Here is a 144,179-nt window from a genome sequence, read left to right on the forward strand (position 1 = left end):
CATCCGCGGCAAACTGTTTGAGCGTTTCTTTGTCCTGCTGCATGTCACTAGTGTAGCGTCGAATGGGGAGCACCTGAATCGTGAGTGCAGCTTGTTTACTGATGATTGCCGGTATGTCATTGTTGGCTCTGCTGCTTACCTCCCTGAGGAACCTCATCCTCTCTTCTTTGATGTTTATCGAAACAACGAGTCTGTTACACCAAACCCTCGCTCTCCGTTGGAAGATTACTCTCTGCACATCATTGACCTGCACACAGGGAGTCTTTGTGACACAAGGACCTTTAAGTGCGACAAGGTCATTCTCTCACACAACCAAGGGCTTTACCTATACAAGAATATCTTGGCTATTCTCTCTGTGCAACATCAGACCATTCATGTGTTCCAAGTTACCCCAGAAGGAACTTTCATTGATGTTCGAACCATTGGGCGCTTCTGTTATGAAGATGACCTCCTCACTGTTTCTGCTGTGTATCCTGAAGTGCAGGGTGATGCGCAAAATGCCCCATCGCGCCCCTTTAAGGAGAAAACGCTGAACTCTTTAAAGCATCGGCTGCTGGTATACCTGTGGCAAAGGGCAGAGAGTGATGGAGGCGCTGTTGCTAAGCGACGTTTCTTTCAGTATTTCGACCAGTTGCAGCAACTGCGCATGTGGAAGATGCAGCTTCTGGATGAGAACCACCTCCTGATCAAATACACGAGCGAGGATGTGGTGACCCTGCGGGTCACTGACCCCTCTCAGGTACAGACCACTGGTGAATGGGTTACAGGCTTTAAATGCTTCAGTAAGGTGAGGTTAATGGTGGTGGAATGATACAAACTGGTGCTACACAGGTGTTAGTTGTGATGTTGGGTGAGGAAAGCATGGTAATGATTCATCCCTCTTTTTGTCTATTACAGGAAAGCCTAAAATATGTAGGCACGTTTTATTATGTATGTCTTCAGAAAAGCTGGGGTCCAACCCTGATTTCTCTGACTGTAGGGAGGGAGGTGATTTCTGCAAAGAGAGGTTGTTTTGGAGTAATATTGTTTAAATATTAATCGGTGTATTACTAAACCTGATAGGAAGGATTCAGAGTTGTTTTGTTTCAACTTTTGAGGCACATTACCAGAGTCCTGTAGAACCGTTGATGCTGCAGCGTGTTGTGGATAATTAGCCTCCTGCTTCAGAGATTAAAATTGTTTATTCTTGATCATGTCTTCAGGTTTCTGTCAGCCTCTTTCCGTTCTCCAGCCTGCTCCGAGTTTACTGAAAGTGTTCCACGCTGGGAAAATGTAAGAGATTGTTCGAAATTTAGTGTAAGGTTTGAGTTCAGCCTGTATAGTGTTACCTTTTCCTAATTTCATGTCTTCTGCTACAATGTACATCTGTGTAAGGATCAGATTGCCCTTGGAAGTGAGGTCACTTGCAACTGCCAGAGTTTACTGTTTAGTCTCCTTTTGAAAATGGACACATGGGCAAGATTTCAGAGGTCATTTAAATAATAGTCCAGCTGAAGTAGTGCTTCTGGTAAAGGGTTTGGGGGAGAAAGAAATCTAAATCACCCCTGATATTTTCTTGATCTTTCTTTATCAGTGTCACTGGGCTAGTAATTCAGAACTCCAGCTTGTCCCTGTGGGAAACTTCAGTGTCCATTATGAAGATTTGGAGGCACCACAACTGACTACCCATGTCCCCCAGGCAGAAGATGGTAGCACAGTGATATACAATCAGGAGGGCCATTGACTCCAAACCCCATGAAGGCTCATGACATCAGGCCAAACATGGGCAAGGGCACCTGCTGGTTATACCATATAACCCCAGCTGATGGATTACTCCTCCATGTTGAACAACACTTGGAGGAAGTACTGAGAGTGGCTACTTTGCAGATTGTACTTTGGATAGAGGAGAATGGCTAAGTAGCACCAGCTTGATCAAGCTGGTTAAGTCCTAAAGGACATTGCTGCTAAACTGGGTCTGCAGCAAATGATGAGGGCACCACAAAATACTTAACCTCACCTTCATCAAACTGCCTCCCGTGGCTGAATTTTTCATGACAGTAACAGTAGGTTTGATTACCGCACAGACCTGTGGAAATTAAGTTCCATCTTCACATTGAAGGTACTGTCCATTGTGTTGTGTGGTAATCTTACCACACTTAATGAGAAAGAATTCTAAAAGATCCATCAACTTGAGTGGGTATCCGTGAGGTGCTTTGGCCAGTGGGCAGCAACAGATTGTACTCGAGCACCATCTGCAACTTCCTGGTCCAACATTATCTCCCATCCTACCATCACTGTCAAGCCAAGAGGTCACCCCAAGTTCAGTGATGAGTGCAGGTGGGCTTGCTAGGAGCAGTGCAAAAATGGATACTGCAGAGGTTTGTTGCAAGTGCTTTTGCTTCATCTTTGCACTGATATGCTGAGTTCTTCCATCGTGGAAGATGGGGATATTTGTGAAGCATCCTCCTGTAGTGAGTTGTCCACCATCATTCACGACTGGATGTGAGAGGGCTGCAGAATTTACATATGATCTTTTACAGATGCTGGAGATTAGAGTCAAGATTAGAGTGGTGTTGGAAAAGCACAACAGGCCAGGCAGCATCCGAGGAGCAGAAAAATCAATGTTTCGAGCCAAAGCCCTTCATCAGAAAACCTTCTAAGATGCGAAGGGCAGTGCTAGGCTTACCTAATAATGAGGTGGCCTCCAGGTAACATCACAGAATGGGGTTACTTGTGTGACAAATAGGATAAGCGACAAATGATTGACAGAGTTAAGCAACTCCAGTGCCAAAAGATCATATGTAAATTCTGCAGCCCTCTCACATCCAGTCGTGAATGGTGGTGGACAACTCACTACAGGAGGATGCTTCACAAATATCCCCATCTTCCACGATGGAAGAACTCAGCATATCAGTGCAAAGATGAAGCAAAAGCTCTTGCAACAAACCTCAACCGGAAATGCTTTTTGGATGATCATTTTGGCCTGCATGTGTGGTTCCAGCATCACGGGTGTCAGTCTTCAGCTGTCACTCCGTGTGATATTAAGAAATGGCTGAAGGCACTGGATACTGCAAAGGATATGGATAAAGCTACTGGAGTATGTACTGGTAGAATAGATGAGGGTAAGCTAATGGACATGATGTATTTGGACTTCCAGAGAGCCTTTAAAAATGTCCAACATAATAGATCAAAGCATATGGACTTGTTGATAACATACTTGGATGGATTGAGAATTGGTTAGCTGACAAGGATACTGAGTCGGAATAAATGGGTTGTTTTTGGAGAGGAAGGCAGTGACTAGTGGGATACTGCAATGATGTCTGCTATTCATAACCTGTATCAACAATCTGAATGAAGGAATCGAGCAATATGTCCGATTTGATGACACAAAACTAGGGGACCTGTGAGTGGAGAGGATGAAATGAAGAGTCTTTGGGATAATTTAGCCAAGTTGAATAAATGAACAGATATATGGCAGGTGCAATATAATGTGCATGTGAAGTTGTACACTGTATGAAAAATAAAATGCCAATGTATTCTTTTAAGTGGGAAGAGATTGGGGGTGGCTGATGTACAAAAAGAACTGAATTACAGACCTTGTACATCGGTCATTGAAAGCAGGCATGCAGATGCAGCAAATAAGAGCATTCTTTACAAGAGAGTTTGAGTATAGGTGCAAGGAAGTTTTACTGCAGCTGTACGGGGCTTTGGGACATTGAGTGCTTTTCTGTGAGATAAGTTCCTTCACTTCGAGGGTGGTGAATCAGTGGAATTCTCTACCCTGTGGAAGGCTGTGGAGGTGAAATCACTGAGTATATTTAAAACAAAAAGATCTTTTAAACACGTAAAAATGTGTAGAGGTTATGGGAAGAGTGGGAGAATGGCATTGTGATAGAAATTAGCCATAATCATTTTGAATGACAAAACAGGCATGATGGGCTGAATAATGTTGTTGCTATTTTCTACATTTCTGTACTTAGCACAAAGGAAGCTGGCTGTAGTTCTTGGAGGTCAGCCATCTGAATTCCCAAGAATCTGCGGGTGTTTCTCAGGATCGTGTCCTAGGCCTAACTCCAGAATTAGAGGACATAGATTTAGGGTGAGAGGGGAAAGATATAAAAGAGACCTAAGGGGCAGCTTTTTCATCCAGAGGGTGGTACGTATATGGAAGTACAACGCAGTTACAGTCTCCAACTAGAGAGAATCCAACTACCACCATGATATTCAATGCTATTACTGTCACTGAATGCCAACTATTAATATCTGGAAGTTACCGTTAACTAGAAACTGAACTGCACCAGCCATATAAATACGGTGGCTACAAGAATAGGTCAGAGGAAGTGGTAGAGGCGAGTACGATTGCAACATTTAAAAGGCATCTGGATGGGTATATGAACCGGAAGGGTTTGGAAGCATGTGAGCTGGATGCTGGCGGGTGAGACTAGATTGGGTTGGGATACCTGGTAGGCATTGACAAGTTGGATCAAAGGGTCAGTCTCTGTGCTGTACATCTCTGTGACTGAGTTGCTTCATCAATGATGTTCGCTTCATCATCAGGTCAGAAGTGGAGATATTTCAGCATCATTCACTTCTCCTTAGATACTGAAGCAGTCCATGTCCAAGTGCAGCAGGACCTGGACAATATCCAGGTTTGGAATGACAAGTGAGAAGTAAGATTCATGCCACACAAGTACCAGGCAATTACAGTCTCCAACTAGAGAGAATCCAACTATCACCATGACTTTCAATATTATTACTGTCACTGAATGCCAACTATTAATGTCTGGAGGTTACCCTTAACTAGAAACTGAACTGCACTAGCCATATAAATGTTGTGGCTAAAAGAATAGATCAGAACTAGGAATACTGCAGCAATTAACTCATCCCCTGACACCCTAAAGACTGTCCTCCATCTACAAAGCATAAATCAGGGGTCTGATAGAAGTTCCCCATTACCTGGATAAGCTTCAATACCAGGTTAAAAACAATGACTGCAGATGCTGGAAACCAAATTCTGGATTAGTGGTGCTGGGAGAGCACAGCAGTTCAGGCAGCATCCGAGGAGCAGTAAAATCGACGTTTCGGGCAAAAGCCCTTCATCAGGAATACAGGCAGAGAGCCTGAAGCATGGAGAGATAAGCTAGAGGAGGGTGGGGGTGGGGAGAAAGTAGCATAGAGTACATTACGTGAGTGGGGGAGGGGATGAAGGTGATAGGTCAAGGAGGAGGGTGGAGTGGATAGGTGGAAAAGAAGATAGGCAGGTAGGACAAGTCATGGGGACAGTGCTGAGCTGGAAGTTTGGAACTAGGATGAGGTGGGGGAAGGGGAAATGAGGAAACTGTTGAAGTCCACATTGATGCCCTGGGGTTGAAGTGCTCCGAGGCGGAAGATGAGGCGTTTTTCCTCCAAATGTCTGGTGGTGAGGGAGAGGTGGTGAAGGAGGCCCAAGACCTCCATGTCCTCGGCAGAGTGGGAGGGGGAATTGAACTGTTGGGCCACAGGGCGGTGTGGTTGATTGGTGCAGGTGTCCTGGAGATATTCCCTAAAGCGCTCTGATAGGAGGAGTCCAGTCTCCCCAGTGTACAGGAGACTGCATTGGGAGCAACAGATACAATAAATGATATTAGTGGATGTGCAGGTAAAACTTTGATGGATGTGGAAGTCTCCTTTAGGGCCTTGGATGGAGGTGAGGGAGGAGTTGTGGGCACAGGTTTTACAGTTCCTGCGGTGGCAGGGGAAGGTGTCAGGATGGGAGGGTGGGTTGTAGGGGAGCGTGGACCTGACCAGTTAGTCACGGAGAGAACGGTCTTTGCGGAAGGGGGAAAGGGGTGGGGAGGGAAATATATCCCTGGTGGTGGGGTCTTTTTGGAGGTGGCGGAAATGTCGGCGGATGATTTGGTTTATGCGAAGATTGGTAGGGTGGAAAGTGAGCATCAGGGGCGTTCTGAACTTGTTACGGTTGGAGGGGTGGGGTGTGAGGGCGGAGGTGTAGGATGTGGACGAGATGCGTTGGAGGGCATCTTTAACCACGTGGGAAGGGAAGTTGCGGTCTCTAAAGAAGGAAGCCAACTGGTGTGTTCTGTGGTGGAACTGGTCCTCCTGGGAGCAGATACAGTGGAGGCGGAGGAATTGGGAGTACGGGATGGCATTTTTGCAAGAGGTAGGGTGGGAAGAGGTGTAATCCAGGTAGCTGTGGGAGTCGGTGGGTTTGTAAAAAATGTCAGTGTCAAGTCGGTCGTCAGTAATGGAGATGGAGAGGTCCAGGAAGGGGAGGGAGGTGTCAGAGATGGTCCAGGTAAATTTAAGGTCAGGGTGGAATGTGTTGGTGAAGTTGATGAATTGCTCAACCTCCTCGCAGGAGCCCGAGGTGGCACCAATGCAGTCATCAATGTAGCGGAGGAAGAGGTGGGGAGGAGGTGATCTTGCCAGTGTAATTACGCAAGATCAACTGTTCTACGTAGCCAACAAAGAGACAGGCATAGCTGGGACCCATATGTGTGCCCACGGCTACTCCTTTGGTCTGGAGGAAGTGGGAGGATTCGAAGGACATGCAAAGCTTCAATACCACTCAAGCTTGACACCATATTGGATAAAACAGCTGTTTAATTGGCACTATGTGCACAAATATTTACTCCCACTACCACCAAAGCACAGTAGCAGCAGTGTGATCAATTGACAAAATGCCCTGCAGCAATTCACCAAGGCTGCTGAAACAAATCCTGAAACCACTGATATTTGGAAGGACATGGGTGGCTGATATGTTGGAACATCATCACCTACAAGTTCAACCCAACAGTCTGACTTGGCAATTTCTCACTGTTTCTTTAATGTTGCTGGGTCAAAATCAGGGAAGGCACTTTCTTAGCTGGATTGTGGGGGTTCCGAGAACAAGTTGACTCCATGGTTCAAGAAAGCAGCTGTCCACCAGCTTCACATGGGCAGTAAATTTTGGCACAATCAACAATGAGATACACTGCTGCAACTCGGCAAAATCATGACAGCACTTTCCTGACCTCAACACCTTGAAGAATAAGTACAGTAACTGTATGTGAATCCTGCCCCTTGCAAGTTCCCTGACCAAGCATTATGACTTGGTACTACATCACTGTTCCTTTAGTGTCACTGGGTCATTTGTCCTAGAACTTTCTCCCTAACAATAGAGTGGATGTCCTTCACAGAGAATGCAGCGGTTCAAGGCGTTGGACCATCGCTACCTTCTTAAGTGAAATTAGGTTTGGGCAATAATTGGCTTTATTTTGCTGTGCACTTCCTGTGAAACAGGCTACAAAACATATAAAATGGCATGGTAAAATCACTTGGGCCCCCAAAGCTGAAGTGTGAGTTTAGATCTTTTTATGATTCAGTTATTGGATGTGGGCAAAATTGACTAAGCCAATATTTACCACTCATCCCTACTTACCCTTGAGATGGTGGTGGTGAGCTGCTGCAATCCATTTGCTGTAGGTAAACCCACAATGTCATTCTGGAGGGAGTTACAGGATTTTGACTCAGCAGCAGTGAAGGAATGGCAATATATTTCCAAGAAAATATGGCATGTGGTTTGGAGGGGCCATTGCAGGTATTGTTGTTTTCATGTCTTTCTAGTTTGGTAGTAGTTAAGTTTGGAAGGTGATGTAGAAGGAGCCTTGGTGAATGGTTGATTCTCTGATTGGGTCAGGTTTACGCTGTGTTACCATCCAGATTTGGTAGTCTTAATTTAGTGTTGAATTCTGAGGTAAACATTTAACCTCACGCTTGCCCTCCAGCAAGTTTGTTCACTTCTATTTCCATACATTGCTTGTCCGTTCCCCTACCCTGACCTCTTGAAACCCTTGTATATGTCTTCGACTCTTAAAGATTCTGCTGTTTCAATACCATCACCACAGGCTGTAGTAATAAGCATGAGATCTATCTAAACCTAACAGTATTATTACATTATTTTTAATTTGTTCATCACTATTTCCCCACAATAATTATCTTAAAATCCTTGCTTTTCTCTACAAGCTCCTAGAATCCTAAAACCCTCCCCATATAGACTTTTCCTCTGATTCTGGCTTTCTATTCATACCCAATATCACTTAACTATTGATGTTTGCAGTTTCAATTACATTGGCCCTTCCTAAGATTCTTTATCGCTCCGTCCTGCTTTCTGCCATCATAAATCTTCTCAAAACCGTCTGGTAACTCTGCATGTAAACTTTCCACTTCATCATGCCATCTCTACTTTCCTCCTATCCCAACACTCATCTGTGTATCACCTTGGACAGGTTGGGTCAGTATCCATTGGTGCTTAAAAAAAAAGAGGTGATTTTATTGAAATCCTACTGAACAGGGTATTTAAAAGAAGAATGTTTCCCCTTTTGAGAGAGACTAGAAATGGGATGTAATTTAAAAATAATGGGTTTCTCATTAGAGATGGAGATGAGAATTCATTTCTCTCTGAATGTTGTTTGAACTCCTTTTCAGAGAACAAACAGCGTAGAGAGATCCTTGATTAATAAAGGAGTCATTGATATTGGGGATTGACAGAAATGTGGAGTTGAGATTATGATCACAGTTGCCATGATCTTATTGAATCTCAAAGTGAGCTATAGGCTAAATGGCCTAGTCCTGATCCCTACTTTGTTTCTTCGGATGTGCTGATCACTAAACAATGCACAACATAAACTCAAGTTGTTGCTCACCTGTGATCCTCTTTGCAAATGATCATTGATTTGTACCTGGCTGACCTCACATTAATTTTTCCTCTTTGTCCTGTTCTGCTTCTGTTCCCCACAGCCGTCATTCTTTGTCGTATACAATATGGTGACCACTCGGGTTCTGGCTGTTTTTGAGAACACTTGTGATGAGCTTTTACAACTATTTGAAAATTTTTGCGACCTCTATCGGAACGCCACACTACACAGTGAGGCCGTGCAGTTTCCCTGCTCAGCATCCAGCAATAACTTTGCCAGACAGATTCAGCGAAGGTGAGTCAGCCTGTTGATGACTGGTTTTTATAATTCACTTGCTGACTATTTATTGTCCCGAGGAAGGCTAACTGCCAGCAACATGTTCTGAGTTCACTTTGGAGAAATTCCCTGATTTTTGCCTGTTGGTGTTTCTCAGGTGAATTCCACAATCTGAAATTGCTGGAAATCTGAAGTTAAAACAGAAAATGCAAAAAGTAGATCATTGGGCAATCTGGATCTGTGAAGGGAAGAAGCACGCCATTATTACTTTTGGTGTGTATCCTTTATTGGAACCTCTCCTCGCTTGTATTCTCCCCCAGCAGACACCACCTTGCATGCACAATTCACAATACAATACAGTGAATTTATGTACGGCACAAAGTTCCGACTGATACAGTGCTGCACTGCAGCAATGCTCTGATGCTGGGTAGCTGAGGGTGCGATAGGTAAATGGGGGTAGGGGTACTGGTGATAGGGTGGAGCGGATAGGTGGGAAGGAAGATGGACAGGTAGCACAGGTCATGAGGGTGGTTCCGGGTTGGAAGGGAGAAGTTGTGGGGGGAGAGGAAATGAAGAAACTGGTGAAACCCACATTGATGCCCTCTGGTTGGAGGCTCCCAGTGTAGAAGAGGAGAAAATTGGTTACAATGAGTTTTACTGTGATCAGTGAATGAAAGGCAATGTGGGACAGAGACCAGTGTTGAGTTGAGGAAGTAAACTTTCCAAGATTTGTGATAGAATACCTTGGATAAACTATTACGATTTTGTTCCTTGTAGCATCACTTTGTTTTGACATTGCACCTGAAAGAAAATGGGCATTCTTTTTTTAACTATGTACAACTGAACATGTTCTAGATGTTAACGGGGTAAGGTTTGTTTCAGTCCCCTGTATGGATGAAGCCAGCACTGAGGCATTTAGCAGCATAGGGGATATCTTTTAGAACAAGATTGACCTGTTCCTTCTCCTTCTGGGAGATTGAGTGCGCTAGGTAGAAGCATACAAGTTAGAAGTGGTAAGATTATGTGTGACCTGTTAGTGAGATACTGTTCTGTTGGAGAACCGCAGTTAACAGGCAAGGCAGAGAGTAGGGAGAAGATAGGTAATGTGCTCTCTTGATTAAGATGGTGTCAAAACACCAAAGAAGAGGAAATACTGCTGGTGTCTTGGCAAACGTTCTTAGCTCAACAATAATTGCCAACTCTATATGGATCTATTCTTGGAGATTTGATCAGATGACAATTCATCTGTTATTATACTGCAAAAATAAATGGCCTGTGTTTCTTGCCAATATCTTTCTTTCCTCATTTGAGTTTTTTTTAAATTAGAATTTGTTTCTGATACTGACTTGATTTAATGTGATGGTCTTTTAGCTAACTCCACTTATTCCATGTATGGCAGATTTATGTGACACTGCAGTCTTCATAGTTCATGGCTTTACACATTCATTGTATAAATAGCAACTCATTGTTGACATGGGACACTGTCATGGTAACAAACCTTCGAAATATTTGCCATATTGAACAGTTCTATGAATTTTGTTGTTTGCATGTGCATATATAAGGATAGCACATTTGTGAATGCCTGATAAAAGAAAAATACTGCGGATGCTGGAAGTAAGAAACAAGCACAGAAAGAGCTGGAGAAACTCTGATCTGGCAGCACCTGTGGAGAAAGAAGTAAAGGTTAACGCTTCGAGTCTGGTATGACTTCAGAAAGCGACAACTTCTTCTAAGGAGTCATACCGGACTCGAAATGTTAACTTTATTTCCGTCTCCACAGATGGTGTCAGACCTCCTGAGTTTCTCTAGCGTTTTAGTTTGAGCTTGAAAGTTTGTGACTTTTGCGGTGTGAACTTGTACATTGGAGATTAATCATCCATTCTGGGAGGATTGTTGATAATATTAACTGCTCATAATTTATCTGCTGGTTATGGGATATTGTCTCTGCGCAGTATGATTTGAAACATTTGATTACACAAGACCATCTTTTGTACATAAAAGCAATTTGATAATTGTGCAAGTGCTTGAAGGGTATAGCAGTGATACAATGCAGTACTGTGTATTCTCATTTCCTCCTTCCTTAATCCTTACAGTAAGGTAGCTGCTTGAGGCCTGCTTTGACTGCTTTTTCTGTGGTAGTAATCAGACTTGACAAATAGAAATATATTTCCATCAAATTCTCAGCACTAGAGAGTTCATATGCTTAATTTTGCTCTGTGCTCATTATGTAAGTCCATAGCCTGTGTCAAAGAGGAGACAAGATTCTTAGAGTTGATTTGGAAATTGCGGCAACTGATTTCAATTGTGTCTTTCATTTGTAGGTTTAAAGACACTATCGTGAATGCCAAGTATGGAGGTCACACGGAGGCTGTGAGGCGACTCCTTGGGCAGTTGCCTATCAGTGCACAGTCCTACAGCAGCAGTCCATACCTTGATCTCTCATTGTTTAGCTATGATGACAAGTGGGTCTCTGTCATGGAACGGCCCAAGACTTGTGGTGATCATCCTATCAGGTAATGTAAACCATTGCTGTTGGCTTAGGGGGAGCATCTGTTTCAATTTCTGTTCCCTGGTTGGATGCTCCATGGGCAAATGCAATTTTCACTTTTTCCACGGTACGATTTTAACTATTTCAAGTCCATATATTCTGTGGCAAATTACATGAAGTATGGTTTCTACATATGGATTCATTCTCATAAAATTTGGTAGTTTGTTTATTTCAACCCATTGTGTCTGTACTACTCCTGAATGAGTAGAAAGTGAGGTCTGCAGATGCTGGAGATCAGAGCTGAAAATGTGTTGCTGGTTAAAGCGCAGCAGGTCAGGCAGCATCCAAGGAACAGGAGTTTCGACGTTTCGGGCACAAGCCCTTCGTCAGGAACTGATGAAGCCCTCCTGATGAAGGGCTTGTGCCCGAAACGTCGAAATTCCTGATCCTTGGATGCTGCCTGACCTGCTGCGCTTTAGCCAGCAACACATTTTCAGCTCTACCTCTGAATGAGTCAACCACTTGATTTTATTCAATTATCCTTTTCTCATGCCCTTTTAGATTTTTCTTCTACTATTTCACCACTACTTTTGAAAAGGTCTGATTCATTCAAAGGTAATGATTTATCAAAGTCAAAGATAAGATGGTTTTCTCAGGCTTAAAGTGGCTTACTGCAGAGAAGTAAAAGGGATTAGAGCTGCTGCAGATCTGGTTTTTCTTGTAGTCTGGTTAGCTTCTCACTGTCTTATTCACAGTCCAGCCTGTTCATGTACCTGACAAACCAATCCAGTTGTCGGCAGCAGATGACCTTTGTCATCGATTTTGTTTTTTATTTATTAATTTAACCTACTTTTCTAATCAACCTATTCAGAGATTAGATTAGATTCCTTACAGTGTGGAAACAGGTCCTTTGGCCCAACAAATCCACACTGATCCTCCAAAGAGTAACCCACCCAGACCCATTTCCCTCTGACTAATGCACCTAACATTGTGGGCAATTTAGCGTGGCCAGTTCACCTGACCTGCACATCTTTGGACTGTGGGAGGAAACTGGAGCACCCGGAGGAAGCCCACGGAGGCACGGGGAGAATGTGCAAACTCCACACAGACAGTCGCCCAAGGCTGGAATCAAACCTGTGTTATTAGACACCACTGGGACAGGTGAGATTTGAACCCAGGACTCTCAGTCCAGGGGGAGAGACACTACCAATGAGCCACAAGAGAGCCTCAAACTTGACTCTGATGGGACTTGAACTCACAACCTTTGAATAACAACTCTTTAGCAGTCCAACGTGCTCTCCATTGCGCCACAGAGCTCATCTTTGTCATTAACAACTGGCCCTTAATTCATACCATTCAGCTTCACTTGTGAACATTCCCTCAGCTCCAATGTGATTTCACGTTGCTGGAACCCACAGTTACACAACAGGGTTCACAATAGGTATCAGATTATTTGCTTTCAAAACATGCAGCTGTCCTTGAAAATCTCTGCTTTTCAGAATGGTTCTTTTCATTTCAGTCCATTTTAAAGAGCACAGAAATAAAAAGACATTGTCCTTATCAGTTGTAGCATCACTAACTCCATAGAGGTCAGGAAAAGAAGCTAGAATTTTCTGGTCTACATAGTACAGTACAACGCTGGATGGAACAATTAACCATTTATTACAACTTCCTGTCCTCCTGGGGGACAGTAAATTTATTACATTCCAGCTCCATTTATAACTGAACTCTCAACCATGACTGCAATATTTCAAGCATTGTATTGCTAACCTGTTGCTGATGTTTACAAAAAAATTTTTTTTGGTTTGTTTTCAGATTTTATGCTCGTGATTCAGGTCTGCTGAAGTTTAAAATCCAAGCAGGGCTCCTGGGACGGCCAATTAACCACACAGTGCGACGCCTAGTGGCTTTCACCTTTCACCCTTTTGAGCCATTTGCTATATCAGTGCAGAGGACTAATGCAGAGTATGTGGTTAGTTTTCATATGCGACACACGTGTGTATGATGACAGTGCATTGGAAACACTTGTGCTGCTTGGATTTACTGTGGACCATTATGGACTATCATGAAGGGATCCTAACAAACCGTTGAAATTGCCAAAGGTGGAGTTTTGAACCTTGGTCAAGAATGGGATTATCCTTGGGTTAAAGTTATATTCAGACCTCTGATTCACCTTTGGTATCTGACCTGCTACACGATCTTTAATGCAGCACTTGTCTCAGCTAAGAAAGTAAACCTTTTATACGTTTCATCTCTGTTATCCCAATGCGTCTATTATTCATTTTTATTTTGTCATATTTTAAATGCTAAAACAATGACATTTAACTTGTTAACTGCCAGCTGGAAAATGGTGGACTTGGTGCAATAAACTCTGTTTGTAGTTTTGCCATTTGGGGAAGGAAGTTTGATTTTAAATTGGGAACTGTGGATGAATGAGTTTTGTTGGTGATCCTGAGGCGGTGAATGGGATTTTGAGAATGCTGGTAAATTGGAGATAAAAACAGAAAATGCTGGAAATAGAAAGCTTTTCAGTTCAGTTTTGAAAAAGAGGAAGTTCAGATGCATGACCTTGTATTGGATGCTTCCAAATATTGGGTTGGTCCTTCAAAGTTACATCCTGATCTTTATTTCCCACAGTTTTGTTCTTGCTCTCAGTATTTAGTAAGTGAAACTGGCTGTAAACTACCAGCTCTGACCACTTTAAGGTACTGTAGTTTTTTATTTCATCAGTGATGTGAATTGACTGAACCAGAATTATTTTTATTTGGAAATGTTCTGGATACACTTCAACTCTTCAATTTTTGTGGATAAGAATTATTGTATAATCAATTTCTAATTTTACAAATGAAATGGTACATGGGCTTTAAATTTATTTTTTCATATGAATGCTACATTTGGAAACACCTTTGTATGTATGAACTTGTCACATCAACTGCTAAACTTATTAGAAAATGGTGTGTTTGGTCTTCTGTTCTTTTATTTCATTTATCACAGTATACATGATGTGGAGGTGCCAGTGTTGGATTGGGATGAACAAAGTCAGAACGAAACCAGATTATAGTCCAACAGATTTATTTAAAATCACAAGCTATCGGAGCGCTGCTGCTTTGTTCTGGTGAGGTGGAGGGAAGTACACAGACGCAGAATATGTAGGTGGAGAAACTTGATCTCTGTGTCAATATGCAAGATACATTACAATATTGGGTCAGGCACTTTAAATGGTATCAGTTATGTAAACAATATAGAAACCATTGGGTCATTCATGTGCTCTCTTCACTTTTTTAATTTCACCATGAAAAACATCACTAATAACTGATTAACTGGTCATTCGAACATTCCTGTTGATGGGAGCTTGTGTGCAAATTGGCTGCTACTATTCTTGCATTACAAGAGTGACTATACTTCAGAAATACTGTCTTGGCTGCAAAGCACTTTGTGATGACCTGAGGATGTGGTAGATGCTACGTAAATCAAACTTCTTTCTTTCCACTTTGTAATTGGCATTGAGCAACACCTGGTTACCTAGAGAAATGATGCTTGGTTCATATTGCCCCTTTGTGCCCATTGAATGAGATAATCGATTTAAATTCGCAATTAGGGTACTTTTGTTCTTTGGTACATGCTTAATATGAATTGGATTGACATTGTGCTCATTAACTTGTGATGTTTAGATCATCTTCATCCAGCTCCTGTTACCCCAAGGGTAGATGTTACCCCTAATTCTTTAACTGACAGGCTTACTCATGGGTACAAGTGGCTCATGTGAGAAAAGGAGAAACCACAACTATTCTTCTTCTTCTGTGGGATGTGGCAATGCCAGTGTTGTTGGCCACCCCTTAGTGGCTCTTGAGAAGATTCTTCAGAGGTCAGGTAAGAGTCAATTACATGACTGTGGGTTTAGAGTTGTCTGTAGACTGGACCAGAGGAGGATGGTAGACTTCTTTCCCTTAAGGACATTAGTGGCCCAGGTGGGATGTTCTAACAATCTGATAGTTGTCATGGTCACCATTCACATTCCAAATTTATTGACTGAGTTTATATTCCACCTCGTGCCTTGTGGATTTGAACCCATACCCACTGAGCATTAACCCAGACATCGAGGTTAGCAGTCCAGTGACACCACCACTATATCATTAGAAAGAGGGACAATACTCCTCAAACTTTGGGTCTGGTATATGAATTAAAACACTAGCTATCCTGTGAATATGATCCTGCCCTAATCAGTGTGCTGCTGTCAGCTATAGTGCTCTGATGCACAACATGCCACTTCCCTTATATCCATTCTGTTTCCTGCCATGTCTCCATATCCTTTAACAATGACTGGGAAGGGTTTCAGCTTCAGAAAGAAAATTTGAAACCAGGAAGCATGATATGAGAGAGTCTTTTTTTTTTAACACCATAATTAATGCAAAATCTGAGGTCTGAAATGAATGAAACATCCATATCCTATAGTGGATTTGCACGCTAAGATTGAATGTGAAAGGTTACTTGGATCAAAATATAAAAAGGCAAATTACTATTTGCAGAAAGGCAGATTATTTTTTGAAGTTAGTTGGGTTGCTTTGGAAATTACAATTAATGCATATTGCTGGTTCGAGAAGTGAATATAATACATACAGGTGTCCCCACTATCCAAAAGTAGAGCGTTCCTGTGAAACCTTTCATAAGCCAAAATGGCGTAAATTGAAGAAGAGATTACCATTAGTTTACATGGAATAAACTTTTGGGCGTTCCCAGACCCAAAAAAAAACCCACCAAATAACACACAAAACCTAAAGTAACATTAACATAGTAAAAGCAGGAATACGATAAATGATAGCCTGTATAAAGTAGAAATACTGAAAGTTATAGAGATGTACAGCACAGAAACAGACCCTTCAGTCCAACTCTTCCATGCCAACCAGATATCCCAACCTAATTTAGTCCCATTTGCCAGCACTTGGCTCATATCCATCCAAACCCTTCCTATTCATATAACCATCCAGACACTTTTAAATGTTGCAATTGTACTAGCCTCCACCACTTCCTCTGGCAGCTCATTCTGGGCACGGTAGCTCATTCTGGGCATGAACCACCCTCTCCTGAAAAAGCTGCCCCATAAGTCCCTTTATATCTTTCCCCCAAACCTATGCGCCCTAGTTCTGGACTCCCCTACCCCAGGGAAAAGACTCAATTTATCTTATCCATGCCCCTTACGATTTTATAAACCTGTATAAGGTCACCCCTCAGTCTTCGATGCTCCAGGGAAAATAGTCCCAGTCTATTCAGCCTCTCCCTGTAGCTCAAATCCTCCAAGCCTGACAACATCCATGTAAATCTTGTCTGAATCCTTTCAAGTTTCACAACGGCCTTCCAGTAGGAAGGAGACCAGAATTGCCTGCAGTATTCCAAAAGTGGCCTAACTGGTATGTACAGTGTAGTTTTACTCACGAGAATCGGGAAGACAGTGAGCACACTAAAAGACTAAGAGATGGTGATGATGATGGTATGTTAGGCTTAGTTGTTGGAGGTTGGGGTTGTGTGAGGTACAGGAGACTGGAGTGTAGGAGAGAGAGGAAGAGGGTCGTCTATTAACACTTCTGGGCAAGGTGTTTAGCAACGCCACTTTCTGTGCGTGCTTTTTCGTAAAAGTGAAAATCCTTTTGGTTGGCAGAAACACTACTAATGTAGGCATTTCAATAAAATGAAATTGGCGTAAAGTGAACATTTGAAAAGCAGGGGATACCTATACTGTGGTACTGATTTGTATAGGCCAGGGAGCTGGTTCCAGTTCTGGTCTGGCCTTAAAGAAGAAATGTATGTGATCTCTTATATACAGCTGTCATCCATGACAGAAAAGGCCATTGTGATTCATGATACTAATTCCCCAGTTCAATAACTCCATAGTTTTAAACCTTCACGATTGCTTGTTCCTTGCCAAAATGCAGTTGGGATTCCTGTGAAAATTGCTGACGTTGTCTATTTCCACTGTGTCCTTGGACATTGTTCCTCACATTCAGCATCTTCCGTGTGAAGTAGTTGCTCTGCTGACCTCTTTGGCTCGGGTCAGTGTCCCTCTTGGAGAGTTTGTGCCCGTTTCAAATGATAAGGCTTTTTCGAGTTTTCTTCTTCAAACTGAATTGTATCATGGCAAAGGAAAAGAGAAAACAGTGACAGCAGTTCTAATGTCAACTGAGGATTTAAGAGAATGTTGAACGATTCTGTTTGGATGACAGACTTAATCGAATCTAATGATCTGAGTGACCAGCTAGATAGCACTTGCTTTTTTTCTCCTGAAGTCAGTGGCCTATTAATAGCTTTACCTTGACAATGCAGAGACGTTTAATAGAGGTTGTCAAAAGTATTTATTTGCCTCAAATTGTAATGAGAAAAAAAGAAACAACAGATATTGTCACAAAAACCTGGGATCTGGAAAGAGAATAGCAAAGATAACATTTTGGCCAGAGGTTTGTCCCCTTCCAGCTGTCAGAGGTTACAGGAACGTGTGGTGTTTTACACAGAATGTTTTCATCCTGCTGGAACTGTTGCCATGGTTTTGTGAGAGCAGCATGTCTGGTGACAGTAGAGGAAGGAAGAGATTTGCAATACCAGCAGTTGCGAAGGTGAAAATATAAAATTTAATGAAGCCACTGTGTTCCCCAGTGAAGTCTTGGTATGAGCCATTGGCAAAGAAATTTAATGCTGTTAGCTTTTAAATGTCACATTGCATTACCTCCTCATCCTTGTGGAAGTAATTCCTCCTGGAGAAGCTGGCATAGATGAGTGATAGCACTCCTGTGACATCATTTGCCATCTTCAACATTGTAGGGAGGCATTGGCTGTTGTGTCTACAATTGTGTGTCAGTGCTTGACATGGTGCTACCCTGTACTGCTTAACTTGCTGCAGCTTCTGCTATATTTTAAGCATTTTGCCCAGTGTTTTAGCCCATACTAAGGAAGTTAATTTTTGGCCCCCTGCACACTTCAGCTTCCCCTACCTATGAAGCCTCCTGGTCCTGGGAGCAGCATGAGATTCTGCCTTCCTCCGTAACTCTCCTCAAAGTTTGACAATTGAAACAAATTCTGCCTTGTTACTGTGACTTCCTTTGGAAGTAAAAATTACATTTAGCAAACTATAGAATCTACTGCAAAAGAGGTGGATATTGATTATTTAAAGTCTGCCTTCCTGTTAACTTTTCAACTGGAGCTATCTACTCAAATATCCTGTAACAGTGACTGGAGATAAATTTAGCATTTGAAGAGAAAGGTCTTTCATTGAGGAGGTGCTGATCGTGTCATGACGCATAAATGTGAATAAATCCCTGGCAACTGGCCAAGTGTATCCCGGAACTTTATGGGAAGCTAAAGAAATAATTACTGGGTCCCTTGCTGAGATTTTGCATCATTGATAACCATGGAAGAGGTACTGAAAGACTGGAAGGAAGCTAATGTGCCATTACTGAAGAAAGATGGTAAGGAAAAGCCAAGGACCTACAGACCAGTGAGCCCGACATCAGTGGCGGACAAGTTGTTGGCGAGATTCTGAGGCACAAGATTTACCTGTACCTGTATTTGGAAAGGCAAGGACTGATTAGGAATAGTCAAATGGCATTGTGCATGGGAAATTGTGTCTCACGAACTGGATTGAGTTTATTGAAGAAATGATGAAGATTGGCAGCACGGTGGCACAGTGGTTAGCACTGCTGCCTCACAGCGCCAGAAACCCGGGTTCAATTCCCGACTCAGGCGACTGACTGTGTGGAGTTTGCACATTCTCCCCGTGTCTGCGTGGGTTTCCTCCGGATGCTCCGGTTTCCTCCCACAGTCCAAAGATGTGCGGGTCAGGTGAATTGGCCATGCTAAATTGCCCGTAGTGTTAGGTAAGGGGTAAATATAGGGGTGTGGGTGGGTTGCGCTTCGGCGGGTCGGTGTGGACTTGTTGGGCCGAGGGGCCTGTTTCCACACTGTGAGTAATTTAATTGTTGAAGCAGCCCGGTAGACGTCTATATAGACTTTAGCAATGTGTTCGACAAGGGTCTGCATGGTAGACTGGTTAATAAGGTTAGATCACATCAGATCCAGGGACAGCTAGCCATTTGAATATAAAATTGGCTTGAAGGTCAGAGACAGGTGGTGGTGGAGAGTTGTTTTTGTACTGAAAACTTGTGACCAATGGTGTGCCACAGGGATCAATGTTAAGTCCACTGCTTTTTGTCATTTATATAAATTATTTGGATGTGAGTATGGGAGGAATGGTCAGTAAGTTTGCAGATGACACTATGGTGGTGTCATGAACAGTGTAGAGAGTTTAGCGCAGAGTACAAATGGGCTTTGATCACTTGGACCAGTAGGCTGAGGAGTGGAAAATGGAGTTTAACTTGGATAAATGTGAGGTGTTGCATTTTGGTAAAGCAACTCAGGGCAGAATGTAGACTTAATGATAGGATCCTAGGGAGTATGCTGAACAAAGAGACCTTGGGAGAATCTGTGGTTTCTGACCAGCCTTCTGACTGTTCTGAGAGATCAGGTATGTTTGCTCCTGCCATGTTGGCGAGGTAACAGCTTTCAGGTGATCCACATTTGTTCAGGACTGTATCAACTACCCGAACTTTGTTCGTCACTGCATCAAACCCGCCTCAAAACAGTATAGGGCCATTTCCAACATTATGGCACCAAACTTTGTCCCTTGACTTAAATTGTCTCTCTTGCTTAAAGGAGTTGGCCTTCCTGCTGCCGTTTCATCCTCCTCCTCTGGAAACATCAGGTTTGATCTAGTGCGGAGTCTTCTCCCCATCAGCATCTCTGCACGAGCTATCCGTTATTAGTTTCACTAGGACAGATCTTTTTTGTGTCCACAGTCAGATTTTGTCAGTGGGTGACTGGAAGGGTGTCCAGGAAGTTTAAAACCAAAATGGACTCTTCTAGGGAGGCACCACCGGTGGAGTATCAAGGCATCGGTATTAGCCATTTGACTTCCTGGACGGTGTTCTAACTTGTACTGCATGCACTAAGTAGAGTGGCCCAATGCTGAATTCTATCAGAAGCTATGGGTGGCACTGCCTTGTCTTCCTTTAGTAGCCCTAGCAGGGGAATTTATCAGAACAACAGATCACAAACCCATCTGTAAAAGGTACTTTTGGAACTTCCTCACACCAATGACAACCGCCAAATCTTCCTCCTCTATCTGGAGATATTTGCTTTCTGCGTCAACCGAAGTCCAGGAAACATACGCTCTTGTGCATCCCCCTCTATTGGGCTACCAGTGAGCCAACATTACCCCAATACCATAAGGAGAGGCATCACATGTCAACACTACCTCTTGCTTCGGATTGTGGTGAGCTAATACCTTAGATGATAATAGCTGTCCTTTCACTTTTCTAAAGGCTACTTTGACCATATACTGTAAGACATAGGAGCAGAAATTAGGCTATTCAGTCCATTAGGTCTGATTTCATCATTAAATCATGGCTGATAAGTGTCTCAAACCCTTTCTCCTGCTGAATCCCTGTAATCCTTGATACTCAACAACCTATCTATTCTCAGTCTTAAATATTCTCAATGACTTGGCCTCCACAGTCTTCTGATTCACCACTCTGACTGAAGAAGTTTTCTCCTTACCTCTGATCTCTTTTTAAAAGGTCTTGCCTTCACTTTAAGGCTTTGCCCTCGGGTCCTAGTCTCTCCTACCAATGGAAACATTTTCCCAATATCTATTCTGTCCAGGCCATTCAGTATTCTGTAAGTTTCAATTAGATCTTCCCTCATCCTTCCAAACCCCAAAGTCCTCAAATGTTAAGCTTTTCATTCCTGGGATCATTCTCATGAACTGCCTCTGAACACGCTCCAGGGCCAGTACATCCTTCCTGAGATATGGGTTCCAAACTGCACGCAACACTCCAAATGTATTTCTTGGCTATATGACCATTTCCAAGGCTGACCTTTTCTCAATACCAAGTATACGGATGCCAAGATGGAGGCCAGGTTACATATGAATTTTGCATAGTAATTCACTAACCAAGTAAAGACCTGAACTCCAGTACAGGCATGGGAGCCAGGACTCCTTTGATCACCCTCACTTTCTCTTCCAACAGGTGTAATCCGCTTTTGTCAAGACTGTAGCCTGATGTTGGGACGGACCCGTAGGGTCTCGTCTCCACGTGTTCTTTGGAAGGAGAGATCAAACCGGCTAGAGTTTGGAGCAAAAACACCGTTTATTACAGAATCAAGACTGGCAAACTATACAACGAATTCAAAGGCATGCAATTCGTTGGAGAAGGCGTTCTGTCTCCCTCTACGGACCTGGAGCAGTTATACTTCGTGCTTCCTCGAGTTCCCGGTCAGGTTCCCCTCGTTCGGTTCTCTCATTGGTCGGTTCACCTGTCTGTGAAGGGATTAGTGTCTCTATTGGCTGCCCCGAGATACCTGTCCAGCTCCTGCTGTGCTGAACAATGGGTAGACATCCTGGGTTCAGCAGTTTCCGATCTTGTAATTTAAAAGTTTATTGTTTGGAAGGGTTTCCTCATTGCTATGCGTCTGGGCGTTCACAATGGTTCTCCATAGTTGAATATACAGGTATTATCATTTAACACAGGACCTGAATGAGTTTGACGTCAGCGGAGGCATTAGCAAGTACTTTATCAATCAAGTGTAGTATCGGTGCGATTTACACTATCCGATAGTTACCGGTTTCCTTTATTAACAATGAGATTGTAACAGGATGATCTGAAACTGACGGACATGTTCTAATCCCCAAGGAATGTGGCCTGCAGTGGCTGCGTTTACTTTACATGGCTGTGTTTTAGCTGGTACCTGACAGTGTCTGCTTTAATAATGGTGCTCCCCTCCCTAGCCCCAATGTAGGTACCCCGATAGCAGATTATCCCCAACACTGAGTATGTCGCTCGAGGTGGCAGAAACACACATTTTTCCCTTCTAATTATGTATGCCCACCAGAGTGAAACATTTAAGCACTACACCCAAGTTCTCAAAGTGCTCTTTATTGGTCTATCCTATTATTAGTATGTCATCCAGATAAATGGCACCCTGGGGTCGCTGTTGTAAAATGTTCTCCATGGTCCGCTGGAAAAGGTTGCAGGCTGATGATACCCTAAATGGCAGTCTTGTGCATAGATATAAACCCTTAAGGGTATTAATTGTGTACGCCTAGGACTCCTCATCTTGTCGCGATTGCAGGTAGGCGTGACTCATGTCCAGCTTTGTGAAGGACAGACCCTTCCCCACCAACTTTGTGTATAAGTCCTCTTTGCGAGGGATTGGGTATATATCCAGCTGCAGGAAGGGGTTTACCATTTACTTAAAATCCCCACAAATGTAAACTGAGCAGTCAGGCTTCACAATCGGTACGGCTTGTGCTGCCCTTTCTGCAAACTGCACTTGTTTGATGATTTCTTCACTCTTATGATTTCTGCATCTACTTTTGGCTGCAAGGCAAATGGCATTGGGTAGGCCTTGCAACATCTTGGAATTGCCTCTTGGTCAACAAGTGCCTTTGGTCCCTTTCTTAGGCCCAAGCCTTTCCTGAAAAACTGTTCTACTCTGACTTCATTGAGGCAGTCATTTTTTAAATTGAAAAATGTTGAGTCTTTACCAATTCCACCCCAATAGGCTTCAGCCCAAGACTTTTACTACCATCAGTGTTACCTGCACCAACTGCTCCTCATAGGAGACCAGAACCAAAAGTTGTACCTGTAATCTATAATGGTTCCCCAGTATATACTCTTAGGTTTGCGCAAGACATCCGCCAGGCTAACAGTTGGAATCCTGATTGAATCTTGTTAAAGACAGATTCTGCAACCACAGATACAGCTGCGCTGCTATTCCTCCGTGGAAACAGGGTAACCATTCACCAAACATTAATTTTTAGCAGTTCAAATTTGGATGTCGCTAAGCAATTTAATTGTTCCAACCCATGTGTAGAGGTAAAGGGACTTGTGGGATCAGTACTCCCCTGGATACTGATCTACAAGTTTTCTTCCTCAAGTCAGGCCTCGTAGGACTCCTTTGCTGTCTTGAGTCTGCATGCCAGCAGCAGCTGGAATAGCTTGCCGGACAAGATCCTTAAGAACTTTTTAGCCACTTGGCTGAGGCTTGGCTTTGTTGTGGGGTTTGCTGTGGATTGGCCTACGTAATATGCCCTGCGTTAGGCTCTGCGATTGCCTCTACTCAAGTGGTGTTCCGCAAGCTCAGTCAGAGAGGAGAGGGAATCCACTTCCATTGGGGTGTCATGTAGCTCCCATCTCCATTTACTGCATTTTCTAACAACAAAGCCAGTCGTGGTGCTTGTTTGAAGTCCAGTTGAGCTCTGCTAGCAGTTGTTTTTGTACAGTTACATCATCAATCTACATGCCAAATGGTATCTCAGCATCTGATTCAGGGTGAACCCAAAAATCACATGCCTCTGCTAGTCGTCTCAACCTCGTCAATAAACCAATATATATTTCTCCCAGCTCTCTAACAGCTTACTAAAACCGATAGTGTCTCAGACTTAGAGGAGGTTTGGAGTCATAATATTCCTTAACCTTAACCAACTCTTGGAAGGTTTTAGTGTCTGGTGCTTTTGGGAACCGTAAGCCCCTTATAATCCAAAATGCTGCAGGTCTGCATACAGTCAGAAGGATTGGTGCTTTTCATCTCTCCCAGTGTCATTTGCCCTGGAAAACACAAATTGCATTCTTTTCACATACTGGGCTCTGATTGCAATGGCAGGGTCAAACAAGTTAGGCTTCCCAAATAACCGCATGATGCCAGAAATGCTTACCCCAACTCCAAGATGACTGTTGCAAGCAAATATTCTTCAGGCAGGTACTGTTTTCTCCCATTGCCACCGAAATAACTTCAGAGAGGCTAGTATCCTGTCACCATGTCACTTTTTATTTATTTGTGTACAGTACACTGGCTGTGGCCAGCCAGCTCAGTCAGTCTCCTAAACTGAGGAAATTTTAAATCTCCTGGTTATATATATTTTCTTTTCAGTCTTGAACTGAGGAGATTGTAATCTCCTGGTTTTTTTTTTCCACATTACAGCATTAGTTTGTGTGAAGAAACCAGAGAAAGAAAAAAAGGTAACAGAGCACAGTTGGAAAACCACCAATGCTGGGAATCTGAAATAGAAGGATACTCACTTTAAAATTTGTGGTACTCGTTTGCGAAATGGGAACTATAAGTATGTTAAAAGCTCGTTGACCACAAAGCACCTCCTTTAGTGGATGGACTGGCTGTAAAAATAAAAACTACTCTGCAGTTTTGAGCATCAGGTACTCAAGTACAGTCTGCATAACAAGAGCTGAAAGGTACTTTAATTATAAGGGAATAGACTGGATGGAAAGCTCTAAGTGCACTTTGCTGTCTCAGTAAATTGATCCTCACCCTTCTTTTCTTTCCCTTTTAAGGCAAATACATGTTCTGAGGGGATCCAGAATATAAAATACAAAGGATTCAGCGAATGAGTTTGTTGTTCTGACTATTAAGCCACTGATTGTAAACTTTGCAGTGAACGTTTCAAAAAAATGAGTGCTAATTATGCAGGCATTATGTTAAATGAAAAAAGCATGGTACAAACACCAAACACAATGGCTGCTGTGACATTGTTCTTTAGAACCTAATAATGTTCTATCTCTGAACAATTACAAGTGCCAGACTAGTTTTATAAAGTAGCTGATGATAGAAGTTTTCAAGAACAGGAGTTGGGAAGAGGATTGTTTACTTCATCCCTCAGGGGCTGTAGTTTATTTTATTCTTTCAGAAGTGTGGGTGTCACTATTTGGACTGGAATTTTTTGCTTATCTCAGATTGTCTTTGGGAAAAGTGCTGCTGAGCTTCTTTCTTGTACTGCTGCAATTCATCTGATGTATGTATACCCTGGGATAGGAATTCCTTGATTTTGATGCTGTGACAGTGATCGAACGGCACTGTCTTTCCAGTCAGCATGGTGTGAGACTCGGAAGGCTGATCTGTTACATACTGGATGGTATTTACTCTTTACCAACATCATCGGTTTAATGCTGCTGGAATGATACTGATGTTCTGGTTCAAGTTCAGTTATGTGTGGTCTGACTTTTCATGACAAAGTTCCTCTAATTATGTTTGTGCAGCAGTGCACAAGTTACCACAGAATGAAGTCTGCGTTGTGCCTTCTAGGCTTAAATATACCCATGCGTTTTAACACGAACATCGTGAACCAAAGTTCAAATCGTTTCACCTAGGCCCATGACAGCCAATAATACAGAATATTAACCCAAACTATTGCATTTTAAAACTGGAAAATTAACTCTAAGGAAAATAACTCTCAAGAGAAGCTGAGTCTTGGAGAAGAGCAAAATCAACATTTATTCCATCGTTAAATTGGCATTCCAGTCAGACAATCAGCACAGACATCTAGTAGTTTTTGGAACATAATTGCAATAAAAATGTTTTCATCCAGTCTAGTACTAAACAGGAGGTAGCCGTCTGTGGACTTTTCTACAACTTGTTTAGGGTCTGGATTAAAAACAGAATGGGCTGGAAATATTCAACAGATCAAACAGCATCTGTGAAGGTGAAAGCAAAGTTAACGTTTCAGGTCACTGACATTTCATGAAAACATTTGTCTGGATACAGCACAGTCTGCAGCAACCACCAGCAAAGAGACTTAAATGAATATAAATTTAAGATCAGCCATTTGGCCCCAACTCTTCTTTGCTTCATTTGAAACAGAACCTAAACTAATCTGCAATTGAAATCATCGTCTGACAGTGATTTAGGTGCTGGAGGAAATGTTCATTAATGTCTTTAATGTATTCATGAAGCTTTTGCTTATAAGTAGCAAATTTGCTGAGTTGGAATGAATCTATGCATTCAGCAGCTCCCCTGCTGAATGCAAAGATGGGCTTTAATTAATATTAAAGGTATTTGATGAACAATAAGCCATTCATACTACACCCTGAAATCAATAAGAATGATGTTGCTCTGAGCTGAATTAGTTCCTCTTACTATTCAAATTGCGCTGGGAGCACATTGGTCATTAACAAATTAGAGCAGAACACACGTACAGGATGGTTAGCTGCAACCAGACTGTTGGATGCACCTTATTTTAATCCATTTCCACGAAACTTGAATTGGTCTCATTTTTTTCTCTTCAAATTATGAGGAAGTTATAATAGCAACCACTGTTGTTAAAAGGGCTCTGTCACTTTTGCCATGAAAAAAATACTGGCTAGAGATTAAACCGGCATCTACAGAATAGAAAAATAGTTGGATGGCTCCAATTTTTGACATACTTTAGGACTACACTTTTGTGATTCATTTTCTGTGCATTGAGTGGTTAGAGCTGAGGAACCACACACTTTTTTTCTCTTAAGAGCTGTCAATTCAAACACATAAAATTGAAACCTATTTCCTCAAGATTTACACAGGCTTTATTGCTATATTTGTCCTCAAGAAACAGGTTAACTTGAACCCTTAACATCTGGTTATTTTGAACTTGATGACTTTGGGACATCTAGGAACAAATAGTTACTTCTTTTGATGCCTCTTTATCAATTACATATTGTGAAGCTTCACATTCTGCGGGCTTTCCGTGGTCGGCAGCCATTGTGAGGAATTGGCGTGTTGTCTGTGAGTGAAACCACCTGGAGGCCACCCATGCTTAATCCTTTTATGGCAGACTGCAATGACAAATGACAGGAGGAAATCAGGAAAACAACACAAAATAGTGCACTCAGATCCTCAAACATATTTTAAAAATATGAACATCTTATCTAAAACAATGAACGAAGTTTCCTGATAATTCAGTGAGTTGATATTATCAATAGCTCTTCCTCAAAGATCCAAAATTCTATTCCCCTCTTAAGATGGCAGTAGGAACACTAAATGGATTTTGGTTCCACTGAACTAGGAAGTGAAAGAAATCCATCAGTTTATAACTCTTGAACAACATCCAGTGACCTCTGCTGGGAAGTGTATGAGGTTATTAGATTAGATTAGATTACTTACAGTGTGGAAACAGGCCCTTCGCCCCAACAAGTCCACACCAACCCGCCGAAGCGCAACCCACCCAGACCCCGACATTTACCCCTTACCTAACACTGCGGGCAATTTAGCATGGCCAATTCACCTGACCCGCACATCTTTGGACTGTGGGAGGAAGCCGGAGCACCCGGAGGAAACCCACGCAGACACGGGGAGAATGTGCAAACTCCACACAGTCAGTTGCCTGAGGCGGGAATTGAACCTGGGTCTCTGGCGCTGTGAGGCAGCAGTGCTAACCACTGTGCCACCATTATGTCAGGAGCCTCATTCCTGACGAAGGGCTGTTACTCGAAACATTGATTCTCCTGCTGCTTGGATGCTGCCTGACCAGCTGTACTTTTCCAGCACTACATTCTCGACTTATGTCAGGAGCAGTTATGATCAAATGTGACGCTCACCAAAACTGTCGAAGGTTGCACTCAGTGTCCCAGTTTCACAATGAAGAGTAAGTATATGTGAGGAATTAAAGGGTGAAAATGAGGACTGCAGATGCTGGAAGTCAAGATTAGAGTGGTGCTGGAAAAGCGCAGCAGGTCAGGCAGCATCCAGGAAGCAGGAAAATCAATGTTTCGGGCAAAAGCAATTGAAAGATGTAGAACTGTACCCTAGTTAGAGTTTGTGTCTTCCGGATAGGAGAGAATACTAGATGGGTAGAAGTGTACAAATGAACACAACACAATACCAATTAACAATGAAATGTGGAGTAGCATCAATGAGTAAATCATTAGAGAAGTAACAATCGGTCAAGAGTTAATATCAATGAGAAATGGAGGAGCAGTAATTTAATGTCTTATTGTTAGATTGATCTCATTAAACTATTAACACAGAGACCCAGGTCAAATCTCACCATGGCAGATGAAATTTGAATTCAGTAAAAGTCTGGAATTAAGAGAATACTGATGGTCATGAAACTATTGTTAATTGTTGGAAAAACTTACTTGCTTCACTAAATTCCTTTAGAGAATTGGTTTCCTTATCTGGTCTGGCCTACATGTGACTCCAGACCCACAGCAATCTAGTTGACACTTAATTGCCCTCTGGTCAAATAGGCATGGACAATAAATGCTGAGCTAGCCACTAACATCCCAGGAATGAACAATAACATTAAAGACACAGCAGCAGCAGTAATCGGAGACAGAATAACGACTATTGAATCATATCAGAGGTAAGAGTTAACATAACTAGGACCCACTCGTTCCACCCAGGCCACTGAGATGCCATAGATCAACAATACATTTAGTGTCATGTACCATGCCATGTGGTTTCCTCTACCCCATCCTCAACCACTGTTGGACCTGGCACTGCAGATAGGAATATAATAATTATAGATTCAATCCTGTATCTTGATTACTTGGTAAAACTCCACCTATACTTATATGTGGGACAGAGATCAAACAAGATGACCACAGTGATTCACAACCCATGTCAGCCTCAAATTGACATTAACTGATATTAACAATCCAAATATTGCATTATATGGTGGACAGTTATATGATAGATATGACAAATTCCATAGTGTATATGATGTGAAGACCATCAGAACATTTGAAATAATTTTAACTTTGCTTACTTATGCATGGAAATTAATATTCCCTGGAAGAGAATATACTGCACAGGATTCATTTCACATCCTCTCCCAGCTTTTTGTCCTTTTACACCACAGATAAAAATACAGGAAACAAAGATGATGATCAAGGTCCATAAATCTAGCTGCAGTTATACATCTGAATAATCTTCCTCCTCAATTTTTCTTTCTGTCACAGTCTTAATGTTCTCATGCCAACACACCCACAGGGAGTTTGATAAACACTTGGAGAAAAATATTAAAAGATAATTGCAATTATAAATACAAATCTCTAAAGTAGAACAAGCATTGGCATAACCATGATGGGCTAAATAGCCTCCTCCTGCACTGAAATTTCTATAATACACAAAGAGCAAACTCCAGTAATTATCCCAATCAGTTATACGAGTAAGCGAGAGAAAATCAAGTGTTTAAAGGATTAAAGCCAGAAGGAGAGGCTAAAACTCAGCATGGAGACTAACAGCAATGAGACAGCTTAATGTCATCAGCATATGCAACATCAGATCTGGTTTTCCAAATAAATATCCCCTGAGATTAATTTGCTAAGAATTAATCTCTGGGATAATACTAATGAATAACTGTTTGTGTGCAGAATTCTGAGAAGCTATCTGAGGGATGCAAAGAGGCATCAGGGAACAGGCTTGTTGAGCCAAAGGCATTGGCTTTCTTCATGTGTTTTTACAGTAAACTTTTGCACCTTGTGTGGCAGAACCTAACCTATTTCAGAAGTACGCCTGATGACATGGGGAATACTGGTTAACTACTGTTGTGATTCTTTGCCATCCCTGAATAATAAATTTCCAATGTTCATAATTTTAAATACTTTTAGTGAAATCATAAATAAGTGAATATATCAGCTACAAGAAATGGTCCTCACAAGACACACATCTGACTGTTGGCTTAGTAATGGTTTCATTTAATTAATACTAAACATTTATTTGAAGAACCAATGCAGACCAATTTTTGTTTCTTTAATTGTCTTGTTTATATCTCCTTATAATTCATCACTGCGGTTAGTTAACCACTCTGGAAAAGTAGAAAGACTATGGTGCCAAATGTACATGCAACTATGTTGCTGGAATATTTTGTTTAGCAAGCTGACTGCTTTTCTGGGTGACTTGATGGACATTATTGTGTACAGGCTGTTATGCTGGGCTGGTAATCCAGTGGCCTGGATTAATATTAATGACGAGTTGTATTTGGTTTAAACATGCCTGGCAATAGAAATTTTAAAAATCCTATAGGAAAGAAAACCCAAGCCTGGTATGATCTGTGTTTGACTCTTCCACACCTATACAGCTGGCCCTCAGTTTCTTTCTGAAGTAGCCTGGAGACATACTTCAGTGACTACTTTCTGTGAGGAAATAGTTGCCAGTAATGCTCATATTCTGAAAATTAATGTAGAAATAAATGAGGATATGAATCAAAATCAGACTGATGGGAAGAAAGTTTCTTCCTGGCTGACTATGATGACTTTCTCAATCTGGTTGTGGTGAAGCGTTCTCCTAAGGCAGACATGTGCCTTACCCACTCCTGACTAATGTTTGATGAAGTCACTCTATGTTATACATGAAAATGATTCCATCATTTCATCCTTTGCCTAAATAAGCACATAAAAGTCAAAGGTAGTAAGTGCAGAACTATATTCATTCAAGATAGGTTTTCCTATAAAATCCTAGATATTTGCTATTTTCAATGTAGAACAAGCTTCTAAATATCTTGGCTGTTGTCGAGCCAAGAACAGACATGTGGAGTTAATAGTGCATATTATTGTCTATTGTTGCAGACAGCAATGAGTGTTTCAGAACAATGGATTATTTAAATATATAGCAACAGCTTGCAGAACAAATATACATGGTGATCTCAGTGATCTGCTAGTAAAACGTTTCCCTTCACACTGGAGCTGGTGCATGAGACACACAAAGATAATGCCAATGAAGACATGCAAAGGCTTCAGCAGGATCTACTTCAGTAACTGAGTTCTGTAACTCACCAGCCTGCCGGGTCCCAAACCCTTCACCACCACACGCACAAAGGATATTCCTCGATCTGTTGCTTTCTGCCAACAATACAAACAGGAATATTTTATTTAGGATTTTGTTTTACCCGTAGTGATAATGCTTTTAAAGTGTATTATTTCTTAGTACTGCCCACTATTCTCCTACATCATGGGTGCCACATTTTCTGTTCCCAAACAACCACTTTGTATCTGCTCAAACAGATCTTGAAATAATCTCCCTGATTTTCTCTCTTAACGCTAAGCAATCTGGTGTTGTCTGCTTAACTCTGATGGTAGCACAAGGCCCCATCTGGTGATTAAATGTCTCATAGTACTGTTTGAAGAGCAAGATTAGTTTCATGGGAGCAACTTGGTTGTAGAGAGGAACTTTGATTATCCGATATTCGATGAATCGAATTTGAATTATCCAAACAAGATCGCAAGGTCCCGATGCTTGGCTAACTATGTTACCCAGCATTCGATTAACCTAACAAAATACTTCCCACTTGTGTCCTTCAGATAATCGAAGTTCCTCTGTAAATGGGTTGCCCTCACTGTGATTGCCAGCATCAGCCTGATAACATAATTAATGGCAAGCTTTGGGTGTTATGAACATCTTAGATAGGGAGCTCACTATTCAAATAGGAGCTTGGTACTAACAGGCCAAAGTTTGAGAGACCTGCAGCTGTGTAAGGAAGGCAGCACACATAAACATTGTTCAGCCAGAAGATGTAAAATTTTAATTCTCAAAGAATGTCTGGGAGATTTGCATGAAGACACAACACTATGTGATTCACAGATGAAGCAGATTTAAGTTGGGCCAGGATTCTGTCAGTGTTGAGAAAATCAGAACAGCAGTAGGAGAATCTGTGTCACTGTTACCTGAGCATCTGTGCTGGAGCTTACACATTTTATGATACTTGTTGTTAAACTGTTTTTGTTTATGTACTTTTTATGTATATTCCAAATGACTAAGAAAAGGCAGTTAAAATTATTGTTGGAAGAATCATTTCAGCAGTTAACAAAACGAGCAAATTCCAAAAGATATTAATTACTCGAAAAAGTGAATCTAGTCTGTTTCATTTCAGATATGTGTGCCAGAGACAAAACACTTGTTTTAGCTGCGTTTTTATTTTACAAAGTACAGTTCACTGCTGTTGGAACCAATTTACTTTGAACTGAACATTGTCCTTTTAACAGAAATTGATTGCATGTGAGCAAATCAAGAGTTAAACTTATATGGTGAAGGGTAGGGGAATGGGTCTGGGTGGGTTACTCTTCGGAGGGTCAGTGTGGACTTGTTGGGCCAAAGGGTCTGTATCCATACTGTAGGGAATCTAATCTAATCTAAAAAAAATGCATGCACCATTAAATCTGCCAGAGAAACTGGATACAGGAAATGTTGCAAAACATAAATGGGCATACACTAATTCTTAAAAAAAAAATTCAGTTACCAGTGAATCATCCATAGGATGCTCACAGCAAATCAGTATATGTTGTTATCGACTAGAATTAAAATTGTATCAACGCATATGTTCCCTCAAGACTACAGGCAGTCTGGGTGAATTAATTCAAACAGTAATTGATGTTGAGACTGGAGATCTGACCCCAGTCGTGGTTTGTAATTAAGAGCCTGTAGATATTGTGGATCTAACATTGGATGTTCCAGGAGAGTTTTCTTCACAGTGTAAATGACCGCTTTTGCTCATCCCCAAGCCAGTTAATGAAAGATGCAGGTCTAGTGTTGAGAAGAGAAAGGAGATTGAGTGAAATAAGCACAATTTGCTTTGATTGTTTACTTGGCATTTGTAAAACAAAGCTGCTTCATAATTCTTATTTGGTTTTGTCAGCCAATCTTCAGAAAGACATTTCAGGACTTGGACAAAAGACAAGCAATTTGGTTTTATTTAAACAGGGAATCGGTGAGTCCTACTGTTGTATCCTTGGATTTCAATGTGGTGAAATTACACACTGAGCAGTATTGAGTACACTCCTGATCATTAAGCACACCCCATTATTAGAACATAGAACATAGAAAAATACAGCACAGTACAGGCCCTTTGGCCCTCGATGTTGCACTGATCCAAGCCCACCTAACCTACACTAGCCCACTATCCTCCATATGCCTATCCAATGCCCATTTAAATGCCCATAAAGAGGGAGAGTCCACCACTGCTACTGGCAGGGCATTCCATGAACTCACGACTCGCTGATTAAAGAATCTACCCCTAACATCTGTCCTATACCTACCACCCCTTAATTTAAAGCTATGCCCCCTCGTAATAGCTGACTCCATTCATGGAAAAAGGTTCTCATCTAAACCCCTAATCATCCTGTACACCTCTATCAAGTCACCCCTAAACCTTCTTTTCTCCAATGAAAACAGCCCCAAGTGCCTCAGCCTTTCCTCATACGATCTTCCTATCATACCAGGCAACATCCTGGTAAACCTCCTCTGCACCCGTTCCAGCGCCTCCACATCCTTCTTATAGTATGGCGACCAAAACTGCACACAATACTCCAGATGCGGCCGCACCAGAGTCTTATACAACTGTAACATGACGCCGGAACTCAATTCCTCTACCAAAAAAAGCCAGTATGCCATATGCCTTCTTCACAGCACTATTTACCTGGGTGGCAACTTTCAGAGATCTGTGTACATGGACACCAAGATCCCTCTGCTCATCCACTCTACCAAGTATCCGACCATTAGCCCAGTACCCCATCTTCTTGTTACTCTTACCAAAGTGAATCACTTCACACTTACCTACATTGAACTCCCTTTGCCACCTTTCTGCCCAGCTCTGCAGCTTATCTATATCCTGCTGTAACCTGCAACATCCTTCCTCATTGTCAACAACTCCACCGACTTTCGTATCATCCGCAAACTTGCTCACCCAACCTTCTAGCCCCTCCTCCAGGTCATTTATAAAAAATGACAAACAGCAATGGTCCCAAAACAGATCCTTGCGGAACAACGCTAATAACTGCACTCCAGGATGAACCTTTACCATCAACTACTACCCTCTGTCTTCTTCCAGCCAGCCAATTCCTAATCCAAACCTCCAACTCACCCTCAATACCATACCTCCATATTTTTTGCAGTAGCCTACCATAGGGAACCTTATCAAATGCCTTACTAAAATCCATATATACCGTTTTACCCTTGTCCACCTCCTTAGTCACCTTCTCAAACAATTCAATAAGGTTTGTGAGGCACGACCTGCCCTTCACAAAACCATGCTGACTATCCTTGATCACATTATTCCTATCCAGATGTTCATAAATCCTATCCCTTACAATTCTCTCTTAGACTTTGCCCACAACAGATGTGAGACTCACTGGCTTATAGTTACTAGGGTTATCCCTACTCCCCTTCTTGAACAAGGGAACCACATCTGCTATCCTCCAGTCTTCTGGCATTATTCCTGTAGACAACGAGGACATAAAAATCAAGGCCAATGGCTCTGCAATCTCCTCCCTTGCTTCCCAGAGAATCCTAGGATAAATGCCATCAGGCCCAGGGGACTTATCTATTTTGACCCTTTCCAGAATTTCCAACACCTCTTCCCTACATACCTCAAAGCCATCCATTCTAATTAATTGTGACTCAATATTCACATCGGCAACAATGTCCTGTTCCTGAGTGAATACTGACGAAAAGTATTCATTCAGTGTCTCCCCAATCTCTTCAGCCTCCACACGCAACCTTCCACTACTATCCTTGACTGGGCCTATTCCTACCCTAGTCGTTCTTTTTTTCCTGACATACCTATAGAAAGCCTTTGGGTTTTCCCTAATCCTACCAACCAAGGACTTTTCATTTCCCCTCCTTGCTGCTCTTAGCTCTCTCTTTAGATCCTTCCTGGCTACCTTATAACTCTCAATCGTCCCAATTGAACCTTCACGCCTCATCTTTTCAAAGGCCGCCCTCTTCCCTTTAACAAGGGATTCCAATTCCTTATTAAACCACGGCTCCCTCACACGACCCTTTCCTCCCTGCCTGACAGGTACATACTTATCAAGGACACTCAATAGTTGCTTCTTGAACAAGCTCCACATATCGATTGTGCCCTTCCCTTGAAGCCTACTTTTCCAAGCCACGCATCCTAAGTCATGCCTCACCGCATCATAATTTCCCTGCCCCAGCTATAACTCTTGCCCTCAGGAGAACATATATTACAGACCCAGAACTTGTAGTTATAAGTATAGATAGATATAAATTAAATTTCACTGTATTGGTTGTGTGTGTGTGTATTTTTGTTCTGTTAATCCATGTTTATATGGTAATAGCACACTCTGCTGGAGCTACTCCTTAATGTGCAATATTAAACATACAGTGAGATGTGTGTGTTAGGGATACTTCTATAAATGGTGCCATTTTCCCATTCAAATTCACATACTCTCTTAGCCAACTTTCCAAGCAAGAAAAAATTGCTATATTAATATATCGAACTGGAGATAACTGGCTAGTAAGTAATCGTGCATTGAAAATCGGTTTTAAATCAACTATAAGGCAGAAATAGCAATGAGTTTCACTTTTTTTGCATTAATATAAAAGCATTAATCAAACTAATTGTAAAGCTAAAAGGCAATTGCTGTGTGGATTTAATAAATTGAATATTTATGACAAATAAAATTGTAATAGCAATATTAAAATACTGCAATGTTTGCAGTAATTTTAGTAAGTAATATAAATTGAATGCATCATACTGGAAAATTAGTTATGAGGCTTGACACAGAACAAACACTTTATTACAAACAGACACTATTGTAGGAACAGCATAAACTGTATAGTGAGGACATGAAAACATGAAAAGGGTTTTTAAGGCAGGCTCTAAGCAAAGTTTTGAAAAACTGGTAAATGGAGCCTTTCACTTCATCAAAAAGTAATTATCATGTTCTTACCAAAAAAAAAAATCAGATTGCATAAACAAAGAATCAATTTCTAAATTAATTTAAAGCTAATTATCTATAATTGTGGGTTCTTCTCCTATTTCCATCTGAGTAATGACATCTCTGAAAGAGTCTGCAAATCAGATCTCAAACAATCATTTGTTTTTATTTCAGGCACATAAGTGACTATGATAACCACTTACTCAAGTTAATCCCAGTCTTACTGCAGTAAACTGAAGATTAGGATGACCTGTCCAACATCACATTTCATTTCAATTTAATTCTTTGCCACCTGACAAGTGGTTTCCTGCGGCTTTTCTGGTACTCTGCAATCAACATACATTTTAAGATTTTTATGTTTAGTTGCTGGTACTGACAGTGAGCAGAATGCCTGCAATTTGGTGGTTTAGATCACAAAATATTTGTTCGTAGTGAACTCACAGATTGGGTCTTGCAGAGTTAGAAAGCCTATTGTGGGATGCACAATTTAGTCATCTACACAAATTTAAAGGGCCTTGAACACAAAGCTAAATGGATGCCTCAAAGTACAAATATTGTTTCAAATTTAATAGTTAAGTCTTTAATTTCAAATTTCAAACAAGTCTTTGCCAAGGCTGATTTGGAATTTTAGGGGAAACAGAGAAGTGAAAGGAAACTCAATGTGGAAAGATAAGACTGGTTCTGTGGGCCTTTAACAGCATGATACAACATCTGATTTGGTGTCTGGTAGCTAGTATAGTGAGTCATTTTTAAACTGAGTGTGCATCTGTATTGGGTGGATGCAAAGAGGACTGCATTTTTCCTCTTCAGAGAACAACAGTGCACATTGTTTCCTGCAGCTTGAGATCATCATGTTCAGCACCATGGACAGATACAAATAGATGAGGGTACACTAAAATAATCTACCAAGTCACCAACATCACAGAACCATGTGTGGTTTAAAGACCCTAGACTGCACGCCATCATAAGTTATCTGTCAATCTATTGCATACTTGCAGCTCACAGAAGCTATGCTCCAGACAAAAGGGTGCAAATCTACCCTCTTAAGACCCCATGGTAAATTCACTCACAGGATGACCAATCAGAGAATAGTCACCTCACCATGCCTGTAAACTGATTAGAAGGAACCAGCAAGGAGCTGCTCCTCCAATCCCTGTCTTGATCTCCCTCGTCTTATTCCTGACAAGCTAACTAGTAACAGCACTAAAAGCCGGAAAGCAATGACTGGTGAACAGAAGAACAGACAGCAGTTAGGAAAGTAACTTATTGCAGTGGGGGAGTCACTGGTGGAGCCTTAAGCGAGAATGATGGGGAGAAAGGCAATTGCAAGAAGGCTTGTGGAGAGAGAAGGCATCCAAATACTCTATAAATGAACACAAATATTGAAGCTACTGTTACTAATTGACTGCTTCATCAAATTAATTTGTTTGTGAGAATGAAAATGTAGACACTTGAAAACCACAATGTAATCTTCAGGAAAATCTCAAGAGGATCCCTTGAAAAAAGAAGACTTCTGCATCTCTCCCAGGATAATGATTTCCCAATACCAAAACAATGCAGTAATCTTTACTATATAATCCCAGTTCCTACATCAGCCACATTTGCAACTTCTTTATAATCACCAGTTGAATGTCAAACTGGAAGCAGTTTCATCCAATGGCATCATGTCTCCTATTAAATGGATTAAGATTGCCCAAAATTAGTTTGTGTAAAATCCACATAGCCAATGGAGAAAAAAAATTATTTTCACATAATTTTCGGCTGGCTGGATTCTTCAGCTAAAAGATGACCACTTCAAAATAGTGTACAACTGAGCCTCTAAAAGGTGTTTAATGAATTCTGAAAATGGCGATCAGTAAAGATAAAAGCAGCAGAAAGTGGTTTTAGAACGTTTTCCAGGTGCTGTGATGAAACACAAAGTCAATTCATCAAATAGGTTTAAAATATGCATTTATAATGGAAAAGGAAAACTGCTTTACCACTGCTGCTGAGATGCCAGCAGTCTGCGCTGCAATTGGGGTCCCCTTCTTGGCATTCTTAAATCCTTCTGTACCACATGAAGTCCGTACCATGCTTAATCCATCATGGGTAGTAACCTGAATGTGTGTGCTCAGGGAAAAAAACAACAACATCTAAGTGACAGAAAAAGTGGGGTAGAAATCTCTGAAAATTTGTCAATCAGATTTCAACTTGTATGCATTTAGAGTCATTGAGTTATACAGCAAGGAAACAGACCCTTCGGTCCAACCTGTCCGTGCTGACTAAATATCCTAAACTGGTCTAATCCATTTGCCAGTATTTGGCCCACATCCCTCTAAATCCTTCACATTCATGTAATTGTACCAACTTTCACCTTTTCCTCTGGCAGCTCATTCTATACATGTACCACCCTCTGCATGAAAAAGTTGTCCCTCAGGTTCCTTTTACATCTTTCTCTAGTTTTGGATTCACCTACCCTGGGAAAAAAGGCCTTGGCTATTCACCCTATCCATGCCCTCGTGATTTTATAAATCTCGATAAAGTCATCCCTCAGTCTCTGACTTTCCACAGAAAAAAAGCCCGATCCAATTCAGCCTCTTCTTGTAGTTCAAATCTCCAATCCTGGCAACATCCTTGTAAATCTTTTCTGAACCCTTTCAAGTTTAACAATGTATTTCCTAAAGCTGAGAGACCAGAATTGAATTTAGTATCCTAAACGTGGCCTCATCAAAGTCTTGCACAGCTGTAACATGATGTCCCAACTCCTAAACTCAGTGCACTGACCAATGAAGGCAAACATATCAAAAGCCTTCTTCATCAACTTGTCTACTTGCAACTCCACTTTCATGGAAATATGCACTCCCCAAGACCCTACCATTGACTGCATAAGCCCTAACCTGGTTTGCCTCACCAAAATGCAACACCTCACATTTATCTAAATGGCAAGGTACACCCTAAATTTATCTAACTCAAACTCTAGTTACCACTCCATCTACTGAAGGTCCCAAAGTTTGTGCGAAGATTTGTAGCTCGGGTGCTTGTTGTAGTGGTTCTGTTCGCCGAGCTGGAAGTTTTTGTTGCAAACGTTTCGTCCCCTGGCTAGGAGACATCATCAGTGCTGTGGAGCCTCCTGCGAAGCGCTTCTTTGATGTTCCTTCCGGCATTTATAGTGGTCTGTCCTTGCCGCTTCCGGGTGTCAGTTTCAGCTGTCCGCTGTAGTGATTGGTATATTGGGTCCAGGTCGATGTGTCTGTTGATGGAATTTGTGGATGAATGCCATGCCTCTAGGAATTCCCTGGCTGTTCTCTGTCTGGCTTACCCTATGATAGTAGTTTTCCCAGTAATTTTTGTAGATTCCTTAGAGTGTTATTCCTAGATAAATCAGACTACATCAAAAAAGCACAACACCTACTAGCAGACACCAACACCTACCAAATGAAGGATTCGGACCCCACACCACAACTCACCAATAGAATAAATAACACTCTAAGGAATCTACAAAAAAACGGACAGATAACCAAAGCGGACCTACGAAGAATGAAACCAGAAAGCAACAACACCCCCAGATTCTATGGACTACCCAAAGTACACAAACCAGACATCCCACTCAGACCCATAGTATCACTACTAGGGACACCAGCATACAAACTGGCCAAAGAACGACAACAGAAACTGAAACACCTGGTCAGCGGATCCAAACACTCCATACAATCAACACAGGAATTCTTGGACGCCATCAGGAATACACACATAGACAAAGAAGAAACCATGATCTCATTTGACGTGACGGCACTGTTCACTTCGATTGACAAAACCCTAGCCAGAGAAACAATAGCCAACCTACTGGACATACAGAACAGAAAACAGGAGGCGGAACCTATCAACAAAGACGGCATACTTAAACTACTGGACTTATGCCTCACCACACACTTTACATTCAACAATCAGATATACGAACAAATCAACGGAACACCCATGGGATCACCAATCTCGGGACTCATAGCAGAGGCAGTTATGCAAAGGTTAGAACAAACAGCCCTACCACAAATTCAACCCAAACTCTGGGTCAGATATGTCGATGACACTTTCGTAATCATCAAAAACACGGAAATAGAAAAAACACACCGGATCATCAACGCCACACTCACAGGCATCCGATTCACGAGAGAAGTAGAAAAGGATAGCCAACTCCCATTCCTAGACGTGATAGTACAGAGAACACCGAACGGAGAATTCACCACAAGGGTACACAGGAAAACAACACACACACAGACCAAGTCCTAAACTATGAAAGTAACCATCCCAACACACACAAACGAAGCTGCATCAGGACACTATTCAAAAGAGCTACAACACACTGCAGTACACCAGAACGGCAAAAAGAGGAAGAGGAACACCTATACAAGGTATTCGCCAAAAACGGATACCCGCGCAACTTTATCAACAGATGCCTAAGAGACAGACCACGGAACGAGGACATGCCACAACCAAAAGGACTAGCCACACTACCATACATCAGGAGCGTTTCAGAACTGACAGCCAGACTACTGCGAACCCTAGGACTCATAACGGCACACAAACCAACAGCCACGCTCAGACAACAACTTACCAGAACAAAGGAGCCAATACCCAACATGAGCAAAACTAATGTAGTTTATAAAATACCATGCAAGGACTGCACAAAACACTATATAGGACAAACAGGAAGACAGCTAACAATCCGCATACATGAACACCAACTAGCCACGAAACGACATGACCAGCTATCCCTAGTAGCCACACACTCAGACAACAAGCAACATGAATTCGACTGGGAAAACACTACTATCATAGGGCAAGCCAGACAGAGAACAGCCAGGGAATTCCTAGAGGCATGGCATTCATCCACAAATTCCATCAACAGACACATCGACCTGGACCCAATATACCAATCACTACAGCGGACAGCTGAAACTGACACCCGGAAGCGGCAAGGACAGACCACTATAAATGCCGGAAGGAACATCAAAGAAGCGCTTCGCAGGAGGCTCCACAGCACTGATGATGTCGCCTAGCCAGGGGATGAAACGTTTGCAACAAAAACTTCCAGCTCGGCGAACAGAACCACTACAACTGAAGGTCCCATCGTACTCTAATATAATCTTCTTTACTGTCCACTATACAACCAATTTTGGTGTCATCTGCAAACTTACTAACCAGACCTCCTATGTTAATATCCCAATTATTTATTTAAATGACAAAAAGCAGTGGACCCAGTCCAGATTCTTGTGGCACACTACTGGTCACAGCTCCAGTCTGAAAAGTAACCCTCTTCCACACCCTCTGTCTCCTGCCTGCAAGCTAATTTTGTATCTGATTGGCTAGCTCCCTCTGGATTTCATGTGATTTAACCTTGCTAAGTATTCTACCATGCAAAACCTTATTGAATACTTCGCTGAAACCCAAATAGACACCATCTATTGCTCTGTCTTCATCAGTCTTCTTCGTCCCCTATTCAAAAACCTCAATCAAGTTAATGAGACAGGATTCCCACACACAAAGCCGTGTTGACTACCCCCAATCAGTTTTTGCCTTTACAAATAATGTATTCGGTCCCTCAGAATTCCCTCCAACAGGTTATCCTCTAATGATGTAGGCCACACTGGTCTGAATTCCAGTGGCTTTTCCTTACACCTTTCTTCAATAATGGTACCACAATAGCTACCCTCCAGTCTTCCAAATTACCTGTGGCTTTTGATGATACAAGTATGTCAGCAAACGGCCCAGCAATCTCTTCCTGAGCTTCCCACAAAGTCTGGGATATATCTGATCAGATCCAGGGGATTTATCTACCTTTATGTGTCTTAAGACTCCCACATCCCCTCTTCCCCAATACGGACACTTTTCAAGTCATCACTACTCAAGGCAGAGATTGATAAATTTCAAGGCAGAGATTGATCAACTTCAAGGCAGAGATTGATAAATTCTTGATGTCACAAGGAATTAAGGGCTACGGGGAGAATGCCATTTAGTGGAGTTGAAATGCCCATCAGCCATGATTGAATGGCGAAGTGGACTCGATGGGCCAAATGGCCTTACTTCCACTCCTATGTCTTATGATCTTATTTATTTACCAAGTTCTCTACCTCCCATGTCCTTCTCCACTGTAAATACTGATGCAAAATATTTGTTTAGTATCACACCCATATTCCGTGGTTACACACATAGACAACCTTATTGATCTTTAAGGAGTCCTATTCTCTCCCTAGTTACCCTTTTATCCTAAATGTGGGATCTTTCTGGATTCTCCTCAACCCTACTTGCCAAAGCTATCTCATGTCCCCTTTTTGTCCTCCTGATTTCCCTCTTAAGTATACTCCTACTGCCCTTCTACTCTTTTACGAATTCATTTGATCCCAATTGTCGATACTTAACATATGTCTCCTTCATTTTCTTGACCAGAGCCTCAATTTTTTCCTCATCCAGCGTTCCCTACACCTACCAGCCTTGCCCTTCGCACTAACAGGAACATACCGTTTCTGAACTCACATTATCTCAATTTTAAAGGCCTCCCACTTTCCAACCATCTGTTTACCTGCGAACAGTCAGTATTTAATATTCACTGCAGTAAATAATGTCCATGTTGATAATCCAGAATAAGTACAACTCCATGCAAACTAAGGATTGTTCCACTTTGCCCATGCCACAGCAGAGCCCAATATTCTGTACTGCACTCTGGCATTTTTCCTATAAACTTTACAATAAGACATGGGTAACATTGCCAATTACTGCCAAATCAGGGACAGTTTAGTGCTGTGAGCAAATTATCATGGGAAATGGGTTGACATGATCCCAATGTCATTTTAGCCAATTAAAGAATTTCCAACTTGAGAGTCTAATCTTAAAAACGAAAACCCACATCCGCCTCCATCCACCACCACAGTCCTCCCTGTGAAAGAACATGCCAATTACTTTTTAAAATTACAACAAAAGTTCTGCATTTATACAGTACGTTTAGCAGTTTAAAAAAAAGTTTCAAAATGACAGAAACAAAAAATGGCAAGGGTTCAGAACAGATTAACCAGGATGTAGCCAGGTATGGAAAGTTTCAGTAAGAAAGAAAGGCTGGATAAGCTGGAACTTTTTTAACTGGAGCAAAGGAGGTTCAGAGGTGACCTTATAGAAGTTTATAAAATAATGAGGGGTTAACGGAGTTAATGGTAGTTGTCTTTACCCTAGTATGGGGAATTTCAATACTGGCGGCAGATTTTTAAGGTGAAAGGTGAGGCATTTATAAGAGGCATGGGGGCAATTACTTTTACACAGGGGGTGGTCCATGTGTGGAATGAACTTCCACAGAAAGTGGTGGATGTAAGTGCAATTACAACATTTAAAAGACATTTGGATATAAATAGGAAAGGTTTGGCGGGCTTTGGGCCAGGAGCAGGCAGGTGGGACTATTTTAATTTGGGATTACGTTCGGCATGAACTGGTTGGATCAAACATCTGTTTCCGTGCAGTATGACTCTACGACTATGTCGTCAGAAAGAAGGACATTTTAAGAACGATAATCAAATGCAAGGCCAGGGATGAATTTTGAGGTGGGATTTTAATGGCAGAGAGGGAGATGTGAAAAGGCAGGAGGCAAAGATGGGAAAAATGAGCACAAATTTAGGTGAGATCACATTCAAGCTTACAGAACTAAAAGATGAGATTGCAATTTTCTGAAATAACAAAGGATTCAAGGATGTTTATTTGAATTTAACACTGAAGGTGATTTTAGATGAGTGGAGAACATCTCATCAAAAAGACTGGCAGTTTCTTAATATACTAGACAGTCAGCCTCAATTTCTTTGCTCACATCCTGGAATGGCACTTGAACATAGAGCCGCTTGACCAGAAGTGAAGATGCTATCTACTGAAACACAGTTGACACTTGAGAGAAACTAGAGAGAGATGTGAGTTCAGAAATGGTTGGAAATTTGGCTTATTGGGAAAGAGGAAATAAGAAGCAAAAAAATGATATTATTTTCAACCTAAAAATCATAATAAGATAATGACCAAATCTAAACATGGTGTTGCTTTCATTAAGAGGGAGCTATTGGTATTTTCAGAAAATGAATTTATGTTAATCTGAATGGATGACTTAATTTAAAAAAAATGTTAATTTAATTTTCAACATGTCAGGAATTTTTAAAATATAGATCTAATTCTGAAATATGCTTTCTGCATCAAACATGTCAAATTAATTATTGATTTAAACCAAATGTTCACTCTTGTGTAAGATGCTATTTACACTGGATTATCTACTTTAAGGCTGCAACAACACAGTTTGATTTTTTACTGTCATATTTTCTGTCAAAATTCTCCCTTAAGGCAATGACTGATGCTTGGGCAAGTGGGCTACTTTTTGTTTGAAAACAAGCATCTCAAAACCATTTGATCATGTGGTCCGTCAAAGCCAAGAAAAATCTTGTCCTCAAGAAAAACCACACTTGCATTTTCTGGATATGGATATGTATATGAATATGGATTAGTCATCAGTTAACTTGCTTGTATTTATTAACTTGGAAAAGTGAATTATAGTGCCAATTATAGTGTCCTATCAGGTTGTCATCTCAGATTAATGAATCTAGTATCTGCCATTAAACATTGCTACATCAAATACTTACTTATTATATGTTGCCTTGATATGTGCTATGTGTAACTCTTCAAACTTTTTACCTCCCCAGCGCAAAGGGCTCTCCTGTCCTGGCATTGGAGGTAGGATACTGTAGGAGACACACAACTAATAATAATTCAACTGTATGAATAATAAGAAAGCTCATATTAAATCTCCTCTTTGGGAATTTCATCACTTTTTTCAATCTCCAATAATCTACTGTGCTGCAATTTTGAGCTTTCTAACTGGGTATACTGCTCCACTTACACAGGCAGCAGGTTCACAATGGACCAGCATATTTCCTTGTCCTCCATGATACACTCAGTGGGCCTGAGAAACTGCACCATTTTGTACCAGCTGTGACTATGACCCACCCTTGTCAATTTTAACTGCAGCGAATTGAACCTTCTGATCTTTAAAACAGCTGACGTGCTGTGAAGAATTTGGAACTATGAAGTCAATGAGAGCTTCACCATAATCATTGTAAAGCCAACTTGAAAAGTTGACAGTGATTCAGATCATACCACTGTCTGCAAAATTCTTTACATTTTAAGTCCCACCAGCACATAATGAGTCTGCTCAATGCTTATAAGATACAACAGCAAAATCTCTTTCCAAAAGACCTCACTTTGTGGAATTGAGTCTTGCTGGAGTATGGTTCTGCAGCCACAGGTAACCCTCTGGTTGTCTATATGCTTGCCATTCTCTGTAATGGTAGCTAGGTCAAGTGATAACATATTCCTTAAAATCATAGATAACTGGAATTGAGATGTAGGTAAGCCATGAGCAGGCTTGGGGGGCCGAATGGCCTATTCCTATTTTTAGCACACTCACATCTGAATCAGAATTCCACCGTCAACCTTGACTACATAATATTTAAACTCTACTTCTGCATTGTCAAGGAGCTGTCTTGGGAATGAAATTATAATGTAAGCTGACCTGCCTCCTCATGAAAATATTAGGAATCCTATGGCATATTTTAAACAGATGGTAGTGAGTTCTTGCCATCCTGTGACATACATTCTTTTTGAACAAATGGCACCCAAATAATTAAATGGTCATCATTACACTGTTTTTGGAATACCTTGCTCTAACTCTTGGCATCACGGTAGCCCACAAACCTACCAACACACTTAAACAGCAATTAATGAAACTAATGGATCCATTAGATACCACCAGTGAATCTAACGTAATTTACAAGATACCATGCAAGAACTGTAAAAAACACATCAGACAAACTAGCAGGAAACTTGCCACCAGGATACATGAACACTGACTAGCTATCAAAAGACACGCCCCCCATCACTAGTTTCCATATGTACAGACAAAGAAGGACACCACTTTGAGTGGGAGAACACACATCCTCAGACAGGCGAAACAAAGACATGAGACTTCTTAGAGACATGGCATTCTACCCAGAACTTCATCAATAAATACATCAATTTAGATCCTATCTATGTTCCCTAGGAAAAAAAGAACCAGATATGACATCATCCGCCTTAAGAAATCAAGACCTATAAAATATAGAGACAGGACATACCACTAGCACTTCACCAGACACTCTCACTGATGATGTTAGGTAGTATGGTGACAAAACTTCTGAAAACAAATCTTCCAGCTCAGCGAGCTAACTTACATACTGATCATCAACCTGAGCTATAAATCTTCTCAAAAATCGCTAATATCCTGCTGTGTATAAACTGGTTGCTGAGATTGCCCACGGTAGCTCAGTGGGTAGCACTGCTGCCTCACAGCACCAGAGTCCCAGGTTCGATTCCAGCCTCGGGCAACTGTCTCTGTGGAGTTTGCACATTCTCTCAGTGTCTACGTGGGTTTCCTCCCACAGTCTAAAGATGTGCAGGTCAGGTGAATTGGCCATGCTAAATTGCCTATATTGTGAGGTGCATTAGTCAGAGGGAAATGGGTCTGCGTCAGTTACTCTTCGGAAGGTCAGTGTGGACTGGTTGGGCTGAAGGGCCTGTTTCCACACAGTAATCTAATCTAAACAGTGACAACAGTCTGAAATTAATGTATTAACTACAAAGAAACATGGGATGCTCTGAGCACAGAATATAAAGTCTAGTTCTTTCTCCACTGGAAAGTGAATACTTGTTTGCCATTTGAACAAGGAAAAAAAAATCAGAGCAGAGTCTAAACCTGATCTCACTCAAATTCCACTTTCAAATAAGGGTCAACGCAGAGTAAGCCTAAATAAGAGCCTGGCTATTTTAGCAGCTATTTTATCTGCTTTCTAACCGAGAAAGCAATTGTCGTGCTGCTTACAAAATACCTTAGCTTTTACACCATTAAAAGGAAGTGTCTGAAAAAGCTCTGTCCAATTATCGGACAAGAAAAGGTTAAACACTTTAAGAGCAGCTCAAAGCCAGATGGGCATTTTAAAAAATACTGCACTTCAACAAGAACCAGTGTGATTTCCAAGACACAAAATGGGTCCCGGCGCCACGTGAAAGGCCAGATCATTTAGCTTGTGGTCTTTGTGAAGATCCTGTCTCCGAAAACAGGATTTAATCCTGTTCAGTTTTTAAACAGCACTGTTTTTGGATAGCAACTCCTGAAGTTGGACTGTCTGGTTCAAAATTAGACATACGGTTTTCCACAAAAATATTTAGTTTAAAAGAGTGCAGCTGAGAAGGAAGCAGGAATACCTGAAATCTGCTGAAGTCTTGCCTTCTGTTCGTTCTGTAGAATTGCTCTCCTTTTCTGCTAGTTCTTGTAACTTTACGAAACTTGTATGTACCAAGCAGCGCTGGCTTTCCACTGAATCAACATGACCACTGGGAGAAGGAAATGTAGACATTAGCATGAGTACAAATAAAACTCCACACAGTAAAGGTGAAAGCAAAGATATGTTACTGAATTCAGTTACTGCAATATTCAGAAATCACACTCTGATCATTTCACAGTGGAATTTTACTGCATCTTTGTCCTCCCACATGACCAAATTCTAAATTTTAAACTCACTACTTTGATTAAAAATGTGGGGAGGTCAAACATATATATTCTTCTTGATATTGTTGCTAAAAGCTGCTGCATTTTTAGAGAAGCTGCCTTTCATTCAGGTTTTACATAACTCTGGTTTCTTCAACAACACCTTCCAAACTTGCAACTACAAGTACAAGGACAGCAGGTGCACAGGAACCACCGGCAAGCTCCTCTCCAGGTTACACACCATTCTGACTTGGAACTAAATTGCTGTTCCTTTACTATCCCTGGTGAAAAGTCCTAGGACACCCCTGCAAACACCTATAACCCTTGGACTACAGCAGTTTAGGAGGATGACTCATCACCATGTTCTCAAGGGCAATTAGTAATGGGCAACAAGTTCAGTGATATGCTATGACAGAATTAGAAAACATGAGTGTCAAAAATCAGTTGGATGCGGAACAAGAAGGGTCTCCATAATGCAACCAACAATCTTTTCCAAATGAGTCATAGAGATGTACAGCATGGAAACAGACCCTTCGGTCCAACCCGTCCATTTCGACCAGATATCCCAACCCAATCTAGTCCCACCTGCCAGCACCCGGCCCATATCACTCCAAACCCTTCCTATTCATATACCCATCCAAATGCCTCTGAAATGTTGCAATTGTACCAGTCTCCACCACTTCCTTTGGCAGCTATATTTCACCCTCTGTGTGAAAATGTTGCACCTTAGGTCTATTTTCTATCTATCTCCTCTCACCCTAAACCAATGCCCTCTAGTTCTGGACTCTCCATCCCCAGGGAAAAGACTTTGTCTATTTATCTTATCCATGCTCCTCATGATTTTGTAAACCTCTATAAGGTTACCCCTCAACCTTCAACGCTCCAGGGAAAACAGCCCCAGCCTGTTCAGCTTCTCCCTATTGCCCAAATCGTCCAACCCTGGCAACATCCTTGTAAATCTCTTCTGAACCCTTTCGAGTTTCACAACATCTTTCCGATAGGAAGGAGACCAGAGTTGCATGAATATTCCAACAGTGGTCTCACCAATGTCCTGTACAGCCGCAACATGACCTCCCAACTCCTGTACTCAATACTCTGACCAATAAAAGAAAGCATACCAAATGCCTTCTTCACTATCCTATCTACCTGCAACTCCACTTTCAAGGAGCTATGAATCTGCACTCCAAGGTCTCTTTGTTCAGCAACAGTCCCTAGGACCTTACCATTAAGTGTATAAGTCCTACTCTGGAAAATAATCACCAACGCATCCATGATTTCTCTAGCCACCTCTATCACTACCCTGGGATGTAGACCATCAGATCCCGGGGACTTATCAACCTTCAGACCTAACAGTCTCCCCAACACTAATTCCTGGCAAATATAAATTCCCTTCAGTTCAGGTCCTTCAGTCACTATTACCACAGGGAGATTGCTTGTGTCTTCCCCAGTGAACACAGATCTGAAGTACCAATTCAATTCTTCTGCCATTTCTTTGTTCCCCGTAATATATTCCCCTGTTTCTGTCTTCAAGGGCCCAATTTTAGTCTTAACCGTTTTTTTGCCTTTCACATACCTAAAAAAACTTTTACTATCCTCCTTTATATTTTTGGCCAGTTTACCTTCATACCTCATTTTTTTCTCTGCGTATTTCCTTCTTAGTAATCCTCTGTTGTTCTTTAAAAGCTTCCCAGTCCTCCGTTTTCCCACTTATCTTTGCTATGTTATACTTTTTCTCTTTTAACTTCATGTGTTTCTTAACTTCCCTCGTCAGCCACGGCCACCCATGCCTCCTCCTCGGATCTTTTTTCCTTTTTGGAATGAACTGATCCTGCAACTTCTGCATTATACACAGAAATATCCGCCATTGTTCCTCCACTGTCATTCCTGCTAAGGTATTGAACCATTGAACTTTGGCCAGCTCCTCCCTCATAGCTCCATAGTTCCCTTTTTTCAACAGAAATATTGTCACTTCCAATTGTACCCGCTCCCTCTCAAATTGCAGATTGAAGCTTATTTTATTGTGGTCACTACTTCCTAATGGCTCCTTCACTTTGAGGTCCCTGATCAATTCTGGTTCGTTGCACAATACCAGATCCAGAATTGCCTTCTCCCTGGTCGGCTCCAGCATCAGCTGTTCTAAGAATTAATCTCTGAGGCACTCCACAAAGTGTCTTTCTTGAGGTCCAATACCATCCTGATTCTCCCAGTCTACCTGCATGTTGAAATCCTCCATAACAACTGTAGTAACATCTTTGCGATAGGCCAATTTCAGCTCCTGATTTAACTTACATCCGACATCCAGACTACTGTTTGGGGGCTTGTAGATAACTCCCAAGAGGGTCTTTTTACCCTTAGTATTTCTCAACTCTATCCACACTGACTCTACATCCCCTGATTCTAGGTCCCCCTGCGCAAGGGATGAATATCATCCCTTACCAACATGGCCACCCCACCACCTCTGCCCATCAGTCTGTCCTTACGATAGTACGTGTAGCCTTGAATATTCATTTCCCAGGCCCTGTCCACTTGAAGCCACGTCTCAGTTGTCCCCACAATATTGTATCTGCCAATTTCCAAAAGAGCCTCAAGCTCATCCATCTTATTTCTAATGCTTCGTGCATTCATGTATAGTATTTTTAATTTGTTACTGCCCTCACCCTTCCCACCAACTCCTATTTCACTCAACCTTACAGCATGATCCCTTTCTGAGTTTTCTGCCTCATTGATACAGTTATCTTTCTTGACTTCCCTTGTTCTAACTTTCCCTTCAAAATCCTTCTTACACATCCAGTTTCCTTCTTTTTCTTCACCAAACACTCAATTTCTTTAGTCATCCAGTATTCCCTACACTTACCAGCCTTTCATTTCACCTTACCAGGAATATTCTTTCTCTGGATCCTCGTTATCTCATTCTTGAAGACTTCCCATTTTCCATCCGTCCTTTTACCTACGAACATTTGCCCCCAATCTGCTTTTGAAAGTTCTTGCCGAATACCATCAAAATTGGTCTTTCTTCAATTTAGAACTTCAACTTTTATATCTGGTCTATCCTTTTCCATCACTATTTCCACCACTAAATCTAATAGAATTATGGTCGCTGCCCCAAAGTGCTCCCCCACTGACACCTCAGTCACCTGCTCTCCCTTATTTCCCAAGAGTAGGTCAAGTTTTGCACCTTCTCTAGTAGGTACATTCACATACTGAGTCAGAAAATTTTCTTGTACACACTTAACAAATTCCTCTCTATCTAAACCCTTTATACTATGGCAGTCCCAGTCTATGTTTGGAAAGTTAAAATCCCCTACCATAACTGCCCTATTATTCTTACAGGTAACTGAGATCTCCTTACAAGTTTGTTTCTCAATTTCCCTCTGACTATTGGGGGGTCTATAATACAATTCTAATAAGGTGATCATACCTTTCTTATTTCTCAGTTCCACCCAAATGACTTCCAGGAATATTTCCAGGAATATTTTCCCTCAGCACAGCTGTAATGCTATCCCTTATCAAAAATGCCACTCCCCCTCCTCTCTTGCCTTCCTTTCTATCCTTCCTGTAGCATTTGTATCCTGGAACATAAGGCTTCCAGGCCTAAAATCAAATGAATTGGTCAGTCAACGACTCCATTTACTAAAATAGTATCATCTGAATTAAAAATAAGAAAACTGATGTTGAATCAGGAGCGGAAGAGTAAATGTGATGACCAAAAGTTTGTTTTTAAATCAGAATTGGGAAATGATAGGATCGGAAGAGATCAAGAACTTTGGAGGCTGAGTTTTAAAAGTTAGGACAGAAGTGGCTGAAGGTGCTGGAACTAATGATGGAGCCAATAAAATGGAGATGCTTGAGAATGCCGAGTAGGGGATGAAGATATAGGAGCAGATCGTACAGGGAATTGATCCTTTGGTTGGATTTATTGCCAAAAGCAATATTGAGAGACTAAGAACCAAATCAGTCAAGGCAGGAGAATTGGAAGAATGTAAGCCAACATAGTTACAGTATTCATTTTTTGACAGATTGGTGCCACTGTTTAAGAAGGGCGCTAAAGACAAGCCAGGGGACTATAGACTGGTGAGCCTGACCTCATTGTTGGGCAGGTTGTTGGAGGGAATCCTGAGGGACAGGATGTACATGTATTTGGAAAGGCAAGGACTGATTCGGGATAGTCAACATGGCTTTGTGTGTGGGAAATCATGTCTCACAAACTTGACTGAGTTTTTTGAAGAAGTAACAAAGAGGATTGATGAGGGCAGAGCAGCAGATGTGATCTATATGGACTTCAGTAAGGCGTTCGACATGGTTCCCCATGAGAGACTGATTAGCACGGTTAGATCGCATGGAATACAGGGAGAACTAGCCATTTGGATATAGAACTGGCTCAAAGGTAGAAGACAGAGGGTGGTGATGGAGGGTTGTTTATCAGACTGGAGGCCTGTGACCAGTGGAGTGCCACAAGGATCGGTGCTGGCCCCTTTACTTTTTGTCATTTACATAAATGATTTGGATGCGAGCATAAGAGGTATAGTTAGTAAGTTTGCAGATGACACCAAAATTGGAGGTGTAGTGAACAGCGAAGAGGGTTACCTCAGATTACAACAAGATCTGAACCAGATGGGCTAATGGGCTGAGAAGTGGCAGATGGAGTTTAATTCAGATAAATGTGAAATGCTGCATTTTGGGAAAGCAAATCTTAGCAGGACTTGTAACTTAATGGTAAGGTCCTAGGGAGTGTTGCTGAACAAAGAGTCAAGGTTCATAGCTCCTTGAAAGTGGAGTCGCAGGTAGATAGGATAGTGAAGAAGGTGTTTGGTATGCATTCCTTTATTGGTCAGAATATTGAGTGCAGGAGTTGGGAGGTCATTTGCGGCTGTACAGGACATTGGTGAGGCCACTATTGGAATATTCATGCAATTCTGGTCTCCTTCCTATCGGAAAGATGTTGTGAAACTTGAAAGGGTTCAGAAAAGACTTACAAGGATGTTGCCAGGGTTGGAGGATCTGAGCTACAGGGAGAGGCTGAACAGGCTGGGGCTGTTTTCCCTGGAGCGTCGGAGACTGAGGGGTGACCTTATAGGGGGATAGATGAGGGGCATAGATAGGATAAATAGATAAAGTCTTTTCCCTGGGATCGGGGATTCCAGAACTAGGGGGCATAGGTTTAGGGTGAGAGGGGAAAGATATAAAAGAGACCTAAGAGGCAACTTTTTCATGCAGTGGGTGGTACGTGTATGGAATGAGCTGCCAGAGGATGTGGTGGAGGCTGGTACAATTGCAACATTTAAGAGGCATTTGGATGGGTATATGAATAGGAGGGGTTTGGAGGGATATGGGCCGGGTGCTGGCAGGTGGGACTAGATTGGGTTGGGATATCTGGTCGGCATGGACGGGTTGGACCGAAGGGTCTATTTCGATACTGTACATCTCTGTGACTCTGACTATAGAAGGCTGGGAATTACGGATTTTGCACTTTTCATGATCCCCGGTCATCACAAAATACAGTTTAATTGAATACATTTATGAAATCATCACGTCCTCAGTACTACACAGGAATGCTTACCTATCAAGATTATTTATTCTAAATAACTGAAACATAGCAATCCATTTGCACATAGCATGATCACACAGACATCAACATTGTTTTATGACAATGACCCACTCTAATCTAAGTCCTACTCTAGGACATGAGCAGAAGAAACAAGCCTAAAACCCCAACATGGGAATGAAAGGAGTTGGTGCACTGTATTGAGGCTTTAAACAGGAGCCCTTTCTGTTTGCTCTGGCAGATGTAAGTGATCTCATGCTGCCACTTCAAAGGAGCTATACTCTGGCTAATATTAGTCTTTTAATCACAAATCATACTATATGAAGTTTATCACAATGCTGTTTCTGGGAGCTTGGCATGCACAAATTTGCTGCTTAGTTTGCGATATTTAGAATTCTAAATTGGCTATAAAGTTCTTTGACATGTCCAGTGGTAATGAAATATAAATGCTAAGTATTTTTAAGTGATAATGGTTAAAGTCCTTCATCAGCAATGCGGGGGGGGGGGGGGGGGGGGGTGGGGTTGCTGAGAGATAAATAGGAGGTACCTGGGAAGATGATAGGTAGATGTAGGTGGGGGGGTAATTCTGGTCAGTTGGTGGGGAGGGTGGAGCAGATAGGCCACTTTTCTCCCCTTTCTGTGCCCAGTTTGTCCCTCAAAGAATGTTAGGTTTTTATATGATCTCTTTTCATTCTTTGAAAAAGAAACTCTTGCAAATAAAGGCCCAGTCTCTTCAATGCTATTGCTGAGGCTGTCTCAACATCCTGGGGATTAATCTGGTGAACTGCCACTAATTCATCTATGGCAAACTGTCATCTTTCAGACGGGACCAATTACTCCTGCTGTGGTCTCACTAAGGTTCTATACAATTGAAGCAAGGTACCTTGATCCCTGTGTTCAAATTCTCTTGCTTTAGAGATGAACATACCATTTTTAAAATACACTGCTGGCTGCATCAGCATATAATGCCCATCCCCAATTGCCTTTTAAATGAATGGGTTGGTTGGGCTTTTCATGGGCAGTTAAAAGTCAACCAAATTGCTGTGGGACTGGATAGGCCAGGCTGGGTAAGGGTGGCAGATTCTCTTCTCAAGCTGTATGAGGTTAGTATGAGAAACTAATGTTGAGGTAGATGAGCAGTATTAAGCTAGAATGTTGAAGCAGACTCAAGGCTTGCTCCTGCTCTTATAATTTTGTACCTTCCTCCATGGTCATCTGTAATATTTATCATTCCAGCATGGGTCTTTGATGCTTTAACCATTATTATTAAAAACAAACTGGCTTCTTGGTTGCTGCTGTGCCTGTAATGTTAGCTTTCGGTGACTTATGAACAAGGACATCCAGGTGCCTTTGGATCTCAAGCGCTTCTCAATCCCCAAAGACAGGCAAGGAAGCGGAAAACCGTTTTAGAGAGGCGGAGTTCCAGAGATGCTGCTGCTGTTGTGGTTCTGTTCGCCGAGCTAGGAATTTGTGTTGCAGACGTTTCGTCCCCTGTCTAGGTGACATCCTCAGTGCTTGGGAGCCTCCTGTGAAGCGCTTCTGTGATCTTTCCTCTGGCATTTGTAGTGGTTTGAATCTGCCATTTCTGGTTGTCAGTTTCAGCTGTCCGCAGTGGCCGGTATATTGGGTCCAGGTCGATGTGCTTATTGATTGAATCTGTGGATGAGTGTCATGCCTCTAGGAATTCCTTGGCTGTTCTCTGTTTGGCTTGTCCTATAATAGTCGTGTTGTCCCAGTTGAATTCATGTTGCTTGTCATCTGCATGTGTGGCTACTAAGGATAGCTGGTCATGTCGTTTCGTGGCTAGTTGGCATTCATGGATGCGGATCATTAGCTGTCTTCCTGTTTGTCCTACGTAGTGTTTTGTGCAGTCCTTGCATGGAATGAGGACATGCCGCAACCCAAAGGACTAGCCACACTACCATACATCAGGAACATTTCCGAACTGACAGCCAGACTACTGCGACCACTAGGACTCATAACAGCACACTAACCAACAGCCACTCTCAAACAACAACTCACCAGAACACGGCACGGTGGCACAGTGGTTAGCACTGTTGCCTCACAGCGCCAGAGATCCGGGTTCAATTCCCGCCTCAGGCGACTGACTGTGTGGAGTTTGCACATTCTCCCCGTGTCTGCGTCGGTTTCCTCCGTACAGTCCAAAGATGTGCAGGTCAGGTGAACCGTCAGCCATGCTAAATTGTCCATAATTATAGATTAGACTTACAGTGTGGAAACAGGCCCTTCGGCCCAACAAGTCCACACCGACCCGCCGAAGCGCAACCCACCCATACCCCTACATTTACCCCTTACCTAACACTACGGGCAATTTAGCTTGGCCAATTCACCTGACCCGCACATCTTTGGACTGTGGGAGGAAACCGGAGCACCCGGAGGAAACCCACGCAGACACGGGGAGAATGTGCAAACTCCACACAGTCAGTTAGGTGATGGGGTAAATGTAGGGGAATGGGTCTGGGTGGGTGCGCCTCGGCGGGTCAGTGTGGACTTGTTGGGCCGAAGGGCCTGTTTCCACACTGTAAGTAATCTAATCTAATCTAATCTAACAAAGGACCCGATACTCAGCATGAACAAAACCAACGTAGTGCACAAAATCCCATGCAAGGACTGCACAAAACACTACACAGGACATCAGGAAGAAAGCTAATGATCCGCATCCATGAATGCCAACTAGTCACGAAACGACACAACCAGCTACCCTCAATAGCCACACACGCAGATGACAAGCAACATGAATTCGACTGGGACAACACTACTATTATAGGACAAGCCAAACAGAGAACAGCCAGGGAATTCCTAGAGGCATGGCACTCATCCACAGATTCAATCAATAAGCACATCAACCTGGACCCAATATACCGACCGCTGCAGTGGACAGCTGGAACTGACAACCGGAAGCGGCAGATTCAAACCACTGTAAATGCCGGAGGAAAGATCACAGAAATGCTTCACAGGAGGCTCCCAAGCACTGAGGATGTCACCTAGACAGGGGACGAAACGTCTGCAACACAAATTCCCAGCTCGGCGAACAGAACCACAACAACGAGCACCCGAGCTACAAATCTTCTCACAAACTTTGAACGCTGCTGCTGTCTGCGAGTGGGAGAGACACGGGGAGGCCAAGGGGCTGAATGGCCTCCTGTCAATGGGGGGCGGACAGTCACCATGGAAACGAGGCCTAGTAGGGCAGGCACACCGACTCACCAGCCGCCTCGAGCTTGCAGTAACCCTTGACCCAGCCGCCGCAGCACAACCCGTGGCCCGAGCATCATCGACGCAGAACGAACACGAGCCTCGGGCCCACTCTCGCTGCCAGGCCCAGGCTCGGGCCTCCAGACACCACCAAAACAAAGGGAGGGATGGAGATATTAATAACTAGATTCTCATTCTTCCTATGAAACCACGGCATAAATTAACATATCCACATATGTAATCGATTTCATGCTTCACGACCATCCAACTTTATAAAGACACAATTATTTCTGTGTTTTATACGAATGTATATGAACCCCCCCCCCAAACATCACTTGGTATCATCCTCCCGTCGACTGTTCCATTCATTTCTTTAAGGGGCGCAATTACAAGTTTAAATGAGAATGTTGCAGTTTTCTATTATAATTATGTTGTATTTATAATAGGTTTAGATTTATTATGTTTAGTTCGCTGAAAGTGCATGATGATTTTAGAGAGGATTGATTCCCCTGGAGGTGGTGGTTGTGCTTTGTTCTTCCCCCCCCCCCGCCGCCATTGCGGTTGGTTTCCCCCCATTACGTGTGACGCAGGCGGCGGTTGGGAGCGGGATGGCGGCGCTGCAGCGCTGTGTGCCTGTGGTCCGGGCCGGAGTCAGGCTCCGGCGGCTGGTGCCACACTCGGCGCTGCATTCCTTCGGGGTGACGGCCGGTAAAGACCCTGACCACAGCCCGAATCGAGGGCCGGGCTGGCAGTGTTACGGCGCGGTGTGCCTGCAGCGGGCGGCCGTCCTGTCGCGGGAAATGAACCCGACGGAGAGCGCGTTCGCGCAGCTGCTGGGACAGGCGAGTGCGCGCATTGCCACTGGGCGGGAGCGCGCCTGCTGATTGTCAGAGGGAACAGAGCAGTGAGCAAGTCGAACCTGCTTTACTGTACAGTCAGATCATGGTTAATAGAGGTACACACAATGAGTGGTAATCAGATTCTGTATTAGAGTGGTGCTGGGAGAGCACAGCGGGTCAGGCAGCATCCGAGCAGCAGGAAAATCGATATTTCGGGCAAAAGCCCTTCATCAGGAATACAGGCAGAGAGCCTGCAGGGTGGAGAGATAAATGAGAGGAGGGTGAGGGTGGGGAGAAAGTAGCATAGCTTCAGGGCAGAGGAAGTGACCTGGGATTGCAGTGGGAGATTCTTGTAGAGAGAGGAAAACTTATTCAAGCAGGCATCCTTGCAAGAGGATTCACTGTAGGGTTTCATTTATCTCCCCACCCTGCAGGCACTCTGCCTCTATTCCTGATGAAGGACTTTTGCCTAAAACGTCGATTTTCCTGCTCCTTGGATGGTGCCTGAACTGCTGTGCTTTTCCACCACCACACTAATCTAGAATCATGGTTAATAGAGTCTGTAGTGTCTGTTATTTAATTGTGGATTTCTTGTACCCTTTTAATCATTCAAAGTCAGCTTTTACTCAGAGTGACTCATAGATAGCACACAACTCTGAGTTGGGAGGTTTTGAGTTCAGTTCAGCAGTGCTAAGGGAGTGCTATATGGTCAAAGGTGCTATACCTGTGATGAGACATTAAATATCACATGACACTATTGCAAAGAATTCCTGTTGACGCAAAGCACCACATCCAATTAATGCCTCATCAGTCTGTTCTTGATCATCAGTAAAGTGATAGAAGGGTTCATCAATAATACTATGAAGCAGCAATCATTTAGCAATAGCCTGCTTAATGATCCAGAGGCCACCAGATCCTGACCTCATTACAGCTTTGGTTCAAACATGGACAATAGAGCTGAACTCCAGAAGGGAGCTGAGAGTGACTTTGATATGCAGGCCACGTTTGACCTGAACTTGGCATCAGAGAGCCCAAGCAAAACTTTGTTATTTGGAATTGAGGAGGGTGGGGGATTCTTCACTAATTGGAGTCATATGTAGCTCAAAGGAAGATAGTTGTGGTTGTTGAAAGTCAATCATCTTAGCCCCAGGACACCCCGGTAGGAATTCCTAAAGATAGTACCCTAGGTACACTCATCTTCAACTGTTTCATCAGTTGGTTGGCTGATAGGAAACAAAGAGTAGTGATAAACGGCTCCATTTTGGAATGGCAGGCAGTGACCAGTGGGGTACTGCAGAGATCAGTGCTGGGACCACAGCTTTTTACAATATATGTTAATGATATAGAAGATAATGTTATTACTAATACTAGCAAATTCGCTGATGGTACAAAGCTGGGTGAAATGTGAGAGGATGTTAGGAGATTACAGGGTGACCTGGACAGGTTAGGTGAGTGGTCAGATGCAGTTTAATGTGGATAAATGTATGGTTATCCACTTTGGCAAGAACAGGAAGGCAGATTACTACCTAAATGGAATCAATTTAGGTAAAGGGGCAGTACAAAGAAATCTGGGTATTCTTGTGCACCAGTCAATGAAGGTAAGCATGCAGGTACAGCAGGTAGTGAAGAAGGCTAATAGCATGCTGGCCTTCATAACAAGAGGGATTGAGTATAGAAGCAAAGAGGTTCTTCTGCAGCTGTACAGGGCCCTGGTGAGACCACACCTAGAGTACTGTGAGCAGTTCTGGTCTCCAAATTTGAGGGAAGACATTCTGGTTATTGAGGGAGTGCAGCGTAGGTTCATGAGGTCAATTCCTCAATTGGTGGGACTACCTTATGCTAATAGACTGGAGTGACTGGGCTCGTATACCCTTGAGTTTAAAAGATTGAGAGGGGATCTGATTGAGGCATATAAGATCATTGAAGGATTGGACACTCTGGAGGCAGGCAACATGTTTCCGCTGATGGGTGAGTGCTGAACCAGAGGGCATAGCTTAAAAATACGGGGTAGACCATTTGGGACAGAGATGAGGAGAAACTTCTTCACCCAGAGAGTGGTGGCTGTGTGGAATGCTCTGCCCCAGAGGGCAGTGGAGGCCCAGTCTCTGGATTCATTTAAGAAAGAGTTGGATAGAGCTCTCAAGGATAGTGGAATCAAGGGTTATGGAGATAAGGCAGGAACAGGATACTGATTAAGGATGATCAGCCATGATCATATTGAATGGTGGTGCAGGCTCGAAGGGCAGAAGGGCCTACTCCTGCACCTATTGTCTCTTGTCTATCAGAAGTGAGGATGTTTGTTGGTAACGTAATATTCAGGACAATTAATAATTCCTCAGATAGTGAAGCAGTCTATGCCTGAATGTGGCAACATTTGGACAATACCCAGACATTGGGTGGTAAATAACAATCATGCCATAAAGTATTAGGTAATGTTCGTCTGCAACAAGATGGATTCTAACTACTTCCCTTTGACATTAATGGAATTATCATTGCTGAAAACCCGTGCTATCAATATCCTGGACATTACCATTGACCAGAAATTGAACTGGACCAACTACATAAATAAAATTTTAGGTACTATTTGCTTTCTTAAGTGTTTGCTGCACTTGCTTACTTTTAGTAACTGGTATAAAAAAAGTACCCAGGTCTCAATGTATGTCAGCAATTCCTGGTGTATCACCATTTAAATATTCTGTCTTTCTCTTTTTTTCTACCACAGTGGATAAGTTCAAGCATCCCATGTTGCAGTGCATCTGCCTGCTCACTCAACTTCTTTAAGCCATATGCACTCTCATTGTACGACCAGATTCTACCCCAACTCCATTTGCAAGTTTGCTGGCGACCCCACTGTTGTAGTTTGTCTCATCTTTGTTTGAGATCCAGAGTACAGGAAAGAGATTGCTTAGTGGCATGGCGTAAAGAAAGCACTCAATCTCTCCATCAACGTAGGCAAAATGAAGCAGCTGGTCACTGACCTCAGGTAGTGGTTGGAGGCTATGCCCCTGTCCACATAAATGGTGCTGAGGTGGAGATGGTTAAAAGCGTTAAGTTCCTCGGAGTGATTAGATTAGATTACTTACAGTGTGGAAACAGGCCCTTTGGCCCAACAAGTCCACACCGACCCGCCGAAGCGCAACCCACCCATACCCCTACATTTACCCCTTACCTAACACTACGGGCAATTTAGCATGGCCAATTCACCTGACCCACACATCTTTGTGACTGTGGGAGGAAACCGGAGCATCCGGAGGAAACCCACGCAGACACGGGGAGAACGTGCAAACTCCACACAGGCAGCCGCCTGAGTCGGGAATTGAACCCGGGTCTGATCACCAGCAGTCTGTCCTGGTCCACCCACGTTGATGTAACAACCAAGAAAGTATAAGATATCTCTGCTTCCTCAGGAGGCTAAGGAAATTCAGCATATCCAGAAGGATGCTTACCAACTTCCATAGATGTACCATAGAAAGCATCCACCTGGATGCATCACACCATAGTATGGCAATTGCTGTTCCCAAAACCACAAGAAATTAGAGTCGTGAACACAGCCCAGTGCATCACGCAGATCGGCCTTCCATCCGTAGACTCCCATTTTTACATCATGTTCCTTGGAAAAGCAACCAACATAATCAAAGACCCCTTCCACCCTGGATATAGTCTCTTTCACCCTCTTCCGTTGAGCAAAAGAAATAAAAGTTTGATTACTTGTATGAATAGATTCAAGAACAGCTTCTTTCTATTATTAGACTTTTGAACACTCTGGTTAAATGTTAATGTTGATCTCTCTCTCTCTGCACCTTCTTTGTGGCTGTAACACTGTATTCTGCACTCTTCTACCCTGATGCACTTTATGTAGAGTCAGAGATGTACAGTATGGAAACAGACCCTTCGGTCCAACCTGTCCATGCTGACCAGATATCCCAACCCAATCTAGTCACACCTGCCAGCACATGGCCCATATCCTTCCAAAACCTTCCTATTCACATACCCATCCAAATGCCTCTTAAATGTTGCAATTGTACCAGCCTCCACCACATCCTCTGGCCGCTCATTCCATACATGAACCACCCTCTGCATGAAAAAGTTGCCTCTTAGGTCTCTTTTATATCTTTCCCCTCTCACCCTAAGCCTATGCCCTCTAGTTCTGGACTCCCCAACCCCAGGGAAAAGACTTTGTCTATTTATGCTATTCATTCCCCTCATAATTTTGTAAACCTCTATAAGGTCATCCCTCAGCCTCCGACGCTCCAGGGAAAATAGCCCCAGCCTGTTTGGAGTTTAATTCCGATAAATGCGAGGTGCTGCATTTTGGGAAAGCAAATCTTAGCAAGACTTATACACCTTAATGGTAAGGTCCTAGGGAGTGTTGCTGAACAGAGAGATCTTGGAGTGCAGGTTCATAGCTCGTTGAAGGTGCAGTCGCAGGTAGATAGGATAGTGAAGAAAGCGTTTGGTATGCTTTCCTTTATTGGTATTGAGTACAGGAGTTGGGAGGCTGTACAGGACATTGGTTAGGCCACTGTTGGAATATTGCATGCATTTCTGGTCTCCTTCCTATCGGAAAGATATTGTGAAACTTGAAAAGGCTGAGAAAAGATTTACAAGGATGTTGCCAGGTTGGAGGATTTGAGCTAATCTGCCTGTATAACACACAAAACAGCACTTTTCACTGTCGTACATCTAACGACAATCAATCAATTAATCAAAACTGCCTTGAATGGTTGTTATATCTCACTGTTCTCAATCCCAGCTAATTCTTTGTTGTCAGCAAACTTGGAAATATATCATTTTATTCCCTCATTCAAATTATTGATTGTATATAAAGAATAGCTGAGGCCACAGGTGTGGTTATTGTGTTATCACACAAGTCACTGCTTTTCACTTGGTGGGGGGAGAAAAGAGACTCCATGTTTCCTGTCTATTTACGAATTCCCAATCCATGTCAATATATTGGCATGTGCATTCATGTGCATTGATTTTGTATCTGAACCTGCATGCCCATTGTTCCCTCTAAGCTGCGTGGTTAGTCTGTGCACATCTGGAGGCTCACTGATGATGTTACTTAGTATGGTGACGAAATGTTTGAAAACGAGCCTTCCAGGTGAGTGAGCAAACCTATATTCTGTGCACACCTCTCCAGCATGTAGACCCATTGCATTCTGCGTCTGGCAATGACTGCCATGCACAGATTTTGGAGGCTTGAGCAGCTGGAGGAAAAATTAGAGCAACTGTAGTGTGGGAGACCTAAGTGCAGATTTCTGAAAATCCAAATACACCCCATCCACTGATATTCCCTGATCTAAAGAAGCAGTATACATTTTTCTTCTAATTCTGAGCAATATTTGTGTTCAGCAGTGTGATTTTGTGATGCAATGTACTTTGACTGTCAGGTTTCAGGCTTGTCTGTACCGTTGTTTGATCTTTGCAGATAGGTTGGCATTTAATTTCAAGAGGACTGGAATATAAAAGCAGGGATACACTTCTAAGGTTTTATAAAGCTCTGGTCAGACCATATTTCGAGCAATTTTGGACACCATATTTTACGAAGGATGTACTGGCCCTAGAGCGGGTCCAGAGGAGGTTCACAACAATGATCCTGGGAATGAAAGGCCTAACATGGGAACATTTGCGGACTCTAGGTCTATACTTGATGGAATTTAGAAGATGAGGGGGGATCTAATTGAAGCTTACAGAATACTGAATAGCCTGGCCAGAGTGGACATTGGGAAGATGTTTCCATTGATAGCCGAGAGTAGGAGCTGAGGACACAGCCTTCAAGTAAAGGAAAGACTGTTTAGAATGGAGATAAGAAGAAACTTCTTCAGCCAGAGAGTGGTGGATCTATGGAATTCATTGCCGTAGAAGGCTGTGGAGACCAGGTCATTGAATATTTTTAAGACCAAGGTAGATAGATTAGGTTCTTGATTGTCAAGGGTATCAAAGGTTATGGGGAGAAAGCAGGGAAAATGGGGTTGAGAAATTTACGAGCCATGATTGAATGGCCGAGCAGACTTGATGGGCCGAATGACCTAATTTCTGCTCCATTGGATTATGGTCTTATTGGTTCGCCTTAGTGACCTGGGTCAGATTGGGGGTTGGTGGGTGATAATGGAGAAGTCGTCCAACATTACTATATGTCATGCAATGATTACTAGTGGGCACTGTCAAACTTGGCTGTGATAGCTTTCTCAGCCAAATATCTTTCTGACATTGGGTGTGTAGATGCAGAGTTGAAGCAAAGTTGCTTCCATTGAGTCGGTCTCATCAAAATGGAGAAAAAGGTGAGTTTTTTCATATGACTGCCTGCATATACTTATGTAATTTAATCAGTGTGAATGTGGAATCCGAACTGCTGAAACCGTATAAATCTTAACCGTTAAATTAGAGATCATCGCGATAAAGCCAGTGATATTATGTTAATTGTTTTTGCATTCATGTGTAATAGTGCATTCTGAATCATTCTATTGGTTTCACAGTTTTGTTCTGCTTGTGAAACATTTGGCCTGGAGGCTATTCCTCTCAGAGCCTAATGGATAGTTCAAACCCTATAGGGTTCCTGAAATCTAAATGGTCTCCTACGTTTTGCAGGTAGAATTGGAGAAAAGTGTATACTCTGATCATGAGCTCCGAGTCTTTGAAGATGAAGAAAAACTTCGTTGGAGACAGGCAGATGATTATGATTCGGAAGAAGAAGAGGATGTTGGCCAAGATCTTGTGACTGCTCAAGATCTGGAAGATATGTGGGAACAGAAGTTCCGACAGTTTAGAGCTGCTGAGAGAATACAAGGTTTGGGTCCTTTAATGTTACAACTTTAGTGAACCATGTATGTTGTAGAGTGCTCAGTTTTTTTTGCTCCTTTTTTTTTGCTAGAAATGCAGTATTTTACATCCAAAGTTTTTTTTATTGGAAATGAATTCCATTTGAATCAAATTCTTCACAATTTCAATTCAGTGATTATTATGTGATCACAATTTCCTCATTGCAGCTCATTTTTCCAGAGTCTTAAAACAATAAAGCTTCTTACTTCCCTCAATCTTGCTTTCCTCCATGCAGTTTTGACTTTTCCAACTCAAGATTGATGTCATTTAACCACTTTTTTCATTTACCTTGGTGCCTATTTCTGTCAACCTTAGTAGTTGGGCAGAATTGTGAGAAATGATTGAAGACATCCAGCAAGTTGGGGTATGTTTTTGGTATTTACAGTATTTTGTTTTTAAATGTTAGTGGACTTGAGTGTTGTTGTTACTGTTAGCAGGTAAATATCTTCATTTAACTGAAATGGTCTGTGTATTCATATGTATTTGTAAATAGTTCTCTTCACAAAGAATTACCATTTTAACAGGCCATTTTGACATTACTGGATGAAGTGTTATGCTCTAAATGTCGACTCCTGCTCCTCAGATGCTGTCTTTTCCAGCACCACATTTTTTGACACTGAGGCCATTTTGTACTGTCTAACTCATTTGTCCTAATTTAGCCGTGAGACTTTCATTCTCTTATAATTACAAGCTTAATCCATCTAATTTTGCTGGACAACGTTGGTGTGGTACAGGGTGCTCCTAACTGTAGTTAGACCTTGAACCTTTGCCTCGGTATTTCTATAATTTAAAAAAAGTGTTGTCAGACAGCCTGGTTGCATTGGAGAATGCAATTTAAAGAGACTGGTGTTCAATAGAATGTGACTTCTGATGTTTGTAATATAGTTACATGTTGTTGAGCATTGCAAACTTTAGATTGCAATGTTGTTGACTTTCTTCATTAATTTCCTGCTGGAATGCACTCTTGAATTTGAGGAACATCAAGCTTTGAGAACTTGTATTTATCTCACAGCTCTATTTCTGATACTTAGACATGTCAAAAAAGTATCTTCTAAAAGGTTTCGTGTTTGCAACCCGTCTCTGCTATCATTCTGATGTTTGTTGCTGAACATATTCACTAGAAATATACAGTTCATTATTATGGATTTGTAATCTCAGTAAACAAACTGTAATCATCAGTTAGACTTTTAAAACTGCCTCTGACAATCTCAATATACTTTTAATTTTATTCTCTCCTTCAAACATTGTGAATTACTCCATTGGAGCAAGGCAAGTGCTGTCATTCATTATAGAGAACACATGGTGGTAGGGACATTTGAAGGAGTCCAATATTATGCACAATTCGAAAGTGACCTTTCTAATAATAATTGCAAATCTCATATGCCTGTTACATCTGTAAACAGTAACACTTTTCCTTCATAATTTTATCTCCTTTAAATGTTTGCTGTCTATTTTGTGCAATAACGATAAAGATATATCAGTCTGCATGATGAAAATTGGACTATTCATTATCCATTTGTGACAAACTTAACATAAATCTATCTTTTGGTAATGGGGATTACTGCAGAGGAGACACTGCTGAATTATGTCCGGCAACAGTATTGGCTGGCCAATTATTCAAGATGCGCTTCTTTACCTTTATCTTAGAAGCTGACAAGAAGAATGACAGATCTACATTGAACAGGCAACTGGATAAGAAACTGATATTACTGGTAAAAGAAAAAGTGGGAGATGAAGAGATTTGGTTGCTGCCACAGAGTGAATGGAAGCCGGGGGAAACCATGAGGCAGACTGCAGAACGTGCCCTGTCTACAGTATCTGGTAGCAGTGTTTGATAGCTTTTTTACATATAATAGTCTGTAGAATTAGAAACATTTGATAGTATAGCACTGAAGGAGTTTATCCAGCCCATTGTGCCTGTTATGATACAGGGTAAACCTTCCAGCTTAATTTAAAACCAGCAACATAGAAACGATTTATCCCATGCGGTAATCTGTAAAACTTCAAGTGGCCGCAAACTGTTTAAAGTAAAAATTAACAACTTTATTTCTTAAAGTATAACAGAAATAATTAATTAACAACAATGTACAAGTCCTTACTCTAAGCTATCTTTTACCTTCCCTTCTGTAATACTAGTCTGATAAAGCTCCCAATTAAGATTTACAAAACAACACTTCTTATCTCAAAACCAGACAGCTTTCAGTTCTTCTATTTGAATCTTCCTGTGTCTTTTCTTCTCAGGGATTTCTGCTTCACAGGTTACTAATCCAAAAGGTACCTTTTAAGAGAGCTATTATTCATGCAGTCTGTTTACATGCTGGATCTTTGCAGTTCTCCTCCTCCCAACTGTTCAATTTTCACCAGTCTTATACTCCAAAGCATTGGATTGTGTCATTGACTTTTTAGATTGTCAATATAGTCAATTCAAAATCGATTGGAATTTGGTATTTTCCAGGGTGTAATTTAAACTGGCCTAATTCAAATTTTTTTTTGTCATTTCCGGGCAACTAGCTACCCCAGTAGCTGGAGCATGTTACATTGAGGACTGAAGGGCCTGTACTGCACTGTAATGTTCTATATTCTAACGTCACCTCTGCTTTTGCAAATTCAATTTTATTTATCACCAGTTTTGCTGCTTGTAGTTGTTCAAAGAGCTCTGCCAACTGTTCCATGTGATCTTTCCAGGACTTAGTAAAGATCACTATATTGTCCACATAGACTGCACAGTTTGTTAACCCGGCTACAATTCTGTTCATGAGTCTTTGGAAGGTGGCAGGTGCGTTCGTCATTCTAAAGGGCTTCACTTTAAACTGATATAGCTCATTTGCAGTTACAAATGCAGAAATTTCTTTCACTGTCTCTGATAAAGTTACCTGCCAGTAACCACGCACTAAGTTCAACTTGGTGATGTAACTGGCTTGTCTGACTTTCTCGATATAGTCCTCCGATCTACGAATTGGATATGAGTCCAGTTTTGTAACGTCATTGACCTTCCGATAATCCACGCAGAATCGTTGAGTCCCGTCTGGTTTGGGAACTATGATCGGCAAACTCCACTTACTCTGGATTAGTTCAATGACATCCTCATCGAGCTTGGCCTCCATCTCCTTCTGGACCTGTATGGCTTTGAGAGGATTAAGCTGATGGGGGTGATCTTTTATTGGGGAAGTATACCCTACATCTGGTTCATGTATAATAGCATTAGTCCTCCCATATGATTCTTACATATGCCCTTGTACTTATTGACAAATTTTTCAACTTTGTTCTATGCTCCTGACCTACCCCACTCCTCAAGGACTTCTTCATTTTTAAATCTATTTTGAGCCACATCAAAATCCACATTATCTGGATTTGATTCCTCACTCTGCGGGGCAGTGACTAATACTTGTTTCTCCAGCTCTTTCTCTCTGGTATAATACGGTTTCAACATGTTCACATGACATAATCAATACCCCTTTTTTTTTGATCCAGCATCTTTACTAAATAGTTCACCTGACTCAACTTTTTATCAATTTGATAAGGATCACTAAACCTGGCTCTGAAGGGATCTCCTATCACTGGTAACAGTACTAACATGTTATTCCCTTGGGAGAATGTCTGAGTCTCAGAGCTTTTATCTGCCACCTGCTTCATTCTAAACTGTGCCCTCCTTAGATGCTGTTTAGCTAACTCACCTACTCAGTTTAATCTCTCCCTCACTTCCAATACATAATCTAAATGTGAGATCTCCGACTTTTGGTCCTGTCAGTTTTTCTTTAATTAATTTCAAAGGGCCTCTCACCTCATGACCGAATAGTAAATTAAAGGGAGTAAACTGAATAGATGCATTTGGGGCATCTCTAATGGCAAACAATACAAATGGGATACCTTTATCACAATCATTTGGGTAATCCTGGCAGTATGTTCTCAACATGGCCTTCAAGGTCTGATGCTACCTTTTTAAAGCTCCCTGGGATTCAGGATGATACTCATTGGATTTAAAATGCTGTATACTTAAGCTATCCACAACCACCTTAAACAGCCTAGCAGTAAAATTTGACCCTTGGTCTGACTGAATCTCTCTGGGTAGCCCACTATCATGTGAAGAAAGCTACTAACTCATCTACTACCCTTTTTGCCTTGATACCCTGTAATGGAGTTGACTTCAGACATCTGGTAGGCACATCCTTTATGGTTAACACATACTTGTTCCCACTTTTAGTTCTTGGGAGGGGACCGACATAATCAATTATAACCCACGTGAAAGTTTCTTCATGTGCGGTAATTGGCACCAAAGTTGCTGGTTTTATTACTGCCTGTGACTTACCTACCATTTGGCATGTGTGACACGTACGGCAAAAGTTAACTACATCCCTGTGCATATCAGGCCAATAAATATGTTTTTGTACATTAGCCTGAGTCTTTCTTACCCCTAGGTGACCTCCTACAGGTAGTTCACGAGCTACCCGTAACACCACCTGTATGTATGCTATCAACAACACAATCTGGTGCACTTCAGCCCATTTCTTCTCTGCACTAACCTGCCGTGGTCTCCATTTCCATTTTGGGATTCTGTTTTTCAGATAATAACCCTCCAGAATATTCTCTGCCTCCTTTTCAGAGTATGCATCCACATATGTATCTTTTATTGTCTTGTCTTGCTGTTGCAAGTCTCTTAGCCTTTCAGGACTAAACACTTCTGTCTGACCCTCTGCATGTTCAGGTTTTTCCTGCACCATTACATCAAACAGGGTATCTGCTAACTGAACCTCAACTCCTTCATCTTTCTGTTTACTTTTTGCTTCGTGCTGTGGACTTATGATAGTGGGATCTGGTTACCACACAGTCTGGGAAAATACCAGGTTATTTCTGTTTAACTCCTCAGTTTCTTGGTGTTCCTTGGGCTTCTCACAACAAGGGGTGTCACTCCCACCTTGGATCCTGCCAGATCATTCCTGAGAACAAACTGAATTCCTGGAACTGAAACTCTGTCAATTACTCCTACTGTAACTTCCCCAGTCTTAAGTTGACACTCCAACCTGATTTTACATTGGGGAACGATGAATTTCTTTCCATCTATACCACAAATTACCACATTCTCAGATAGGGTGGCTCAGTGGTTAGCACTGCTGCCTTACAGTGCCAGGGGCCTGGGTTCGATTCCTGTCTCAGGTAACTGTCTGTGAGGAGTTTGCACATACTCCCCGTGTCTGTGTGGATTTCGGTGCTCCAGTTTTCTCCCACCATCCATAGGTGTGCAGGCAGGTGAATTGGCCATGCTAAATTGCCCATAGTATTAGGTGCATTAGTCAGGTGTATATTATAGTGCAGGGGAATGAGTCTGGGTGGGTTGCTCTTCGGAGAGTCGGTGTGGACTTGTTGGGCCGAAGGGCCTGTTTCCATACTGTAGGGAATCTAATCTTGAAAAAAATCAGAAAAGTGCATATTTGCTCATCCTTCACTATCAGTGACTGGGTAGATCCTGTATCTGAAAATGTGTTGCTGGAAAAGCGCAGCAGGTCAGGCAGCATCCAAGGAACAGGAAATTCGACGTTTCGGGCATAAGCCCTTCATCTGCAGACCTCACTTTCTCCTCGTAGATCCTGTATCTCTCAAAATTATAACTTGTTCTTCTCCCCAGTTCTTTGAGTAAACTTTACCCACAAAGGCAAATTCTTTTGTAGAGATCAAGTACTAACTCCAAACTCAGCCCCTGCTCAGGCTGTGCACCATCCTGCAGCTCCCTGGCTCCTCCTTTACTACCTTCACTAATGCCACTGACTTAGCTTCTTTTACCACATCTTTTCCCACAGCGCCTTTCGTTAATGACCAGCACTGTGTCTTTACATATCCCACCTTCTGGCAGTGAAAACACCTTTTCCCAGTGGCCTTCTGAAACCACTGGCACTGTAATTTTGTGTGTCCTACTCCATTAGAATCAAAACATCTGAGGCCTTTCACCTCCTTTCCACCCTCTTGGGCTTCTTAAACATGTGGTAAATTCTTACCAGTGCTCTCTACTCTTGGTTTAATAGTGTAGGAGCTCCCCTTCTCCCAACTTCTATCCCTCACAGGACAAAATTCTGGCTGAAAGCTTGCCTTATGCACCAATGTGTACTCATCTGCTAATTCTGCTGCCCTTCTAACTTCCTGAACTTTCTGTTCCTCCACGTGAATTCTTACCATCTTTGGAAGTGGGTTTTTAAACTCCTCCTGCAGAATAATCTCTCTTAGAGCCTCAAAAGTTCTATCTATTTTCAAAGCACACATTCATCGATCAAAATGACTATGTTTAATTCTTTTGTACTCAACATAGGTATGACCTGGTTCCTCCTTTGTGTTTCTGAACTGCTGTCTATATGCTTCTGGTACCTATTCATAAGTACTTAAAATAGTCTCTTCATAACCTCTTGACAATTCATTGGACAATGTAGCAAATACCTCACCAGCTTTGTCTACCAGTTTAGTCTGAACTAGCATTACCCATAAATCCTTGGATCACTCCATCTGCTTAGCAGTTTTTCAATTGAAATAAAGATAGCTTCAACATCTTTCTCATCAAAGTGCGGCAGAGTTTTGACATATTTGTATATATCACTCCCCTCTCTTTTAACATCCATGCTGTTAACTTGACTTTGCTGATTAAGTCACAACTTCTCAAGTTCAAATTCTCTCTTTTTGTTTCTCCCCTTCTTCTCTCACTCTTTCATCAGCTAAAAACCTCTCTCTCTCCCTCCTCTCCCTCCCTCCTTTTTCTCTCTCTCTCTCTCTCTCTCTCTCTCTTTCTTTCTTTCTTTCTTTCTCTCGCTCTCTCTCTCTCTCTCCCCCGTTATCGTCTAACTCCATTTTCCTCAATCGCAATTTATGTTTTTCTACCTCTACTGCGTTTATCTGTTTCTCAGATACAATGAAGTGTTTATAATTTCAGCTTTACTTTTCTCCTTGGTTAAACCCAAATCTAACTTATTTGCTAATTCTAAAAGTATGGCCTTTTTCTTTTCGTCTAAACTTTCTTGGCAATTTTGAGAATCATCTTCAAATCCCAGAACCCCTTTAGCAATTTTAAGACCCATTTCTCTCTCTTTCAGTTTAATCAGCCACAAATCCTTGAAATTAAGCAAATTGTCTCACCTACGTTATATTTAAAGATCTAGGACACTAATCTGCAAGTATTTAAATCTGGGATTTTTCGTACTCCAAATCTATTCAAATCTGTCTAAGCCAGTTCAAATCACGGACCTGAGCCCCCAAACTGTTACGACACTGGGTAAACCCTCCAGCTTAATTTAAAACCAGCAACACAGAAAAGATTTATCCCGTGCAGTAATCTGTAAAAATTCGACTCACCAAGAACTATTTAAACTAAATATTAACAACTTTATTTCTTAAAGTATAACAGAGAATAATTAACTAACAACTATGTACAAGTCCTTACTCTAACCCATCTTTTACCTTCCCTTCTATAATACTAGTCCAATAAAACTCCCAATATAGATTTACAGAACAACACTTTGTATCTCAAAGGCAGCTTTTGGTCCTTCTATTTGGATCTTTGTGTCTTTTTTTCGGGATTTCTGCTTCACAGGTTACTAATCCAAAAGGTACCTTTTAAGAGAGCTATTTTTCATGCAGTCTGTTTAAATGCTGGGGCTTGACTGTTCTCCTCCCAACTGTTCAATTTTCCCTGGTCTTATACCCCAAAGCTTCGGATAGTGTCATTGGCTTTTAAAATTGTCAATATAGTCAATTCAAACTTGATTGGAATTTGGTGTTTCTCGGGGTATAATTTAAACTGATTGGCCTAATTTGATTTTTTTTTGTCGTTTCCAGACAACTAGCTACTCCAGTAGCTGGAGCACATGTTACATTGTGTCTTATTGAGAACGCTTGCTGTTGTCACTGCTAGCTTTTAACTCTCTCAAAAGGTATAGTTCACCCATATCTTCATAACAATGCCCATGCCAGCTTTTTGGTGGAGCCATCTAATTCGTTCCACTCAACTGCTTCTTTCATCAATGTCTTGTACTTCATTTTGCCCTCTGACATTTATCTATTTTTCTGTACAATGTAATGATTTCATCTGCTTCTACCATCCTCTTGAACATTCCATGTTACAACAACTTGCTGTTTTTATGTATTCTTTAATTGTCATGTAGCCTCTCCTCCTTTTTGCTAATCCTTAATCATGCCTTTGTTTTATACAGTCAAGGGATATGGTCATTGTTGGCCTGAGCAGCATTTATTGTCCATCCCTAATTGTCCCTGAGAAGGTGGTGGTGAGCTGCTGCCTTAAACTTACAATCCTTAGAGTATAGGTGCATCCACAGTGCTATCTATTCGCAACATTTTCATGTTTGCTTTCAATGACAATACTTGTAGTCACCATTTTAAAAAATATCATTTTCTAATTTATTTTGTTCCCCATCTTTTGAATTTTATAGGAAATGAATTACACGCTGTTTTTCTGGGCAATGCTCCGGCTGGCTTCTATAAATACAAGTATCCTAAGGACTTGCGAAATTCCAGCATTGTGGGGGCCAAAGTGTTTTTCTTTAAAGCTTTGCTGATGAATGGAGATCTCAAGACCAGAAGGAAGGGTGACTATGTATGGGTAACTAAGAGTGAACTGAAAGACTATCTCAAACCAAAATACTTGCAGCAAGTTAATCGCTTCACCTTTGACACCTCAACAATGTATGAATAAAAGTTTATTTTGTTATAATGGAATCATTGTAAAAATTAAATTATGTGATGGATTTAACATTTCTCTTATGTTTCTCAAATTATGTTTTGCATAGTTCCTGAGTCAGCTGACTTATTTTAATTAAGATCAAATATTTGACTGGGAATACGTCACTTTCAAGTTCTGGTTTGCACTTAGTCGATTGCTGATGAATTGGCCTTAGTGCTATTAGTTTGGAAGGGAGGAATCCGCTTGCATCCAACTACTTATCAGTTATGTTGTGACCTCTGCTGGAAAGTATGTCTTTGGGAATCAGATTGAGGACATGATTAAACTTGGTGTTTAGCTGTTGGAGGAGGGTTTTCTGCTGCCTTTCAAATTGTACCCCCATTTGGGAAGGGCAGAAGATAAATGGAAGTGAGTGGGGCCAGTGAGTGTGGCTGGAGAAATTGCAAGTCCATTGTTCCCTCCGAACAAAGCTCTCATCATTAAACCTCTCAGGGAGAAGCTGTACTCAAAATATCCTCGTCCGTTCCCAGCAACCAATTAGTCCCCCCATGAACAAAACCCTGAGTCTTGAAACTTGATTCAAGCTGAGATTGATTTTAAGGCATATAAATTTATTTTAAATGTAATATTACTGGTTAACCCATTAATCACAAAGTTTCCACTTAAAAAATTCCTTTGTCAGAGGTTGCAGATTGGATTTACTCAGTTCTGCAGCTCCAGATTCTATGTTCTATTGCTAATCTCCTTCGTTTTTGTAAAAAGCATTCTTTGTGGATTCATTATCAGTGCCGATGCCAATAAGCCTTGAGACCTTTGTGAACCAAAGTATAAATTTCCCTGCCCGATCTGTGCATCAATTTACCAAGATCTCTGGATTGCGGTTGAATTGAAATGTTTTCGCTTTTTGGAATAAATGCCACAAGAACCTCCACTTCACAAGTATGTACTCCATCAGACAGAAATTCTAACTACCAACCAATCAATGAATTTACTTATTGTTAAACTAGTAAGCAAATTGTATTTAGTGTAAATAATTAACTGTAAATAGAATCTTTTCTTAGCTTCGCTATCTGAAAATTAGGAAGCAACACCTAGAACATTCCATATAAACTTGATCTTTCAAATATGAATATCTGGTTAGTACATGATTAAATGCATCCAGAGAGCCAAGAACTTTTGCTGATTATAGACAAGATATAGTGAAAGGAAGAAGTTTTAAAAGTGGTTCTGTCAGTTATTTGGTAGTTATACAAGATATTTGAATTAAGTGGAATGGCTTGATTCATATTTGAGTACCACAAAAGATCCATTAGACAGTACCTTGTCCACAATGAATGGTAACAATCAAATCAAAGAAAGCAGTGTTCCTGAACTGACACCTGTTTCTGCCTATTCTGAGTATAGTCAATGTGCCATCCAACCTCCAGAATCAATTAACAGCCCGTGTGCATTCTGACTAGTAAGAATACTTTAATAGAAGTATTATAGATATTAAAACATCAGTCTTGGTGCACTGATATTCCTCTCCTGATGCTTCAGGATCTTTGAATGTTTCTCTCGCCATTGCACTTTTTGCTTTCATTGAGTTCTTCAGTCATCTAAGTAGCACTATTGACTGGATGTTTGTCACCACACCTATCGTTACCAGTCTTTTACAGTCAGTGCTGCCAGGCTCTGATACCTTCTGTTCAAATGTTAGTTGAACATCTCACTCTCAGTACTGGCACACTCTGGAGTTCTGTTGTGGTCCATGTCTCCTACCTTTTTATACCACTTTGTTAGTTGGCTCAATATTTAAGAGCATTATCCGATCAGAAATGAGAAGTTAGGGAATGTATCAAAAGTGTGGAGAACAGCTTTTAAAAACTACCATTTAAAAGTTATTAAATGCTAATGAATGAAAAGCAGTTCTGTAGGAGTAGTTAGGAGAAACTAATTGAAAGAAAACAGAAGGGAAACCATTCAATTATCCACAAAATTTTCTAAGTTCTTTTTACAGTTTCCTCGATAATGTTCCAAACAAAATAAAATGTCAAAACAACATTTTGCAACACTGAAAGAGATCTTCTCTTTCTTAGTCCCTTCACTGAAGTTAGAGTTGTAGAGTTAGAGTTATACAGCATGGAAAGACTTGTCCAAGCCGACCAGATATCCTAAACTGATCCAGTCCCATTTACCAGCACATTCCCCACAACCTTCTTATTCCTGTTCATATACCCATCCAAATGTCTTTTAACTGTTGTAATTGTAACAGCCGGCGTCACTTCCTCTGGCAGTTCTTTCCGTACATGCACCACCCTCTGGGTGAAGAAGTTGCCCTGCAGATCCCTTTTAAATTTTTCCCCCCTCAACCTTAAACCTTTGCTTTCTAGTTTTAGATTCCCATACCCTGAGAAAAAGACCTTGGCCATTTACGCTATCCATGCAGCTCAAGATTTTATAAACCTCTATCAGGTCACCCTTTAGCCAGAGAAAAAATGCCCTTGCCTATTCAGTTTCTCCCAATAGCTCAAACCCTCCTATCCTGAGAACATCCATATAAATCTTTTATGAATCCAATTTTCTTAAGCACAGAATTTTAAATATGGCCTAACCAATGTCCTTTACAGCCACAACATGATATCCCAACTCCTATACTCAATGCACTGACCAATAATGGCAAGTGTGCCAGATGCCATCTTCACCACCCTGTCTACCTGTGACTCCACTTTTAAGGAACTATGCACTTGCACTCCTAGTTTTTGGCAACACTGTACCATCAACTGTATAAGTCCTGCCCTTATTTGCCTTCCCAAAATGCAGCACCTCCGTTATCTATATTAAATTCTATCTGCCACTAACCATTACTTATAATTCACATCCAAATCATTTGTATAAATGATGAAAAGCATTGGACCCAGCACTGATACTTGTGGCACACTGCTAGTCATAGGCCTCCAGCCTGAAAACCACCCCTCCTCCACCCTCTCTTTGCTACCTTCAAGCCAATTTTGTATACAATTGGCCAGTATCCCTGGATCTAACTTTGCTAACTAGTCTATCACGTGGAACCTTGTTGAACGCTTTGCTGAAGTCACTTCTTCAAAAGACTCAATCAAGTTTGTAAGACACGATTTTCCACGCACAAAGCCATGTTGACTCTCCTTAATCAGTCGTTGCCTTGCTATTTTTGGTCTATCTCAAAACCCTTCTCTTCAAATGGATTCTCTTTCTGTTCTCTGAAGTGGCTGAGAGTTATCACTTGGTTGATTTTTTTCAGCTTGCATCAATTTGTGTGTCCTTAGGTTAGAACAAGGTTGCCCTTTTTTTCATTCTGTGAAGTGATGTTAGTGCTTTGTGCTTTATTTAAAAAATCGGGATCAAATCTTTATCTCAGATCAGGCGCACTTTGAAAGGGTTGATTGCTCTTTCTCTGCTTTAAATTGCACAATGTTTAACTTTGGGTTCAGGCCGCACTTCTTGATACTGTGAAAGCAAAACTAAGACGCATTGATGAGTGTGGATTCCTTTTCCTCGGTGTATAGTAAGAACATTTCATTTTTTATTCCCCAGATGATTTAAACTAATTGGAAGAGGTAGTTAATTATCAGTTCCTCCTGATTAGCTGTTAACTATGCCTTAGACCATAAGACATAGGAGTGGAAGTAAGGCCATTCAGCCCATCGAGTCCACTCCACCATTCAATCATGGCTGTTGGGCATTTCAACTCCACTTAACCATATTCTCCCCGTAGGCCTTAATTCCTCGAGACATCAAGGATCTATCAATCTCTGCCTTGAAGACATTTAGCGTCCCGGCCTTACTGCTTCTCTTCATTTTGACTCCAAATCTAATTTTAAAATCTGTTCCCTTAAATAAGTTATCAATTGTAGTGATAAATGCAATAAAATTGAACAGAATCTTAGCAATGTTTGAGTTAGAAGTGACAATTTGTTTTACATGAAAATATTTACTATCGTAAGTACTCTCTTAGTAGACTAAGCACTTTGAAACAATAGCTTGCCTTTATCTCATGCTTAATTGTAACAGGATGTTAATTGAGATGTAAACAGACAAAATGGATGATGAGAAGGAGCTCCCATAACTGGGATACACTGTACTAGAATGCAGTTGCGGCTCAGATCTGGCAGGTTATGGGAGAAGACTGACAGCCTGGAATAGACAGTTGAAAAATGACATGCATCAGAAGAGGCTAGAAAGACTCCTTTACTGGACCATTGTCCACCTGCTAAAGTCTAAACCCTCAGAACCTCTAAATCCCCTCCCAATACTTCATTCCAAGATGCCTTTCTCATGCTGTAGATCCTGCAGAAATTACAATTACACCATTTCAAAGGCTTCTGGATGGATACATGAATAGGAAGGTTTTAGAGGAATATGGGCCAAATGCTGGCAAATAGCACTAGAATAGTTTAGGATATCTGGTCGGTATGGACAAAGAGTCTGTTTCCATGCTGTACAGCTCAATAACTTTATTTTAAGACTGTGTTGAAGCCTCTCAGAATTCAGAACATCTATCCACTATTGCTAATCTTTTTAAATTGAGGTTGAGAGGTGACATTATAAAGGTTTATAAAATAACTGGGGGGGGGGGGGGGGGTAAAGATAAGATGAATGGCAGGTTTCTTTTCCCTAAGGTGGGGAGAAGAAATATTTTTTACACAGTGTGGTTCATGTGTAGAATGAACTTTCAGAGGAAGTAGTGCATGTGGGTACAGTTACAACGTTTAGAAGACATTTGAATAAGTATATGGAGGGATATGGGCCAAGTACAGGCAGGTAGGACAAGTTTACTTTGGGATTATGGTTGGCATGAACTGATTGGACCGAAGGGCCTTTCAGTACCATAATTTTTTTTTGTGTTATTATTTTGTCTACACATTCTAACAGTGACACCTTCAGCTTTATCTAAAGTACTGCCATCTACATTACATACTTTCAGTGAGTCACACTCCTTTGCAATATTTACCTTTCAGTGATCCTCCATGATGTTGCAATTCTTTCTTGTTCATGTCTTCAGATTTCCTTAAGCATAGCCCAGCACCATTTTGCCTGGTTGCCAAATGTACAAATCTATCATGAAAAACACTTGGAGCCATTGAGTACCATTTCTTTGACTTGCATTTTCCCAGATGTATGCATGTGCTTAGGGCTTCTAAGAAAAGGTAAATACATAGCAGAATGCCATTCTGTGCCTGGCCTCCTGCTTTGTGTGAAGAGTGTAAGGAAAATATTTTGAGTCTTGAGGAGACTTAATGCATCTAACGATTTTCTTCTACTCTGATTTAACAGCTTGGTGCCTTACACGTACAAAATGGCTCCCGCTTTTTCTTTTTATTCTGGTTAAATAAGTAATTAATATGGTGGCATTTCAGCTGCTTTGATTCTGACGATGTGTAAAAAAGGCAAGAAAAGACATTAAGTAACGCAGGAGGTATTTATCTGCTGATTTTTTTTGTGTGCTCTCAGTGAGTAATTAATTGGGGCACCAGCATTCTGGCTGTGGAATTAATCCACAATCTGTGAAAGTAGATGTATAATAATCAAAGTTTACAGAAAACTAGTCAAATTTCAAACATCAGTATCTTAACATGAGTAAAAATTACAATGCCGCACAAGATTGTCTTATTTACACAATACAAAGCACTGGCCTTAGTTTATAGTAAAACCTCTTATAACAAAAAAACCTGACTCAACATGAGCAATACACAGGAAAACTGCAACTATGAAAAACGAACTATTCCCGTCTGCCGTTTGTATAGAAGGAGTCAAGACCAAGGGTAGTCATCAGTGAACTATGTTCGAGACTTGGCAATAATTGGACCAAAAACATGTGGCTATTCACTCTTCATTTTTTAACTCATAACTTCTGCCATTACTAATAGTTAATTTCAATTTCAATGTTTGTCCACATAGTGGAAACATACATGTAAACTTGTCACGCTGTAATTGCATCTTCCTTCCTGTGTGTGATGTTGCAATTTCTTGACTAGTAGATAGTGCATTTCGCACATCACAGTTTGTCCACAATCATTCCATTCTAAATGCAAAAAGAGTAACTTGTAACAGAAACTGTTTGGGTATAATGTTTAAATTGATCATATGTAAGCAGTGAACCTTTATAACGTTGTTCATGGGTATGGTTTAATGACTTTGGTACCAGGTAGTATAAGGGTAACATTGTTAAACAATTGCCAGTTCCTAATGTTAGTGGTGGCACAGTGAAGTCCATACCCATGGTTGCCATATAAGGTAGGGTACTCATGTATTGGCTGTTGCAGTCAGTGATTCTTAAAGCAGAGACTTGCAGCTGGCGTGACTGGCATGATGGAGGGCATGGCTTTGGACAGCAAAGAAAATCTTGGAGTTTTTAATTTCAAAATTATACTGTATTCATAAAAAATCTTTAAATACATTCATAGTCACTAAATCAGTTTGGTTCTGTACAGTCTTTGCACATGGAGAACAAACAAACATTGGAGTTTGTCTTTCCTGATAGTTCCAATAAATCCAAAGGCATTTCTTACTTAGGCAAAATACTATTTACATGTATTTGAGACACTGGGAGAGTCCGATAACTGAATTGACCCCCAATGAACATTGGCCAAAAGACCTTAGACATGTGGTCTTTCCCTACTGTACCTTGATGGCAGCTGCTCTAAGCTTTATTGCATCCCTCTGCATGGAGTACTGGATCTTGGATAAGTCCTGAAAGGACACAGATTCAGGAAGCATACCAGGCAGGGTCAACCTGAAGCTCTAACTTTCTTGTTGTAGTCGTTGCTATTTGTTTCATGAGCCAGATTATTAAATGTGGGAAGGCTTCTTAGGTGTAGAATCTGCTTTTTGTCAATAAAATCAGTTGGTTAATATGGAACAGTCTGAAGAAACTGCAAGCATACAAATGATAAAAAAGGCAAATTTACTGTAGTAACCTCAAGCTGAATAGAGGGCAGCAGTCCAGAGATTAATCAGTGTATGGGGTCCAAGTACAAGAGCAATCTAAGTTACCACAATCATTTAATTGCTGGTTTAGTATGGCATTTTGAAAGCAACTAATTGTGCAAAGTACTTTTGAATATATCAACCCAAAAGTGCAAAATTCAGTATGAATGTAAATATTACAATTCTGCATCATAAATGCTTATGATTGACATTTTTGGCACCAGTCTTTAACAATGTAGACTTCAGTATAAGGAAGACATCTGATTTACAGAATTCTGATTTATTTGTTGCACAGAGATGGCTGTTTGCAATTTTAATGGGTTTTTCCCTGACCATATAAATTTACAGACCACAGCGTTGTATTTCAAACATTTCCATGTGGAAGGTGGCAAATAAAATATTCCTGCACCTCTGCTAACACATTGCTGGGAATAAAGGAGCAAATTGGGACTTTTAACCGACTCTTTGATAGGCATATGAGGAGAGTAAAATGAACGGTATGGAGGTTAGTTTGATCTTAGAGTAGGATAAAAGGTCGACACAACATTGAGGGCCGAAGGGCCTGTACTGTTCTGTGTTCTATCTACTACAGATGCTAGAATCTACTGAAAACAACAACAACTGGCGATCGCAGCGGATCAAACAGCATCCTTGGAGAGAGAACAAGCTAATATTTCGAGTCTAGATAATGCTTCAGAGCTGAAGTGAAGTGTGTAGGGGCAACACTTATGTTGCAGTTGGGGGTGGGAGTGTGGGGGGTAGTAGATGTCAGGTGCTGGGGGAGAAAAGATGTTCAGAATAAGTGATCAGAATGTGAGAATGGCAGAATGGTGTGCCTAACTGCCAAACTTGCAAGAGCAGACTCCCACCAAGGTGAGGGGAGGAGAGAGAGGGTGACAGAGAATGAAACAAGTAAAGCTGAAAGAAAGGCAAGAAATGGGAGTTGGTTCACAATTTGAAGGTGTTGAACTCAATATTAAATCCAGAAGGCTGTAAAGTGCCTAGTCTTAAGATGAGATGATCCTCCAGTTGTTCCACTGGAACACTGCAGCAGGCCGAGGACAGATAGGTAGACAATGCGAGCAGGATGCTGTGTTAAAATGGCCAGCTACGGGAAGGTCGGGGTCATGCTTATGCACAGACCAGAGGTATTAGCACCACCACCACACCAGGTCTCTTCCCCACCTCTCCACTCCAACCCAACTATAGCATAAATGCTGCCTCCTCCACACTTCACCTGAGAAGTCACCTGAAGAGTCATCGAGACTTGAAATGTTAGCTTACTCTCTCCGCAGATGTTGTCTGACCCACTCTGATCTCTAGCATTTGTTGTTTTCAGTACACTCCTGGGAATGCTGTATAAACATTGACACGTTCCCTGAAACCCACTGGCAAATGGGCAAGTTGCTAAAAGGGAAACAGTACTATTGTAGCAGCAAATATGATTTAGATTTGCATACATCAGTGGAAATCATGCTAATAAACCTAGATAATAAATTCTGAAGATCCAATGCTCATAGTGGAGCACCACACAGATATAAATCTAACGACCATGTGTTTCTGGAGGCTATAAATGTAAAATAGTCACTAATAAATCCAAAGGGACTTAAGCAAATTTCTTTACTAAGACAGTGGTTACGATGAGAAAATCACTATAATAGGGAAAAGCTGAGACAAGCAACAGATATATTGGAGATGAAGATAAATAAGCACATGGAGGATAAAAGGACTGGACAAACATATTGATCTGATTAGATGAAAAGGCTGAAGGTGAAGGCTGACATGGAACACAAACACTAGTTTATTCCATTCAATCAAAAAAACTTATATCTGTGTTTACGTATTGTGCACCCCATGTTAAAAACCTCCACTGTAGCTTGGAATATAAGTGATGCCCTGGTCTGGATTATTTGCTGCTCAGCTTAATACTTTACTACATCCAAAATTCTAGCACTCTTTCTTTGCTGTGCTGATCTGCTTACCTCCCAGCTGGTCCTCACAGTCAACAACGGCTCCTCAACCCTTCTGCATTGACTTAAAATCCTCATCCATCCTCAGAGCATTTACTCTGTCTCAGGTGAGTGATATTATAAATGATCTTGCTACACAAGGCTCTGGCAGGCAGTTATTGAAAATGAGACAATCGGAGTTGTGGTGTTGCTGCTGAAAGTGTCAGCTTGTGGTACAGGAGGAGAGGTTTGCTGTCACATGCTATTAAGGCTGGCGAAAGAAAGAACCAGGAAATTAAAGTGTCAGCCTTGACAGTGCTGCATTCGTCTGCGTCAATCGCAGGAACAGTTTGCTGTGGTGGCAACCATGTGTATCATGATTTCAAAACTCTTGATTGAGATGTTCCAATCATTGGTCTGCACCTGTTATTTTCCCATGACCTGCAAAGCTGAGACGGCAGTATGTGAATTGACAAGATTTCAAGTGTTGAAGGTGGAGTTTTCACGTTGCTGCAATCATGTAATGTGGCTGTTGACTGAGCCTGAGTTCATCACCTTCATTCCTTTGAGCCAGAAGCCACCTAGAACTATGTAATGTTATGATCAGGTGAGAAGGGATGGATTGACTCATCTTCCCTTATTCCTTGTTTGATGGCTACAGTTATTTTATGAGGCTGCCATTGTGGCCAATATTACTGCTAGGTAAACCACTGCTAAATGTGGGAGTGTTTCTGAATTTGAATTCTGTAGCAAAGTGCCATTTATCAAACAAATCAGCTCATACTAGATATAGTAAGATAGGACTTGCATAATATTTTCACTCATATGGAATCAGTCAGAAGATTATGTGGATCAGAGTCACACTGATAAACCCTTATATTTGTACCTTCCAAGGTTTTTAGTCTACAGCACCATTTGACTTGCTGTGATCTTCTGTTCTGCTTTGTATAACCCATGCCAAGTATTAAAAGTGTAGGGTGAGGGCAGAATACCAACACCATTTTCTGTATTGCAAATGGTTCAGGGAGGCTGTAGACAATGGCGTGTGATCCTAGAGAACACAGCTCGAGTGGACATGGGCAGTGAAAGAGATTCTCCAGCGATTCATGGATATTGTGAACCAGGACTGGACATTCTTATCCAACTTCTTATCCAACAAGCCACTGCATCAGCTGCTATGACAAGGAGCATAGTAGAGGTCTTTTGGGAAAATCGAGGAGATTTTTGATATAATTTAGGTTAGAATTCTTAGTGTGGAAACAGGCCCTTGGGCCAAACAAATCCACACCGACCCTCCGAAGAGCAACCCACCCAGACCCATTCCCCTACATTTACCCCTTCACTTAACACTACGGGCAATTTAGCATGGCCAATTCACCTAACCTGCACATTTTTGGAATGTTGGAGGAAACTGGAGCACCCGGAGGAAACCCATGCAGACACGGGAGAACGTGCAAACTCCACACAGACAGTTGCCTGAGGTGAGAATCAAACTAAGGTCCCTGGTGCTGTGAGGCAGCAGTGCTATCCACAGTGCCACCGCGCCATCCAAATCTGGTATTTTCAATCACTATGACCCACAGTGACCCATTGTCATTACTGCAGATGCATCTACTAAAAGCTATATGCTTTCAGATACAGATGGACAGAAACTGTAGACCAGTTCATGATGCATCCCATTTACTGACAGGGACAGAGTAGGGATATTTAGTGTTAGGGAAGGAAGGATTAACAGCTACTTAGGCTTGTGGCACTTAGGTCCTACGCAGTTAGAAAAAGTGCTTGCACAAGTACTAAAATTCAGAATGTGGATGGTGCAAAACAACAGAATCATAGAATTTCTACAGTGTGGAAACAGGTCATTTGACTCAACAGGTCCACACCAAGCTTCTGAAGAGTAACCCATTCCCAATTACTGTAAAAATCCCCTGACTAATGCATCTAACCTAGGCATCCTGAACACTGTGGGTAATTTAGCATGGTCAATTTACCTAACCTGCATGGCTTTGGACAGTGGGAGGAAACCAGAGCACCCCCATGCAGACTCAGGGAGAATGTGCAACTTCCACACAGTCACCCAGGACTGGAATCGAACCCATATCCTGTGAGACATCAGCACTGACCACTGAGCCACTGGGCTGCTCTATATGAGGTAAACAGCAATGGATGCTTTGCTGTTTTTCTCGCAAGGCATGGACAAGATGATATCGATTTTATTGACAAGGTAAAAATCTTTACATTGACAACATCTACAACCAGCAAGAACTCAGTGACTTAATTAAATCGGAGGTGCACAGAAATTGGATGAAGAACATGTTCTAATCATTATGTACAGCTTCAAAAAATGACCAGAATTCATTTTACATAATTAGAGGCATGGTGGCTCAGTGGTTAACACTGCTTCCTCACAGTGCCAGGTTTGATTCTAGCCTTAGGTGACTGTGTGAAATTTGCACATTCTCCCCGTGTCTGTGTGATTTTCCTCTGGGCATTCCAGTTTCCTCCCATAGTCCAAAGATGTACAGATTAGGTGAATTGGCCCTGGTAAATTGCCCTTACGTCCAGGGATATACAGGCTGGGTGGATTATCCATGGGAAATGCAGGGTTACAGGGATGGGATGGATCTGGTTAGGATGCTATTCAGAGGGTTAGTTTGGACTTGATGGGCTGAATGTTCCTCACTGAAGGAACTTTATTATTCTGTTCTATGATTCTACAATTCCAATCTCGTACTAGGATCAGAGAGGATATTTCAGTGTTTTGGATAATTTATTCATTTATGATAATAGATTGGTATTTGTGAGAACCCTGAGAATTGATATACTGCAATGGTTGTACCAAGAATTCATGGGTATCACAGAACTGTTTGGTGGCCGGGTTTCTCAATATCATTAGAAGGCATGACATTAGGCTGTAATACTTGTTGTATTCATCATCAGAAGACACGAAAACTGTTGTTTTCATCTTCTTTTCCAGCAAGATCATGGAAACATCTCGGACCCCTTCAAATGCAGAGGTAAGATGTTCTTGATGGTTGTGGAATCCTACTCCAGATAGATACAGTCAACTAACTGCAGGGAAATGCATTTGAAGCAGCAAAGGCCTACTGAAGGAAATCTTAGCAACACATGGAATCCCAGACTGTAAAACCTCAGACAATGAACTCTCAGTTCATCAAGGAGCACGTCAGTGAGTTCCCAGCATTATTTGGATTCTTCCAAACTACCAGCTCACCAATGTACCTTAAACCAATGGTGAAGCTGAAAGAGAAGTACATAGAGTGAAAGTATTGCTGAAGAAGAATGAAATGCACTTTCAAAATGCCATGACAATTCTGAAAGATAGGACTTACATGCATTAGGAGAGGCAAGAAATTATATTTAGGTTTTGCGCGATGAAAATTGTGTCTCACAAACTTTTTTTTAAGGAAATAAGAGAAACGATTGATGAGGGCAGAGTGGTAGACATTGTTTACTTGGACTTTATTAAAGCCAACTTTACTTGAACCTTAGTAATAAGGGTCTGCATGGTGGACTAATTAGTAAAGTTGGATCACATGGGATTCAGGGTGAGTTTGCCAATTGGATACAAAATTGAATTTACGGTAGGAGACAGAGGGTGGTAGTGGAGAGTTGTTTTTCAGACTGTGATCAATGGTATTCCACAGAGATCGGTGCTGGGTCCTCTTTTGTTTGTCATTTATATGAATGATTTGGATGAGAATATAGGAGGCATGGTAAATAAGTTTGCAGATGACACCAAAAATTGGTGATACAGTGAACAGTGAAGAAGGTTATCTGAGATTACAAAGAGATCTTGATCAATTGGGACAATGGACTGAGGAATGGCAGATGGAGTTTAATTTGGATAAATACCATGTATTGCATTTTGGTAAAACAAACAAGGGCAGGGCTTATACAATTAATGGTCGAGCCCTGAGTAGTGTTGTAGAACAGAGAGACCTAGGGGTTTAGGTATATAGTTCTTTGAAATTAGTGTCACATGTAGACAGGGCAATTAAGAAGATGTTTAGCATACTTGCCTTCATTGCTCAAACCTTTGAGTATAGGACTTGGGATGTAATGTTGAGGTTGGTAAGGCCTCTTTTGGAAGGCTGTGTGCAGTTTGGATTGCCCTATAATAGGAAGGATATTATTGAACTGGAGAAGGTTCAGAAAAGGTTTACCAGGATGTTGCTGGGAATGGAGAGGTTGAGTTATAAAGATAGTCTGGAACTTTTTTGACTGGGGCATAGGAGGTTGAGGGGTGACCTTACAGAGGTTAATAAAATTATGAAGGCATATATAAGGTGAATAGAAACAATCTTTTCCCTAAAGTGGGAGAGTTCAAAAACTAGGAGGCATATTTTTAAGGTGAGAAGAGAAAGATTTATAAAGGACATAAAGGGCAACCTTTTCACACAGAGAGTGGTTAGTGTGTGGAATGAACTGGCAGAAGAAGTGGGTCAATGCAGTTACCATTACAACATTTAAAAGACATTTGGATAACTACAAGAACGGAAAGGTTTGGAGGGATATGGGCCAATGGCAGGCAGGTAGGACTAGTTTAGTTTGGGAACATGGTCCGCATGGACGAGTTGGACTGTATGCTAGTATGTTGTATACTCATACTAGTTGCTGTATGACTCAATGACTCATATTTGGGATATTGTTCATTCCAGAATGGTTTAAGTCCATGTGAACTCCTAACGGGAGAAAGACTGAGAATACAACTCTTTACCTGTCCCATGCGTTTAAAGGGAAACTGTGGTGTAAGTGTCATGTCTCTGGTTTGTAATTCAACACCCTGGGTTAATATTTGGGGACATTGGTTCAGATCCCACCAGGGCAGGTAAATATTATTTTTAACAGCTCAACAAGACCATGAAAATTACACCATCTGATATGAAAATGAAAGAGTGTCAAGTTAATGGTGGGGAGGGCGGGGAGGAGGGGTTGAGGACGGGTGAGCGGATTCACCATTTAGTGACTATCTGGTCATAAATTTGTTGTTTCTTATGAATCAATGTACTTGCAGAATCAGGAATTTCAACACAAAGCAAAGCTGACCTAGTAGGACCTCCCACCTAAATCCATTTGCTAGCTCTTTTTCTTGACTCATTGATATCATCCTCCAAATGTCTTGACTTTTTTTCTTAAATGCCACGATAAGCAGCTTCAAAGACCATAGAGTTGCACATTTCATATTCCGACACAAGTTGCATGAAACATGCCTTTCATTCTCACCCTCTTCACTGCTAATATTAATCTTGAGTTTATGTCCCCTTTGATATGTCATTCAGAGAGAAGAATGTTTTAATCTATTTAACTGTTCCAAAATTTTGAACATTTCTCCACTCCAGTGAACAGAAGCTTTGCTTTTTTTAAGTCTTTGTCTTTAACGGTACCTATTCATCCAAGATAGCATAGGACATTTATGTTACTGTGTTTTTCATCCTACTGCAATAAACTGTCATTTCTTCTTTGATTCAAATTCAAGCCCTTGACCTTTGTATGAATAAAAGATGTAGTACATTTGAAAGAAAATATTATTCTCATGGCTTAATGTATATATTTATTGAATCAGACATACTGAAATGCTCCAGGTTTGTTCCCTTGGCTTACTAGCCTGAGCTACCTGATCTCAGAAAGGAACACAGCACAAGAACTATACTTCTTAATGGTCTAGAAGAGAGATAGAACTCACTGAAATGACTTTACAGTGGCATCACCTGGAAGGTGTATGTGTTTGTGAGAATCTTGAGTGACAGCAGGACGGGGCTGTGTGTCTCGCTAAAATCAAATAGTCTTTTAGCATTGCCTGTATCCACCGTCATTGACCAACTGAAGAGATGCATAAAGACAGATAAAGAAGGTGAAATAATACCTGAGCAAAAGTTTAATGTAGAACAATGAGAGAAAGAAGTTAAAGGTATGGAGGTTCAAAATCTTACAAACAGTACCAGAGATCATAATTCACACAGAGTTTTCTTTCTAGTAAATGAACTTGCTTATCAGTATGTTTGTTTATGGGCACAAACATTTTAGTAAAGCACAATTCATTAACCATTTTAATATTTGAGTAAATCAATGTGCGGATTAAGCCCATACTTGGATGTTTTGTGGTAGATAGCCTCACAGTCCTCACCAATTTTGGGATAACTAAAAATGCAAGATTTAATTGGAAATGAAATGAGAATAATATGAAAATGTGCCCTGAGTACTCTCAGTTGCCTGTTTTTGACTGTGCAAGTGGTTGTGTGAGTGTGCCTGTTTCATACAAAGGGCAGTGAAGATTTGATGGTGATTAGGAGGTGATAGTATCACACCTCAGTTAGATTCACTTTTCCACAAACTTGACACATTTTCTTTGGTGCTGCAATAAGCCATGTGGGATTTGCACGTTGGGCATGGGTTTCACTGATGTACTACAAATGCAACGTACAGAGTTATGAATAATTTACCTGAATTAAAGTAGGCAGTATAGACAGAGTCAAGAGATGATCGGATGTGTTTCTGTCGGGAGAAGGGACTGAATGTGGTGGGTCTAATCAGGCCTAATGTCCATTTACTGCGTTTGAATATTCTTCTACGCACATATAACGTATGCAGGGTGTCAATTTATGCTTGTTATCCACATCAAAGCGGGTGTGACGTTAATGGTCCCTGATTGTACTAGAGTACAATATATGGGTGTTATAAATAGCACAGAGTTACTTAATGGAAACCACTTAAATCTCAAAGTCCGAGGGTAATGCAGATCTCAGCACTCTGTGGGCTGAACCTGCCATCTTCCTACATTTAGCTGAGTGACATTCACAACCTTTTCCCAGGGAGTGTCAGTTTTACATCGATTCAAAGAAGAAAATTGCCTGACAAATGTACTGATGTGTTGAAGGACCCCTGTCCTTGAGAAAGCGGGAGCTTTCTAACCACTTTTTTTTTGGTGTTTCTCTTTTTGCTGAAATATTTAACAAATTGTTGCTTGAATAATTGTCTCATCTTGAACCACTCAATAGTGACCTAACGTGTGGGCTGAATTCCAATTAAGCTGTCACAGAGAGTCCGAACGCCAATCTCAGCCGTTGACCCTGTAGGTGGCTGAGGAGGCAGACAGTTTTTCTGACAAGGTTAGAGTATCCATTCAGGCAAACCTGCGACATTATTTCAAAGTAAGATTAGAAAGTAGCAACCTATATGGGATTGGTGGCAAGTTAATGGGAAACAGATAATAGGTAAAAATCCTTCACTCAGAGCTTGTAATAGTCTGCGCAGTGGAGACAAAGAAAACACTGGAGTTATTCAAATTACAAATGATGCCATTATGACAGAGTTAATGTGCCAGAACAATGAGTCTAAATAGCCTTTCCTTACACCTGCTTATCCATAAACATCTACCCATCGCTTCTTACTGTCTTGGTGTGAGCATATAAAGATTAAAATGAGTATAGCTGGTCTTCACATTTCTCATAGACCAAGCAGACTTGTATATCATATTTGCTCTCTCCCAACCTGCCAAACACCTCCCCAGCCAGTTATTCCTCAGAGAAACAAAAACACAGCGAAGCGAAGTCTGTGGACGATTAAAAAAAACACACAAGCTGGCTCTCAGGGATGGTGATAACCCATGACTAACCTGCAAGTTACTTAACTGGACGTCACTTCTCTATACATTTCACTGCACTTAAGAGCATCAACCTGAACAGGTACAGAAAAGAACTGATTGCCCATTCCCAAAGATCACCGATTTCCTGCCCCACTTTTTTTCTCCTTCCAAATTTTTTTCTTTCACTCATAACATGGAAATCAGTCCATGAGCACAGAAGTAAACATCACCTCTGTAAAGAACTAATAAGCCTCAAGCAAGTTCAAAGATTTGACAAAATAACTTTTTTTTTCCTATAGAATAAAGGGCATGTGTAACAGATTAACAGAGAAGGAAGATGATTGATGAGTCTACTAAAAATTTATTTTGTCAATGTCTCAACATTTATCAAATCCTCTCACAAACTTGCTTGCCTCAAAAATGGAGTAACTGGTCATTTATCTCATTGTTAATTTTCAAATTTTCAATCCACACTAAGCAGCTCCAACATTTGCCTCCATAGCAACCATGATTTATTAACTGTGAACAGCTTTGAGAAGTTCTAAGACTTGGGCATTTCGATTTAACTTTAAGTTCTTTGTTCTTTCTCTGTCATGGACCCAGCACATACAATCAATCTCCTTCTGCAACCCTGATACAATCTATTCTATTGTGGACTCCATCCACTCACTTAATCTTCTTCCATATTATATATGAAAACTAACTTTATTTCATTCAATCCCTTGAGGAAAGCTTTTGCAAGTCTCACCCACAAATCAAGTAAGTCTCCAGAACTGCTTACCCCATCAATTCTGTGTTGCTCGGCTTCATCTGGTTTGTTTTTTTTGGACTTACCTTTTCACGAGACCAGCAGCAAAGGGATCATCATTAGAAAATACAGAGTGAGAAATGATCATTCTTCCCTGCAATTCTTCCCCATCCCTATTTTATTATTCAAGGCCCTTTCGTCCAACCTCCCATACTCCTATGCTTCAGGAAGGTCAAAACTAGCAGTTTTGTTCCTAACTCTCAACAGATGTCCCAATGTCACTTCATCTTTATTCTTTCATGGGGGATGTGGGTGTCACTGGCGAGACCAGCATTTTGTTACCCATTCCTACTGGCACTTGAACTGAGTCAGAAGACTCACAACAATCAATTACAGTTGTCATTCTTACCAGTACTGACGCTTCTTATTCAGATTTTTATTCATTGAATGTAAATTCTATTAGCTGTTTTAGTGGGATTTGAACTCATAACCCCATAGCATTAGCTTGCACCACATTGTTTCCATCCCTAACTGCCTTTGAAAAGGAGGCAGTGAGTTGCTTATTAGGACCGCTGCAGTCCGTGTAGTGCAGGTAGACCTACGATTCCATTAGGGAAGGAATTCCAGGTGCTTGACCCAAAACACGGATGGATGGCGATATATTCCCAGGCCAGGATGTTGAGTGGCTCAGAGGGGATCTTGCAGATGGTGGCATTTCCATGTATGTGCTGTCATTATCCTTCTAGTTGTATTATGATTGCAGGTGATGATACTACAACATCACCATCTCATTCTAAATCATCCTAATCCTGAATCAACTCCCTTCCCCTCTCAGGCGTCAAAATTGTTCAGGATGATAACATAGGCTAAGCTTGTTAGCATTGCTCACAAATCATGAATCCACATCCCATCTTGCTTCTTAAAATCAGCATGTTCTTCTCTCACATGTAGTTATTTAGCAGTCCTTAAAGGCCGCTAAACCATTCACTTTAACTACTCCATGTGGTATCAAGTTCTACATTCTAACTACTCCTTGGATGAAAAAGCTTTTCCTGAATTCATTGTTTGGTTTCTTACTGACTGTCATATTTATGATGCCTAGTTTTGGATTGCCTAAAAGCAGAAATATCTACTGCACACACAGACTATCAAACCCTTTATAACTTTGGAGACCTCCTTCATGTCCCTGCTCACTTCAAGACAAAAGACCCCCAAATGTGAGTACTACATTTGTGCTCTCTGTGTACCCTTTTTGGTTCTAGATCCTGCTGACATTCTCACTTTTGCCTCAAGCACGGTCACTGTGTGAAGAAGAGCGGCTGGCCCATGTGACACTGGCCTCCAGTCAAGGAAGCAAGGAGAAAGATTTGTTGCAAAATTATAGGAAAGGTCAGTATATATGAAGCCCAACAAGCTACAGATGGTCCAGTCATTGTTAGTGCAATATTAAACTGACCCAGCCGATTATTGCTGCTCTCTTATGTGTTCTTTCATGTCTGCCTTAATCCCATCAAATTGTAGCTGGGATTGTTAGACATGTTGTGCTGACCTTGAAGCTGTTTATTTGCAAGCATTGGTCTTGCGCAAATAGGAGCTACAGGTGTTTGCTGAAGATAAGCTGATATAAAGTTCTCTACTGTACCTGCGACTAATGCCAACTATGAAATTTGATTAGGGCAAAGTAATTTCATGAGTGCAGGGATAAAGATCATAGATTGTGATGACCCTCGAGTTTAAAAGAAATATGAACAATAAAACTGCTTTTGTCCTTCTCTGTCTCATGCTTATAGAAAATTAAATTAATTGCTTTCTGATCTGTAGTCTCATCTGGACGACCAACCATTATGTCTCAACCTGAACACTGGTAACAGGATATTTGATGGTGGATTGATATTATGGACAAGGTTATACATGTTCTAATCCTGTATCTATCCAGTACTGCACTTATCAGCATCAGTCATTAGGCAGTAATCCTGCCTGATTTCCCAGTGCTGTCCTCTGTACACTAACTGGAGTGTCTCCTGCAGGCTTACATTAAGAAGCGCCATTTGACTGAAAACCAGAAATCTCTCCAAGGCCTCTCTTTGTTACCAATATTTATAGGGTTATTTTTAAAAAGTATGTTTCCTGCTCCCTCATGGTTGTGGTACATGAATTGATGCAAAAGAAAGTGGTTACAAGGAAAACAATTGAAAAAAAGCTACTAAGGATTTTATTTTTCATTCACTGGAAAACACTTTCTTTTGATTAAGAACAAAGACATTCAGCTTCTCCAAGCACAATACCGTGCATATGTTTTCTTGCCTTTGTTTCTTGCCTCTGTGTGAAGGGGGAAGGAAGTGAAAAATGCTTTTTATTCTACAGCCTATGGCTGAGAGCCTATTTTTCCTCCATTATCTGCATTCCTCAGTGTGAACAGCTTAGCCTGCCTGATAACATTTGTGTTGTAGACACATGAGAGGTGAAATAGGGTCTACAATTTTGCTGTAGAGATACAGATGTATGTGAAATAGAGATGTTATGTGAAGCTTGTAAGGAACCTTGGTTACAACACAGCTAGAGTATTGTGCACAATTTTGGTCTTCTTTTATTTGGTCAGGGGATGTGGGCTTTGCTGGTTACCTAACTTTAATTGCCCTTGAGAAAGTGATAGTGAACTGCCTTCTTGAACTACTGTAGTTCATTAGTTATATTTATTCCCATAATCCTGTTAGGGAGGGAATTCCAGAATTTTGACCCAGCGACAGTGAAGTAACAGCAATATATTTCCAAATCACGATGGTGAGTAGTTTGGAGAGGAAGTTACAGGTGGTGGTGTTCCCATATATCTGCTGCCCTTGTCCTTCTATGTGATAGTTGTTGGGAGTTTGCAAGTGTTGTCTAAGGAGTTTCAGTGAATTTCTCCAGTTCACTTTGTAGATACTGCACATTGCTGTTTAAGTGTCAGTGATGGAAGGAGTGAATGTTCGTGGATGTGGTCTCACTCTAGCGGGCTGCTTTTTCCTGGTTGGTGTCAAGCTTCTCAAGTTTTGTTAGAGTTACACTTGCCCAGAGAAATGGGAAATGTTCCATCACATTCTGATTTGTTCCTTGAAGATGTTCGACAGACTTTGAGGAGTTAGGAAGTGAGTTACTTGCTGCAGTATTCTTAGCTTCTGACCTGTTCTTGTAGCCACAGTATTGCATGGTTGGTCTATTCACATTTTGGTAACTGGTAACCCCCAGAATGTTAATAGTGGGGTTTCAGTGACATTAATGCAATAGGAAGTGTCAAGGGATGACAGTTATATTTCCTATTGTTGGAGAAATTCATTACCTGGCAAGTATGGTGTGTGAACCTTACTTCCCATTTTCCAGTACAAACCTGGATATTGTCCCGGAATTGCCTTTGGACCTGGACTGCTTTAATATCTGAGAAATCATAAATGGTTCTGAACATTGTGCAGTCATCTGTAAACAGCTCCAATTCTGACCTTATGATGGAGGCAAGGTGATTGGTTGGGTTTGCACTTGTCCTGCTTTTTGTGTACAGGACATACCTGGGCAATTTTCCACATTGTTGGGTATTCGCCAGTGTACTCAGTAAACGGGGATAGCTTAGCTAGGAGCGCAGCAGGTATGGATGTAGCAGACGTTTGGAGCAGGTGGACTTCATCGTGTATGGATGTGATAAAACCATTCATTTAGGCCACAGAATGGTGGAGGTCAGAGAAGTGAATAGTGATAAAGAGGGAAGAGGTAAATTCTCCTGGTGTTTGGAAGTAGGATGTAGAGTTGAAGGAAAATGCCAAGTGTATAAAATAGCCTATTTCAAACCTGAGACACCATGACCTATAGAAGAGAAGGTGATGGCCGAGAGATATTATTGCTAGACTATTAATCAAGAGATCTAGGTAATGTCCTGAGGATGCGGCTTGGAATTCCGCCATGACAGGTGGTGGAATTTGAATTCAATAAAAAGAAAATCTGGAATTAAGGATTTACTGATGACCATGAAATCATTATCGATTGTTGGAAAAATCATTTGGTTCATGAGTGTCGTTCAAGGAAGGAAATCTTCCATCCTTATCTGGTCTGGCCTACATGTGGCTCCAGGCCCTCAACATGGATACTCAAGCAGTCCATGTCAAAATGCAACAAGATCTGGACAATGTCCAGGCTGACAAGTGGCAAGTAACATTTGTGCCACAGAAATGCCAGTCCATGACCATCACCAATACAAGAAAATCTAGCTACTAACCAGACATTCAATGGTGTTACAATTACTGAATCCCCCATTGTCAACATCCTGGGGGTTATCATTGACCAGAAATTCAACTGGATTCACCATATAGACACAGTGGCTACAAGAGCAGGTCCTAGGCTAGGGTTACTGTGGTGAATAAAACACCTCCTGACTTCTCCAAAGCCTGTCCACCATCTGAAAGGCACAAGTAAGTAGTGAGATGGAATTTTCCCCACTTGCCTGGATGAGTGCAGCTCCAAAAACACTCAAGAAGCTTGACACCATCCAGGACAAAGCAGCCGGCTTGATTGGCACCACATCCACAAGCATTCACTTCCTCCCTGACCGGCGGTCAGCAGCAGCAATGTCTACTGTCTACAAGATGCATTGCAGAAATTCACCAAAGATCCTCAGACATCACCTTCCAAACCACAACCACTTCCATCTAGAAGGACAGGAGCAGCAGATGTATGGGAGCACCACCACCTTCAAATTCCCCTCCAAGTCACTCACCATCCTGACTTGGAAATATATTGCCGTTCCTTCACTGTCATTGGGTCAAAATCTTAGAATTCTCTCCCTAATAGCATTGTGGTCAACCCACAGCAGGTGGACTGCAACAGTTCAAGAAAGCAGTTCACCACCACCTTCTCAAGGGCAACTAGGGACGGGCAATAAATGCTGGTCCAACCAGCAATACCCACATCCCACAAATGAATAAATATGAAAAAAAAATCACAGGTCTGGTGCAGAAAGATGGGGCAATGCAATATTGTTTCTCATCAGTGCGGACATTGTAGTGGTTTTAACAAGTCAGCCAGTTAGACCTTATAGAATATGAGTCCCCTGATTGGGGCTGTTAACCTGGTCCAATCAGGGAGCCCTGGCTGGCAGATATAAACAGGAGAGTCAGAGGTTCTGTTCACTCTGAGAGTTGGCTCTGAGGGAGCTGGGTCAGTGTCAAGTACTATGCATCTGTTAATAAAGAGTGGCTTGGTGATGGGATACTGGCTGTTGTAGAGTTATTTCCAGACATGATGGGCTAAATGGCCTCCTTGGTTGTGAATTGTCTATGATTCAGACTGAGAGAATAGAGAGCCAAGAGCAGCTTGAAAGCGTAAGCAGGCTTAAATTGTTCAGAGAGAGCAGAAGTTTGCAAAGGAAATTGATCCTGACTCCTGCGACACTTCATAGTGTAAAATTCTAACATTTATGACATGGTTGCGTTGTCTACAGATTGTTTCAAACCATTGCATTCTATGTTGTTGAGGGTATCGCTGAAGGATGCTTTTGTTATTGATAAGTTTTAGATCCACAGCCACAGATAGCACTCCTGCCCGATCCATGCTCTCTGCCAACTCCTGCTATCAGTCTCATCTCTCAGAATGTCACTTCAGTACCTCTGACTCCCCTTCATCCCCTGTCCGTGGTCCTGGTGTCTCTTTTATATCTTTCTGTCATCTGAGAGGTGCAGCTCTGTATGTTGTACTTGTTAACTGAAGATTGTGGAAAGGAGGATAAAGTGGGAAATCCATATTTTTCTCGTTAAATAAAAGCTCTCAATTTATTTGAATCTCAGACCAAGTGATGGAGTGGCTGCTACTTGACTGTGTCTAGAAACAGCTCCCTCTTGTGGTTGATCAAAAGAAGTGCATGACTTGGATTGATGGTCAGGGCAGACATTGCTGGCCGCGAAGATTGCATTTAATACTCTCTGAAAAACAATTGCTTATTTCTTAAAAAAAAATTCCACACTCGTCCTTGTTCATCCATTAGCTGCTTCACCCTCCCTCTCTCTATCAAAGTGCTATTAAACTTTCAGCTGGATTTATTGGAAAGTTTCTGGGAAGGGAATCAGGGAATCAAAATCACATTTGGAATCCTACAGTGTAGATAGAGGCTAATGGGCCCATTGAATCTGCACTGAATGTGTAAAGACAATGACACACACACACACACACCCAACCTTATCCCTGTGACCCTGCATTTCACCATGGCTAATCTAATTTCCTGAATTTCTCTGGACATGATGGAAAATTCACCATGGCCAATCCACCCTAACCTGCACATCTTTGGACTGTGGAAGGAAACCAGAATATTCAGAGCAAGCCCACATGGACAGAGGGAGAATGTGCAAGCTCCACACAGACAGTTGCCCAAGGCTAGAATTGAACCCAGGTTCCTGGTGCTTTATTTGAAAAGTTGGTCCTGAGGGAAATGATACTCTCTCAGGCGTTTATTCTCACCTTCTGGTGGTTAACTCACTGTTCACTGCTGCAATCAATCTAGCAAAATATCACTCAGGGATATGCTCCTTATAAATCCTTTCCCTATATTCCATATGATCATTGAGTCAGTTCACTGATTCGTACAAATGGATTGGAAATGGAGTCTGAAATGCAAAGATAGATGACACCATTAACTAGGCCTCAAGGGTTATCAGTACTTTTGATTCATCCATCTTCACTCCCATCTGATGATCAAATCCATTAGAGATTGATGGAATTCTGATCCTAGAAATCTTTTTTTCCTAACATAATCCTCCCAGTTTCTTATCATTTGTGAGAATGTCCTTAACTTGACAAGTTTCTTTTGACAAGTGTAACTGCTTAATATGAAGAATGGAACTCTAAATAAATTTTTAGAATAAATAAGTAATTGTTAGGCATAGCATTTGTAGTGAAACCGTTTTCTATCTCTCTGGATTCTTGAAGTATCAATCAATGTCCTTTGTTAAAGTTTCTAAGTCAATGGGACAGCAGTTAGTATCCTCTTATCTTCTGAAGTGTGGGAAGGTAGGGTCACCATTGTTCGATCAGACCATGTCGGGCTGCTGTCTCATTAGAGAGAGAAAACTGGTGGTGGTTTAACCTGAGGGTTACCATGCCTCAGGCTATGGGAGAGGTTGAGGAGGAGAGTCTTTCATGGTAACCTCAGCTGGTGCAGGAATTGTGCCCACACTATTGGTATCACTCTGTACCACAATCCAGCTGTCCAGCCACCAAATGAAGTAACCATCTGACCCACAACCTGAGGTAAACTAAAAGGTGACCTTGAGCTAAAGTGACGGAGAGGGGAAAGGTGACCACTATAACATATTGGTTGTCTACCCGATATTTGTTGGTTAGAACAGCTCAACTGAACACTTAGCATAGGGTAAGCTACCAATCCCTCGAAATAAAGTACATTAATTAGTGCTTAGAAACAGGGCAGTCCTCTTCAGGGAGTTAATGTCTTTAGATGGAAGATAGACCAAGGAAGATGGTTAACATATAAAGGAATGGTCACCAAAGAAACATCCAAAGAAAGTGCTGAAGCAGGTCTGGCAGATCGATAGATTGAGAAACAATATTTCAACACAAGTAAGTCTCTTTTTCATAACTGAAAGGAATTGGAAAGTGCAGGCCATTTTCAGAACCTCCTTCAGTTCTAAGGAAGAGTCAAATCAGACTCAAAATGTTAACTCTGCTTCTCTCACCACAGATGCTGTCAAATGTGATGAGTTTCTCCAGCAATCCCTGTGCTTGTTTTAGATTTCTACCATCTGCAGTATTTAGCTTTATTCCCGATATATAGGCTAGAGAGCAGAATGGTGCCATCACAAGGTGCTGAGACCAACACAATCTGTTCCCACCATCCATTCATCCTCTGGGATCTGTGAACCACTCTTAATTGGCACAGCTTGTATATTTTTCCTGTCTACTTACCTAATGTATCAGATGTAAACTATTGTTCCTTAATAAACTCAATAAACTATCTTACAATTACTTTTGAGCCTCTCTCTGCCCTGGGGTATCTGTGGCTCCCAAATCCTGAATTTCACATTATCCCTGGTAATACCTCTTGACAATGGTATATTTAGTCATCTGAGCACTTCAATCTCAATACTGAGTAATTCAGGAGCCCAGGCTAATGTTCTAAGCTCATCGCCTTATTTAAAATTGATATCTTTACATTAAAAGCAGTTAAGCAGTTCAGAGAAAGTTCATCCATCTCTTCCAGGGATGATTGACTAGTCTTATGAATAAAGGGTGAACAGTTTGTGCCTTTACCCACTGAGGTTTAGAAGGATGTCATGTGATCATATTGAGTCATATAAAATCCTGAACGGGCTCGGCAGGCTGGATTCTAAGAAGATGTTTCCCCTCATAGGAGAGACTAGAGTTATGGGATGCAGATAAAGTTTATGAGGCTTTTACTTGAAAATGGAGGCAAGGAGAATTTTTTTTCTTTCAGGGAGTTGTTAGTCTGTGGAATTCTGTCACTTAGAAAATGGTGGAGGCTGGGTCTTTGAGCTTACTCAAGGCAGAGTTAAATTTTTGATAGACTTGTGGGTCAAGGTTATCAGGGGCAGACAGGAAAATGGAGCTGAGACCACACCCAAATCAGCAATGACCTTTCTGAATTGTGAAGTAGACACAAAATGGCAAGTGGTCTACTTCTGCCATCAAGTTGTGTATTCCTATGTCTTACAACCACCTCCTGTCTTGTATTTAAAACTCTGCCCATTTAAGGTGCAAATGTTTCTGCACAATCATTCAAACAAACTGCTGTGCAGTAGGACTTTTACTGGGCCATTCAACATGCATCTGGATGCCAGTGCAGGGGAGTCAGTGGTCTTGAGTAACAAACACAGTGTGCTGAGGGTTAGGTACTGGATGGAGAAGCTTGATAGTCCATGTGTCAGCACACAAAGAAGCTAAGGGTGACAGTATCAGGCAAGACATGTCTCATTGATCTCTGGATAGGATTCCAGAGGAACTAATGTGTTGAAAAGCTTTTTCTTGCTGTTGAGTTGCTCTCTTTGTAAAGAGTAGGAGGTTTGATTTATGGGTACAGGTAATCTGTTTCTGCTGAACAAACAATTCTGATGCTAATTTTCCTTTCAAATTAAGATTAAATTACCTTCAGCTCATAAATACTCCACTTCTTGACATCTTGATTCATAACTCACATCGGCTATGGGAATTGCAATTAATACAGAAGTCATCATGTGTTATTTGATCCTGGATCACTGTGGAATGACCACTACAGACAGGGTTACTTGTCCATCTCTCCTGTTTGTCTCTTTATCTCAGTAGGTCTCTGCATGTCTACATATCTCTCTCTTTTATCTGTCTCCTCCATCTGTCAGTCCGTTTGGCAATGTCCGCCTGCTTCTACATCCCTCCATTCCTCCATCCATCCACTCATCCATCCATCTGTCTGTCTGTCTGTCTATCTATCTATGTACCTGTCTTTGCTGTCTCTATTTGTCTGTCTGTCTGTCTTTTTATTTATCTTTCTATCTATCTACCTATCTGTCTACCTATCTTTTCTGTTTCTGTTTGTCTGTCCCTTTGTCTGTCTGTCTGTCTGCCTGCCTGTCTATCTATCTATTTATCTACCTATCTGTTTACCTATCTTTTCTGTCAGTTTGTCTGTCCCTTTGTCTGTCTATCTATCTATCTGTCTCTTTATTTGTCTGTCTCTTTGTCTATCAACCTCTCTGTATATCTGTCTCTCTGTCTGGCTCCTCGGTGTTTCTGAGTGCAGCTTTGTTTGCTTGCCAACCTATTATTGAGCTCTCGATCTACCTATCAACCCAAAGGGGAAGAAAAAACACTTGTTAGATGTACAGTGTAGCAAACAGAATGGGAAATTTTAAACTGGTTAGCCCTTGGAAACCTAATCCTTTTCATTCCTCTGTGTGTAACACTTGAAAGCAAAAAGCTATCACACATAACATGAAGCTGTTCACTGCAATACGTTTCAAAGTTTCCTTGTCAAAATGTGTTTGTTCATTGCCTGCAGCTCTCTTCTATAATGCATGACACGGTTCACAGGATCTATTTATACTCTGCACTGTTTAGATAAAGGAGTTGATACAATTAGCGCAGAAATGTGCAAAAGGATGTACAGCCCTTGGAGGTCCCTGGTGTGGAGTTTCAGCAGATTCATTGCAGCTAAACTTTGATCAATCCAAATACAGTAAATTAATTCTCACACAGCATCTTTTTTCCCCCCGAATAGGAGCTTAAGGACATAATCCTGAGCCTTTACTTTCAAACCCAGGAATGTTCATAGTCAATGTCACAAATATGTGCTTTATTTCAACTGCAAAGTGACACACAATCTGGAAAAGTGGATTCCCAAGAGAAAATAATTCAATTTAGAGTCTGAATCTGGTGACAATTTCTCCCTCTTCCCCTCCCTCTGTTATTAGTGGAGTCCCAAACTATGAGGGTGCTGAAAGAAGGTAGTCACTAATAAATCCAATAGGGAATTTAGTATAATCTTTTTTTAAATCAGAGAATAGTGAAAATGTTTCTCCTGCTATCTCTGGGTGTTAGATGAGTTGAATGGTACAGATGCAATTAGGGGGAATTCAGGTGAATACACAGAATTATAGAATTATTACATTGACAAAATAGGCCATTCAGTCCATCAGGTCTGCGTTGGCTCTTTAAATGAGCAATTCACTTAGTATCATTCTCCCACCTTCTCCCTATAACCTTGCTGAAGTGATTGGAACCTCATTAACTATGAGGTCCTTGATTGGGGTTGTTAACTTGGGCTAATCAGTAGAAGCCTGGTTGACAAGTATAACCACAATATTTAGAATGTCCTCAGTTGAGGACTGTCTCTGAGCTGTCTGACCATAACCAATGTATTGTGCACAAGTAATAAAAGGTGCTTGATGACTGGATACCGGCCTCTGTGCAGTTACTCTGATTCCTTGAAGTCCAAAGCCTTATTGATGGTCAATATGGTGCCAACAAAGTCAATAATAAAAATTCCATGGCATATACATCTTTTATCTCATTAACAACATCAATACATAGTAAGGTAGCATCTTTCGTACAGCAAAATTTTCCAAAGTACTTCACAGCAGTGTAAGAAAACCAGGTTTGTCATAAGCCACATAAAAAAGATATTAGAATAGCTGATTTTAAAAAAAATGAGACCAAAGAAGAGGGTTTTAAGATGTCTCTTAAAGGAGGAGAGAGAGGTAAAGAGACAAAATTTTAGAGAGAGAGTTCCAAAGAGTAAATCAAGGTACCTATAGGCATGACTACTAAGGATAGATTGATGTATGCAGGATGCAGAAGACACCAGAATTTGAGAAGTAGAAGGCTTAATGGTTTTGCAACTGGAGACAAACAAAATTTAGAATCTCCTCAGTTGAGGGGATTGACTCCAAGCTGGCTGGCTGTAACGAGCGTACTGTGCACAAGTAAATAAAGAATGACTTGGTGAAACGATATTGGCCTTTGTGCAGTTATTTCACCTGCACGTTCTTCCTTTTTTAGATAATGATCTAATTCCAATATAAATGTCTCGTGTGAATCAACCTCCACCGCATTCTCATGTAAGGATCCCAGACCTGAACTACTCACTGTGTGAAGAAGCTTTTCCTCATGTAGCTTTTCCTTCTTTTACCAATGACTATAAATCTGTGCCCTCTTGTCTTTGATTCTTTTAGAAGACTGATCTCCCTCTATCCACCTTGTCTGGTCCTAGATGACCTTGAATACCTCAGTCAAACCTATGGCTTTTCTACGGCCATACTAGTCTGAAAACGCCTGATCTCGTCTGATCTCGAGAAGCTAAGCAGACTCAGGCTTGGTTAGTACTTGGATGGGAGACCGCCTGGGAATACCAGGTGCAGTAGGCTATTTCCTCCCCCTCCAAACCTCCCCTTAGCCTTTTTGTGTTCAAGTAAAATAATCATATCTTATCCAATCTATCTTCATCACAGCACTTCCTCTTCCCGGAACCATTCTTGTGAAGTTTGTCTGCTACAGGTTGGAGAAAGGACTGGGATATGTTGATAGTGTGCCATGAAGTGAATAGAATGTGAGGGGTCTCAGATGGAGTAATGTTGCAAATTTCAGGCACATGCAGTTATGGATTTGTCTGGGGCAAAGGACTGCCTGGATTTTAACTAAACTACCCTCAAGATTCTAAAACATAAACCACCCTTGGTAACACAGTTAACCTGTGTTGTCTTGGTTAATGCTGTTAACACTGTTCCCTTGATGCCATAGTCACTGTCTGATTTGAAACCTTATCCCATTTGAGCCCAAGATGAGCGTTTGTATTTACTCATTCACCAAGATCACTTCATCTACCTCTGACCCATCACCCTGCCTCCGCTCATCTGCAACTGAAACTCTATCCCATGTCTTTGGTACCTGTCAAGACTTGACATCTCCAAACTTACTATGGCCAGCTTTCTGTGCATTCTCCTTAAGCTTGAATAAGTCAAGACTCCGTCATTTACTAACATAGAAATTAGGAACAGATAAAGCAATTCAGCCCTTTCAGGCTGCTCTGTCATTCAATAAAATCATGGCTGGTCATCCAACTCCCACTTTGCCCTATACTCTTTGATCCTAACAACAATACCTAACTCCTTCCTGAAAAGGTTTAATGTTTTGGTCTCAATCACTTCCTGTGGCAGAGAATTCCAGCAGTGGGTGGCACAGTGGTTAGCACTGCTGCCTCACACCACCAGAGACCTGGGTTCAATTCCTGCCTCAGGCGACTGACTGTGTGGAGTTTGCACATTCTCCCCGTATCTGCATGGGTGTGCTCCGGTTTCCTCCGTACAGTCCAAAGATGTGCGGGTCAGGTAATTGCCTGTAGTGTTTGGCAAGGGGTAAATGTAGGGATATGGGTGGGTTGCGGGTCGGTGTGGACTTGTTGGTCCGAAGGGCCTGTTTCCACACTGTAAGTAATCTAATCTCACCACTCTTTTGGTGAAGAAATTTCTCATCTCAAACCTTAATGGCCTATCCCGTATCCTTAGGTTGTGATTCCCAGTTCTGGTTACTTAGCAACGCTGCTGGGCTGGTTGATTTTCATTAGGCCCCTTGTCTGCAAGCAGAGTCTTTGAGTAATTTTCAGGCTGGGGTGGCTGGATTCTTGCTTACTAAGGTGGTGAAACCTAACTTGAGGTTATATTCAGGTCAGCGTGATCTTAATAAATGGTGGAGGAGGTGTGAGGGGCTGAATGGCCTACTCCTTGTTTATATATATGTTTGTACTCATGGCTTAGTATAGCGTTTTGTTCATGAAGTGCCTTCAGACTGCTCACGACATTAAAACTGCTGTGTAAATGAAAATGGTGATGTACAATAATTTTAATGAAAGTGATTCGAAATTTCATGAAGTTCAATTTGAAAACACAGCAGCAATCAATTATTTAGAGAAGATGATAACCTATTATGACCCCAAGAAAAGAAAACAAATCATAATTCAGATTAACCTTACGTTTTCTCAGCTACTTCCAATCGATATTGAAAACAGTGACGTTTGCAAGGTAAGTGCTGCTGACATTATTGGAAAAACTGCTCATAAGAGCTATTGATCCACACAACATCAGGGATTTGTTTAAAAATACAGCCTGAGTGACAGAATTGCTGAATCATCCCAAAAAATTTCCCTACCAGAAAATAGAAAGCTGTGGGGCTATCAATGTTTAAAATCACAAAGACATTTAATAGGTTGTATTAAAAGAAAATACCCATATTTGTAGGGGAGCCAAAAAACTAAATCTCATAATTGCCAGCTGGTTGCTAAGAAATCCAATAAAGAAATTAAGAAATATTAGCCAGACCAAAAGAACAGTAGGAGCATGGTTTCCCAAAGTGGGACTTAGGACTCCAAGAGGGTCTCAATGTTTAGAGTTGTAACCTCAGAGGAGCTTTGGCCAACCCAGAGCTCTGACTGAGTTATAGTCACGTGTACACTTTTAACGCTAACCACCCTTTCCAATCCCTCCTCATTCTCACAGTTCCCAGTGAAAGATTGTGACCACTTTCCTTGGGGTGACAGTGGGAAAATGCTTGGAAAGCACTGGGTTCCCAGATGGAGCCTGCCAAAGAAGTGGTTGGGGTGAATGAGGTAGATGGACTTCAGGAAGTCTAGATAAATATGTGAGGGAGAAGGCTGTGGGGTGTTGAGTGACTAAGCAGAATGGGACGTGGCGTTTGGACTGGAGAGTAACCCAGAGGAGTGGGGAGTGTGACAGGGAGTGGAACAGCTGATGCTAAAAATGTGAGTGGGTAACTGGTCATCAGCGCTGGTAGTTTGTGCATGTGCAAATGGAGAAATTACTCTCAACCTATTTAAACATATAATGGTATAGCTATGGAGCAGGTGGGACTAGGACTCAGGCCTCCTAGCTCAGAGAGAAGAATATTACCATTGCACCATTGTGTGGTATTATGATTGCTATCTATGTAGGGTGCAGTGGTCTTTGTCAGCTGACAATGGCATTAGCAAGATATGCTCCAGAGTTAGAAAATTATCTTTATTAGGATTCATGTGGATTATAAATACCAGCACAAACCAATTGGGCCAAATGGGCTGTTTCTGTGGTATGAAATTCTATGTAACACTAACATTCACAAAGCAAAATGCTGCAACTCCCCTGCTGTCAAGTTCAGCCAATGACAACAAATAATCTAAGAATTCACACTTCCATCTTCAAGGATAGCTGGTGACACCTCATTGGCCTCATACAGAATTATTTCAGCAAAGTTTCCTTCTCACTTTTCCAGCAGATATTATAGAAACTCCTCTGGTCTTTAAGAGCTGAAATATTGTTTATACTGCCCAATTGCCTGAATCGTCCATTAATCCATCTAATAGCTTCGGTTAGTCAGCTGTGGTGTTTGTACAAGACAGCCAAATTACAGACTGCGATGCAAGTGGCTGTTGAGATGACATTCTCCAAGAAAGTTAGAGGTTGATCTGGTGACATTGAGCAGTCACATAGTTCAGAGAGTGAATGCTCAACACTTATTATATATGGAAATGATTGACATGTGCATGCACTATAGCTCATTGGGTGTGATAGTCTCGTTGTTATGTTACAGGGTTAGTACTTCAAGGACTGGGTTAGTGACATGAATTCAAATCCTGACATAGCAGCTAATCGGATTTAAATTAGTGAGTTAAGTAAACTTGGAATTAAAATGCTAGTGTTAGAAATGATGACTAGGAATCTGTTGTTGTAAAAACATTTCTGGCTTCATAGTTCCTTTTGTGGAGAGAGAATTAACATCCTTACCAAACTCTGAGATTCGAAACTTAGGGTGATGTGCTTGACTCTTAATGGCCCTATGAACAAACCATGCAGTTCTAACAAGCTGTTTTGCTGGACTGCAGTGGTTCAAGACCATGGGTCATCACAATGTCAGGGGTAATTGGAGATCAGCGATGGTTTATCAGCAACACCCAAGTCCTGTGAATGGAGAAAAGTAAAATAGGATAAAACAAAAGAAATAAATTAACTTTATCTGCTTGCAGGTACCAACAATATGCCAGTGTTGCACAGGAAGCAATTCATCGATGAAAGAAAAATACTATTTATTCAGCCGTTAATTTTTTTAATTCACTTGTGGAATGTGAGCATCACTGGCTGGGCCAGCATTTATTGTCCATCTCCAGGTGCCCCTTGAGGCAATGGTGGTGAGCTGCCTTCTTGAATCACTGTGTTATACACAGATCCACAATGTCACCAAGAAGGAAATTCCAGGATTTGGACCCTGAATCCTGAATGGGATGGTCAGATACAGAGCCCAAAATATGTCAGGGAAGGAATTCCACAGGCACTCACTTGGAACAGGAAAACATGAAGCACAGGTGTACGTTTGATAGCAGGGCCACAGATTTATCACAGACACCATTTCAGGACAGATATTGAAACACTATATTCTCCAGAACGCAATGGCGTATTGAAGCATGAGCAACCTTGTTATGGAGTTGCCTTCTTTCTTATACACTGTTAACCTCAAGCCCTGTTTGTCCTCCCAGGGAGCACTATTTCATAGTGAAGCAGGGCAATGGTGCCCTGGCCAATATTTACCATTCAGTTAATGTCACAGGGAACAGCTTATCTGATCAATATCATCTTGAAGTTGGAGGAACTTTACTGCATGCCAATAGCTGTCATGTTTCCTACATGGCAATGATTATACTTTAATATGGTCCTTTCAGGTTATGAGGAACACAGGAGTGAGGTGAAGGGATCAGCATCTTTGCCCTTTCCTCATTTGATGGTATTTTCTTTGAACAGGAGGTACTTTCCAATTCAGTGAGGACTGAACTGTTTACTTTTTGTGATCATGAACGAACTAAACAGGACAGATTTTCTTGAGTTCTTCATTATGCTTATTTGGTAGACAAACACATTGTCATGACAGTGAAAGTACAGCTCCTTGTTTAATAGTGGAGATTTGAATGAATAGGGGTTGACCTTGAAATACTCAATCTCTTATAATGTGTCTGCATATTCTGCCAACCTATAGTAATAACACTTTTCATAAAGCGGAAATTTATCATTTTCTAGATTCTCCATCAGATAGTGTGCCTCACAGAGTTTGTATTTGGACGATTCTGTGCATTTGATTATGTAGGAAGATAGTTAATCACAATTTGAAGGTCATCGTCAGAGTTTCTCTTTCCAGTGAAACTGCCTGATCCATTGGTTAATTCCAGAATTTCTTGATTTCCAAAAAGCCACAGTATTTTGTGATAATGGAAATAATTTTTCCCTGACAGTTTTGGGACCCTGACATAGAGATCTTGTGGGGGTCATAACCTTGCAATCTGTGAGAAAAGACCACCTGACAGCAATGGCCGTGGTTTTCCAGAACTGGCCAAATAGCTCTTCAGTGCTGAAAGTTAACTGGCCTGAAGTCCAAGTGATAGACAGAAAGGGTGTACCTTTGAGTCTCAGTACCTCTATATTTTAAAAGTTTTACATTTAAAAATATCTGCAGCTGCTGCGCCTCCATAATGAAGAAGAAACTCTTCACAGAATAGACTGGGCCCAGAGTTGAAGCCTGTGACCATACTTGAGGCCTGCAACCATATTTGAAGCCTGTGACTATATTTGAAGCCTGTGACTATATTTGATGCCTGCGATCATAGTTGAGGCCGACAGCCATAGTTAAGGCCTATGGCCATGGTTGACCTCTGTGGTCATTGCTATGACCACAATTGAAGCCTAGGACTATATTTGAGGCCTGTGACATGATACTTGGAAGGTGAGGAGAGTCTCAAAGCCTGCCTGAAGCATTACCTCTGGGCAATCCACCGTATTGAGTAATGGCGTATGAAAGCATTAATGTTGGTGATGTGAGAGACGATGATCCTCTCAGAGTGGAAGAACAGACTGAAGAGAAGTTAGTAATCAAGCAGGTGTACAAAAAGTTCCATTCAGTCATGTACATGCACAAGTGTAAATAAAGATTATTACCATACTGAAGAGAGGAGGAGCCTTGCACTAGGGTGAGGCCAAACTGGAATAGTGCTAATGTCTCTAGTTTAGCCTCATCCAAGTGTGAAAATTCCATACCAGTTGTGAATAAAATGGCGGTATCCTTGAAAAAAAATTATGTGTAGATGTGCAGAGAGACAAGAGATGGTACAGTGTGCTCCAAAAGCACATTGAAAGCAACAATCATATTAAAGCACAACTCACTCCTGTCTGCACCCTTCAGGTAGCTTCCCTCGTCTCTTTTGCCTGTTGAGGGGAGTCTGGAAGCTGACTGGAAAATTCCGGTTGGTTTCTGCCGTGGCCACCACTAAAGCCTGCCTCTGGGAAATGGCACTGACGGAGAGATGGAGTTCCACCGCTGAACACTGTGACCTTCTCGGCCCATCTGACTCCGCCCTGACCCCAACTGTGGCCGAAAAGGCACGGACAAGATTTCAACTGACCGACACATTAGAGTCGGAGTGGACAGGTCAGTCCGCAAAGCTGAATTTGTAAGAAAGCTGTAAAATCGCTTAAAACTACAGTAAATTGTTTTTCCTTTAATCATTAAGTGGCGAGTTATTTAAAACCCCAAACGCATGCAAAAAAAAATCCATTCCGAATCATTGAGGAATAAAGGATATTCCGAGATTCGTCAATCGCCTGGTTGGGTTCAAGAAGATGACAAGGACATAGTGGCAAAAAGGAAGCAATGGGACCTTTATGTTCCATATCCATGATTTCACTGATGTAACCAGCGTCATTTATACAGAGTCAGTGTAATTACACACAATCTCAGGAATGGTGGTGGGGACAGGGACACTCACTGACTTCTGACTTCAAAGAACTGATTTATGCAGCCCTGTAAAAATGTAATTATAATGGTATTGAATCACAATCTCAGCCTAAAATATCATATGCAGAGGCTTATTTAGTGTGATTGTTTTCCACTGAACTGAAAAATTGCCTTCATAAAAAATTCAGCCACTGTTCCTCTCTCCACTTCCACTCTCCCAAAGGACAGAGAATCTGAAATGGTGTGAAATATTCCAGCCCTCTGGATATTTTCATAGGTTTGCAGGCTCACCTGTGGATGTCAGGATGAATACTGGGACCTTCTGTGCATGTACATTTGCTTCATGTGGTTCCTGGGATTTATAGGGCCATCGTAGGTCACCAACATTTTGCTGTGATTCATGAGAGGTTTCTGTCAGAGGAAGGAAGTTGAGGTTCTCTGTTTATGGGGAGCAGCTGGGATTCTTTTGTAGTTAGTATGGGCTTGTTCCAGTTTGTTGCACTGTATGAGGGGTTTCTGGACTCTTTGACCAGGATCAAGGAACTAATAGTATTCAGGGAATCAATTAGTCAATGCCCTCAGGACCGAGGTGATCAAAGTCAAGAAAAATTATAAAGCATTCGGGATGAAAAATCTGAGCTATCTATGATTGGCTGATATAGAGTTTACTGTGTACGGAGCATAGTTTGAGGAGAAAGGTGCTACACCTTTAAGAACTGAATGAACAGCGAGAAGGTAGATATGATTAAACAGAACCCAGGTAAAAGCCACAGACTGGAAACAATAAAGAGTAAAATCACCCTGTCCTCAATGAACTTTATTCTAGGTTTTACTCCAGATATTGAATTGGCACTGAACAATTTGAATATTGTTCCATCAAGGTAAAACACTTTTATTCAATCTCTAAGCTAACAAAAAAGAGACCCTGCCCCCAACTGCTTAGGATTCCTGTGGGCTAGAGTTTGTCCCAAGTGGTGCATCCCTGGATGAGAAACTTGGCAGCTCTTTGCACTGGTTGTTCACAGGATACCCTCATAACCAGATCCTCTTTGGAAGAACCCAGACACCAAGCTGGCAAATTCGACCTGTTCAAAGTGTGTATTTATGTACCGTTTTGACCCTGCCCAGTGAAATTCAAGATGAAGTCTTGAATGGGTCATCACCTGATTGAATGGTGAATCATGTCCTATCATGTCCTATTCTCAGTACAGGTCATCTTCCAGGGTTTGCCAACATTGGGTCTGGGCTTTCTGTATGTTGAGGTGGGGAAAAGGGGTATGGATACCTGTCCATTGTCCAGGCCACCTGCTGTAGATAAAGTGTCAGTGAGGTTTGGGAAAATTTGAAGCTCAGGTTGAGGTTCTGAAGGTAGGTTACATCCAGGAGATAAAGCGTCTTTAGGCAAGTCTCCAATTCAGGGACATGTCTTTGCCAGAGTGTGTCTCCTTGATGTGTATTAATTACAAAATTCTTGTTGGCCCTGAAATGACATTTCAACCAAATATTCTTCCCTTCTGGCTCCATCTTCTCACCACAATGAGATGAACCTCCATCCACAGGATACCCTCATAACCAGTTCACGTTCATGACCAGCAAAGAAATGACAGCACGGTTACATGTTTACAAATGATTATTTCTGTACAAAGCTCAATAGTACCTTGGTTTACAATGGTGATCCAAAATGGCACATTCTTTTCACAAAATCAAGGCTTATTCTTTAACACAAGTTAGTGCATAGGACCCACAACCTTCATTGATGGGGAAAAAAAAGGCATGATGCTGTTATGGAATTTTAAAAAAACACAGAATGGGCAGGGAAAGAAACAGAATCATAAATATCCCCAAGTACAAAAGGGTTTACATGGTTCTGAATGAGAGAGAATCAAAATCAATTGAGAATCCTGCTTCTATCATTCTCTATTGAACACTGCCAGAAGTGTGCATGTGCACATCAGTTGGTTTGGGTCGGTTTTACTGTGCAGTCTCAGAGTGTGAGTCTTCTAGTTATGCACAAGGTTGATGAATTAAGGCAATTATCCTGCTTTCTTGATGACCTGCTGATCCATGGGAGTTATCTTCCGAGGGTAGTTACTGCATTATCTGGCTCCCTCCTCTCAGAATACTGCCCATTAGTTTGTCGATTTCTGCTTTAGGCGTTGGGTACCAGTTGCTACAAAAAATCAGATGAACTACTTTAGTCAGTTATTTAATGCATGTGCACACAGCATTCTTTAAAGACTCACAGACCCATCTTTATTCTAAGATCAATGGACCCTGGCTTGTGTTATATTTTATGATTCAGCACACAGTCTTGCTGTGGCTACAATCTCATTATCACCTGCTGAATGTTGCTCAGTGGGGGTTTTGGGAATCCTCGCTTTAGACAAATGGTTCTCAAGATGGACCCGCAGAAGAATATTTAAAGCGCCAGGGGTCCATTCAGCCTGACATATCTGTGCTAGCTCTCTGGAAGAGAAGCTAAGCTCGTCCTGCTTCCAGCCCCTCCCTGTGGCCCTGCAATTGTTGTTTTCCCTTCAGGTCCCTTGTCCAATTCCTTTCGAAAGCCTTGATTGTATCAGCTTCCACCACAGTCTTAGATAGCGCCTTTCAGATCCTACACCTGCTGTGGGGAAATGCTCTTTCTCACTGTTTGCTTCTTTGGCAAAGTATATTTAAATATGTGCCTCTGTTTCTTGATGCCATGGGAATAGTTTCTTCCTACCTGCTCTGTCCAGATCATCCTAGTAATTTTAATATTTCTGATACAACTCTCAACCTTCTGTAAGGAAAACATCCTGGCCTCTCTGATCAATCCATGTGATCGGAGAGCCTTGTGAGTGGAAACATTCTAACAAATCCTTTTGGCACCCAGTCAAATCCTGCCTAAAGGGTGTGCCCAGAGTGGGACATAACACAGTAGTTGAGGCTGAAGCAGCCTTATATTGTGGTTCAGAGGTTATCCTCATTGACTTCAATAACCAGTTGTTGACCTTCAGTGTGGAGCATTGGTGTTACATGGAAACAAAACTAAGATAGTAAATGTTGGCAACCCTTACCCAACAGGATTATATTCCAGATGTGGATCTTTAATCTGAACCGGGTCAGGGGAATTAGGCGAAATGGCAAAGAAACTAGAGATTCCCTTCCTTTTTAAATGCCGTACATCTTAATTTTTTGAACAGGTTTAAAAAATATTCTGTTCCGTCCACAGTAGCTGACCGACCTGAAGGGTGTTTCCAATGTTTCTGCCTCAGATTTCTAGCACCTGCAGTGTTTTCTTGACTGAAGTGCAGAGAGGAATTCTCTCCCTGATGCTTTAAACTGACGCTTGGCCTCCCTTGTTTTTGAGGTGTAAAAGCCCCTGTCATTAATGAGAGAGAGAAAGGAGCAGAGTCTTCCAGATCGCCCTCCACCAAAATCACGAAAACAGTTGCTCTGGGTCACTTAACTTGTTGCTGTTTGTGGGATCATGCTGTGCACTAGTTGGCAGCTGACCTTGCCTTCACCATAACAATGGCCACAATTCACAATTAACTGCAAAATGCTTTGAGATGCCATTGCTATTCAATGCACCAATGTAGGAAAGTGTGTCAGCCAATTTGTGGAGGACAGGATTGACAAACAGCAATGACACAAATGATTCGATAATCTGTGATTAATGGTGTTGGTTCAGGGATGAATGCTGACAAGGATTTTTGTTTCCACCTGATAAGGCAGGTCATCTTTAATGTCACATTAGACTGGCAAGAAAATAACATTTTTAAAAACATAGAAATTTTTAATATATCATTTTACTATTAGGAACAGAATTACATTGAAGGAGTAAATGCCAACATTCCTATTTTAGGAAAACAAGAACCAACTTGGGCCATCAGAACGAATTAAATAACTCATGTTGGCAGACCCTGTGCAATTTATTATTAAACAAGGAGAGAACAATTGAATTTTACTGCTTTATGTTTCTGTACATACCATGTTCCTATGGTGGGAGAAAGTTCTTTAAGAAATCATCAGGGAACTTTCTACTGTTTAATGTGTGTGTCAGGGCAGAATTCTCCACTGTGCGTAACAACATCATAAACACTCTCTGTTTGAAGCTGGATGTAGCGTTGCAGCAAAGAGCCATTTTTTTTTGTCTGTCCATATTACATCTCAGTTTATAGCAGCCCATAAATTCCCTCAGATACAACTGTTCTTTAGACTGTTGTGAAATCTGCTGCTGTAGGTCACATCTGCAGCTTTGCTTATGGAGACCGTCGGGATTTTAATGCAAATAAAGGAACAGCATATTGTCTAAAGTTGTTTTAGGAAAAGACTGAGATTTGATTTTCATCGGAAAAAGACAGACATTGTCCTTTAACTGGACTGACCTTTCTTCCTGTTACCAACTTTATCCCTCTCTTCTAAGTCCAGTAATTTGACAGAGTCAGAGTTGGAGAATAACATCACTCCTCGTGGGATTCAGAGGGAAGAATCATGGTGGTGCTGTTGTGATCTGTTATCTATTTCCAGTACCTGTTCTTTCTTGAAGAAAGAATACGGATTAAGTCCTCTGTTGTGAGGCTAAATGAGCAACAGCTAATTGATTATAGATTTGTAAGAAAGACGCTACAATAGAGAATCAAGCTGAATAGACAATGTACAGAGGAAATCTAGGAAAAAGACTAAGAATCTTGGTTGACATGAAATAGTTGGACTGAGGGTCTGTTTCCATACTATGTAACTCTATAACTCTAAGGGAGAAGGGCAAGTATAAGAATATACGAGCAACTAATATTAAGGAAAAGATAAATGTGTTTTAAAACACATAGAACATAGAACATTACAACGCAGCGCAGTATGGCCCTTTCATCCTTGATGTTGCATCAACCTGTGAAACCAATCTGAAGCCCATCTAACTTATACTATTCCATTATCATCCATCTTTTTATCCAATGAGCATTTAAATGCTCTTAAGGTTGGCTAGTCTACTACTGTTGCAGGCAGGGCATTCCACGCCCTTACTACTCTCTGAGTAAAGAACCTATCTCGGACAACTGTCCATATCTATCACCCCTCAATTTAAAGCTACGTCTCCTTGTGCTAGCCATCACCATCCGAGGAAAAAGGCTCTCAATGTCCACCCTATCTAATCCTCTAATTATCTGGTATGCTTCCGTTAAGTTACCTCTTAGCCTTCTTCTCTCTAATGAAAACAGCCTCAAGTCCCTCAGCTTTTCCTAATAAGAGCTTCCCTCCAGGCAACATTCCAGTAAATCTCCTCTGCACCCTTTCTAATACTTCCACATCCTTCCTATAATGTAGCGACCAGGACTGTATGCAATACTCCAAGTGCGGCCACACCAGAGTATTGTACAGCTGCAGCATGACCTCATGGCTCTGAAACTCAATCCCTCTACCAATAAAAGCTAACACACCATATGCCTTCTTAACAAACCTATCGAACTAGGTGGCAACTTTCAGGGATCTAAGTACATGGACACTGAGATCTCTCTGCTCATCTACACTACCAAGAATCTTACCATTAGTCCAATACTGTATCTTCCTGTTATTCCTTCTAAAGTGAATCACCTCGTACTTTTCTGCATTGATCTCCATTTGCCACCTCTGAGCCCAGCTCTGCAGCTTATCCATGTCACTCTGTAACCTGCAGTACCTTTCTGCACTGTCCACAACTCCACCAACTTTAGTGTCATCTGCAAATTTACTAACCCATCCTTCTCTGCCCTCGTCCAGGTCACTTATAAAAATGACAAACAGCAGCGACGCCAAAACAGATCCTTAGAACATAGAACATAGAACATAGAAAGATACAACGCAGTACAGGCCCTTCGGCCCTCGATGTTGCGCCGACCGAATCCTACCTAACCTACACTAGCCCAATAACTTCCAAATGCCTATCCAATGCCCGCTTAAATGACCATAAAGAAGGAGAGTTCACCACTGCTACTGGCAGGGCATTCCATGAACTCACAACCCGCTGTGTAAAGAATCTACCCCTAACATCTGTCCTATACCTACCACCCCTTAATTTAAAGCTGTGTCCCCTAGTAACACCTGACTCCATTAGCGGTAAAAGGTTCTCAGTATCGACCCTATCTAAACCCCTAATCATCTTATACACCTCTATCAAATCTCCCCTAAACCTTCTCTTCTCCAATGAGAACAGCCCCAAGTGCCTCAGCCTTTCCTCATAAGATTTTCCTACCATTCCAGGCAACATCCTGGTAAACCTCCTCTGCACTCGTTCCAATGCCTCCACATCCTTCCTATAGTATGGCGACCAAAACTGCACACAATACTCCAGATGAGGCCGCACCAGAGTCTTATACAGTTGCAACATGACCTCAGGACTCCGGAACTCAATTCCTCTACCAATAAAGCCCAGTACACCATATGCCTTCCTCACAGCACTATTTACCTGGGTGGCAACTTTCAGAGATCTGTGTACATGGACACCAAGATCCCTCTGCTCATCCACACTACCAAGTAGCCTACCATTAGCCCAGTAATCCATCTTCTTGTTACTCCTACCAAAGTGAATGACTTCACACTTAGCTACATTGAATTCCATTTGCCACATTTCTGCCCAGCTCTGCAACTTATCTATATCCCGCTGTAACCTGCCACTTCCTTCCTCACTATCCACAACTCCACCGACTTTTGTGTCATCCGCAAACTTGCTTACCCAGCTTTCAAGCCCTTCCTCTAGATAATTTATAAAGATAACAAAAAGCAATGGTCCCAAAACAGATCCTTGTGGTACACCGCTAGTAACTGCACTCCAAGATGAACATAGTCCATCAACCCCTACCCTCTGTCTCCTTCCAGCCAGCCAATTCCTAATCCAAACCTCTAATGTATCCTCAATGCCATACCTCCGTAGTTTTAGCATTAGCCTACCATGGGGAACCTTATCGAACGCCTTACTAAAATCCATATACACAACATCTACTGCTTTACCCTCGTCCACTTCCTTAGTCACCTTCTCAAAGAACTCAATAAGGTTTGTGAGGCACGACCTGCCCTTCACAAAACCATGCTGGCTATCCTTGATCACGTTATTCCTATCCAGATGTTCATAAATCTTATCCCTTACCATTCTCTCTAAGACTTTGCCCACCACTGAAGTCAGACTCACTGGCCTATAGTTACTAGGGCTATCCCTACTCCCTTTCTTGAACAAGGGGACCACATTCGCTATCCTCCAGTCCTCTGGTACTATTCCCGTTGACAATGACGACATAAAAATCCAGGCCAATGGCTCTGCTATCTCCTCCCTAGCTTCCCATAGGATCCTAGGGTAAATGCCATCAGGCCCAGGAGACTTATCTATTTTCATCCTTTCCAATATTCCCAGAACCTCTTCCCTGCATATTTCCAGGCCATCCATTCTAATCATTTGTGACTCCATATTCACATCAGCAACGGTGTCCTGTTCCTGAGTGACTACTGATGAAAAGTATTGATTTAGTGTCTCTCCAATCTCCTCCGCCTCCACACACAACTTCCCACTACTATCCTTGACTGGACCGATACCTACCCTAGTCATCCTTTTATTCCTGACATACCTATAGAAAGCCTTTGGGTTTTCCCTAATCCTACCAGCTAAAGACTTTTCATGTCCCCTTCTCGCTTCTCTTAGCTCTCTCTTTAGATCCTTCCTGGCTACCTTATAACTCTCTATCGCCCCAACTGAACCTTCACACCTCATCTTTACATATGCCGCCTTCTTCCCTTTCACAAGGGATTCCAATTCCTTACTAAACCACGGCTGCCTCACAAGGCCCTTTACACCATGCCTGACTGGTACATACTTATCGAGGACACGTAGTAGCTGCTCCTTGAACAATCCCCACATCTCATTAGTGTCCTTCTCTTGAAGCCTGTTTTTCCAATCCACACATCCTAAGTCATGCCTCACTGCATCATAATTTCCCTGCCCCCAGCTATAACTCTTCCCCTGCGGCGCACACTTATCCCTCTCCATCACTAAAGTAAAAGTCACCGAGTACACCACTAGTAACTCAACTCCAGGATGAATATTTCAAATCACCACCACCCTCTGTCTTCTTTCAGCTAGCCAATTTCTGATCCAAACTGCTAAATCATCCTCAATCCCATTCCTCTATATTTTCTGCAAGAACTTATTGTGGGGAACTTTATCAAACACATTACTGAAATCTATAAACACCACATCAACTGCTTTACCCCCATCCACCTGTTTGGTCACCTTCTCAAAGAACTCAATAGAGTTTGTGAGGCACGACCTACCTTTTACAAAACTATGTTGACTATCCCTAATCAAATTATTCTTTTCTAGATGGTTATAAATCCTATCTCTTAAAATCCTTTCTAACACTTTACCCACAACCAAAGTAAGGCTCACCGGTCTATAATCACCAGGGTTGTCTCTACTCTCCTTCTTGAACAAGGGATTAACATTTGCTATCCTCCAATCTTCTGGCACTATTCCCATAGATAATGATGATATAAAGATCAAAGCCAAAGGCTCTACAATCTCCTCCCCCAGCTTCCCAGAAAATCCCATCTGGCCCAGGGGACTTGTCTATTTTCACATTTTCCAGAATTGCTAACACCTCCTCGTTATGAACCTCAATCCCAATTAGTCGAATTGCCTGTATCTCAGTATTCTCGTCGACGATATTGTCTTTTTCCTATGTGAACACTGACGGAAAATATTCATTTAACATCTCTTCTATCTCTTCGGACTTCTACTGTCCTTAACAGGCCCTAATCTTACACTAGTCATTATTTTATCCTGACATACCTATACAAAGCTTTAGGGTTTTCCTTGCCAAAGGCTTCTTATGTCCCCTACTGGCTCTTCTTAGCTCTCTGCTTAGGTCCTCAATGTAGGCCCATAAACAGAGCCATAGAGTTATAGAGATATACAGCACAGAAACAGAACTTTCAGTCCAACCCGTCCATGCTGACCAGATATCCTAAATAAATCTTGTCCCAATTGCCAATATTTGGCCCATGCCCATCTAAACCCTTCCTATTAATATACCCATCCAGATGCCTTTTAAATGCTGTAATTGTACCAGCCTCCACCACTTCCTCTGGCAGCTCATTTCATCCCCTGTGTGAAAAAGTTGTTTTTAAGTTGCTTTTAAGTCTTCCCCTTCCCGCCTTAAACATATATGTTCTAGTTTTGGATTTCCCCACCCTAGATAAAGGGCCTTGTCTATTTTTATAAACCATGATAAGGTCATCCCTCGGCCTCTGATGCTCCAGGGAAAGTAGCCCCAGTCTATTCAATCTTTCACTGTAACTCAAACCCTCCAACCCTGTAAAATTTGATCAAATGAAAGGTAAAACTGAGTTGGAAACAGGAAGGATATTTATTGTCAAGGTTGAGGACAAGGCTGAAGTATTGAATGAATATATTGTGTAATGTTCAATTGTTCTGTATTTGATTATGCAAGCCTGGTTACTATTAATGCACCCTGTACTAGGTTGGTTAAGCCTGGGCTCACTCTGAAGCATGGAGCAGACATTTTAAAGCATTAAATAAAACCTCTACCACGTAGAAACTATTGTCACCTCTGCATAACTCTGAGACATAAGATTTACAATGTTTTGCATCTGCCTTAACTAGAGGAGAGGATGCTTCCAATGTGACAGTGAAGGGATGCAGTAGTGATGCTGGAATAAAAATGAAAAGAGTAGATGTACTTAAAACGTTGGCAGTTCTCAAGATAGAAAAGTCACCAATTTTGAACAGGTTACACCCTAAGTTACTGAATGATGTAAAGTTGGAAATTGAGTGACTGTATCGTCAGTCGTTCAATACCCTTTATAAATGCTGGTGGGCACCAGGGGACTGAAGCATTGCAAAATTATACTTGGTTAGAAAAGAAAACCCAGGGTAAACTTTACAATTACAGGCCATAAGCCGAATGTTAGCTTTGGGGAAACATTTAAAACCAGTAATCTGGGACAAAATTAACTGGCATTTGGAAATGAGTAGCCTCATTAGTGCAGTCAGCACAGAAAAGTTAGAGGTTATAAGAACAAAAGGTGATGGAGAAACTCAGCAGGTCTGGCAGCGTCTGTGAAGAGAAAAACACAGAGTTAACAATTTGTGGCCATGTGACCAAAGGCCTAAGCAACTAGGCCCAACATAAAATTGGTTAAACATTTCTGCAAGCAAGGCGTGATGGAATGCAAAGAGGCCAGTGTTACCAAAGGTCAAAAAAAGAATTACTTGGCCTAACCTCATTGGGTGCTGTGACTCCTGCTTTGTGACCCTATTGACTGAAGTAGAGAACATTCTAGAAGGGCTCAGAAAAGAGGATATAAGAAGGGACAGCTGGTGCCCATTCCATCAGCGAAGACTTGCTCAGCGAAGACTCTGTGGGTGACCCACCTTCGTACCAAGAAGACACGATGCACACCCCTTGATGGATCTCAGTGAATTGAATCCAGCAACCCAATCAGGTTCACCAGAGTGGGCAATACATGTGATTTTCAGGTGGTCAGCCTAGTTTGGGGAAAAGCGAACTTAATTTTTGTGTGTGAGTTGTTTCTTTAACCAGTGAGTGTTTTAATAAAACTGAGATTGAACCATAGTTTACTTTTGCCTCACGCAGTAAGAGCACCTGAATAAATGCATTTTATGAAATAAACTGGTCAAACTGTCTGTGCAGAATATTTCACAGGCAACAGTTCTAAGTCTGATATGACTCTGAAGAAGTCCAATTTGACTTATAACTCAAGACCAACTTCAGGACTTACTGGCTATAACAGTGCTCAGTGACTGGTGCACATCAATCAGCGTGCACTGGTGTTGGATTGCTTCTGGGGTAAATGGGGGGAGATTAATGGAAGGAAGGGTATCACGTTGTGACATCACCTGCCAAATCCAAAACAGGATGGTTGACATGAAGGTAACCAACCGTCATCATGGTGACCCATGGAGTAGCTGAAAGATGGTGAACAGTGCAATTCAGAAGTGCAGCTAGGCTGACATTAGCTCCGTAATTTGAGTAAGGAACACATGGTAAAATTGCGACTCAAGCCAGTTCAGTGGCAATCAATCAGAACAAAGCAGGTTTTGTTTTAAATCAATCGAGAGGTGCAATCACTGGATCTGAAAGTGTGTAGGTGGTGAAAAGTGTGTTAAGCAAACCTTCTCTCATCTGCATGTATTTGATTAGCTTCAGTGTTCTGATAACAAAGAAAAATCTGAAACATCATCTTGAGTGACACATATACTGTATTCCACCTCCTTGTGTTTTATTTTGGTTTAAAGTTGCTGAGTAATGGCTGGCCAACCACTGTGAGCAACTGAAATACACGCTGCATGCATTTGACAAACAGCTCGACTTTCCAGACCATTGTCAGTCATGAGTCTTTATTTCTGAAACTTAAATTGTTTTTGAGGATCATCATGAAAAGACCATGTATGCTTAGATTAGATTACTTACAGCATGGAAACAGACCCTTCAGCCCAACAAGTCCACACTGACCCTCCGAAGAGCAACCCATCCAGACCCATTCCCCTATGTTGACCCCTTCACTTAACACTACGGGCAATTTAGCATGGCCAATTCACCTAATCTGCACATTTTTGGACTGTGGGAGGAAACCGGAGCAAACCCACGCAGACACAGGGAGAATGTGCAAACTCCACACAATCAGTTGCCTGAGGTGGGAATTGAACCCAGGTCTCTGGCACTGTGAAGCAGCAGTGCTAACCACTGTGCCACCATGCCACCCAACATGCCATATGCTATTGAGATATTTACTTCAGTGCCATTTTTCTACACATTTGTCACATATCCCGTGATATATTTGGAATTGCGTCATCTTCTGTCTTGAATATATATCTTGTGGCTGTGCCTCCATAATCCTCTGGGGTAGAAAATTCCCAACATCCACCAGCCTTTGAGGGAAGACATTTTACCTCATCTCAGCCTTAAATTCTCAGGCTGTCTCCCTTGGGTCTGGACCTCAGAGCAAGAGGAGACTTCCTGCATTCACTCTGGCTATCCCTTGAAGAAGTTTGTAACTTTCTGTGAGAACACTTCTCATTCTTCTAAACTTGAGAGAATTAGTAGCTTCTGTCTTAGTAGCTTCAACATCTCGTCCTAGAACATTCTCACAATCCCAGGACTCAGTCTGATGAACCTCCGCTGCCTTTCCTGTCCGATAATTATATCCTTCCTTGGGCGAGGGAGTCAGAACTGCACACAGTACTTCAGGCGTGGTCTACCCAGTATTCTGTACAATTGGAGCAAGACTAGATTGTTCTTGTGTCGACAGTGTGTTGCTGGAAAAGCACAGCAGGTCAGGCAGCATCCAAGGAATTCCTGATGAAGGGCTCCGGTCTGAAACATTGATTCTTCTGCTGCCTGACCTGCTGTGCTTTTCCTGCAACACACTCTTGACTCTGATTTCCGGCATCTGTTGAGCTCACTTAGTCCTGGATTGTTCCTGTATTTCAATGCTCTTACAATAAAGTTTACCTTGTGAACTGCTTGATGTTCATGAATGCTAATTTTCAGTGGCTTATGAGCAAGGACACCTTTCAACACCAATGCTTTCTAATCTATCAAATTCAAGAAACATTTTACACTTTCGAACAGTCTTTTGAAGTTCAAAGCCATACACGCATCCATATTTCTTTACCAGCGTCAAGGTCACGCCCATTTAATCAGCAGTCTTAATCCCACCCCCCCTAAACTTTTTCTGTATCCTCATCATTCCCACCAAGATAATTTTTAATCATGTGCAAAATTGGCAATATTATAACTGATCTCTACACCCAACTCATTGATATAGCTTGTGATACATGCTCCTGTTTCAAAATCAAGTGATCTAAAAACGACCTTTGTGCTTCATACCAAGGACTGCAGTGGTTCAATTTGGCAGCTGACCACCCCCTTCACAAGTGATGGACAATAAATGCTGCCCACGTCCCATGAACTGAAATCACCTGATAGTTTTGGATGATCCATTGTTGATCCATTGAGTCTTGAACAGCTCTGAAAATCTACAAATATTAAAACGATCAGTTGTCAATATGATGTGATTAACCACCAGAGGGCACTGCAGGTCATCAAATGGCCATCGTATGAGCGTGAGAGATGAACCCAATAAAGGAATCAGCAATTTTATAACAATAATAAGCTACAGTAATCTATTCGGTCTGTTCTTTACTTCAACTTATGTATCAGTGCTAATTTGCTTGGAAGTACATTTAGTCACCACACAATATCCTGCACAATAAATTCATCACACAGGAAATTCTGAGCAAAGTTGGGTGGGAGCTGCTGGCCTGCACTATGAGCAAGAGATATTTCACTCAGGGAAGGAAGGAAGAGAAAGTGGGACTATCTCAAATCACTCCAATCTCAGCTCTGTTGCCTCCGATTCCCACCTTCACTCCAAGTCCCCCTCTCCCTACCAATCATATTTACTCTGATCTTCTACCCTCACCTCAATCTCCACCCTTGCCTGAAATCTCTCTGCAATCATCACTTTACCCCCAAACCAATATTCTTGCCACAATCCCCACCTTCGCGCAATTCCATCCTGTCTCCCTCAATCCTCCCTCACCCCGATTTTTACCCCCATCCAACTCCCTGTCTTCATCGTCAACCTCACCCACAATCTTCATTCCCACCGTTCCCTGCCCCCACCTTCAACACCACCCCCACCACTTTTCCATCAATGACCTCACCCTTACTGCTGAAAGAGCGGATAAATCCCAGTGGCTCAAACAAGCAATCAAAACATCTGAAGAGAATTAATCTCCAGTCCTCTCTCTCTCTATATATATTTTATTCTGGATGACATTAATTATACATTATTTAAAGCAGAAGGCGGGAGTTAATAGAGCCCTCAGTGGCTGGTGTGAAGTTATTGATGGGACCCGTGAGGTTGCAGGGGAGGTTGATGCCTGACAATGTTCGATTCCATGTCATTGACCTGTTGTGCTATGAGCTGCTGCCTCTCCTTGCATACGACTGAGCAGCCCCATTACAATAAAGCACGCTTTCTGGATGACGGTCAGCTTGCTGTGGGCAGGGCACTCGGTCTTAAAATCTTTCTAGTTAATGATGGAGTCCATTTTCGTTTGTTATATCGGTTTCCAGGCTCTGCTTTTTGAGGTTGTTCACCTCAGCCAGCATGGCGCCAAATACAAGCCCTGGATGAATTGATAACGACTCAACTTTAACAGAGGGCCGGGTGGAATCGGACTGAGCTGTCTGTCGGTAATGCTCCCCTCAGCAATCAAACTGCTCAGTGCCTACAGGCTGGTTCCTGGGATCACTTTAATGGGATGCTTTAAGTTACTTGATTCCACTCAGTTTTGAGTTGTGTGGGCTGGGTGCAGTAAACATTAATGATGGTTCCTTTTCATGATTGCAAGATCAGGCACAGTGTGTGATGGCTCCTAGAGGCAAATAGTCCACTGAACTCACTGCACAGGCTCAAACAGAAAGTGTGGCCATTCACGCAGTTTATATGCCATCCAGAACTTGTCTCGGCTTTAAAAGCTGCAGGACTCAAATTACTTGGTTACTTCCTGATCAGCACAGAAACCCATCTCCATTGGCATCTCATCTGCCAATTCATGCTGTTGAACAGCACCAAAGACTCATGACATAATGAGCATGGGTTCATCATTCATTTCCTTATAATTAACACAGGGTCACCTTGAGGAGCTTGGTCCAATTATGTCACAGAATCTGTACAGTTTGAGACCAGGCCATTTGGCCCATTAGGTCCACACTGACCTTCCAAAAGGACATCCTTCTCAGATCCAGTCCCACTACCCTATCCCTGTAACCATGCATTTTCCATGGCTAATCCACCTAACCTGACATCTTTGGACTGTGGGAATTAGACAGGCTAAAATCTTCAGATACTCTACACAAGCCGGTCTGTAGCAGTTCTGCAGGATTGTAACCTCCCATTGTACAGTAGACCCCCATACCTGCGGGGATAATGTTCCAAAACCTACTGTGAATGCCTGAAACCGTGGTGAGGAGCAGATCCTTCCTTTAAATGGGAAACGTGCCTTTCCGGCAGCCTCCTGCTCCTTGGTTCTGGAACGTTTCCTATAATATGCTCAGGCTTTGTTAACCATGGGTAACTGAAACTGCAGAAACCGATTCCACCGGCACGGGGATTGCCCTGTAATTCGAAAATTCTCCATGGCTCTGGCCATGAGTTCAGCAGAGTCAGAGGTGACTTGATTGAGGTATGCCTGCTGAGTTGGTATGTTGGCTCAATGGTTAGCACTACTGCCTCACAGTGCTAGGGACCTGAGTTCAATTCCACCCTCAGGTGTGGCGTTTGCATGTTTTCCCTGTGCCTTTGAAGGTTTACTCCCACAGTCCAAACATGTGCAGGTTAGGTGGATTGGCCATGCTAAATTGCCCATAGTGCCCAGGGATCTGCAGACTAGGTGGATTAGACCTAGTAAATGCAGAGTTTCAGGGTAGGGTCTGGGTGGGATGCTATTCAGATAGTCAGGGAAGACTCATTGGACCTTATGGTCTCTTGCCCCACTATTGTGATTCTAAAGTCCTGAGGGGATGTGGAAAAGATGTTTCTTCTAGTGGGAGAATCTGGAATGAAAGGTCATAGTTTAAAAAATAGGAGTCACCCATTTAAGACAGGGATGAGAAAACATTTTTTCCTCTCTAAAGTTTGTGAATCCTTGAAATTCCCTTCCTCAAAAGGCAGTGGCACCAGACTCTTTTAATATTTTAAAAACAGAGGTAGGTAGATTCTTGATAACCAAGGGAACAAAAGCTTATTAGGGATATACAGGAAACAGTAGAGTTGAGGTTAAAATCTGATCAACCCTGATCTCACTGAATGGTGGAGCTAGCTCAAAGGATTGAGTGGCCTATTCTAGTTCCTTGTTTGTATGTTCAGCGTTGGGATTGACTCATATGATTGGAGCTTGGTTGGTACAGGAAAGCAGGTGTGCCCTTGTCGAGATGGCCACTAAGCCAATCTTTCTCCCAATCTCAATTAGTCTCAATCACTCCCACACCAGCAAAGGTCACCATGAAAGGCTCTCCTTCTCAACCTCTCTCGTCACCTGAGGTGTTGTACCCTCACCCCACCCCCCCCCAGATTAATCCACCATCAAACGTGTCACTCTGATGAAAGAGCAGCTCTGTGGTCTTCTGGGACTGTTGCATGATCCAAGTCAAGATGAAGTCCATTATTTCTAACATAATGTGACCTGCCCTTCTCAATCTCTTCACTAACCCAAAACTAGGGAGACAATGTTGAATCCTGCCGGTGTTCTGGTCTGTTAGCACCTCATTATTAACTGCACCATCTGGTTGGGACTGAGCCATTCCGATGACTAAGTGATGACAAAGCACAACTGTTGCCAACGGCCAGTCCGCACTCAGTTACTTGATTCCACTCAGTTTTGAGTTGTGTGGGCTGGGTGCAGTAAACATTAATGATAGTTCCTTTTCAAGATCAGGCACAGTGTGTGATGGCTCCTAGAGGCAAATAGTCCACTGAACTCACTGCACAGGCTCAAACAGAAAGTGTGGACATTCACGCAGTTTATATGCCATCCAGAACTTGTCTCGGCTTTAAAAGCTGCAGAACTCAAATTACTTGGTTACTTCCTGATCAGCACAGAAACCCATCTCCATTAGCATCTCATCTGCCAATTCATGCTGTTGAACAGCACCAAAGACTCATGACATATTGAGCATGGGTTCATCATTCATTTGTTGAAAATGTGTTGCTGGTTAAAGCACAGCAGGTTAGGCAGCATCCAAGGAATAGGAAATTCGACGTTTCGGGCATAAGCCCTTCATCAGGAGGGCATATGCCCGAAATGTCGAATTTCCTATTCCTTGGATGCTGCCTAACCTGCTGTGCTTTAACCAGCAACACATTTTCAACTGTGATCTCCAGCATCTGCAGACCTCATTTTTTACCCTTCATCATTCATTTCCTTATAATTAACACAGGGTCACCTTGAGGAGCTTGGTCCAATTATGTCACAGAATCTGTACAGTTTGGGACCAGGCCATTTGTCCCATTAGGTCCACACTGACCTTCCAAAAGGACATCTTTCTCAGATCCAGTCCCACTACCCTATCCCTGTAACCATGCATTTTCCATGGCTAATCCACCTAGCCTGACCTCTTTTGGACTGTGGGAGGAAACCCACACAGACACAGGGAAATGTGCAAATGCTTCACAGACAGTCACATGGGGATGGATTTGAACCTAGGTCTATGGCACTGTAAGGCAGCAGTGCTAACCACTGAGCCATCGGAGCAGTTTCATTTTTTGGATAAAATGTGCAGCTAAATAATCATTCACCAGTCCATTTCCTCTTATCCTTCCAGAGTCCTGTTTCACTGGAATATTTGTCCCTTTTAGAGCAAGCTCTCTTTTCATTTTCTCTCTCTATCAGTAAGTATGAGGTTGATAAGTTGACTGGGAAATTGCCATGTTTCTCCACTGCCTGCCATTTTTATGACCTTTTTCATGTTTTCTGGAATTGCCAAGCTGTGTTGCAATGGACAACAACAACATTCAGTGACATAATCTACTTTTATACTGCACCAGTCTCGTTCCAGTGCTCCAGGCTGCTGGTTTGCCGAGCTCCCACAGCAGCTGGCAACATGAAGGGAAATTCATCAGCCTGGTCATGTAATCCGCTAAAAAAAACACACAGCTGATCCCAGTCCTTCATCTCGGCAAAACAAACAATGTTACTTTTGTGCCTGTGAGGTGGGAGCCAGTGACAGTGCTGTGACAAATGCAGTGTAAAGGCAGCAATTCGTTGCTAGTTGGAGTGTCTTTAACATTGAGCACAAATCCTGGACTAGAGGTTTGGACAATATCACTGAGACCATGGAATTAAAGTCTGTGCAGAGCCATGAATATACAACAAAGCTTCCAGAGCAGATGAGGTTGTGATGGCTCGATCCTTGGGAAGACCGATTAATGTAGGGGGCCAAAACTTCTGGGCTTTTTTGGATATGGAATTGGACTTATATAAATGGGGGTGGGGGGGTGGGGTGGGGGTAGGAGTTGGGAAGAGTATGGTCGGTACTGTTTCAGGACAGATTCCTGTGTGTCTATCCCTTTAACTAAAGGAAATGCTGAGGATTTGGAACATGGGGAATGTCTTTATTCCATCTGATAACGTCTGCTATCCTCAAGCATATAATACCTTGGGGGTGGGGGGGGGGGAGGGGAGCACAGAGAGAGGGAGAGAGGGAGATGCATGAGAAACAAATCCAGGATCAACAAGGGGAAAATTTCTGGCAATCAGAACCAATCCATCAATCCTCATGAACTGACAGTGATGAGGACATCTACTTTCCTCATAATGCAATGTACAATCTTGTTTTGCAACAATGGTAAATCATAGAATCTTGCTTCACGGGATGAGGCTATTCAGCCCATATTCCCTGTGCTGGCTCTTTGACAGAGCAGCCCAAAATAGTGCCAACAATATTCTGCCCTCATATCAATGATTTTGCCGAACTAATCTAGAGCAAAGCTGCAAATAGTTGATGGAACAAGAAAATTCTGGATGCATTGACCAGGTATGACTGTATCCCAGAGTTCCCCTCACTTACCCCACCACCACCAACCCTCACATAACCCTACTCCAACCCCACAAGGAGTAAAAAGGTGCCACTTCTGAATTTGAGTGGAATTAAAGTGTTGCCTGCTCTGTAATGCTATAAACGTTGTCCGCTCTGAGTGCGTAGCGGCTGAATTTGCCAAATCCCTGAAATTTGGCAAGGGATACAGAGAGTTGGGTTTCTTTTATTCTGGGACATAGCCAGGGAAAACATCCATTCTGCACCTACTGTCTATTTTGTTCAAAATTTTGTAAATTTCAATGAGCTCACCACACTGCCATCCCCCGCATTCCCCCCAATTCTTCTAAACTTCAGAGAATACGAGTTCAATCTCCTCAGTCTTTCCTCATAGGACCACACTGGGAATGTATCTCTACCACACTCTCACTGTGGCAAATATATCCTTCCTGAGGAAAGGGGACCAAAACTGTACACAATACCTCCAGGTGCAGTCTACTCTGTGTTCTATACAATTGAATCAAGACTTCTTTGCTCCTACATTCAAATCCCGTTAGATATGCAGAAGTGATGGGGGAAGTGGATGTTTACACCCTACTTCCTTGTGGAACATTTTTTGAAAAAAAACCTAGACATATTTCAATGGCAGGATCAGATTACCTATACCTTCAGGATGTGCTCAGTAACAGTGCACTTCTTCATTATGTGGCACACTCTCTGTCTCGCTCTTTCCATTTCATCTCAACAATCTGAGTACTTGAAGTTCTCTGAACATATTACGTTGCCTGAAGCTCCTTGGAATTAATAGAGTTTCGACTGTGAACAGCAAAGGTTTCGGAAGCTTGTGTTGCAGGCAGTATTGACTTGGATGATGAACAGACAATCAATCCATTCCTTTTAGTGGGGTGTAGCACACCAACATATATCTGACCCAAAACTTTTGACAACTGAGAGAGCTGCCATCCCTATTCCAATGAATCCACAGTTGCCTAGTTGTACAGTAGGTGACACAATGCAAGAAGGTGCCTAGCAACAGAATCACTGCTCAGGGTTAACGTAACCCATGTCACATTATCGTTTTTGGTGCACAATGAACAAGAGAAAGAACATTCAGTAAATACAAATGACTAACATTTTTAATGTTCTCGAAACACTCTCCATTGTCACCGTGAATGAACCATGTGATCATGACGTTGTTGTAGATTCGTGAAAGAGCAGCAACTTATTATCAAGGTTATGGAAACCTCATTGGATTCATCTAACTCTGCTTATGTCTCAGCAAATGGCTCTTATGCTTCTGAGAGTTGTGAGTTCATGTCCAACTTGAGGTCTTACATGTCAGAAACTAGTAGAGTGTTGGAGTGCCACCTTTTTAATGCTCTGTTAAACTGAAGCTATGTTCCCTCCCTTTGAGTAGATGTAAAAGATTCTATGGTAATATTTTGAGGCTGTCATGGACAACATTTATCCCTCAGTCAATGTTACTATTTCTGGGAGCTTCCTGTGTGTAAATTGACGCCTGCATTTTTTATATTAGAGCAGCCATATTGTTTCCAAGTGATTGATTGGCTATAATGTCTGATAGCTGCGACAGGCACAAAATAAATGCATTTCTTTCTTCTTAATAATGTACAACACAGTCTGTTACCACCCTGAGTTCTGGATTCAAAGTTTACTGCTGACAGTTCAAAATGGTCAAAAGAAAACTAAACAGGTGCCTATTTTATCTCCTGAAGATGCAGCTTGTATGATTTTTCACTAAACAGTTGAGAACATGATGGAATACTACTTACTTGCCTGGATGAGTGTGGTTCCAACTACACTCAAAAAGCTTGATGTCATTCAGGACAAAGCAGCCCACTTGATTGAGCCCCATCCATCACCTTCAATATTTATTCCCTCTGCCGCTGACACACAGTGACAGCAGTGTGTACTGTGACAATGCTGTCACCTAAAAAAAAAGGTTATTTGTCCTGGCTGTTTTTGAAGAGAGGTTGTTAAAGGGTGAAGAGGTGACAAACAGTCTGAGGGACCTTTGGGGTTTTTTAAAGATAGGTTTTACAATGGAGGGGGAGAGGCCAGTTGTCTCAGTTTAGGTTTTTCCTTGTTATCTTTTGCTGTAGCAGTCACAAGCTGTGTGAGTACCAGAAGGGTTGGAAGCTTCAGTAAATGATTCCTAACCGACTTTCACTGAAATCTCTCTGGACATTCTTTCCTCCTGCCTGTAAGAATCTGTGTTTGAATTTACCTTTTTGTCAATGGGTGTGTTTATGGGATGTTACTGCATTGGATCAGTTAAGTTTTCCAATAGTAAAGTTATTTTAAATTCCGCTTTCCTTTGTTCGTATTTTAACTGTAGTGTTTAAATAAATTGTGTTTTGCTTGAAGTGAGTGGTTTGACCAGTTGTATGACACCCAATTCACATCTACCTTTAACATAAGGAAAAGTTAGAATGTAGGCTATTCTAAGAGGGTCTGTCCTGGTCCATAACAGTACCATCTACAAGGTGAACTGCAATAACTCATCAATGTTCCGGAGACAGTACTTTTCAAACCCACAACAACTACCACCTACATAGGGACACCATCACCTACAAGCTCCCTCTAAACCACTCACCATCCTGACTTGGAAATATATCACGGTTCCTTTGGTATCACTAGATCAAAATCCTGGGACTTCTCTCTTAATAGCACTCTGGATGTCCCTACCTAACACCGACTGCAGCGGTTCAAGAAGACAGCTCACCCCCACCTTCTGATGGGTTTTAGAGACGGATAATAAATGATGACTTAACTAATGACACCCACATCCTTTGAAATCATTTTTTAAACATAAATATTTTTATTAGAAACTTTTTCAAATCTTTTACAGGACACCTATATACAAAAAAATGCCAAAATACAGAAAGCTAGAAACAGTACAGCAATGTCATATCACGAAGCGATTAATAATGAACTACCTTCTATTCTACCACAACAAACGTATATACTTAACTTAAACTAAACTACAAACAAATTAAATAAAAGTTAAATTAAACTGAATTCAGATTAACTTAAATTAAATCATATCAGATTACTTTATTCTATTTCACTCACCACACTTCCACTGAGACTTCCATCCCTAGGAGCACCAGTCATTGTACCCATATTCGTTTCCCCCAGCTACCCCTCCCAGGGCCCCACAGGCACTCAGACTGATTCCCACAGCTATATCACGAGTCTAATTAATATTACTGATAAGATGGCGTCAATATAATTTAGAAAGGGCTGCCACGTCTGGTAAAACTGCTCCGTTTTGTGGTGCACCATATTTGTGAGGTAGTCTTGAGGGAGATGTTCTATCACCAGCCTGTGCCATCCTATAAGATTTGGGGGTTTTTCCAACATCCACTTCATTAAAATGTCCTTCCTCGCACAGTGGGTGAGAATGTTACACAATCTCTTCCCATGTTCCCTCAGAGAGGGCACATTTGGCAACCCCGGAAGAAGAAATACCGGATCCACTTAAACTTCTATCTCCAGGATGTCCTTCAGCTCCCTTAGTATAGCACTCCAGTATCTCTGGATCTTACAGCATGACCAGTAGCAGTGTGTGTGAGTGCCCATACTAATGTTACATTGGGGACACCCTGGAAACGCTCCTTTCTCGAGCTTAGCTAGCCTCTCTGGCACCATATGAACCCTGTGTAAAATCTTCAATTGCACGGCCTGTGTTCTGTTACATACTGACATTTTCCTTACATTTTCCCATATATCTTCCCATACCTCCAATGAGATATCCTCTTCTAGCTCTCAATTCCATTTCCTACAGAGTACGTCCACCTTTGAGCCAGTTCTGTATCCAAATGGCTAGTTCTTCCTGTATTCCATGAGATCTAACCTTGCTAATCTGTCTCCAATGGGGAACCTTGTCGAATGCCTTACTGAAGTCCACATAGATCACATCTACTGCTCTGCCCTCATCAATCTTCTTTGTTACTTCTTCAAAAAACTCAATCAAGTTTGTGAGACATGATTTCCTACACGCAAAGTCATGTTGACTATCCCTAATCAGTCCTTGCCTTTCCAAATACATGTACATCCTGTCCCTCAGGATTCCCTCCAACGACTTGCCCACCACCGGGGTCAGGCTCACTGGTCTATAGTTCCCTGGCTTGTCTTTACCACCCTTCTTAAACAGTGGCACCATGTTTGCCAGCCTCCAGTCTTCCGGCACCTCACCTGTGACTGTTGATGATACAAATATCTCAGCAAGAGGCCCAGCAATCACTTCTCTAGCTTCCCACAGAGTTCTTGGGTACGCCTGATCAGGTCCTGGGGATTTATCCACCTTTAACCGTTTCAAGATATCCAGCACGTCTACATTTTTCAGGTCTTTCCCCTTCTTTAAATTGAGGAAGATATTAGCCTCCCTAAGACAGGGCTGAAGACAATCCTGAGTATATGAATAGCCATACATCCCCAGAATTGGCTCCACCAACACATTTATGAATTCCTTATAGCATTCACTTGGGAATCCATCTGGTCCTGGTGTTTTGCCACCCTGGAGATGCTTCATTGCTCCTGCACTTCCTGTACCGTCATAGACACATTCAACAGAGAAACCTATTCTGCGTTTATACTGGTGATGTCCAGGTTTTCAAAAAAGGACTGCATTCTCACTGCACCGTCTTCACTGCCCTCTGAGCAATATAACTCTGCAAAATATTCCCTAAATCTAACATTGATCTTCTTCAACTCATGGGTAACTATGCCAGTCTTCTCTCTAACAAACACAATAGATTAGGAAGCATTTTACTTGATATCCCAGAAGGCCCTGAAGTCTCTTGTCATGTACTCAATGCATTTGCTATCCCTGAACAGGAATGGGTCCATGCACCAGTACCATGCATCCATTCCACCATCCTTGATTTTAACATCTAAATACACTGGCACATCGTCCGAAACAGCTATATTCCCAATTTTGCATGTCAATGTTCTGTCCAAACAATCCGATGGCAGAAAAAACATGTCAATTCATATGTGGCACTTGTCTGGGTTGGAATAGAAAGTAAAGTCTCTTCCATTAGGGTGGAAATGCCTCCACACATCTACTAATCCCAACTCCTCACACATGTCCACCAATTGGATTGTGCAGACGTACCTCTCAGGCCCCTTGGCACCCTGTGTACCCTGGGATCCATTAGGCGATTAAAATCCCCTTTTATGATCGTGAGGTGCACCAAAACTAATTAATTTAGCAACTGCATCAATTAGAAATTTAAGAGGCTCCTCCGGGAGACAATAGACATTCAGGATGTCATACATTTCTCCATGTATTAGTGATTTAAGAATGATGAACCGTCCATGTCATTCCTTAAGGTGCTCAGTAAGAAGGAGTTTCCTTCTTACCAGTATAGCCACTCCTCTACTCTTGGAGCTAAAGGAGGTGAAAAATACCTTGTCATAATCCCCTGCTGCAGCTCCTGATATTCCTTATCAGTCAAAAGTGTATCCTGCAGCAGGGTAATGTCCATCCTTTTCTGCTTAAGGCTTCTGTCTTTTAATGGGGGAATGGCTCCCTTTTACATTCCAGGTGCACCACCTGAACGAATCACTAGCCATTGTCGTCCAGGGCAATCCATGGTTTCCCAAGAGGAGGAAGCTTATCTGAGGGGCGGTGAGCGACAATGATATCAACTCTATAAAATCGAAAAACTCCTCCTATAAAAACTACTAGAACTAAAAAAGCTAACCACGACATTTAACTGAAACAAACGCCCAAATAACCCCCAATTCATTAGAGATCCCACCCCTTGCCCATAGAGGGCACTCCTCCCAATCCTTGCTACCATCCCAACTCCCTCTAGCTGAGGCTGTGCCCTAGCCCCAGGCAATTCACTGATGGAGAAAACCTGTTATTTACCTTCTGAGAGTTAACAGTGGATTCTGGATCAGTGGTGCTGGAAGAGCACAGCAGTTCAGGCAGCATCCAAGGAGCAGCGAAATCGACGTTTCGGGCAAAAGCCCTTCATCAAGAATAAAGGCAGTGAGCCTGAAGCGTGGAGAGATAATCTAGAGGAGGGTGGGGGTGGGGAGAAAGTAGCATAGAGTACAATAGGTGAGTGGGGGAGGGGATGAAGGTGATAGGTCAGGGAGCAGAGGGTGGAGTGATAGGTGGAAAAGGAGATAGGAAGGTAGGACAAGTCTGGACAAGTCATGGGGACAGTGCTGAGCTGGAAGTTTGGAACTAGGGTGAGGTGGGGGAAGGGGAAATGAGGAAACTGTTGAAGTCCACATTAATGCCCTGGTGTTGAAGTGTTCTGAAGTGGAAGATGAGGCATTCTTCCTCCAGGCGTCTGGTGGTGAGGGAGCGGTGGTGAAGGAGGTCCAGGACCTCCATGTCCTCGGCAGAGTAGGAAGTAGGAGGGGGAGTTAAAATGTTGGACCACGGGGTTGGTTGGTGCGGGTGTCCCGGAGATGTTCCCTAAAGCATTCTGCTAGGGGGCGCCCAGTCTCCCCAATGTAGAGGAGACCGCATCGGGAGCAACGAATACAATAAATGATATTAGTGGACGTGCAGATGGATGTGGAAGGCTCCTTTAGAACTTTGGGTAGAGGTGAGGGAGGAGGTGTGGGCGCAGGTTTTACAGTTCCTGCGGTGGCTGGGGAAGGTGCCAGGATGGGAGGGTGGGTTGTAGGGGGGCATGGACCTGACCAGGTAGTCACGGAGGGAACAGTCTTTGCGGTAGGCGGAAAGGGGTAGGGAGGGAAATATATTCCTGGCGGTGGGGTCTTTTTGGAGGTGGCGGAAATGTCGGCGGATGATTTGGTTTATGCGAAGGTTGGTAGGGTGGAAGGTGAGCACCAGGGAGTTCTGTCCTTGTTACGGTTGGAGGGGTGGGGTGTGAGGGTGGAGGTGTGGGATGTGGACGAGATGCGTTGGAGGGCACCTTTAACTACGTGGGAAGGGAAATTGCGGTCTCTAAAGAAGGAGGCCATCTGGTGTGTTCTGTGGTGGAACTGGTCCTCCTGGCAGCAGATACGGTGGAGGCGGAGGAATTGGGAATACGGGATGGCATTTTTGCAAGAGGTAGGGTGGGATGAGGTGTAATCCAGGTAGCTGTGGGAATCAGTGGGTTTGTAAAAAAATGTCAGTGTCAAGTCGGTCGTCATTAATGGAGATGGAAAGGTCCAGGAAGGGGAGGGAGGTGTCAGAGATGGTCCAGGTAAATTTAAGGTCAGGGTGGAATGTGTTGGTGAAGTTGATGAATTGCTCAACCTCCTCGCAGGAGCCCGAGGTGGAGCCAATGCAGTCATCAATGTAGCGGAGGAAGAGGTGGGGTGTGGTGCCAGTGTAATTACGGAAGATCAACTGTTCTACATAGCCAACAAAGAGACAGGCATAGCTGGGGCCTGTCGATTTCGCTGCACTTTGGATGCTGCCTGAACTGCTGTGCTCTTCCAGCACCACTGATCCAGAATCTGGTTTCCAGCATCTGCAGTCATTGTTTTTACCTAGTTAACAGTGGATGTCCATCTGCCCCCCCCACCCCACAACCACACATCTTAACCATAGGTTTGGCCACCCCCCAATCCAAAAACAAAAGGACAGCAGTTAAAAAAAACACCAGAAAGTACCCAACCGACTGACATACAAAATAATTCCAATTTATCATCAATGCAGTATGTATAAAGCCGATAACCACAAAAAAAGAAGAGAAAATAAGGGGCAATAAAAAATTTAAAAAGCCATATCATTGTTCGTAACAATGTCTGCTCCCCCCACCCACCCTGAGCTGAGTGCTTTAATTCAGAGAATTCACAAAGTCCTTTGCCTTCTCCACATAATCAAAATTATATACCGTCCCTCCGTGAGCGAAACGCAACACCGCTAGGTATCCCAAGGAATACTGAATGTTCAGATCCCTTAATTTTCTCTGAACTTCATCAAATGCCCTTCTTTTCTTAGTTATAGCTCCTGAGTAGTCCTGAAAAAAACACTATTCCTGAGCCTTTGTGCATTAAAGCCTTTGGATCTCTTTCCAGTCTTCTTGATGCTTCAATCACTAAGTGTTTTCCTTTATAATGCAAGAGTCACACTAGGACCAATGGGGTGGGGATCCAACCCGGACCTGAACATTGCCATCCAGTGGGCCCACTTCACACTTAACAGGCCCGACTCCAACTCCAGCCCCAGGAATGTTGGGAGCCACTTCTCCAGGAAGGCAACGAGGTGTTTGCCTTCCTCAAGTTCCGGAAGACCCACGAGCCTTAAGTTTTTCCTTCTGTTTTTATGTTCCAGGTCGTCCACTTGTTCCTGAAGGACCCGACCCTGGTCTTCCAGCGTTCGGATCCTTCCTCCAGAGATCTCCGCCACGGTCTCCGATGCCGCGGTCCCCCTCCACTGCCTTTACTCTTCGGTCCAGCATTTGAATTTCCTGTTCATGCTTTCCAGAGCGGCAGATAATGGTTCCACCACTGCTTCAATCTTTTCTCGGAGTTTGGCAAACTCTGAGAGTAACTGCTGCTGCCCCATTAAATCCAAAGGGGCTGCCCTGGGAGTTTGAGCAATGGCTGCAGGTACCCCTGATCCAGTAGTGGTGTGCCCTGCTTGCTGCACTCCTTTTGGCCCCTTTCCTTTATTTGTCTTCATTCTGGTCTTAAAGCTGTTAAACCAATTTTAGCAGCTCCAGATATTCAGTAAGTTTATATTAGCAACTTTATCTCCTAGAGGTGGTTAATGAGGAAGGTAAAGGTCCACCTTGCCAGGGGGTATGGCACAGAGCCTAGCACAGCAGACCACTCAGACTGCTGCCATCTTGGATCTCCGTGATATCATTTTTTAAAAAGACAATCTTCACACCTCTACATTTATAAAATTGCTGTTGTCTTTCAATGTGACAAACTCCAATAATGTCAAGGCAGCTGATGTAATGCTTAGACTCCAAGGTATATAAGATACTATAGATGGTCATATAGACGCCAGGGGTCATAAGGTAGTATGGATGGTCATATAGACACCAGGGGTCATAAGATAGTATGGATGGTCATTTAGACTCCATGGGACATAAGATAGTATGATGGTCATGCAGCTCAAGATGTTCTGTAGCCAGAATAATACTGTTGGCTGCGATAACTGCTCACCATTTCATTCTTCCTTATCTTCTTGGATTATTTTTATTAACTCCTTGGAGGCAATGAGAGCTAATGAATATCATGAATCACAATTCACTATCAGTGCTTTATGCTGGGTTGTGTTGAGTCACAGAAAGAGGCTGGAGTCATGGAAAAAAAAATCAATGAGCTTAGACAGATCCAAGAGATCCTTCAAGCAAGTTAATGTGCAAAGGCTGCACATCATAACTGACCTTTTTAACTTTTATTCCCAATCTGCATTGCCTTGGTATCACGCTGGAACATTACTTTTGTGAGAGAAATACTAATTACTGTGATTCCAACATTGTCTGAGGCAAATACTGATTGAATTTTCTTTGAAGTACTTTTGTTTGCGGTGGTGGAGGGTTGAGGGTGGGGAAATAGTAGCAAAAAAGGGAATTAGAGCAGGAATCAGCCATTCGACCCCTTGAGCCTGTTCCGCCATTCACTATCACTGATCATCCACTTCAGCACCATCTCATATCCCCTGATGCCTTTCATAACTAGAAATCTATTGGTGTGTGTCTTGAACATATTCAGTGACTGACCCTCCATCAGCCTCTGATGTAGAGAATTACAAAAACTCACCACTCTCTGAGTGAAGAAGTTCCTCCTCATCTCAGTCCCAAGTGGTCTCCCTCTTGTTCAGAGACTATAACTGAAGCAGAAATTCAATAAGTGACTTTGGAAAAGACAAAAAGCAAAAGTTAAGTAGACAGCACAGTATCAAAATACATGTATGCAAACACTAAGAGTATTGTAAATATACTTGATGCCCTGAGAACACAGTCAGACATGACAAAATGATAGTAATGTAATTACAGAAACTTGGTTTAAAGATAGGCAATAATGCAGGGGTGGCAGTGAGGGGCAGCTCAACATCCATGAATATGGAACATTTTACAGCAGGATAGGCAATGGGATTTAGTAAGTGAGTGCATAGCATTATCGGTCAAAGAATCAATTACAGCTATGAGAAGGAATGTCAGACTCAATTTTACAATAAGTGAGGCCAAATTGTTTGTCCACTGAAACAAAAAATGGGCAGATACACTGCTTGAGTGTAGTATAGATCCCCAAATAGTGGGAGAGAATGGACAAGCTAATATGTCGGCAAATATCCAAGTGCAAAAGCAATGGGGCAATAACACCTACTGGTATAATTCTTAGGTCTCAAGGGATAAAAGAGTATGGGGAGAAAATGGAAAAAGGGGACTGAGTTGGATGATCAGCCTTGACCATGTTGAATGGCGAAGCAAGCTGGAAGAGCCAAATGGTCTTCTCCTGTTCCTAGTTTCTATGTTTCTATAAGAAGTGTGCAATACACAGAGGACACAAATTTATTGACATTCATTCAAAAGAAATTTTTCTAAACCACTATGAAACACACCCAGTGGTAACAGTCATGATTCTAAGTCTTAGGAAATAAACCTGGGCAGGTTGACGAAGTAGCAGGAGGTGACCACTTTGGAGATAGTGATCATAATATAGTCAAATCTAGATGATTGTGGAATGGGAGAGGAGTACATGTTCTAAACTGGGGAGGAAAATTTTACAAAACGGAGTAATGATCTAACAAAAGTGAAGTAGATTTCATCACCTGAAGGAAAGACAGAGGAAAATCAATGGGAGACAGTGAAAGGTAAGATTCTTTGAGCACAATGTAGGCACATCCTTAAAAAGAAAAAAAGATAGTACTGCCAAATCTATAACTCCCAGGTTATTCAGATGCAAACAGGGAAAATGTCATGGATCAGACCAGACCCACTCAAATATTTTAAGAAAGTAGCCTAGATACTAACTTTTTTTTTTAAAAGCAAATGTAAAGTGTCTGTTTCTATGCAATGTTAAGCAAAACACAATTTATTTAAACAGTATAGTTAAAATGCAAATAAAGAGGAATTTAAAATAACTTAAATCTATTGGAAAACCTAATAGAATAATAGATACAGTAACAGTTACTAATTAACTGTTCCAATATAATAACATCCTGTAAACACACCCCTCGGCAAAAAGGCAAATTCAGACACAGATTCTTACATGCAGTTCTCCAATCCAGGAGGAAAACATTAAGAGAAAATTCAGAGAAAGTAGCAGCCCAGAGGCATCCACTGAAGCTTCCAACTATTTTGGGACCCCAATAGCTTCTGATGTTACTCAGAAATACTAATCTCTGAGAGCTGGACACACCCATTCAGGCTGAATTTAAAAAAAACCAAGGCCCCCCAAGCTGTTTACATGAGTGGCCTTAACTAGCCAGCACTTCACCTTTGCTTCACAACCTCTCTTCAAATAAAACCCAAGACAGATTAACCTCTTAAAATGATAGGACTATCACAAAAGATCAAGCAGATAAGTATCAAGTCTCAAAATGAATCTTACTTTAGGAAGTTTAGCAGAGCATATACAGTACAGAGGTGAAGTGAAAAAGGAAATTAGGAAAGCAAAGTTACGGAAAAGAATTAGTAAAATCAATGAAAATCCAAAGATGTTTTATCAATGATGAGTAAGAAAAGAGCAGGGCCTATCAGAGTTGCACATAGTAACCCAGTGGGCATGGATATGGAAGATGTGGACAGAATTCTTAAGGAGTACCTTGTATCTGCTGTTATAAATGCGAGGGATGATGCAGACTATAGTTGAAAAAGAGGAATATGAAATAGTTGATAATGTAACTGATGACGTTACCTCATCATGGTGACGAAACGTCTGAAAACAAGCCTTCACAATCAGTGAGCTAACTTACATACTTATCATCAACCTGAGCTACAAATCTTCTCAAAAATCACTAATAATGAGAAAGTATTGTACTGGAGGGAATGACCGCTTCCAAGGTGGGTAAGTCACCAGGACTGGATGAATTGCATTTTAAAGTTGCTAGGGAGGAAATAATGGATGTTCTGGGGATCATTTCCCAATTCTCACTAGATTCAGGTGAGGCACCAGGAGATTGGAAGTTTGTTAACATTGGACCATTCTTTTGTTGTGAGGAAGGATCACTCGGCCTGTAACATTAACTCGGATTTCTCTCCACGGATGCTGCCAGTCCTGCTGAGCTTTTCCAACAATTTCTGTTTTTGTTTCTCATTTACAGCATCTGCAGTTCATTTGGTTTTTATCATTATTCAAAATAGGTGCGAGGGATTGGCTAAATAATTATGGAGTGTTCAGTTTGACCTTGATCGTGGGCAAAATACTGGAATCAATGTTAAGAGATTAACAGTTATTTAAAAATCTGTGGATTAGCCTAGTGAACCTGCACTCCCTCTGTGGCAAGCATATCCTTTCTTCCCCAGGTACAGGGACCAAAACTAGGTTACCCGCCTGGTTTCACTCAGGCCCTGTAGAATTGAAACAAGTTGTTTTTCCTTCCATTATCAAATGTTTTTGTGATAAAGACCAACATATCATTTGTCTTCTTTACTGTTTGCTGTACCTGCATGTTAACTGTCAGTAACCATCTCTCTACTACAGAAATCTTGACCCGAATCTTCCGAAAATAGCTTTCGCTGTTGGATCACATTTTTTTTATATACTGAGTCTGACAGTGCAATTCTGGGCTTAAACATGTGTTGCTGGAAAAGCGCAGCAGGTCAGGCAGCATCAAAGGAGCAGGAGAATCGACGTTTCAGGCATAAGCCCTTCTTCAGGAATGAGGAGGGTGTGCCAAGCAGGCTAAGATAAAAGGTAGGGAGGAGGGACTTGGGGGAGGGGTGTTGGGAATGCGATAGGTGGAAGGAGGTTAAGGTGAGGGTGATGGGCCGGAGAGGGGTGGGGGTGGAGGGGTCGGGAAGAAGATTGCAGGTCAAGAAGGCGGTGCTGAGTCTGAGGGTTGGGACTGAAAAAAGGTGGGGGGAGGGGAAATGAGGAAGCTGGTGAAATCTGAGTTCATCCCTTGTGGTTGGAGGGTTCCTAGGCGGAAGATGAGTCGCTCTTCCTCCAGGCGTCATGTTGCCATGGTCTGGGACTGACCTCTGTTGCCAGAGACCTCAGAAATGTGAGCGTGCATTCTCTGTCAGAGAGTCAGAGAAAGCCAAACCATGTGCCATTCTTTAAAACAGCATTAATTCCTCTGGCTGTTCTTGGCTAACTATTCGCGTAAGTATTCAGAACCCTTCAAAGTCTTCAATTCTAACTCAGAGTTGGGGACTTTTTCAGAGGGTTCCAGTCACTGGATAAATGCCCATCAGAAGTTTCAACTCACCTGCAATTCCCACATCGTCAGTGCATCAGGATTTACACATGGTCCCCAAGTTGACTTGCCAACCAATCAGTACCCTTTCCTCCTGTAGCGTAAGTTGCTGGGGTGTTCAAAATTTGGCATTCCTGCATGTGTCCTCATGAGTACAAGAAGAAAAGCTTTGGCAATTTGCCTCGCAGCAAAACATAGATACCAATAAACATTTCTGTGAAACTTTGTAAACCAATAGACAGTCATGGCAGGTAGAGTTCTCACATGTTGTCCATACATCGTATTTTCTAATTTATTTGTGGGATTTGAGTGTCACTAAATAAACCATTACTTGTCCTGGAGAAAGTGGTGGTGAGTTGCTTTCTAAACCCATGGCAGTCCTTGGGGTTATTCAGGACTGTTAGAGCACCATTAATGGGTTTTCAATGCGGAGTCTTTTATCCCATTAAGATACTGCTGCTGATGCAATCTGGTCAGTTAATTGCTGTATATTACTCCTGTCTTATGCCCTAAACATCAAAGTATTTAGTTTCTACTCAATGTTCTTTGTTCACTTTTTATTGTCCTGAATTTTTGCTGATTCCTTCCATTTCCTTCAAATTAAGAGGTTACTCACAGCTGACAAGAAGTACAATTATCACTGTATCACAGTTCATTATAGAGAGGCACATTTAAAATACTTTGGTGATGTGTGTACAGCGAGTTTGCTGAAACCTGATAAGGGACAGGCTAGAATAGAGAAGCACTGGGGAACATATTATGCATAGCTTGTTCAGTGATAATCTCACGGGGCCAAATGAAACTTCATCATATCAGTTCCCATGTTTTGAATGATTGAGGGCAGCTATTGGAATTGTCAATTATAACTGTTAGAATATGGAAAGTTTTGAGAATGAAAGTTTCCATTTAGATAGTGTCTTTCATGTCCTCAAGACCATCCAATTGTTTTACACAGCAATATTCACATGAAGAATTTAGCAGCAAATGATTTTTAAAGATTTACACTTTATTACAAATCTATATCATTGTGCAAATATCAATTTTCACCTTTCCCTGTCAACAAACCCCCACTGGGGAAGAATGAAGCTCTTCAGTATTAATAATATTTATAACCTGCCCATGGTAAGACATGACCTTTGACACTCTTGGTGTGCCACAGATCACTCTTTTTGGGTATGGAGTCAGAGGTAGGCCAGACTGGGTAAGGATGGCAGATTTCCTTTCCCCAATGGACATTCAGAAAAAAGATTGTCGTTTTCTAATGACACCAGTGATTAGCTTTTACTGATTTCAGGTCTTTTATTGAATTCAGTTTAGCCTGGGGTTCTGACTCACTAGTCCAGTGACATTATCACTATGCCATGACCTCCCCTCCAGAGCACAGCTCTTTACTTTTAATATAGATGCACCACAAAATTAAAAGGACACCGAATCAACAAATTACAAACATTGTGCACCAGGGGCAGTGTCACACAAACCAAAACAAAGTGGAGATACAAGGGAGGGGTCTAAATCGAAATGATTATTAGTGAAAATAATGCACTCCACACCTTGTGGTGCCAAACTCTGAGTTGTACATTTTTTTGTAAAAAGATAAAATGCAGTCTGTGCAGTCCTTTGCAATGGCAGCTGCTTAAACAGTATAGTTAATCGGCTGTAGTTACTTGTGTGAAAGTGTGTAAACGTTATCACAATGATATGCAATGGCTTAGTGTCATTATCACTAGACTGTTAATCCAGAGACCCAGGTAATGTTCTGGGGACTCTAGTTTGAATCCTGCTAGATTCAAACTAGATAGCGGAATTTGAACTCAGTAAAATCTGGAAGTAAGAGTCTAATGATGATTGTGAATCTAGAGTATATTGTTGGAAAAAAAACCCGTCTGGTTCACTAATGCTCTTTAAGGAAAGAATCTGCCATCCTTAACTGGTCAGGCCTACATGTGACTCCAGACCCATAGCAATGTGGTTGACTCTTAACTGCCCTCTGGGCAATTAGGGATGGGTAACAAATCCTAGCTTGGCCAGTGATGCCCTCATCCCGTGAATGAATAAAACAAGACTCCAGGGTGGGTGAGACTTAAAACCAGGGCCTTCTGATCGCAAGGCAAACACACTACCACCGCATCACACAATCATCTGAGAATTATGTCTGTTTTTTCCTCAGTGTAGAAATTCAACCAGCAATTCAATCACTGAATCACCTGAGTTAAGAACTGAACTTTTATTTTAAGAGCCTATGAGCCAATTACCCTTGTGGGTCAGTGTAACTTCAACAAAAACAGGAGGGGAGTCCTCAGCCTTTTTAAACAATAATTCTATCTCAGGAGTAGGTAGGACTTGAACCCAGGCCTACGGGCACAAAAATAGGGACATTACCACTGCACCATAAGATGACAGCTCTGACATACAAAGGTCTATCAGTTGGCTGTCAATCAATTCTGGAGCATCTATTTGAGTCTTAAAGGGACTTGACTTGTAACTCTGACACTTTACAGTGAGTGAAATTACAGTATTTTCGTTGTTTTAATGTACAAAATCGGGTGGCCATTTTGTGCATAGCAAGCTACCACAAACAGCAAATGGTAATAAGATCATGTTTTTTTTAGTTTTGGTTCATGAATTAATATTGGTCAAAACATTTGGAAATTACTCCCTCTGCACCCCAGATCTTTGCCAAAGTAATATCATTATTAGATTCCCTACAGTATGGAAACAGGCCCTTCGACCCAACAAGTCCACACTGACCATCCAAAGAGTAACCCACTCAAACTCATTCCTCTACCCTATATTTATCCCTGCCTAACATACCTAATGCTATGGACAAATTAGCATGGCCAATTCACCTGACCCACACATCTCTGGATTGTGGGAGGAAACTGGAGCACCAGGAGGAAACCCATGCAGACATGGGGAGAATGTGCAAACTCCACACAGAGAGTCACCTGAAGCGGGAATCAAACCCAGGTCCCTGGTGCTGTGAGGCAACAGTGCCAACCACTGAGCCACTGTGCCACCCGATGACTCAGTAACTGCCATCCTGAAGAGCAAAGCGGGTCTCACTTTGATGTCTGATCTCCAACAGTGCAGCTGCCCCTCAATGTTGCTCTGGAATATCAATTTACATTGTGCACTCAAGTCTCATGACACAGAATCTAAATCGATTAGGCTCTGACTTGGAGGTGAGAGGGTTATCACCATGCTGTGGCTGGCTAATGGACTCAATCTCCAAGCACACAGACACACATCAGGAGAAGTGGAAGTTAAAATGATAAATCTGTATAATCTAACAGTAGCACACCTTGCATACAAGTTCCACTTTTTCTTGTTGTGGGAACTCAGGCATCTGGATATCCCACCATATGTCTAAGTCAAGCTTCTTCAGTGCAGATAAGAGCCCCATTTGAAATTAACTCATGCTACTTGGCTTTCCTGAAGTTTCTCATTGAGAGCATGTGCTGCTGGCTCCTCAGGATGTGTGTCCTTCAGCATTCCTTAACAGCCAACGAGGAATGGGAATTCTGCTGCAAGCACCTCCAGGAAAGCTTCAGACTTTCCCAGCTCTTCTGACTGCAGACATCCCTAAAAAATGTCTTGATTGACAACTGAATGCTCATCTCTGTGTCATGAGCTTGCAGGCCAGTACTCCAGCTAGCAGTGTGTCTTTATTGAACTGCTGGAAGATGGATGTAGACATCCCATGGCAACAGCTAATCAGGAGGCACAAGGACAGTATTGCTTTTCTATCTCACTCTCCAGCACTTTGCGACCATCAGAACCCCCAGCCCAATGACAGGCCTGATCATCCCTACTCTACCCACATCAAGGGCTCATGCCAGAAACGTCGATTCTCCTGCTCCTTGGATGCTGCCTGACCTGCTGCACTTTTCCAGCAACACATTTTCAGCCCTACATCCTCATAGCCAGCCTTGTCTCTCTCCTACCAATTGGAGTTCTCTCCCATTTACCAGCCTTGTTGCCAATTTGGGAGGTGAAACTGTAAGATGAGCTGTGAAGCTACAAGATTCAAATGAGGTAGGACCTTCATGACCTTGACCTTGTTGAGTTCTTGGATTGTTTTTGGCCTCAGCCACATCTTTCCCGTAAATATCTCGGTCAACGTTTGAAAAGTGCATCATGCAATTTATTTCTTTTGAAGTGTGCACTCAGCTT

At 41.8% G+C, this 144,179-nt stretch overlaps 3 protein-coding genes and 1 non-coding gene across 7 annotated transcripts in view; 3 read left to right on the forward strand and 1 right to left on the reverse strand.

Moving 5' to 3' along the window:
- The window catches only part of det1 (DET1 partner of COP1 E3 ubiquitin ligase), a 16,894-nt gene extending 3,225 nt beyond the window's left edge, over positions 1-13,669 (forward strand). For both annotated transcript variants that reach the window (XM_060852953.1, XM_060852954.1), the window contains exons 2-5: positions 1-739; positions 8,758-8,948; positions 11,252-11,443; positions 13,234-13,669. The exon at positions 1-739 is cut by the window's left edge. In XM_060852953.1, the coding sequence (XP_060708936.1) occupies positions 1-739; positions 8,758-8,948; positions 11,252-11,443; positions 13,234-13,423 (1,312 nt within the window). In that variant the 3' untranslated portion in view covers positions 13,424-13,669. The remainder of the gene's footprint in view (positions 740-8,757; positions 8,949-11,251; positions 11,444-13,233) is intronic.
- A 12,050-nt stretch (positions 13,670-25,719) lies between these two features.
- mrps11 (mitochondrial ribosomal protein S11) lies at positions 25,720-56,488 on the reverse strand. Of its 3 annotated transcripts, XM_060853066.1 has the most exons (7): positions 56,243-56,487; positions 47,190-47,318; positions 44,534-44,632; positions 37,883-38,012; positions 31,002-31,067; positions 28,994-29,072; positions 26,973-27,059 (listed from the first exon to the last, which is right to left on the reverse strand). In XM_060853066.1, exons 1-6 carry the CDS (start codon positions 56,308-56,310, stop codon positions 29,043-29,045), a joined length of 522 nt encoding a protein of 173 aa, XP_060709049.1. In that variant the 5' UTR covers positions 56,311-56,487; the 3' UTR covers positions 26,973-27,059; positions 28,994-29,042. The 3 variants fall into 3 exon arrangements, with proteins under 3 accessions (XP_060709047.1, XP_060709048.1, XP_060709049.1); XM_060853064.1 differs by lacking the exon at positions 28,994-29,072 and having other exon boundaries at positions 25,720-27,059; positions 56,243-56,482; XM_060853065.1 differs by lacking the exons at positions 28,994-29,072; positions 31,002-31,067 and having other exon boundaries at positions 25,720-27,059; positions 56,243-56,488.
- A 333-nt stretch (positions 56,489-56,821) lies between these two features.
- mrpl46 (mitochondrial ribosomal protein L46) lies at positions 56,822-72,631 on the forward strand. Its single transcript, XM_060853067.1, has 4 exons — positions 56,822-57,072; positions 63,661-63,859; positions 65,539-65,712; positions 72,312-72,631. Exons 1-4 carry the CDS (start codon positions 56,839-56,841, stop codon positions 72,572-72,574), a joined length of 870 nt encoding a protein of 289 aa, XP_060709050.1. The 5' UTR covers positions 56,822-56,838; the 3' UTR covers positions 72,575-72,631.
- Positions 72,632-101,572: 28,941 nt separating this feature from the next.
- Positions 101,573-101,692, forward strand: LOC132834436 (5S ribosomal RNA). Its single transcript, XR_009647185.1, has one exon. It is a non-coding gene; the product is annotated as a 5S ribosomal RNA (ribosomal RNA).
- The last annotated feature ends 42,487 nt before the right edge of the window (positions 101,693-144,179 follow it).

Source organism: Hemiscyllium ocellatum, chromosome 39 (assembly GCF_020745735.1).
Source record: "Hemiscyllium ocellatum isolate sHemOce1 chromosome 39, sHemOce1.pat.X.cur, whole genome shotgun sequence".
Classification (NCBI taxonomy): domain Eukaryota; kingdom Metazoa; phylum Chordata; class Chondrichthyes; order Orectolobiformes; family Hemiscylliidae; genus Hemiscyllium; species Hemiscyllium ocellatum.

Excerpts from the sequence above, each read along its gene's own strand:
- mrps11 (XM_060853064.1), bottom strand. The coding sequence starts at position 56,310 with ATGATGCTCGGGCCACGGGTTGTGCTGCGGCGGCTGGGTCAAGGGTTA. Across the intron at positions 44,633-47,189 it reads AAGACTTCAGCAGATTTCAG|TATCCTACCTCCAATGCCAG; the intron begins GTATTCCTGCTT and ends TGTCTCCTACAG. Across the intron at positions 27,060-31,001 it reads GTTTGGGACCCGGCAGGCTG|TCTGCCATAAAAGGATTAAG; the intron begins GTGAGTTACAGA and ends TTGTCATTGCAG.
- mrpl46 (XM_060853067.1), top strand. The coding sequence starts at position 56,839 with ATGGCGGCGCTGCAGCGCTGTGTGCCTGTGGTCCGGGCCGGAGTCAGG. Across the intron at positions 57,073-63,660 it reads TCGCGCAGCTGCTGGGACAG|GTAGAATTGGAGAAAAGTGT; the intron begins GCGAGTGCGCGC and ends TACGTTTTGCAG. Across the intron at positions 63,860-65,538 it reads AGCTGCTGAGAGAATACAAG|AAGCTGACAAGAAGAATGAC; the intron begins GTTTGGGTCCTT and ends CCTTTATCTTAG.